Genomic DNA, 143,300 nt, shown 5'->3' with positions numbered 1-143,300 from the left:
TCGTAGTTCTGCTCCGCCGGGCTGAGCTTCTTAGAGAAGAAGGCACAGGGGTGGAGCTTGGGTGGCGTACCCGAGCGTTGAGACAGGACAGCTCCTATCCCAACCTCGGACGCATCCACCTCCACTACGAACGGTAGTGATGAATCGGGGTGGGCCAGTACTGGGGCTGAGGTGAACAGACTCCGCAGTTTGCTGAAGGCCAGGTCAGCCTCAGCAGACCAGCGGAGCCAGGATGGCCCACCCTTCAACAGGGAGGTAATGGGAGCTGTGACCTTGCCAAAGCCCCGGATAAAAGTCCAATAGTAGTTGGCAAAGCCAAGGAAGCGCTGCACCTCCTTAACCGTGGATGGAATCGGCCAATTACGCACGGCTGAAATGCGATCTCCCTCCATCTCCGCACCTGAGGTGGAAATGCGGTATCCAAGGAAGGAGACGGACTGCTGGAAAAACATACACTTCTCTGCCTTAGCATAAAGGTCATTTTCCAACAATTGGGCCAGCACATTGCGAACCAGGGACACATGCTCAGCGCGCATAGCGGAATACACCAGGATGTCATCGATGTAGACCACTACACCGCAACCAAGCATGTCCCGAAACACCTCGTTCACAAAGGACTGGAAAACTGAGGGAGCATTCATCAAACCATAGGGCATCACCAGGTATTCATAATGCCCCGTGGTTGTGCTGAATGCTGTCTTCCACTCATCTCCCTCTTGGATACACACCAGGTTGTACGCACTCCTGAGATCTAATTTGGTCAAGAAGCGCGCCCCATGCATTGATTCAATCACCGAAGGAATGAGGGAGAGAGGATAACTAAATCTTATCGTCTCCCTGTTCAGTGGTCGATAATCAATGCACGGGCGCAGACCTCCATCCTTCTTCTTCACAAAGAAGAAACTCGAAGAGGCGGGTGAAGTGGAGGGACGTATATACCCCTGGCGCAGGGACTCGGTGACATATGTTTCCATTGCCACCGTTTCAGCCTGTGACAGGGGGTATATATATGACTCCTGGGAGGTACAGCGTCTACCCGGAGGTTTATCGCGCAATCCCCCGCTCGATGAGGTGGTAATTTAATTGCCTGCGTTTTAGAGAACGCTTGCGCCAGATCGAGGTATTCAGGGGGAATACGCACGGTGGAGGTACTGTCTGGACTTTCCACCGTGGTTGCACCAACGTAAACCTCTAGACACCTACCCTGACACTCTCGCGACCACTCTGTGAGAGCCCTCTGCGGCCATGAGAAGGTGGGGTTGTGGAGTGCTAGCCAAGGGATACCTAATACCACAGGGAAAGCAGGAGACTCAATAATCGAAAAAATAACCTGCTCAAAATGAGTCTCCTGGGTGATCATGGTGACTGGTATCGTGACTTCCGTAACAAACCCGGACCCTATTGGTCGACTATCGAGTGCTCTGATGGGGAGTGGAATGGATAGGGGAACCAGTGTTATGCCTTGACGGCATGCGAATGCCCTGTCCATAAAGTTCCCAGCTGCACCTGAATCGACTAGCGCCTTACACTGGGGAACTACCATGAGATCGGGAAAGTGGATAGGTAGGGTACAGTGCGCAGCAGAGGGCTCTGAACAAGTGTGGGTGTTCGATACCTGGGGTGATGCGTGAGTGCCCTGCCTGCCACCTTCCGGCCCAAAAGAACGTTGACTATGACGTGTGGTGTATTGTCCCTTCGTGCCACCAGAGTGGCACTGTCGCTGTCCTCCTCCGCTCTCTCGGCTGGCGGCTCCACCCAGCTCCATCGGCTCAGGATCCGAGTCATCCGGGGTAGAAACGAGCAGACCCCTACCAGGACGTCCTCTGGCTGCCAGCAGGTTGTCCAAACGAATGGCCATGTCCACCAGTTTGTTGAAGGACAACATGGTGTCTCGGCAGGCTAGCTCCCGTCGGACGTCCTCCCGCAGATGGCACCGGAAATGGTCAATCAGGGCCCGCTCGTTCCACCCGGACCCCGCTGCCAGCATCCAAATCTCCAACATGATGTCAAGCGCGGTCCTCGTCCCCTGCCTCAGATGGACCAGTCGCTCACCCGCCTCTCTACCCTCGGGCAGGTGATCGAAGACTGCCCGAAAGAAGCAAGTGAACTCCCTGTAGTCCTCCAACGCGGCTTCTCCTTCGTTCCACACCGCGTTGGCCACTCCAGGGCTTTCCCACAGAGGCAGGAAACGAGGACGGACACCCTCTCCCGCTCCGATGGTTCCGGCCTGATGCTGCCGAAGTAAAGCTCCAATTGGAGGAGGAATCCCTGGCACAGCGCCGTCGTCCCATCAAACGCCCGTGGTCGGGATATCTGGATCCCTCCGGGTGCTGGGGTGTAGGTGGCTGGATCCGGTTGGCCAGCTGGTCTCGACAGATCAGGTTCTCTCCTCTCCAGGCGTTGGACGACCTGAAGAACCCGATCCATCGCTTCCCCCAAGCTGGCCAGCATCGTGGAATGCTCCTGGACCCATGCCACGACTCCAGGCATGCACTCTTCTCCCGCTGACTCCATATTCAGGTGGTTGATTCTGTGATGAGGTGGTGTTTAAGGAGTCAGGCGCAGGAGGGTAAATCACAGAATAACAGGCTTTAAAATACAGGTTTACGCAGAACTGCGTCAAACACACTCCAGGGCACAAAACAGGTGCACTGGAAAATACAAGGCACACAGGAAAATACTCCCGTCGAACAAAATACACAAGCTCCACCGTGCTTCACTAACCTTCACAATAAACAATCAACCACAAGGACAAGGGGGCAGAGGGAACACTTATACACAGACTAATTAGGGGATTAGAACCAGGTGTGTGTGATAACGAGACGACAATTGTGATGATGATTGGGGCGGCAGTGGTTAGTACTCCGGTGACGGCGCTTGATGGGACGACGACGAATGCCGAAGCCTGCACGAACAAGGAGAGAAGGCAGCCTCGGCCGGAGTCGTGACATTAACGGGGGAGGGGGCTGCACTAGAGATGTGTTTGTGAGACAAGGGCAGATCCCGAAGGGGCCCGGGCCGGATCTCTATTACAAAAACTTCTGTAGAGTCAGAATGGTTTGAGCTATGCACACGCACATGTAAGATGTTTTGCTCACAAGCTACACAAGACTAGTTAGAAGGTAAGGGGTTCTTCTACATAGAAGATCATAGGAAATCCCAGGAAATAGTGTCTATAATACTGTAATAAGCTCACATATTTGTCACTGACTAGTTGGATATTCATTTCCCACTGAGCAAACAATTTATGTACTTAACAGCATTCATATCAATGCATTTTTCTCAGGTTTTTGCTTTGGCGTAAATTATTTGTTGTTGTTGACATTCTTCAATAAAACTCATGAATACAACTGTTTATGTCAAATTGTTAAAGGGTAAAAGTACACAGAACTTTTCTGATTTTCTCCCCTATGTACAAGATAGCAACAGCAATTGCAACAGCATTCAAAACAAATCTCCCCTGGAGACTCAAGCTTGAGACTTTTACTTTCAGTTTTGGTCCACCAGCTTCAAACAGCTGTAAAAACGATATTTGTGGTTATTGAAAGGATATTGCACAGTGATTTAGATGGTACAATGATTGCCTACACTATCCAGTGCTTGTTTTCTCACATAACCTGAAATTGAGCGAACAGTGTAGAATTCTTGCAACCAGGAAATTTACAGAGCGATTTCTACATTGGCCGCTTGCCCGAGTTTCCACTAGATAACAGCTTTCCTATTTTGACAACAGAAGCCGGCCCGGAGGGTGAAATCAATAGGGAAATATCACAGCGATCACAACACTGGCAGGTAAATAATACTGTGAAACACTATCATTCCACTATTACAGTTTGGAAAATGTATGCACTCACTAACTGTAAGTCGCTCTGGATAAGAGTGTCTACTAAAATGACAAAAAAAAGATATATTATGGACTTTTCCTGAAATTACAATGCAAGAATTCTAAAAACTCCTTTATGTAGCACCTTTAATGTGCCATCCAGTCAAGGGTAATTGACTCAGGGGTCAGTGAGTCAACATCTGGTGTCACTATAGGACTGTGTGCCTTGTTAGAAGTGGAATTTATTTCCTTCTTAATGCGTTTGAGCCAATCAGCTGTGTTGTGACAAGGTAGGGGGGTATACAGAAGATAGCCCTATTTGGTAAAAGACCAAGTCCATATTATGGCAAGAACAGCTCAAATAAGCAAAGAGAAACGACAGTCCATCATTACTTTAAGACATTAAGGTCAGTCAACGGAAAATGTCAAGAACTTTGAAAGTTTCTTCAAGTGCAGTTGCAAAAATCATCAAGCTCTATGATGAAACTGGCTCTCATGAGGACCGCCACAGGAATGGAAGACCCAGAGTTACCTCTGCTGCAGAGGATAAGTTCATTAGAGTTACCAGCCTCAGAAATTGCAGCCCAAATAAATGCTTCACAGAGTTCAAGTAACAGACACATCTCAACATCAACTGTTCAGAGGAGACTGCGTGAATCAGGCCTTCATGGTTGAATTGCTGCAAAGAAACCACTACTAAAGGACACCAATAAGAAGAAGAGACTTGCTTGGGCTAAGAAACTTGAGCAATGGACATTAGACCGGTGGAAATCTGTCCTTTGGTCTGATGAGTCCGAATTTGATATTTTTGGTTCCAACCGCTGTGTCTTTGTGAGACACAGAGTAGGTGAACGGATGATCTCTATATATGTGGTTCCCACCATGAAGCATGGAGGAGGAGGTGTGATGGTGTTGGGGTGCTTTGCTGGTGACACTGTCTGTGATTTATTTAGAATTCAAGGCACACTTAACCAGCATGGCTACCACAGCATTCTGCAGGCATACACCATCCCATCTGGTTTGGGCTTAGTGGGACTATCATTTGTTTTTCAACAGGACAATGACCCAACACCTCCAGGCTGTGTAAGGGCTATTTTACCAAGAAGACGAGTGATGGAGTGCTGCATCAGATGACCTGGCCTCCACAATCCCCCGACCTCAATCAAATTGAGATGGTTTGGGAGTCGGACCGCAGAGTGAAGGCAAAGCAGCCAACAAGTGCTCAGCATATGTGAGAACTCCTTCAAGACAAGGAGTTGGAAAAGCATTCCAGGTGAAGCTGGTTGAGAGAATACCAATAGTGTGCAAAGCTGTCATCAAGCCAAAGGGTGGCTATTTGAAGAATCTCAAATATAAAATATATTTTGATTTGTTTAACACTTTTTTGGTTACTACATGATTCCATATGTGTTATTTCATAGTTTTGATGTCTTCACTATTATTCTACAATGTAGAAAATAGTAAAAATAAAGAAAAACTCTTGAATGAGTAGGTGTTCTAAAACTTTTGACCGGTAGTGTATGCCAAATCTTACATTAATCTACAACCAATTGTAAAATACATTCTCTATTTCCTACTCAAATCATTGTGAGCAACTGTGTATGCATTCAAACATTCACATTATAGACACTCTCCCCCTGAGTAATGGACTATTCATACTCTACAGATGGTCAAGCAACACCAAAACAAATGCAAGTCTATGGACCTGTAGTTAAACCTGTTGAAAGTGTTTCTCAAATGCAACAGCATAAGTCTCAATAAACTATTTATGTATAAGTCAATCATGTAAGTATTCTGCAAGCTGTCTTGTGTCTGAATTAGCAGCACACTCTCTCCCTTCCAGTATCTAATAAATGTCTCCAGATAGGTGTCTAAAAGATCAAAGGCAGGCAGAACTCACCTGTTGGATTCAGTACTGTAGATGCAGTGCTGCAGTACCTGGTCTGGGTCAGTGACAGATCCTCCTCTGATTCTCCTCTCACAACACAGGCGCCTCTCATTGTGGGACGGTTGAGACTGCAAGCTCAGGACTGAACACAAATAGCTTTACCCAACAGAGAGATTTTGCCCACCCCCCAACACACCTACACACCCAGCCCCAGCCCCTGCCTTACGCAACAGGTACCACCACTGGATGCTGGTATGCCATGCAGGGGGCTCGGAGTGGGCCAGAGGGAGGACTGTCACTGTCATTTTGGGCTTATAAATCGTAGGAAGCACATTCCTAGAAAGGCAAAGAGATTCCAGAGAAAACCTAATCGTAACATGCAGCAACTATTTTCCTTACTAATTGACAAGAAGGCACATCATTCCTGCTTTTAAAAACGTTTAGAGTGAAACCCAACTGCCATTACAACTAAACTTGACACAAATGCTAACCCATCATGTGTCCTCTCTGCATATCAACACAGTCATGTTTATCATTAGAAAGTAAATGGCTAAAGGCTCAGGTGAATAAATGAAGCAGGTCAGACTGGCTTTTTGACACCACTAAGTCTTCTCTTAAGAGTCTTGATGAGGAGGCATCAGAATGTTAGTCTGACAATAATCTTTATTGTCACATGCTCTTTTATGTCAGCCTTTATAAAGACTTCAGAACTGGCAGCAGACATCCTCAAACTTTATTTAATTAAGGTGCAAGATGCAGAAATTGCTCCACCATTTTCTGGTAGAAAAAAAATCGAATAGATCGCCTAATTTCAGTTTATGTGACAAAACAAGCAATGTCTGAAATAGAGAATCATTGTACCATCTAAGCCACTGTGAAATATTTTTTTAATAATCAAAAATATAGTATTTTCAGCTGTTTAAAGTTGGTGTACAAAATCGAAAGTAAAAGACACAAAAAAACTAAACTTAAGAATGGGAAGCATAGAAATAGCACACATAGAACATTTACATTTACATATACAGTGGGGGAAAAAGTATTTAGTCAGCCACCAATTGTGCAAGTTCTCCCACTTAAAAAGATGAGAGAGGCCTGTAATTTTCATCATAGGTACACGTCAACTATGACAGACAAAATGAGAAAAAAAAATCCTAAAAATCACATTGTAGGATTTATTATGAATTTATTTGCTAATTATGGTGGAAAATAAGTATTTGGTCAATAACAAAAGTTTCTCAATACTTTGTTATATACCCTTTGTTGGCAATGACACAGGTCAAACGTTTTCTGTAAGTCTTCACAAGGTTTTCACACACTGTTGCTGGTATTTTGGCCCATTCCTCCATGCAGATCTCCTCTAGAGCAGTGATGTTTTGGGGCTGTCGCTGGGCAACACGGACTTTCAACTCCCTCCAAAGATTTTCTATGGGGTTGAGATCTGGAGACTGGCTAGGCCACTCCAGGACCTTGAAATGCTTCTTACGAAGCCACTCCTTCGTTGCCCGGGCGGTGTGTTTGGGATCATTGTCATGCTGAAAGACCCAGCCACGTTTCATCTTCAATGCCCTTGCTGATGGAAGGAGGTTTTCACTCAAAATCTCATGATACATGGCCCCATTCATTCTTTCCTTTACACGGATCAGTCGTCCTGGTCCATTTGCAGAAAAACAGCCCCAAAGCATGATGTTTCTACCCCCATGCTTCACAGTAGGTATGGTGTTCTTTGGATGCAACTCAGCATTCTTTGTCCTCCAAACACGACGAGTTGAGTTTTTACCAAAAAGTTATATTTTGGTTTCATATGACATTCTCCCAATCCTCTTCTGGATCATCCAAATGCACTCTAGCAAACTTCAGACGGGCCTGGACATGTACTGGCTTAAGCAGGGGGACACGTCTGGCACTGCAGGATTTTAGTCCCTGGCGGCGTAGTGTGTTACTGATGGTAGGCTTTGTTACTTTGGTCCCAGCTCTCTGCAGGTCATTCACTAGGTCCCCCTGTGTGGTTCGGGATTTTTGCTCACCGTTCTTGTGATCATTTTGACCCCACGGGGTGAGATCTTGCGTGGAGCCCCAGATCGAGGGAGATTATCAGTGGTCTTGTATGTCTTCCATTTCCTAATAATTGCTCCCACAGTTGATTTCTTCAAACCAAGCTGCTTACCTATTGCAGATTCAGTCTTCCCAGCCTGGTGCAGGTCTACAATTTTGTTTCTGGTGTCCTTTGACAGCTCTTTGGTCTTGGCCATAGTGGAGTTTGGAGTGTGACTGTTTGAGGTTGTGGACAGGTGTCTTTTATACTGATAACAAGTTCAAACAGGTACCATTAATACAGGTAACGAGTGGAGGACAGAGGAGCCTCTTAAAGAAGAAGTTACAGGTCTGTGAGAGCCAGAAATCTTGCTTGTTTGTAGGTGACCAAATACTTATTTTCCACCATAATTTGCAAATAAATTCATAAAAAATCCTACAATGTGATTTTCTGGATTTTCTTTCCTCAATTTGTCTGTCATAGTTGACGTGTACCTATGATGAAAATTACAGGCCTCTCTCATCTTTTTAAGTGGGAGAACATGCACAATTGGTGGCTGACTAAATACTTTTTTTCCCCACTGTACGTCATTTAGCAGACACTCTTATCCAGAGCGACTTACAAATAGGTGCATTCACCTTATAGCCAGTGGGATAACCACTTTACAATGTTTTTTTTTTCACAGAGAGGGAGGAGGGGGGGGATTCAGCAGGGAGCAGAATGTGGCAAAGAGCTTCCTAGGGTTAGAGGCGGATGCTTGGATTTTAGAGTGGTAGAAAGTGGCCTTAGCAGCAGAAACAGATGAAGAGAATGTAGAGAGGAGGGAGTGAAAAAATGCCAGGTCCGCAGGGAGTCTAGTTTTCTTCCATAGAACAAATCTGTCACTGCTTAGACTTGCTTTCAATGCGAATGACAGCTCTATAACTGACCTCTCTATGTGAATGTGGTCAGGTCGCCCAAAAAGTTGCAGCTTTAACATAACCGTAGACCAGTTAAACTGGTACAACACTATCACTCATGGATGGTCAAAAATAACTAACTGAAAGCCACGCCCCCACTAAGCCACGCCTCCAATATAATGAGGCCCTGCCGTTACAATATTTAAATCCTGTCAACAAGATGGCACAGGTGGATTCATCATTGTACCTTATGGTGGGTACGAATATCAACAGTACCTTTCTTCAATACATTGTCAATTTGTAGCTTTTCTGCTAAGTAAAGGTACAGATCAGTACCATCAAGAATAATTTGTGCACCCTTAAGGGGGGGTGGGGGGGGATTCAGCAGGAAGCAGAATGTGGCAAAGAGCTTCCTATGGTTAGAGGCGGATGCTTGGATTTTAGAGTGGTAGAAAGTGGCCTTAGCAGCAGAAACAGATGAAGAGAATGTAGAGAGGAGGGAGTGAAAAAATGCCAGGTCCGCAGGGAGTCTAGTTTTCTTCCATAGAACAAATCTGTCACTGCTTAGACTTGCTTTCAATGCAAATGACAGCTCTATAACTGACCTCTCTATGTGAATGTGGTCGGGTTGCCCAGAAAACTGTAGCTTTAACATAACCGTACACCACTTAAACTGGTACAACACTATCACTCATGGATGGTCAAAAATAACTAACTGAAAGCCACGCCCCCACTAAGCCACGCCTCCAATATAATGAGGCCCTGCCGTTACAATATTTAAATCCTGTCAACAAGATGGCACAGGTGGATTCATCATTGTACCTTATGGTGGGTACGAATATCAACAGTACCTTTCTTCAATACATTGTCAATTTGTAGCTTTTCTGCTAAGTAAAGGTACAGATCAGTACCATCAAGAATAATTTGTGCACCCTTAAGGGGGGGGGGGGGATTCAGCAGGGAGGAGAATGTGGCAAAGAGCTTCCTAGGGTTAGAGGCGGATGCTTGGAATTTAGAGTGGTAGAAAGTGGCCTTAGCAGCAGAAACAGATGAAGAGAATGTAGAGAGGAGGGAGTGAAAAAATGCCAGGTCCGCAGGGAGTCTAGTTTTCTTCCATAGAACAAATCTGTCACTGCTTAGACTTGCGTTCAATGCGAATGACAGCTCTATAACTGACCTCTCTATGTGAATGTGGTCAGGTTGCCCAAAAAGTTGCAGCTTTAACATAACCGTAGACCACTTAAACTGGTACAACACTATCTCTCATGGATGGTCAAAAATAACTAACTGAAAGCCACGCCCCCACTAAGCCACGCCTCCAATATAATGAGGCCCTGCCGTTACAATATTTAAATCCTGTCAATAAAATGGCACAGGTGGATTCATCATTGTACCTTATGGTGGGTACGAATATCAACAGTACCTTTCTTCAATACATTGTCAATTTGTAGCTTTTCTGCTAAGGTACAGATCAGTACCATCAAGAATAATTTGTGCACCCTTAAGGGTACATAAAATACGTTTGTACTCAGAAATGTACCTTCACCGTACCCCTTTTTGTGTTTGATGATTGTACCTTTATATTCAAAATGTTCAGTACACCAATGTACCATTATACTAGATTATCCGCACATCCGAACAGTACCATTTGAGATTTATGTGTTCCTCTGAAAGTACATTATGTGTATTTTTATCTTTTTCTAAACCAGGGAACAATACTGTACCCTAACTGTACCCTTTTTTCTGAGAGTGTATAGATGCAAGGTTGACCATCAATGACCATTCAAAATGATAGTTTTAACTGTGTTTTGAGGCTATACCGTGTTTGTTTACAATTGCATTGTTTACAAACAAAGGCGTGAAACAGGCTTATATTTTGGGTTCTGATGGGGTTAGACAGTGGAACTAAGCTCATGAGGCATTTATAAATTCTTCAACAGTAAATGGCTATATATCATGAATTTAAAAGTAAAACAATTGATGTAGCAATTGCAGATTGCCCCTTTAACAGATCATTTACATTACATTTTAGTCATTTAGCAGATGCTCTTATCCAGAGCGAGTGCATACATTTTCATACTGCCCCCCCGTGGGAAACGAACCCACAACCCTGGCGTTGCAAGCGCCATGCTCTAACCACTCTCTCCCCCTTATACATAAGGAACTTGGCCAAGGGGTGTATGCTTTCCCTCTTTGTATGCACCACACACAGTCACACTCGCTCAAAAATAGACCAGGCCTGTACACCATGAATAAGTGGATTTACTGGGAGTTTTCTGGCCATGCCGTCATAGCTAAGCTTTAATATTAGGCCAATCAACATGAGTCAGTTCACACTCTAGTGAACACACTCTAGTGGGTTATATCATTAAATGTCAGTGTACCTGCTAGCTTGAAACCCTCCTCCACCCACACCCCCACACCCCCTCATTCCTACCCACCCATCTAAGCACCATGTGGAACCAGAACCTCCTCTGTCAGTCTACCCCCCTCTGCCTCCCTCTACCCTGGGGCCTTTGATGGGAATATGCAGCATTTTAATCCAAACATGACAGAGGAAAAAAGCACGACTGTATGAAAACAATGTTCGGCATCAGTGGACTCATGTCAGTGGCCAATAATTCTCAGAAAGAGCACAATAAAGATTGTTGATGACACACAAGAAGGCTGGAACATGCTGATCTGTTCTCTGTTTATGTTCCATGTTCCAATTCCAAAAGACATAGGCATTCAAAAGAACAGGTGAAGGAGGGAGGGCACATTTGCATTACACAGGACGGTATAGGTACAGCTATACCTTGCATGTAGAATAATGTGGTTAAGACTAGTAGCACCAGACAGTCAAAGCCCTTTAGAGATAATCACAATACCAGAAAGATACTCGTCCATACCATGCAGTGAGAACAGGTTGTTTTCACCACAAGCTTTGAGAGTCTACGAGCTGGAGTATCACTTTCGTCTGATAAATATTGTTAAGTTACTTCCTTTTATGTGACACAGATTCTTGTAAAGCCACCATTATTAAATGGATAGTTCACCCAAATTACAAAATGACACATTAGTTTCCTTACCCTGTAATCAGTCTATGGAGGACAAGATACAATATATGTACAAAAGTATGTAAACACCCTTTCAAATTAGTGGATTAGGCTATTACAGCTGCACCCGTTGCTGACAGGTGTAAAAAATCAAGCACACAGCCATGCAATCTCCATAGACAAACATTGGCAATAGAATGGCCTTACTGAAGAGCTCAGTGACTTTCAACGTGGCACCGTCATAGGATGCCACCTTCTCAACAAGTACTAGAGCTGCCCCGGTCAACTGTAAGTGCTGTTATTGTGAAGTGGAAACATCTAGGAACAACAATGGGTCAGCCACAAAGTGGTATGCCACACAAGCTCACAGAATGGGACCGCCAAGTGCTGAAGCGCATAGCGCTTAAAAATCTTCTGTCCTTGGTTGCAACACTCACTACTCACACTCGCTGTCAGTTGGGGACTGTCCATCAACACCTGGGGATATATTTTGCAGCTTGTGCTTTCTACACCACTAGATGGTGGTGGTGAGGATGTTGTTGCCTCCATGAGAGAAACTATGGTGTCTGGCCCCCTCTTGGGTGCATCATGTAGAATTGTTTGATACCAAACATCTATTCTGTATATTCACTGTACATTAAACTCAAAGAGACTACAGTGCATGGATAAGGTCATGGTATCTGACAGGGAAAATACAATGTTTCCTTGGTACTGTAAAGGTTGACGTAGGTCTCCTGGCCCAGTCACATTTTGGGCAGGAAAAATAGCCCATCAACAGATTAATGTGTTTATACAATAAGATCAGGATTTATGGTCTGTGTTCCTCAGTCCATCTAGACAACAATAGCTGCGTTTGGTAAACAATTAAATCTAATAGAGTGTCACAGTGACCACAGAACAGTGTAATGCAGCTCTGCTGGTAAACATCCTATTTAGATGAATGATTGAAACAACTCTAGAGATAATTAAACCCAATAGCTTTGAGGGATATGACTGTAAGATGATTAAGATGTTTTAATTGTCACATCCACGGATAGGTGCAGTGAAAGGTGTTGTTTTACCATACTACACTATACAATACTAATGTGTGTGAGTGCAATGTTGCAATGCTTGCAAGTGAAACCCACTTTTGTATGTTTCCCGTGGTCTGGTCTGGTGTGTGTGTGTGTTTGTGTTTGTGTGTGTGTGTGTGTGTGTGTGTGTGTGTGTGTGTGTGTGTGTGTGTGTGTGTGTGTGTGTGTGTGTGTTCGTGCATGTGTATGTAACTGAAAACCTGATAAGAGAGTTAGAATCCGAAACACTTCCACAGTGGCCGGCTGTCCTTGTGTCATCCACCTTGGAACAATAGCAGGAACCTCAGGGCCTTTCCATCTCTCTCTCTCTCTCTCTCTCTCTCTCTCTCTCTCTCTCTCTCTCTCTCTCTCTCTCTCTCTCTCTCTCTCTCTCTCTCTCGCGCTCTCTCAATATAATTCAATTCAATAAATCTCTCTCTCTCAAATTCAAATTCGAATTGCTTTATTGGCATGAGAAACATTGCGTAAATATTGCCAAAGCATCAATGTATACAATATACATTGTAATCAAATTATCAAATAAATAATAATAATACAACTAAATAGTAATAATAACGAAATAATATAAATAAAAACAATAGAATGATAACAGTGAATAGTTATAGAAAAATAGAATAAAGAATTGGGACAATAATAGGCTAAACATGAAAGAAACAAGGTACTATTATTACTACTAAAATGAATGCTACCACCACTGTTATTTACACTAATACAACTAACCTTACTATTATCATATTACTCTCTATCTATCTATCTATCTATCTCTCTCTCTCTCTCTCTCTCTCTCTCTCTCTCTCTCTCTCTCTCTCTCTCTCTCTCTCTCTCTCTCTCTCTCTCTCTCTCTCTCTCTCTCTCTCTCTCTCTCTCTCTCTCTCTCTCTCTCTCTCTCTCTCTCTCTCTCTCTCTCTCTCTCTCTCTCTCTCTCTCTCTCTCTAACAATAAATAAAGGTGAGAAGAAACAAAAAACAACATAAACAAAACAACATTACAAAATGTATAGTAAACATTGCAATCATAAAGGTTTCAAAAGGATAAAGACGTTTCAAATGTTATATTATCAGCTATGTACAGTGATTCTAACAATGTGCAAATAGTTGCAGTAGGAATAGTAAGGGAATATAAGTAAACAGATAAATATTGTTTGTATTTACAATGTTGTTTGTGCTCCATGGGTCACAAATCTTGCTGCTGTGATTGCACATTGTGGTATCTTGCCTAACAAATATGGGAATTTATCCATGTTTAATTTGTTTTCAAATTCTTTGTGGGTCTGTGTGATCTGTGGGAAATATGTGTCTCTAATATGGTCATACCTTTGGTAGTAGGTTAGGAAGTGCAGCTCAGTTTCCACCTCATTTTGTGGGCAGTGGGCACATAGCCTTTCTTCTCTCGATAGCCAGGTCTGCCTATAGCAAGGCTATGCTCACTGAGTCTGTACATAGTCAAGGATTTTCTACTGTGCATTCTCTGTTTAGGGCCAGATAGCATTCTAGTTTGCTCAATTTTTTTGGTTGTTTCTTTCCAGTGTGTCAAATAGCTATCTTTTTGTTTTCTCATAATTTGGTTGGGTCTAATTGTGGTGCTTTCCTGGGGCTCTGTGGGGTCTGTTTGTGTTTGTGAACAGAGCCACAGAACCAGCTGGCTGAGGGGACTCTTCTCTAGGTTAATCTCTCTGTAGGTGAGGGCTTTGTGGTGGAATGTGTGGGCATTGCTTCCTTTTAGGTGGTTGTAGAATTTAACAACTATTTTCTGGATTTTGATAATTAGCGGGTATAGTCCTAATTCTGCCCTGCATACAGTGGGGAAAAAAAGTATTTAGTCAGCCACCAATTGTGCAAGTTCTCCCACTTAAAAAGATGAGAGAGGCCTGTAATTTTCATCATAGGTACACGTCAACTATGACAGACAAAATGAGGAAAATAATTCCAGAAAATCACATTGTAGGATTTTTTATGAATTTATTTGCAAATTATGGTGGAAAATAAGTATTTGGTCAATAACAAAAGTTTCTCAATACTTTGTTATATACCCTTTGTTGGCAATGACACAGGTCAAACGTTTTCTGTAAGTCTTCACAAGGTTTTCACACACTGTTGCTGGTATTTTGGCCCATTCCTCCATGCAGATCTCCTCTAGAGCAGTGATGTTTTGGGGCTGTCGCTGGGCAACACGGACTTTCAACTCCCTCCAAAGATTTTCTATGGGGTTGAGATCTGGAGACTGGCTAGGCCACTCCAGGACCTTGAAATGCTTCTTACGAAGCCCCTCCTTCGTTGCCCGGGCGGTGTGTTTGGGATCATTGTCATGCTGAAAGACCCAGCCACGTTTCATCTTCAATGCCCTTGCTGATGGAAGGAGGTTTTCACTCAAAATCTCACGATACATGGCCCCATTCATTCTTTCCTTTACACGGGTCAGTCGTCCTGGTCCCTTTGCAGAAAAACAGCCCCAAAGCATGATGTTTCCACCCCCATGCTTCACAGTAGGTATGGTGTTCTTTGGATGCAACTCAGTATTCCTTGTCCTCCAAACACGACGAGTTGAGTTTTTACCAAAAAGTTCTATTTTGGTTTCATCTGACCATATGACATTCTCCCAATCCTCTTCTGGATCATCCAAATGCACTCTAGCAAACTTCAGACGGGCCTGGACATGTACTGGCTTAAGCAGGGGGACACGTCTGGCACTGCAGGATTTGAGTCCCTGGCGGCGTAGTGTGTTACTGATGGTAGGCTTTGTTACTTTGGTCCCAGCTCTCTGCAGGTCATTCACTAGGTTCCCCTGTGTGGTTCTGGGATTTTTGCTCACCGTTCTTGTGATCATTTTGACCCCACGGGGTGAGATCTTGCGTGGAGCCCCAGATCGAGGGAGATTATCAGTGGTCTTGTATGTCTTCCATTTCCTAATAATTGCTCCCACAGTTGATTTCTTCAAACCAAGCTGCTTACCTATTGCAGATTCAGTCTTCCCAGCCTGGTGCAGGTCTACAATTTTGTTTCTGGTGTCCTTTGACAGCTCTTTGGTCTTGGCCATAGTGGAGTTTGGAGTGTGACTGTTTGAGGTTGTGGACAGGTGTCTTTTATACTGATAACAAGTTCAAACAGGTGCCATTAATACAGATAACGAGTGGAGTACAGAGGAGCCTCTTAAAGAAGAAGTTACAGGTCTGTGAGAGCCAGAAATCTTGCTTGTTTGTAGGTGACCAAATACTTATTTTCCACCATAATTTGCAAATAAATTCATTAAAAATCCTACAATGTGATTTTCTGGATTTTTTTTCCTCAATTTGTCTGTCATAGTTGACGTGTACCTATGATGAAAATGACAGGCCTCTCTCATCTTTTTAAGTGGGAGAACTTGCACAATTGGTGGCTGACTAAATACTTTTTTTCCCCACTGTACATTGTTTGGGGTTTTGCATTGTACATGAAGGATATTTTTGCAGAATTCTGCAATGCGAGTCTCAATTGGGTGTTTATCCCATTTTGTGAATTATTACTTGGTGAGTGGACCCCAGACCTCACAACCATAGAGAGCAATGGGTTCTATAACTGATTGATTCTAATTGGGATGTCGAGTTTTATGTTCCTTTTGGTGGCATAGAAAGCCCTTCTTGCCTTGTCTCTGAGATCGTTCACAGCCTTGTGGAAGTTACCTGTGGTCTCTCGCTCTCTCTGTCTCTCTCTCTCTCACTGCCAGGAGAAATAGCCTGTCAGACCAAACAGTCTCTGCTTAAGGAATTCTTCACAATTTGTCCTACTCTCCATCCAATCAAATAATCTATGCCAGGGCTTTTACAACACTTGGGTCGTCCACTGGTCTACCCCTGGCTATGTGACTTTTGGAGAGCAACATTAGGTTACGAGTTTTACAGTTTTTTTGAATTGCTAAAACACTAAACCCCATTCTCTGAACCAAATGCTCAGTGGCTTAAACCCACTTGTCGAATCAATCACTCTTTTTACAAAACTTTAAACACATTCTCAGTCACCAAAACACATTTCACACTGTGATGCACTTGTGTTACAAAATGGTAAACACAGGCGGCAAAAGTTAAACACAACTACAACACAGTTGTCATCGTTTACACACAACAACTCCAAATTGTTCACACTTGTTTCTAATGATGTGATCAAACCAATTGTACAGAATATAAGCCAGTTCAGAGTGCACAGGCGGCACAGGTACATTGAATGTTGATACCAACAATGGATGGAAACAATCTTAGAGGCAGAGGAGGAAGAGTATGTGTAAGAGGTGGTGGACGAGGAGGAAGAGTACGAGGACGAGGAAGAGCAAGACCAAGAACAGTAATTTCAGAAGAAATTCGAGCAACTGTGATAGGCCATGTTGTTGTTCATGGAATGACAATGAGGGAAGCAGGACAAAGAGTGCAACCCAATTTGAGAAGATTCTCTGTGGCCACCATAATAATAATAATAATAATAAGCCATTTAGCAGACGCTTTTATCCAAAGCGACTTACAGTCATGCGTGCATACATTTTTATTTTATTTTTTTGTGTATGGGTGGTCCCGTGGATCAAACCCACTACCTTGGCGTTACAAGCGCCGTGCTCTACCAGCTGAATCAGGACATTCAGAGAAGAGAACAGGTAATTGTTTCTTTTTATTTTGGTCATTGAAAGTTTACTGTATACATTTACAGTACATCACTTTGTCAATAGAAAGGGGACTGGGGAAAAAATGAATAATTTTCTTACCATACAATATTTTACGTATAGAAGTAATGTCCAGTACTATTTTTACTGTATGTATACGTTTGTAAGTGCATTTTCCCTTTTTGTAGAATTGCAAGACTACCACATGAGGGTGGAAGGCCTGCTATGTCCTCCCAACAGCAAGAGGCTCTCATTGTTGATATGGTCCTTCAAAGCAATGCCATCCGACTGCGTGAAATACAGCAAAGAGTTGTTGAACACAATGTAAACTTTGAAGGAATCAACAGTGTCAGCCTTTCTACCATTGACCATGTCCTCCAGCGCAACAGGGTACGCATGAAGCAAGTGTACAGAGTACCCTTTGAGGGCAACTCAGAAAGGGTCAAAGATCTACGATTTCAGTATGTGCAAGTAAGTGTACACTCAGACACTTTCAGCGCTGATGCTTACAGTACAATGCTATGCTACTAGCCTACTGTTACTGTAAACTGCACTATATTGTAGTGTATGTTACAGTTTTTTCCAACTGCTTACACACAAAATCTTTTCATGTCACACGATTTTTGAAACCTCTCACTCAAAGTGCAAAACTACACACCAAATCTCCAAAACCATAAGCTATTTCTCAGCCTTTGACTCAGTTGTCAATTGCGTAAAACACTTTTTTCAAAACACTACACACAATTCTCTACCTAAAACACAAAAATCTAACAGAAAGTGACTTGCTTTCCTTTTCCAAACACAACCAATCAAAATGCTACACTTATTCACCAGGTCACACACACACTCCTCACATGTGCAAACACTAATTGCTTAACTGATCACTAACCAATCACTGCTTTACTGTAGTATAGGCCTATAAATAGGTCAAAGGTCAGATTACCTGTTTTGAACAATGGATGCCAACATTGGAAACAGAGGCAGAGCCAGAGGAGTGAGAGTAAGAGGAGGAGGACGGGGAGGACAAGGACGAGGACGAGGATGAGGAAGGCCAAGGACCGTAATCTCTGATGAGATCCGAGCCACTTTGGTTGATCATGTGGTCAACCATGGTCTAACAATGAGGGAGGCTGGGCAAAGAGTACAGCCAAATTTGAGCAGGTACACTAGCATCCATCATCCGGACATTCCGAAATGAGAATAGGTAAGAAATCTACTCTCACTAGAAAATTGCAGTACTGCATATCAATACAGTACTCAATGAGTACAGTAGTACAGTATTGCCTGTGGACTGTTCTTTAGGACTGTAAAAATAAAGTATGTTTCAAGTATTTGGGAAATGTATTTCTACTTTGTATTTACAGCATTTTACTATTTGTTTGGCAGAACTGAAAGATTACCAACACAAGGTGGTCTCCTGAACAGGAAACTGAAATCATGAACATGGTCCTAGAAAATAACGCCATAACATTACGGCAAATACAAAGAAAAATAATAGAAAACAATGAGATATTTCAAAATATTGATAGGGTAAGCTTATCAACACTGGACCGTGTCTTGCACAGAAATAATCTCAGGATGAAGCAGGTCTACAGGGTGCCATTTGAACGCAATTCAGAAAGAGTCAAAGAATTGCGATATAACTATGTGCAAGTGAGTCCTATACAATCCCACAATTGATGCATACTCTCAACACTGTATAAATTATACATATTTCAGTATTGTAATCATAATGATTGTGCTTCACAATAGTGACCACTCCATGTCTATTTCTGATATTGTCATGTGTGTTTCAGAGAGTCCTTGAGTTAGAGGTGGCTGCAGTGGAGCACCAGTTCATCTTCATTGATGAGGTTGGATTCAACCTCACAAAAAGACGAAAGAGGGGAAGGAATATCATAGGCCAGCGTGCCATTGTTCAAGTCCCTGGCCAGCGCGGAGGGAACGTCACAATGTGTGCAGCGATTACCCACCACGGCGTCATCCATCACCATGCTACCCTTGGCCCCTACAACACCGCCCATCTGATCACATTCCTGGACACCCTACACAACACACTCATTCCACCAGATCAGGTAGATGGCCCAGAGCAGCTCAGGTACGTTGTCATTTGGGACAACGTAAGTTTCCACAGGGCTGCTCTGGTTTGTAACTGGTTCACTGCCCACCCACGCTTTTTAGTTGTTTATCTCCCTCCATATTCTCCATTCTCCATTTTTTCTGCCTGGAGATAGAAAGTGTATGACCGAAATCCACAAACGTGTATACCTCTTCTCCAAGCAATGGAAGACGCATGTGGAGATATAGCAGCTGATGCTTTTCATGGCTGGAATCGCCATGCTAGGTGATATTTCCCCCGCTGCTTGGCCAGGGAAAACATTGCTTGTGATGTGGATGAGGTGCTGTGGCCAGACCGCAACAGAAGAGAGGATGCAGCATATTTTATTTTATTTTTTACTGTAACTGTATACATTAAATTCTTCTGTTTTGTATGTAGACCACTGCATGTGCAACTTTGTGTTGGTTGGGAATGGGATGTACACTGTGTACATTGTTTTTGTGGGGAAAATGAAATATATTTGTTACCGTGTATTTGTGTGTTCTGAGTATAAAAACAATATTCTAAAATATTTTACAACACACTTATGTATATACTGTCTGTAGTAATGGCAACACTGAACCAAAAAAAGGCCTAAGTCATTATGATGAATGGAGAAGAAGTGTTTTCCATTCATCATAGTGTTTTACATTGAGCACATCAGTGTTCAACTGGTTCTTATAAATGTCTATTCATATGTTGGTTTGTGTGTGTCATTTGAAAACAAAATACCATTTTGATAAGAAATAAGATTGTTTTGAATGTAAAGTTTCATTTTGCTGGAGAATTGAGGGGCTTTGCCCATTGTGTGTGTGTTTTTTGATTAGTGTGTAGAGTTCTGAGAATATGAGGCATGCTTTCAGAAAATGTGTGTAAACAATCGAGAAAAACTGTATTTATGTGGATGAGGTTGGCTTCAACCTCACCAAAACCAGGCGCCGCGGAAGAAATGTTATAGGACCGAGGGCAATTACCAATGTCCCTGGACAGCGTGGGGGTAATATAACTATGTGTGCTGCCATCACTCAAAACGGGGTCCTCCATCACAATGCCACACTGGGTCCGTACAACACTGGCCATATGCTCACTTTTCTGGATGCAATTTACACAATGCTTGTCCCTGATCCAGATCAGGAGCCTGCTAGATTTGTGGTTATATGGGACAATGTTAGTTTCCACCGGGCTGTTCTGGTCCAAAACTGGTTTGCCACCCATCCACAATTTGTAGTTTTGTACCTACCCCCATATTCACCTTTTCTAAATCCCATAGAATTATTATTTTCAGCCTTGGGCTGGAAAGTGTATGATCGCCAACCCTATGCCCGCATGCCGCTTCTCCAGGCAATGGAGGACGCATGTGGGGACGTAGAGGTTGCCTCTGTCCAAGGTTGGATACGCCATGCTAGGAGATACTTCCCTCGATGTTTGGAAAGAGAAAACGTATCTTGTGATGTGGACGAAGTATTGTGGCCAGACCCAGCCCGGAGAAGAGATGAAGACACACACAATTGTGTTCTTTACTGTATTCTAAAGAATATACTTTTGGCTTACATATGTTTATGGTTTTGTTGTATGCTACTGTATACAACAGTAATGTTTGGTCTAATAAATATTTTCTGTTTCTACATTGCATTGGTGTTTACAGTGTACTTGTTACCCCTCTCAGCAGATTACTTTCACTGTAGAACATTGTATTGAAATGTAGATATAAGCCTATGAAAGACCAAAGAGCTTTAGATTTAGAACAGTGTTTACATGGTATATCCACAAATGTACTATTATGAAAGAAGTGTTTGCCATTTGATGCAAATGCTTCATTCTGACATGTGTTTATGGCATTTTGAATGCAGTGTTACATTTTGAAGGAGATGTGAGGCATTTTGCATTTTGTGTGCGCAGTTTTGGGAATTGTGTGTAGAGTTTTGAAAAAAGGAGACAGTTTTGAAAACGTGTGTAAGCAGTTGGAAAAAAACTGTAATCAGGAGTGCATACAAATGCACTATTTCAGAAGTCTGTCTTTCTGTATCACTTACTAAACTACTTATCTATTTTTATATATAGAGTGTTTGAATTGGATTCCATGGAAAGGCCCCATGAATACACTTTTGTAGATGAAACAGGGTTCTATCTGGCGAAGAGGAGAAGGAGAGGCAGGAACATAATTGGCCAACGTGCCATTGTGGAAGTCCCTGGCCAGCGTGGTGGCAATGTCACCCTTTGTGCAGCCTTAAGTAATCGTGGGGTTCTCCACCGTCATGCAACCCTGGGGCCATATAACACTGAACATCTTCTTACATTTCTGGGTGTGTTTTGTTTGAGCGTGAGCAGCAGGATCATCAGTAGGCAGTGCATCGTGTCGTGGTTTGGGACAATGTCAGCTTTCACGTGGTGTCCGGATATACGAGTGGTTCAACATCAACCAGCGATTCATAAATGTTTGCCTTCCACCATACAGCCCTTTCCTCAACCCAATAGAATAGTTTTTCTCTGTGTGGCGGTGGAAGGTCTATGACCGAAACCCATATACCAGGGAAAATCTCTTACAGGCAATGGAATTGGCCTGTGGTGACATAGGTGTGGAGTGTTGTCAAGGCTGGATCCGGCACACCAGAGGGTTTTTTCCCCCGTTGCCTGGCAAGGGACAACGTTGCCTGTGATGTGGACGAAGTCCTCTGGCCGGAACCAGCACAAAGACGTGATGCTGAGGCAGAATGACTCTCTCATTGACTTTGATTTCACAGTTGCACAACATTTTTGAGTGTACTGTAATGTGCTTTTCATTTAGAGTTTTCTTTGTTCTTTGGGCTTTTGCAGTTGGACTACTGTATTTTTATGCAAGTGCTGAATATACAGACATTCAATACTGTATTACTTGCAGTACTTACAGTATACAATATATTCACTGTACTAAGTTGTTGTCACACTCTGGCTCCGGGACTGTGTGTTAGAGCCAGGGTGTATTTCATTTGGTGGTGTTGGGTATGGGTGAGTTTCATTTGTTTGTGTTTAGTGGTGATTGGTTAATGACTCCCAATCGGAGGTAACGAGTGTCAGCTGTCGGCTCGTTATCTCTGATTGGGAGCCATATATATTCTGTGTGTTTTTCACCTTGTGTTTGTGGGTTTTTGTTCCAGTGTTCCATGTTCCGTGTTTCAGTATTTGTAACTTTTGGACTTCACGTATCGTCATTTGTTGGTTTTTCGTGGTTGCTTTATATAAATAAAAGTCATGTTCACTCAACGCGCTGCGCTTTGGTCCGCTCATTTCGAAGACGATCGTGACAGAAAAACCCACCATCAAAGGACCAAGCAGCGTGTCCAGGAGCCGAGGGTCTGGACATGGGAAGAGTTATTGGACGGAAAGGGTCCTTGGGCACAACCGGGAGAATATCGCCTCCCTCGTGAAGAGCTGGAGGCAGCCAAAGCCGAGAGGAGGTGGTATGAGGAGGCAGCACGAAGGCGAGTCTGGAAGCCCGTGGACGAGAGGCAACCCCAAGAAATTTTTTGGGGGGGGCACATGGCTTGGGCGACTGAGCAGCAGGAGGCTGCCACAAGGCAGATACAGAAGGCTACCAGGTTAAGGGGGCTGACGGAGGCAGAGAAGGGGCGGATTCAGGAAGCTACCAGGTTAAGGGGGCTACTGGGAAAAGCAGGGAAGGAAGGTGTAGAGGCTCGGCGAGAGGTACTGGGGTGTGTAACCAGTCCGGTCCGGCCCGTTCCTAATCCCGAGGTACAGCCAGTAGTGTGTGTTCCCCGTACGGTACGGCCTGTTCCGGCCCCTCGCACTAAGTGTACGGTGCGCGTCGCCAGCCCGGTTCGGCCTGTTCCTGCCACCCGCACCAAGTGTACGGTGCGCGTCGCCAGCCCAGCCCGGCCTGTTCCTGAGCCTCGTAGGAAGCCTACGGTGCGCGTCGCCAGCCCGGTTCGGCCTGTTCCTGCCACCCGCACCAAGTGTACGGTGCGCGTCGCCAGCCCAGCCCGACCTGTTCCGGCCACTCGCACCAGGGATACGGTGCGTCCCCAGGGCCAAGCATGCCCTGTTGCTGCTTCCCGCACTAGCCCTGAGATGCGTGACCTCAGCCCGGTACCTCCAGTTCCGGCACCACGCATCAGGCCTACGGTGCGTCCCCAGGGTCCAGCATGCCCTGTTGCTACTCCCCGCACTAGCCCTGAGATGCGTGTCCTCAGCCCGGTACCTCCAGTTCCGGCACCACGCATCAGGCCTACGGTGCGTCCCCAGGGTCCAGCATGCCCTGTTGCTTCTCCCCGCACTAGCCCTGAGATGCGTGTCCTCAGCCCGGTACCTCCAGTTCCGGCACCACGCACCAGGCCTACGGTGCGCCTCAGACGGCCAGAGTCTGCCGTCTGCCCAACGGGGCCTGAACTGCCCGTCTGCCCAAAGCCTGCAAAGCCGCCCGTCTGCCATGAGCCATCAGAGCCGTCCGCCAGACAGGATCAGCCAGAGCCTTCTGCCAGACAGGATCAGCCAGAGCCTTCTGCCAGACAGGATCAGCCAGAGCCTTCTGCCAGACAGGATCAGCCAGAGCCTTCTGCCAGACAGGATCAGCCAGAGCCTTCCGCCAGACAGGATCAGCCAGATCCGTCAGTCGGCCATGAGCAGCCAGATCCGTCAGCTAGCCATGAGCAGCCAGATCCGTCAGCCAGCCATGAGCAGCCAGATCCGTCAGCCAGCCATGAGCAGCCAGATCCGTCAGCCAGCCATGAGCAGCCAGATCCGTCAGCCAGCCATGAGCAGCCAGATCCGTCAGCTAGCCATGAGCAGCCAGATCCGTCAGCCAGCCATGAGCAGCCAGATCCGTCAGCCAGCCATGAGCCGTTCAGCCGGGATCCGCCAGAGCCGTCCAGCCGGGATCCGCCAGAGCCGTCCAGCCGGGATCCGCCAGAGCCGTCCAGCCGGGATCCGCCAGAGCCGTCCAGCCGGGATCCGCCAGAGCCGTCCAGCCGGGATCCGCCAGAGCCGTCCAGCCGGGATCCGCCAGAGCCATCTAGCCAGGATCCGCCAGCCAGCCAGGATCCGCCAGAGCCAGCCAGCCAGGATCCGCCATTTAGTCCGGTGCTGCCCCTTAGCTCGGTGTTGCTCCTTATCCTGGTGCTGTCCCTTATCCTGGTGCTGCCCCTTAGTCCGGTGCTGCCCCTTAGCTCGGTGCTGCTCCTTAGTCCGGTGCTGCCCCTTAGTCCGGTGCTGCCCCTTAGTCCGGTGCTGCCTCTTAGTCCGGTGCTGCCCCTTAATCCAGTGGGGTTAGGATGTAGGGTGGTCGATTGGAGGAGGCTAATTAAGTGGGTAATGACTATGGTGGGGTGGGGATCACGACCAGCGCCAGAGCTGCCTCCGTGGAGTAACACCCACCCAGCCCTCCCCATTTTTTGGGTTAGGCGCGGTCGGAGTCCGCGCCTTTGGGGGGGGGTACTGTCACACTCTGGCTCCGGGACTGTGTGTTAGAGCCAGGGTGTATTTCATTTGGTGGTGTTGGGTATGGGTGAGTTTCATTTGTTTGTGTTTAGTGGTGATTGGTTAATGACTCCCAATCGGAGGTAACGAGTGTCAGCTGTCGGCTCGTTATCTCTGATTGGGAGCCATATATATTCTGTGTGTTTTTCACCTTGTGTTTGTGGGTTTTTGTTCCAGTGTTCCATGTTCCGTGTTTCAGTATTTGTAACTTTTGGACTTCACGTATCGTCATTTGTTGGTTTTTCGTGGTTGCTTTATATAAATAAAAGTAATGTTCACTCAACGCGCTGCGCTTTGGTCCGCTCATTTCGAAGACGATCGTGACAGTTGTGATTACTATACTTTTTGTTTTAATTGCTAAATGCGTTGACTATATACTTTTTTTTTTTTTTATCTGTAACTACATGCCCTGGACGCTGTGTTCTCCATTTTTAGTGTCTAATGAACGCTCTGTAGTGTTTATATATTGACTGGCTGTGTGTATGATCTGAAAGCATTGTTTGATTTTGAGCACAGATTAAATGGTTTTGAGGCGATTGTTTGATTTTGCCAGAAGAGTCAGGAGTTTTGTGAATGTAGTTTGAAGATTTGGGTTTGTGTTTAAAGTTTTGAGAAAATGGGTGAAGGTTTCAAGAAATGTGTCTTAGCAATCGAGAAAAACTGTAATACTTCATACCACTATTTTGGTTTGTGATAGGGTTTCTCTGAATATGCTAATGATCATAATTATAGTTCTATAGATTTGAACAATGCATCCTAGTATCAACTGTATGTAGATGCGCCTTGCCATCTCTTTCCTGAGTGGAACACATCATTATCTACGGCCAATCATTGCTCATGTGATTCTATCAAAAACCTCTTGATACAGGAGTTGTCACCTCTACCAAAGCAAGACTACTGACACTCTTACCACCACAATTCAACGTGTATCAAGTTTTAATCTGATTACTTGGCAAGAGGTGTATCTTTACCTATCACCTGAGAGGTGTAAGTTAAACTTTTTCTCAAGCGTATCAATATTGTCCTGCGCTCCACAGATACTTGGAGGTCTGATTGTGTTTACAATAAACCAATAGCTGACTAATTTGCCTCCCTCAAATTATTTGGAGATAGACCTGAAAGGATAAGGTACGGCTTTGATTTGGTTGAATCACGACCTGGCATGTAGTCTGTCCTGAGTTCAACCTCAGTCATGAGTGAGGCATTGTCACATGCATAACACATGACTTATCCTATAGAGAATGCATTGGAGAAGGCAGGGAGCAAAGGCCAGGAGAGACTATCTATTTATCCCAGTCTCCTGTTTGCCTCTTGGTCATTGAGGACACGAGAGAAGGTATTTGGGAAGAATTTGTTCTATATCTTTTATGGACTTTAAGTCCTTTTAGAAGCCAGTTATATAAGTCTTGCCGCTGTACAAAACAAATGAGGCAATTAGGTCAGAGATCAATCCATTTTCAGATAAATTACATCCTTTTATCAAGATTAGAGTGTCTCTGTACAGAATGTTTATATTATTTTGCGTATTTAAAGTTTTCAAAGAAGCTGTCTTTCCTCATCTCTTTCCCTGCCGTGATAAGTTACTGGGATGTTCCCAGGAACCCAAATAATAAGGGGCTACAGTGTATTGATTCATCAAAACTGTGCCATGTGGGCACGTCCCATTTGGGCACAATAAAACTCCTCCATCAGTCCCCCTTCACAACACAGCATACAGTGGCTTGCGAAAGTATTCACCCCCCTTGGCATTTTTCCTATTTTGTTGCCTTACAACCTGGAATTTAAATTGATTTTGTTGGGGGTTTGTATCATTTGATTTACACAACATGTCTACCACTGAAGATAAAAAACATTTTTTATTGTGAAACAAACAAGAAATAAGACAACAAAACAGAAAACTTGAGTGTGCATAATTATTCACCCCCCCAAAGTCAATACTTTGTAGAGCCACCTTTTGCAGCAATTACAGCTGCAAGTCTCTTGGGGTATGTCTCTATAAGCTTGGCACATCTAGCCACTGGGATTTTTGCCCATTCTTCAAGGCAAAACGGCTCCAGCTCCTTCAAGTTGGATGGGTTCCGCTGGTGTACAGCAATCTTTAAGGTCATACCACAGATTCTCAATTGAATTGAGGTCTGGGCTTTGACTGGGCCATTCCAAGACATTTAAATGTTTCCCCTTAAACCACTTGAGTGTTGCTTTAGCAGTATGCTTAAGGTCATTGTCCTGCTGGAAGGTGAACCTCTGTCCCAGACTCAAATCTCTGGAAGACTGAAACAGGTTTCCCTCAAGAATTTCCCTGTATTTAGCGCCATCCATCATTCCTTCAATTCTGAACAGTTTCCCAGTCCCTGCCGATGGAAAAACATCTGCACAGCATGATGCTGCCACCACCATGCTTCACTGTGGGGATGGTGTTCTCGGGGTGATGAGAGGTGTTGGGTTTGCGCCAGACATAGCATTTTCCTTGATGGCCAAAAATCTCAATTTTAGTCTCATCTGACCAGAATACCTTCTTCCATATGTTTGGGGAGTCTCCCACATGCATTTTGGCGAACACCAAACGTGTTTGCTTATTTTTTTCTTCAAGCAATGGCTTTTTTCTGGCCACTCTTCCGTAAAGCCCAGCTCTGTGGAGTGTACGGCTTAAAGTGGTCCTATGGACAGATATTCCAAGATCAGCTGTGGAGCTTTGCAGCTCCTTCAGGGTTATCTTTGGTCTCTTTGTTGCCTCTCTGATTAATGCCCTCCTTGCCTGGTCTGTGAGTTTTGGTGGGTGGCCCTCTCTTGGCAGGTTTGTTGTGGTGCCATATTCTTTCCATTTTTTAATAATGGATTTAATGGTGCTCCGTGGGATGTTAAAAGTTTCTGATATTTTTTATAACCCAACCCTGATCAATACTTCTCCACAACTTTGTCCCTGACCTGTTTGGAGAGCACCTTGGTCTTCATGGTGTTGCTTGCTTGGTGGTGCCCCTTGCTTAGTAGTGTTGCAGACTCTGGGGCCTTTCAGAACAGGCGTATATATACTGAGATCATGTGACAGATCATGTGACACTTAAGATTGCACACAGGTGGACTTTATTTAACTAATTATGTGACTTCTGAAGGTAGTTGGTTGCACCAGATCTTATTTAGGGGCTTGATAGCAATGGGGGTGAATACATATGCACGCACCACTTTTTAGTTATACATTTTTTAGTATTATTTGAAATAAGTTATTTTTTTCATTCCACTTCACCAATTTTGACTATTTTGTGTATGTCCATTACATGAAATCCAAATAAAAATCCATTTAAATTACAGGTTGTAATGCAAAAAAATAGGAAAAACGCCAAGGGAGTACTTTTGCAAGGCACTGTAGATCCCAGATCTCAGCAGGCTCTGGGTTATAAAGTCATGTCTCCTGGAGATTGTTTAGCCCTGCCCTTGTTTCTGTTATACAGCACAGAGGCATTTCCTTGAATTCTGCGCCAGGAGTGCTAATGCCTTCGTATTTGAATTAAGAGGGTTGCTTCCTGAGCTGGTTTACTCTGGCTATGAACATTCTCCTATGAAAGGAGGGGGTCTGAGATATGGAAGGAGATTTCAATCATGGAGCTTTTCTATTTTGCTTTTGTAAATATCTGGCTAGAAGGAAGTCAGGGAGTGGGACGCTGTGTATTGTGTCTAGAACACTTTCACAGTGAGAAATCAGTCCAGTACATAGATTTCAAACATGACGTCCACAGAGTCGTTTTTTGTTCCGGTCCAGACCGGCCTTGATTTCAGCATCCACAGACATTCAGTCCAACATGATTTGGCCCAAACATAGATGTCTATGTTTGGTTCAGATTTGGTACCGTCCGGACCGGCCTTGTTTTGGACAAAACATAGATGTCTATATTTGGTTCAGATTTGGTCCGGACCGGCCTTGATTTGGCCCCCCAAAAAACAGCTATGATTGGTTCAGATTTGGTCCAAGTTTGGACAGCACAGTACAGCACAGTACAGTAGAGCACAGTATAGTACAGTACAGTTAAGTATAGTAAAGACAAGTAGAGTAGAGTATAGTTCAGTACAGTAGAGTATTGTACAGTAGAGCACAGTAGAGTAGGGTACAGTATAATGCTCTGTATTGTACTGTACTGAACCCTACTGTACTCTACTGTACTTTACATGCTTTGCAAATGTTCATTTTGAAATTTACATTTTGGTAATTTAGCAGAGACTCTTATCCAGAGCAAATTACAGTCAGTGCATTTAGCTAAGATAGATAAACAACCACATATCACAGTCAACGCAAGAAAAACGTGTCTGTAACTGTTACTGAGAATGTTATTATAGTTGAAGTGTTCTGTTGGTTCTTTCTGTTGTCAGAAAACTTTGAACATGATCACTGCCAGTTTAAAGCTTTTGACATATGGGAGTAATAATAAATGTTCCACACTGCAATCTTCACTGCAATGTAATTACATTTTTGGAATTACATTTTTTGAATGTGATATAATGCTTTCTTCATTGACATGCAGATATAGGTGAATAAATGTATGGTTGAAATTCGGGCATTAAAACAATGACCAAAAAATATGAATTTTAACTCAGGAAAATACTTTATCAAACTCTGGAAAAGACGTCAATAGTAATTTTGCTCACTGGGCTGTCATGAAAGCTATCTGAGGTCAGCTCCATTTCAATAGTCTACACAGTACCGGGTCACTTGAAGGAATCCACTGCACATTGCCTCACATAACATGTATATAACAGGTGCTTAATATCACATATACCATTAATATTATGAGCAATGTGTTTGTGAGTTATGATAAGATATACTGCCCAGTGCCTATCCATATCCTATTCCCTGTCCTTTGGCGACTGCACAGGCAATAATATATTTACATTAAAGTGTTTTACTGCTACTCAGGTGATTGATTTAAACTTTGAGAGGATCAAGATAGTGCATTTGTCAGAAGTTGATTTGGTTTAGAAGATAAGAAGAACTCCAAGCTCAGCGGTGCGTCCTACTCAATGATGGGGAGGGGTAGCCTCATTTACGTCAGTGCGTCTGGTTCGAGTGCTTGGACAGTCCGAAAATGTTAAAGCGTTCCTGGAGCAACACCGCATATCTGCGCACGTATGTGGATGTAAATATGTTTACGATGGAGAGAGGTATTATTGGTCAAGATAATGATTCTAAAAGCAGTACACATCAGAGTAAATAGTGGAATTACATCGCTGGAGGCAACACTGAATGGCAGCCCCCCAAAATGTAAGTTGAATTGCTCTATTACAAATTAGGCTATACAGTATATTGGATAATGTCGGTTAATGAAATGGGGAACTGATATCAGGTGCTTAGAGATATATTGACAATATATTTGTTATGGTGAGTGTTATGATAAAATATTAGCATGACATTTATTTTTAGCATGATAGGCTATTTTATTCTTGCTATATAATTCCTGACAACCAGTCTGAAAAGTTGCCATTTTAAATGTAAACTCACTTTTTGATTCTAATAGTAGGCTAAAATGTAGCCCAACCGGCCGGCAGATTGCGCTATTATTCCTTTACGTCGTTTGTCATAGCGCCATCTGCCGGCCGGTTGGGCTAGCTAATATGCTTGGGGTCATAATCTTGCTATTTGAGAATGCTCTTGCGGCGAGAGGTGCTTGCAAGAGGAACATTTTGAAAGATGGGACTGTTATGTTTCCAACAATTATCTTCATCCAGCAAAGTGTGTCAATGACAAATGTAGTAATTTCAAGGAGATAGTTAAGCTTTTGTGTGTTTATTGTCTACATTTTACAGATGATTGAGGTAGCTAGTTGGAGAGTTGCATTGTTGTAAATATGGCGTAGTCTACTATTATTTTTCTACGTAACTCCTATCTCCATTTTATAGACAGTTGGGCTGGCAACAACCACATCTCCAATAACTATATTCTTGTTCTAACTTCCGTACAGATCTCTGGCCCTTCAATGAAGCTCCACTGCCCAACTCTTGTGACCCTAAAAGTGAAGTGACCTACATGGATCCCCTATTTGAGCTGTCATCACTCTCTCCCCCCACATCCACCCCACCCTCATCTATGTCCTCTCCACCTCCCCCAACCATGTCTCCCACACCACACCCAACCATGTCTCCCCCACCTCCCCCTCCCATCTCCCCACCACCCCCACCTCCTCCACTGCCCTGTGGCCTCCACAACAGTCGTGATGTCCTGCAACGGTCCAAGTTACGCAACCTGAACTGGGACCTCATTCCGAAGGAGAAGGTAGAGGGCCGTCAGAGTGTCTGGAACAGTCCAGATGAGTTCCACTTCGACCTGAGCTCGTTGGACGAGCTGTTTGGACAACAGAAGAGGTCTCGGCCCCCCAAGAAGGACTCCAGTTTACGGCATGGTCTCAGACCCATTGGCTCCCCTCTACGCAATGCACCTGAAAAGGTCACTGGTATCCATATGTAAATGGGAAGGTTTAGCCATGTCTATTAGTCTTTATTGTAATGAAAAGTGTATTCCAGGTGTGGTGCTATTATCATACTGCGGGTTGTTTCCTTAGAGAATGATTGGGGTGTGGCTGTATGTTGATTGTTGTTCTGACTGTTATTCTCTGTCTTTGTCTGAACCTGTAGGTATCACTTCTGGATGGGAAGCGCAGTATGAATGTGGGGATTTTCCTCCGGCAGTTCAAGAGGTGGGAGAGTTATTTTACCCTGATGAAGACAGCTTGTCTGTCGAAATGTTGGTTATTAGGTTATTAAATGATTGCATCTGAGCTCCTAGAGTGTGCAGCTCTCTCTTTTTCTTTTTCAAGTGAGATATTTTAAACCCACTTTAATCAGGTTTGCAAAATAATGTCACTATCAGATAAATGTTTAATGTCATCCCTGGCATGTAACATGTCCCTGGCCTAACAAGCATTAGAGACAGAGGTATGACGTACTGTATAGTTTAAAACTAATCATGACTGTTTGTAACTCATTATAACTAATTTCTTCACAGTGCAGTCAGGGAGATAGTGGAGGACATCAGGCAGGGGGCTGGGCAGCACTATGGGAGTGAGATGCTCAGTGAACTGTGCAAAATGCTGCCTGAGACGGAGGAGGTACTGTGGAGTTGTGTCTGTCTCTCCATATCATCTGTCTGTATTTAGTGGTTTTTATATCTACATGTTTTTTCTGTCCTACAGTGTACTAACTCATGTGTCCTGTTCTGTAGGAGAGGCGTCTGAGGGCGTACCGGGGGGAGCGTAGCCATCTTGAAGACCCTGACCTCTTCATGCTCCTACTAGTGGAGGTGCCCAGGTGATTAAACATATTTTTGGTGTTTGGTCATCATCCTACTCCTACCAGAAGAAAATGCTATCAAATCCTCCTTATCTAATTTCTCTTCCTGTCTTTTGCATCCCCTCAACTTGTCCCCATTTTCTCTCATTTAAGCTGTTTGAAATGTGGGTTTTCCAATACTCTCCTGTTATTTTCCTTGGTCAGTTATCGCTTGCGTCTGGACGCCATGATCCTGCAGCAGGAGTTTGACCCAGCCTTATCTTCTCTGTGTGTGTCAGCACGCTGCTTGGTGTCTGCAGCCACAGGTGAGGAGACAGCATTAGCCAGAGGGATTGAAATGTGTTTTTCCCAGATTCCTGAACTTTCTTGTGAGATTTCTTTGACTTGCATGTTGATTTTATCTTAGACATACTGTACATTACTATCCCCTCTCTCTCTTTCTTAGAGCTTTTGAGCTGCCCAGAGTTGCACTCCATCCTACGGCTGGTCCTGAGGGCAGGAAATTACATGAATGCCGTGAGTAGCAGTCATCTGGCACCTAGACAGCCAATGCAGCCAGACAGGCTGATTTATTGATTTATTGACAACCAATCTTCTCTCTTCTTTCAAAATGTGTTGAGTGCATGAGTATGAATGAGTAGGAGGGAGTGATCTGATCTTGTCACACCTTCTGACCTTCATCAATAGGGAGGTTACGCAGGCAATGCTGCTGGGTTCCGCATCGCCTCTCTGCTCAAACTAGCTGACACCAAAGCCAACAAACCAGGCATGAATCTGCTGCATTATGTGGCCATGGTAAATATCTGCTAAATATTTCACAAATGGATGTTAAAAGGTTTCTCCAACACTCCTGCTACTAGTTCTACTTGGGTTTCACAGAAATAAAATAATACAGTATGTCTGTCCCCTCTCAGGAAGCCTTTAGGAAAGACCCAACCCTGCTGTCCTTTCCCGTCAAGCTGAGCCATGTGGGTCTAGCCTCCAGGTCAGTGACACACTGAGGATGTTATGAGTGCTTAATGACAAGTTGCTGACATAGTTCTCACATGCTTGAAACAGAAAAGAAGCAGCATTACATAACATTGTGTTTTTGCATGTTTTAGGGGTTTACCCAAGTACTCAATGATGTTGATTGATTGGTTGGTTGATTGATTGGTTGATTGATTGATTGAGTCATTCATCCATTCATTCATTAATTCATTCAATCCATTGTTAATAACAATGTTAGGTCCCTTTACATCAGACTAATCTCACCTTACTGTTCTCTCTCACCCATCAGACTGTCTGTGGATGTGGTGCAAGGGGATCTGTCTCAGTTGTGCATCAGACTAACTGGACTAGAGATGAGAATTCAGACTGAACCTGCTCTCCAACAGCAAATGAAATCCTTCCTCCAGGTAAGTGCTTCCTGTAAAATACGTGTCAAACTCATTTCACGGAGGGCCGAGTGTCTGTGGGTTTTTGCTCCTCCCTTGTACTTGATTGATTAATTAAGGTCACTAATTAGTAAAGAACTCCCCTCACTTGGTTGTCTAGGTCGTAATTGAAAGGATAAACCTAAAACCTGCAGACGCTAGGCCCTCCATGGAATGAGTTTGACACCCCTGTAAAATAATGAATAATATCTCAAAATAAGACCGCAGGACTGCCACTTCAATGTTTCAGAAAGGACCTTAAATTGCAAGTAAATTGATGGTAATTTGGACCAACAATCATAAATTGTGAAAGGTGATTTGCAAGACTTTTGTTGTGGTCTGTTGTCAGAGTGCTGAGGGGAGGCTGGAGGAGGCAGAGGTGGAGGTGGAGGCTCTACTGCAGGCCCAACAGGACCTGATGGACTTCTTCTGTGAGGATGATGTCACGTTCAAGCTGGAGGAGGCCTGCAGCATCTTTTACTCCTTCAACATTCGCTTTCAGAAAGCTGTAGAGGTCAGCACCTAAGCAGCATCTGTTGGTGTTTAACCATATTTTCACTTCTCCCATTGATATGAATGAATATTTGTTTGCTACAATAATGTGTGCTGGTTGGCAAGACCTCCATTGACACACTTTTATTTGCCCTAAATGATTCTGTTCATTCCAATTTGATAACTCTTCTGATTGTGTTTCAGGAGAATGCAAAGAGGGAGCTTCAGGAACAGAAGCGAGCAGAGAGGGAGAGGGAGAGGATGGAGAGGGACCGGAACAGGACGGTGAGACGTCGCTCCATAGCCACCTGTTCAGCCCTGGAGGTGGGACTCGGGGACACCCAGGAAGAAGACCTGGAGAGCACCCTGGAGAGGAGCCTCTACCACACCTGGCAGAGCCGGCACAACGTGCGAAGCCCAGACAGCCGACTACGTGCCATGAGTCCAACCTTACACAACTTACTGGAGAACATCAATGATGATGATACTACAGAATCATGTGACACACCACCACCAACCCTTGCCCACTCACCACCACCACCCCAGACAAAGCCTCAGCAGATTGTGTCTGCTCCCCCCTCTGACCCCACAAACAGTATGTCAGCCCAGCCTGCCCAGGAGACCACCCCTCCGGTAGACAGACCACAGTCACCTCTGGAGAGTGCCCATCTGCTGAGACGTGTAGCATCCAAAGTGGTGACCCAGCAGGGCAGTCTACAAGAAGTGTCTGCCCCAGACAAACAGCATGACACAGCCTCTGCCCAACTCACCACCAAGGGACAGTCACAGAAGCCTGGGGAATGGGAGCGTCTGTATCCATGCAAGGGAGACACAGTAGTGTGTCACACTCTTGTGACTGGCCTATGCTCCTATAAGAACCTGACCCCAACACAGCCCTGCGAGGAGCCCATGGAAGGATCCCACTGCTGCTTACGGTTGAGGGACAAGCAGGAGCAGGACAGAGCGGCATCACCCCAGATCCACAGAGCGGCAGCACCCCAGGTCCAGGGGGACAACGTGCAGGACAAAAAGGTGCGCACACCAGCTTCTGGGCTGCAGAGAACTATGCCCAGGAGTAGGGCTTCCACACCCTCCGCAAGCCCCACTTCCACCCTTTCCTCTACTGCCTCTGCCATCCCCACTCCCACAGCCTCGGCCATCCCCAAAATGCAAGGCAGGTCAGAGGCAGCCTCCACATGGTCCTCACGTCTCCCTCTCAGGAACTCAATGCGTTCCCCAACTCCAATCACCTCCAGAGATCATAATGAGGTCAGACCGGAAGGGATTGTTAGGGAAAAAATGCAATTTCTGAATGAGCAGACAAAAAAAAAGCATCCACTTCGTCGACTACTAGAAAAAGCCAAACCAAAGGAGAAAGAGAGAGAGAAGGAGAAGATAAAGAAGGAGGAAAGTGAGATGGAAAGGGAAAAGAAGAGGGAAAGGGACAAATTAAGGGAGCGTGAGAAGGAGAGGGAGGGAGTGAAAGAGGAGAGGGAAAGTGAGAAGGTAAAGCAGAAGGAAAAGGAGAAGGAGAATAAAAGAGCGAAAGAGATGGAGAAGGTCAAGGAGAAAGAGAAGGAGAAGGAGAGGAAGATGGCAAAGGAGAAGGAGCAGATGAAAACTAAGCAAAAGGGACGGGAGAAGGAAGTCAAAGTGGAGCCAGTGATGGAGTCAGCTCTGTGTGTGTCCAAGCCGCTGCGCCTGCACCCTGACTGTCATACCTCTCTGCCTCGCCGTGTCTTTCAGAGCTCTGTGACCACCAGTGCCAAGGTCATACGCTGTGCTGTCATTGCTGCTGTGGCTGTGAATAAGGACAGGAGCAGCCAGTCCACAGTCCCAAAGACTGCAGTTACAAAGCTACCTGGCCCCAGGTCAAAGCTCCCAACTCCACTATCCATGTGGAAGTGAGTCTGCCCACACCCACCCAGTCTGTGACCCAAACATACATTAAAAACCCTCAGATCTGATATGGAGAGATGCCAATAGGGAATCAAGAATAGTACCTTTATTTTTAATATCACACCTCATTGGCTTTAGCTAAGTAAATGATTTAGTACTGAAAATGTGATAAATATTATAAGGTAGGTAATAAAATAACTCAATGGGTCCTCTCAATTTACCTGGAATAACGAAAGTAGGCAAAGGAAAGGAAAAAGAATGTATGGATATAGTGGTATACAGGAAGTTGTACTTAGGGATATTCAACAAGATGCTTGAATATGGAGTGATAGAGAGAGAGTGGGCGAAGAGGGGATAAACAGAGAAGGATCTGGTCAGGAATAAGACCCACTTTTATGAGTTTTGAAGTTCTCCATATTTCAATTGAGAGATGGAGTGGTGCGGTGCTTGTGCTTGTAGGTGACTGCATCATTGAAGATGCATTGAGAGTTTATTTACATTTCTTACCATGCATTTCTGTGTCCCAACTGTACACAAAACAATAAAACCACAAAAATGTTATTTTGTCAGTGATCTTTCAGTTGTGTTTCAATTAAATTCAGTTTTTGTTAAATAATTGTGACCAACTCACTCCTCCAATGTACACAGACTGTACTGTAGCAGCTAGCGACTACAACAACCAGAATAAAATACTATTTGGGCAAGAATCCCCGGATGAAATACTTCTGATACAACGACGAAAGGCGGGCGCCCCCATTATTTAAAAAAACAAAAACAAATGTGCAATGCACTTTCCGAACTGTGAAATGCAGCAATACGCAACGAAGCGTCTCGCCTGCCGGAAAACCACACGAAGAAGAAGAAGGAGAAGAAGAAGAAGGAGAAGGAGGAGGAGGAGGAGGAGGAGGAGGAGGGCGCGAGTGTGAGTCAAGAAGCGGTGGGGCAATTTATCAAGATAACCTGACTTTCAGCTCAGTTAGCCAATGGGACATTTCAACATCCATACTAAATTCACTGTGAGTTGTTTTCATAATTGAACCCGGTTAAAGATTATTTCCAAGAAGGTATTCGTGTTCTCGGCCAATTTTACAACCTAAATTGACGTTAGCTTGTAGCTATGGCTAACTTGCGCTAACCCTAGCTAGCTAAAGTTCAAAGCTAGCTACGGAAACACAAGCGCGTGCTAAGTGGCTAACTAGATAGAACTTTGAGCCAACTAGCGTTAGCAATCGCCGTTTTCCTGGCGGATAACTAGCTAACTAAAACCCTGGGCTGTACTGCATGTACACACACGTTTTATTTTCATTCAATTATACTAGTATGTTTGTGTACTTAGCCAAGTAACTAGTTAGTGCAACTTTCTTCTAGTTAACGATAAATAAAGTTAGCTAGCTGTTAACGAGCTAAATAAGTAAGTTAGCTAACTTAGCAGAAGTTGCGAGCTAATGTTTTGCTATCAGTTTGCGTAATGCATTTCACGTTAGCTAAATTATTTATAATGTTGTTATATGTTTTGACTTGTGTATTGGTAAGCACTGTCTGCCTCTGTCTATCAAGGACCAAATTGAAAATAAGTGTTGCAAAACACGTTCATGTGTGTTATCCTCTGAAATCACTGACTACTCAATCTGGCTACTTTGAACAATTTATGATCAGCATTTCATGGTCATATTTCTCCCCTTTCCTGACTATCTCTCTCATTGCCCCGTGTTTCAGGCACCCTAGTCGCCAGTGTGGATGTGGGAAGCATGCAGACCATAAAGTGTGTGGTGGTGGGCGACGGTGCTGTTGGTAAGACTTGTCTTCTCATCTCCTACACGACGAACGCCTTCCCAGAGGAGTACATCCCCACCGTATTCGACAACTACAGTGCCCAGATAAGTGTGGACGGCCGCGCCATCAGCCTCAACCTGTGGGACACGGCAGGCCAGGAGGAGTACGACCGCCTGCGCACGCTCTCCTACCCCCAGACCAACGTCTTCATCATCTGCTTCTCCATCGGCAGCCCCTCCTCTCATGCCAATGTACGACACAAGTGGCACCCAGAGGTATCCCATCACTGCCCCGGAGTTCCAGTGCTGCTGGTGGGCACCAAGAAGGATCTGCGTGGAGATGCAGAGGCGGTGAAGAAGTTGAAGGAGCACGGCCTGGCCCCCACAAACCAACAGCAGGGCAACGCCTTAGCCAAGCAGATCGGCGCCGTCAAATACCTGGAGTGCTCAGCTCTGATGCAGGACGGTGTGAGGGAGGTGTTTGAAGAGGCCGTGCGAGCTGTGCTCTACCCCGTTACCAAGAAAAATGGCAAGAAGTGTGTTCTGTTATAACTATGTGCCTAGACTGTAGGGGGACTGGGGGAAGAGACTCACACGATTGGCGCTGCCATTTTGGCTCCCAATAGGCCTTCCACGTTCTAACCCTCACCACTGTTGGCTTTGCCTGGCTTCTATATTAATTGATTGTTTGTCAAGAGGTCCTCTCCACTAAGATGTGGTTTTAATTGATGCCACCAACCTTCCTATGGATTTTTTGTATCTCTGAAATCAAAACCACAGCGAAGATGCTAAGGGATTTCAATGGTGCCTTCTCAGCCACTTGCTGCCTTGTGTCCTCACCAGCTGCATGTTTAAGAAGATTACATATGATTTGACCCCTCTTTGCTTTTCTCCTTCATCAGGCCAGTCTTGTAATGTGTTGGACATTTTCTGTTAACCTTGGCCTTGTTTTCATCTGATGTGATTCATAGGAATGTTGTGTGTGTCAATCAGTAGCCACTGTTAAACATTATGTTCATCCCTCTGTGCCATTACAGTAATAGTTGTAGTGTCCCACACCTTTGCTCTTATTGCAATAGGGTTGTCAATAAGAGAGACGGTTTGCCTCTAACATGGTTCATAAGCCAGGGTCGCAGGATATCTACCGAACTAGCCTTGCTGGAATGAGACAAGCAAGGGTGTATGTATGACACTGTTCTAATCAGTGTGCCTGTGTTCAGGGTGACAGTCTGTCTCCTATTGCTCTTTCACTTACTTGCACTCCTTCTCTCGCTTACTCTGTAAAACCATGAGCTTGCCATTCCACACAATGCTTTATTGTCAAAACAAAGTCCTGATTGTGTCAGAGTGAATACAGATTTGGGTGTCTGCTAAGTAAACAGATGTCCTAAAGATTAATCTTATATTTGTATCGCTGGTGGGACAAGTCAGGAAGCAATAATTTGAGTGATCACTGAGACCCCCCCCCCCCTCCCCAACCCCCTCCCCAAAAAGTCTAACTTCTCAGTCAATTGACCTGCTTATGAGTAATAATCTTTATTTTTTGTCTGAAGTCAAACAGAAACCACAAGTAGAATGTATTTTATGTTCTATTGTAACTGACATCTGTGCTGAATAATGCTACACATTAGGATGTCATAAAAAAAATCCTGTACCGTTTAGCGTTACTGCCCTCATTGAGGTACGTACATGTGTTGAAGGTACCACATATCAGCAGTAATGCTGCTCATTCATGGCTAACTGTTAACTTATCTAAGTGTAATGGCAAGTATGTATGGATAATACTGCAACAGGAGCTGCAATCCTAACAGTTACTTATGTTGCATGGGCATGCTAGTTGGAGAGTGGAAGGTATGGGCCTACATGTTTACCCAAACCACTCTAGCAGGATTGTTTTCAGTGCCTGGTGGTATTATTGGTATGAATGGTTCTGTCGTTTGCCTCATCCCTTTGTGATGTCATATGGGACCTGTAATGAGTTGATGTGCAGCTTCTGTACTTAAGGGCCACAGGGTCAGCTGGTTTTTCCCATCTGACAGCAGCACTGAATTGAATTTGAAGTATTGCATTTTAGGTATAATTCATAGTAAATATGCTGACTGAACAATACATGTGGTGGAAACCTGCAGAGTCTGTAGCACTTGAGAAGTAAAGTTGCACTTCCTCTGTGTGGAAATCTTTGCCTTCTGAAACAGATGGAATGAATTCCCCTCCAACACTGACTGATAACAGATGGGTTCTGGTGGAATGTAATAGTTTTTTAAAACAGGTAACCTGCTATGACATGTACATCTAATTGCCAAAATAAAGGAAACACTTGAGTAAATGAGGAGTAAAAGTACAGTCGGGGTCAAAAGTTTTGAGAATGACACAAATACTAATTTTCACGAAGTCTGCTGCCTCAGTTTTGATGATGGCAATTTGCATATACTCCAGAATGTCATGAAGAGTGATCAGATGAATTGCAATTAATTGCAAAGTCCCTCTTTGCCATGAAAATGAACTTAATCCCCCCCAAAAACATTTCTACTGCATTTCAGCCCTGCCACAAAAGGACCAGCTGCCATCATGTCAGTGATTCTCTCGTTAACACAGGTGAGAGTGTTGACGAGGACAAGGCTGGAGATCACTCTGTCATGCTGATTGAGTTAGAATAACAGACTGGAAGCTTTGAAAGGAGGGTGGTGCTTGAAATCATTGTTCTTCCTCTGTTAACCATGGTTACCTGCAAGGAAACATGTGCCGTCATCATTGCTTTGCACAAAAAGGGCTTCACAGGCAAGGATATTGCTGCTAGTAAGATTGCACCTAAATCAACCATTTATCGGATCATCAAGAACTTCAAGGAGAGAGGTTAAATTGTTGTGAAGAAGGCGTCAGGGCTCCCAAGAAAGTCCAGCAAGCGCCAGGACCGTCTCCTAAAGTTGATTCAGCTGCGGGATCGGGGCACCACCAGTGCAGAGCTTGCTCAGGAATGGCAGCAGGCAGATGTGAGTGCATCTGCACGCACAGTGAGGCAAATACTTTTGGAGGATGGCCTGGTGTCAAGAAGGGCAGCAAAGAAGCCACTTCTCTCCAGGAAAAACATCAGGGACAGATTTATATTCTGCAAAAGGTACAGGGATTGGACTGCTGAGGACTGGGGTAAAGTCATTTTCTCTGATGAATCCCCTTTCCGATTGTTTGGGGCATCCGGAAAACACCTTGTCCGGAGAAGACAAGGTGAGCGCTACCATCAGTCCTGTATTATGCCAACAGTAAAGCATCCTGAGACCATTAATGTGTGGGGTTGCTTCTCAGCCAAGGGAGTGGGCTCACTCACAATTTTGCCTAATGAATAAAGAATGGTACCAACACATCCTCCGAGAGCAACTTCTCCAACCATCCAAGAACAGTTTGGTGACGACCAATGCCTTTTCCAGCATGATGGAGCACCTTGCCATAAGGCAAAAGTGATAACTAAGTGGCTTGAGAAAAAACAAAACCTCGAAATGTTGGGTCCATGGCCAGGAAACTCCCCAGACCTTAATCCCATTGAGAACTTGTGGTCGATCCTCAAGAGGCGGGTGGATAAACAAAAACCCACAAATTCTGACAAACTCCAAGCATTGATTATGCAAGAATGGGCTGCCATCAGTCAGGATGTGGCCCAGAAGTTAATTGACAGCATGCCAGGGTGGATTGCAGAGGTCTTGAAAAAGAAGGGTCAACATTGCAAATATTGACTCTTTGCATAAACTTAACGTAATTGTCAATAAAAGCCTTTGACACTTATGGAATGCTTGTAATTATACTTCAGTATACCATAGTAACATCTGACAAAAATATCTCATAACACTGAAGCAGCGAACTTTGTGAAGACCAATACTTGTGTCATTCTCAAAACCTTTGACCACGACTGTATATTGAAAGCAGGCGCTTCCACACAGGTGTGGTTCCTGATTTAATTAATCAATAAACATCCCATCATGCTTAGGGTCATGTGTAAAAATGCCCAGTTGCCCATTATTTTGGCTACCAGGGCTAGAAGAAGAGATCTCTGTTTCTTTGAAAGAGGGGTCTCAAAGGAGGAGAGGGGATTTAAAGGATGTGTGTGTGTCAGTCACCAGATCTCAACCCAATTAGAGATACTGGAGCGGTGCCTGAGACCGCATTTTCTACCACCATCAACGAAACACCAAATTATGGAATTTGTCATGGAAGAATGGTGTCCAATAGATTTCCAGACACTTGTATGAATTGAATTGAAGCTGTTCTGGCGACAGGTGGTGGCCCAACGCCCTATTTAGACACTTTATGTTGGTGTTTCCTTTATTTAGGCAGTTACCTGTATAACAGGTTATAAAGGTTAAATTAAGAAGTGCAATTTTGTTTTGTATTTTTTAAGTAGGCCTACATATTCCCTTATGTCTTTGGTGCTCAATGCCATTCTGTACTGCAGACTAAAGAGGCTTGGTTGTGGTATTTATGATCCAAAAGATACATTTTGGCATTCATTTTATAGTCCATTTAATTCCAGATACAAGTGTCATGGTCTTTACCTTTATGTGTAAAGACTCAACTTGATTATATATTTTTGATTTAATCATTTTTTACAATGAGAAGTCAATGTGTAGTTACAAAGAATCACATGCATTACCTTTACAAATAATTACTTTGATAAGATGTTTACCCATTTTACATTTACATTTTAGTCATTTAGCAGACGCTCTTATCCAGAGCGACTTACATTTTCTTAAAATTATATAAGCTTAGTAATAAAAGGCAATGTAAAAGAGTGGGCACCAATTTCTTCAATCTATTGATGTGTTGTCAGAGCAGTTGCATCAAGGAAACATCACCTGGTAATAAAACTACTTGCATAGAAATAAAATAAAAAATTGCTCTCATACTTACAAATCACTGAAATGCTCGGTCCTGTATGGTACAGTGAACCCAAACCATAGATTTGGCATTACCCAGATTTGCCCTGCTGCACACAGCCATCGTTTGAATTGGTTGCTGTTTGTCTATCAGTGTACAGATTGACTTCATGAAAAGGCACATTCTAGCATTAGGTACTGCCAAAAACTCAAGTTTGGCCTTTTTTAAATCTATTTTACCTGAAAGGGATGACTTAGCATAGAAGTGCCTCAAATGAGTGTGCGGTTTTTGACTCAAGCACTGTGGAACTTGATTTGTGAGTTAATGTCATTTTAACTGCAACCAAACCCAATAAATACCAAATAAATGCAAAAGTTTACATTTGTGTGTATTTCATCTTTGTTCTGTTGTATACAGTGTGTTCAGAAAGTTTTTTTTGTCACTGGCCTACACACAATACCCCATAATGTCAAAGTGGAATTATGTCTTTAGAAATGTGTACAAATTAATTAAAAATGAAAGGTTGAAATCTCTTGAGTCAATAAGTATTCTACCCCTTTGTTATGACAAGCCTAAATAAGTTCAGGAGTAAAGATTTGCTTAATAAGTTGAATAATAAATTGCACAGACTCACTCTGTGTGCAATAATAGTGTTTAACATGATTTTTGAATGACTACCTCATCTCTGTACCCCACACATACAATTATCTGTAAGATCCCTCAGTCGAGCAGTGAATTTCAAACAGAGATTCAACCACAAAGACCAGGGAGGACCAGAAGGGCACCTATTGGTAGATGAATAAAAATGCTTACATTGCACAAAAAGCAGACATTGAATATCCCTTTAAGCATGGTGAAGTTATTAATGACACTTTGGATGGTGTATCAATACACCCAGTCACTACAAAGATACAGACGTACTTCCTAACTCAGATGCCGGAGAGGAAGGAAACCCCTCAGGGGTTTCACCATGAGGCCAATGGTGACTTTAAAACAGTTACAGAGTTTAATGGCTGTGATAGGAGAAAACTGAGGATGGATGAACAACATTGTAGTTGCTCCACAATACTAACCTAATTGACAGAGTGAAAAGAAGGAAGCCTGTACAGAAATATGCATCCTGTTGAAACAAGGCACTAAAGTTATACTGCAAAACATATGGCAAAGCAATTAACTTTTTGTCCTGAATACGAAGTGTTATGTTTGGGGCATATCCAATACAACACATTACTGAGTACCACTCTCCATATTTTCAAGCAAAGTGGTGGCTGCATCATGTAATGGGTATGCTTGTAATCGTTTTTTCAGGATAAAAAATAAATGGAATGGAGCTAAGCACAGGCAAAATCCTAGAGGAAAACCTGGTTCAGTCTGATTTCCACCAGACACAGAGATGAATTCACCTTTCAGCGGGACAATAGCCTAAAACACAAGGCCAAATCTAGAGTTGCTTACCAAGAAGGCAGTGAATGTTCCTGAGTGGCCGCGTTACAGTTTTGACTTAAATCTACTTGAAAATCTATGGCCTGAAAATGGTTATCTAGCAATGATCAACAACCAATTTGACAGAGCTTGAAGAATTTTGAAAAGGAAAATGGGCAAATGTTGCACAATCCAGGTGTGGAAAGCTATTAGAGACGTACCAAGAAAGACTCACAGCTCTAATCGCTGCCAAAGGTGCTTCTACAAAGAATTGACTCAAGGGTGTGAATACTTATGTAAATGACATATTTCTGTATTACATTGTCAATACATTTGGAAAAATTTGACAGAGCCAGCAAGGGGAAGTCACCATAAAAAGAAAAAAATAACACTTTCAATATAGTCTGTGACATTTTCAATATAGTCTGTGATTTTGTTTTACAGTTTGCTCAAAGCCCACAACAAAAGACAGAGAGAGCAGCTGCAGCGCATTCTCATTGAACAATCTTACATCCTCCCTTGCTGCGCCACCACTGTACTGCAGGTAGCCTAGCGGTTAAGAGGTTGGGCCATTAACTGAAAGGTTGCTGGTCGAATCTCCTAGCTGACTAGGTGAAAACTATGTGGATGTGCACTTGAGCAAGGCACTTAACCCTAAGTGCTCCTGTAAGTCACTCTGGATAAGAGTGTTTGCTAAATGAAAAAAATGTACACAAACATCTCATTGTCACTTTACTTGGTGAGATGGGCATGGCTGACTGGGCTCTTGCCCTGGTGGTTGGCACACAGATGCTTAGTGGGAACAATAGGACAAATGTTGCAAGACACTGTCATAAAGGCAGTGACACCTCAAGCCAAGGATATTTGCTGTCTTTCTCAGACCAGTGAGCTTGGTTACTTCTTAAGGGCTAGGAGTCAGGTCAGGTCACATAAGGTAACAACTTGTTACATCAGGTAACAACAACACTAGTCTTGGTCACATCACGTATGTCAGTGTTCTACTGCACTTTTTTCACACAGTCAGTGGCTTGCATTGAACGGCCCTGTACAAAAATAATGAAATACACTATCCTGTAGGTGGCGACAAATCACGCGCCAAGGTGAAAACAACTGCTGGAGGACCATCCTTTATGGGGCGGAAATGAATTATACGCATGCGCATTGAACAATCTCACCAGTGTTGGTTGGTGTTGTCTGCATTGACTACATTTGAAAACAAATGAAACCATTACATTTTCTTTCGAAATAACGGTTCTGTGAATTACTTTAGACTACGTGCAAGTGTTCTCACCATTTTCCCGCGTGTTGATAATGGCGTAGTGAAAGGACATCGCATAGGGTGTTATGGCTAACGTTAGCTTGCTACGCTAGCTGCAGTTTGGGTCCGAGGATATTATCAAGCTGCCCTCAACCCGAGGCCAACTGGTCTTCCTAACTGAGTAAAGTAAAAGTAGCGCAAGGTAAGATTAAACCCTCAACAGACCTTTTTTTTGTTGCATGCATACAACTCCTGTCTGTCATTCCGTCCCATTTGTTGTGATCATGCATGCATGGATGTCATTGCCACCCCCTTTAACTGTTTTCCATCTCTCCTGACAAGTAAGGACTAAATAAACAATGTAAGAGAGAATCGACGAATCTCAGATTGATATTAATAATTGAAAAGTACATTTCTCTCTCAGGATGTCGGACTCAGACAGTGATGAAGACCAAGACCGCCCCTTCTCTCTCACTGGCTTCCTCTTCGGGAACATTAATGAAGATGGTCAGCTGGAGGGAGACAGCGTGCTGGACACTGTGAGTGACTATTTTGTAATAAGAGGAAAGCACTCTGCATAGTGTGCAAAAAAAACACAACTGTTTTGAATGCATACACTAAAGCAGGAATGGGCAACGTAATGGGGGGGCACCAAAAATCAGAACTCATCATGAATTGCAGCATTGGCTCACGGGTCTGCATACCCACACCCATACCCACATATGCAGTCAGAGCCGGCCCTAGTCTTTTGGGGACCCGGAGTAGAGATGTGACAAATAGAAAAAAATGATTAACTTTTAAACTGACATTTAAAAAAATCTGTTTTCGATTAAAAGGCTTTCAATCTTTTGATACAATTCCATGTGAATTCACAATGCAGCTGTGCTGCTGCCAGCAACGGTTTGGGTCTCACGGTGCATCCCTTTCAGATGGTTAAGCATTGCACCTGTACTACCATTACTGTACCTCAAATCCACCTCACAAAGTTTGTATTTCCTTCTCATTTATCTTGTCAAAGTATTGCCATACAGGACTTCACTACTGTCGCTTGCCTTTCTCTGCCATTTTTCAGACGGTTAACGACGATGACATAGTAGTGGAGAGTCGACTCCAAAATAATTGATTCCTCGACTCCAGGTGTTGACTCCCATTTCTTAGTGTCAAGATTCCAGTCCGCTAGGAATCGACTCCTAAGATTCAGTATTTTTGGAACGGAAGAGACCAGTGCTTGACTTGAGCAGGAGCTCATCGGAGCTGAGTACCGGTACCTCACATTTTCTACTGCTTTAGCTCACGTTCCTCTTATTTATTTAATCTTAGCCCAAAAGTATTGTGGAGCACCTGCATCTGAATGTAAACAGTACCGGCGCACAAAATGAGCACCTGCACCTATTTCAGTCCAAGGTAAGCACTGGAGGAGACTAATTAGTTGCCGTACTTCCGAGGACACAAACACTTGCATCTTTCATAGTGCGCTAGCGGGGGCTGAAGAGAGAGGGGAGGGGCACAGTATGGGCAGTTCGGCCACCAGGCATACAGTCAGAACCATGCACTAGGCCAATCTATTGGCAATCAATAGCTACAGTGGGGGGGAAAAGTATTTAGTCAGCCACCAATTGTGCAAGTTCTCCCACTTAAAAAGATGAGAGAGGCCTGTAATTTTCATCATAGGTACATGTCAGCTATGACAGACAAATTGAGAATTTTTTTCTCCAGAAAATCACATTGTAGGATTTTTTATGAATTTATTTGCAAATTATGGTGGAAAATAAGTATTTGGTCACCTACAAACAAGCAAGATTTCTGGCTCTCACAGACCTGTAACTTCTTCTTTAAGAGGCTCCTCTGTCCTCCACTCGTTACCTGTATTAATGGCACCTGTTTGAACTTGTTATCAGTATAAAAGACACCTGTCCACAACCTCAAACAGTCACACTCCAAACTCCACTATGGCCAAGACCAAAGAGCTGTCAAAGGACACCAGAAACAAAATTGTAGACCTGCACCAGGCTGGGAAGACTGAATCTGCAATAGGTAAGCAGCTTGGTTTGAAGAAATCAACTGTGGGAGCAATTATTAGGAAATGGAAGACATACAAGACCACTGATAATCTCCCTCGATCTGGGGCTCCACGCAAGATCTCACCCCGTGGGGTCAAAATGATCACAAGAACGGTGAGCAAAAATCCCAGAACCACACGGGGGGACCTAGTGAATGACCTGCAGAGAGCTGGGACCAAAGTAACAAAGCCTACCATCAGTAACACACTACGCCGCCAGGGACTCAAATCCTGCAGTGCCAGACGTGTCCCCCTGCTTAAGCCAGTACATGTCCAGGCCCGTCTGATGTTTGCTAGAGTGCATTTGGATGATCCAGAAGAGGATTGAGAGAATGTCATATGGTCAGATGAAACCAAAATATAATTTTTGGGTAAAAACTCAACTCGTCTTGTTTGGAGGACAAAGAATGCTGAGTTGCATCCAAAGAACACCATACCTACTGTGAAGCATGGGGGTGGAAACATCATGCTTTGGGGCTGTTTTTCTGCAAAGGTACCAGGACGACTGATCCGTGTAAAGGAAAGAATGAATGGGGCCATGTATCGTGAGATTTTGAGTGAAAACCTCCTTCCATCAGCAAGGGCATTGAAGATGAAACGTGGCTGGGTCTTTCAGCATGACAATGATCCCAAACACACCGCCCGGGCAACGAAGGAGTGGCTTCGTAAGAAGCATTTCAAGGTCCTGGAGTGGCCTAGCCAGTCTCCAGATCTCAACCCCATAGAAAATCTTTGGAGGGAGTTGAAAGTCTGTGTTACCCAGCGACAGCCCCAAAACATCACTGCTCTAGAGGAGACCTGCATGGAGGAATGGGCCAAAATACCAGCAACAGTGTGTGAAAACCTTGTGAAGACTTACAGAAAAGTTTGACCTGTGTCATTGCCAACAAAGGGTATATAACAAAGTATTGAGAAACTTTTGTTATTGACCAAATACTTATTTTCCACCATAATTTGCAAATAAATTCATAAGAAATTTTTTTTCTCATTTTGTCTGTCATAGTTGACTTGTACCTATGATGAAAATAACAGGCCTCTCTCATCTTTTTAAGTGGGAGAACTTGCACAATTGGTGGCTGACTAAATACTTTTTTTCCTCACTGTATATCTCGCAATGGAATGCTGTATTTCGCAATTTCTTGGCTTGCAATGTCTTGCAACTTCAGTAAAGCAGGGCCTATCATCAATGAATAGGCTAGGATATTGAGATGAGCGAGATGCGACACTTCGCTCTCACACAGTCACACACAGTATCTGTGCATGTGCACGGGTTTGCTTCACACTGTTCACAGCTTGGTAGCCAGGGAATCAAAACAGCAGAGAAGTTGAGCGTCACGCTTCAAAGCTCTTAGTTGTTGCGGAAATTGACCCACTATGCGGTTTACTTTCTGCATCTACGAAAAATCTTTCTTAAAGTTAATCAATCAAATTTCAATCAAATTGATTTATAAAGCCCTTTTTATATCAGCAGATGTCACAAAGTGCTTATACAGAAACCCAGCCTAAAATCCCCATAGAGCAAGCAATGCAGATGTAAAAGCATGGTGGTTAGGGAAAAACTCCCTAGAAACGCAGGAACCTAGGAAGAAACCTAGAGAGGAACAAGCTCTAAGGGGTGGCCAGTCCTTCTGGCTGTGCCGGTTGGAGATTATAAGAGTACATGGCCATTAAGTACAGATCGTTCTTCAAGATGTTCAAACGTTCATAGATGACCAGCAGGGTCAAATAATAATCAGTGGTTGTAGAGGGTGCAACAGGTCAGCACCTCAGGAGTAAATTTCAGTTGGCTTTTCATAGCTGAGCATTCAGAGGTCGCGACAGCAGGTGCGGTAGAGAGGGAGGGAGAGAGAGAGAGGGTCGAAAACAGCATGTCCAGTGAACAGGCCAGGGTTCCATAGCCACAGGCAAAACAGCAGAAACTGGTTGAGCAGCACGACCAGGTGGACTGGGGACAGGGACAGCCAAGAGTCTTCAGGCTAGGTAGTCCTGAGTCATGGTCCTAGGGCTCAGGTCCTCTGGGAGGGGAGAGAGGGAAAGATCCCAATTTCGTAAAGAAAAAATATGTTCACACCCCTAGCCCTAAGCGACATTTGTGAGCAAACACATTTTAGCTTCCCCCCTCTTGACAGTGGAGAGAACAAATTGAAGTTTTAGAGTTCGTTTTTCATGCATTCTGCTAGTGTTGCACGGTATACCGAAACTTCTGTACTTTTTCGATACTAGAACATAAACGGTTCGGTACTCACATTTGTATTACTTTCTATACTGATATGATGAGTTTATCTGGTATCAAGTAATTCAGGATGCACAAAAATATTTAACACTTAGATGGAGAGTTGATACAATATGTATTTAATAGATATGGTACCGGGTTCGTATAACAAACGGCACATGCTTTACCTCTTGTCATCCGAACTCCTCAACAAAGAAAACCTTTCAGTTTATATAGCCCTTCAATCATTTCTTCAACAACTTCTGGTAACCATCAGTTGGCACTCCCCACTCTGATGGTATCACCTTGTACCCAAGTCAGTATATTCCATCTATGAATCATTCTAAGATAAACACGAGTAAGCTCCCTCGACATACTAGAATCCTTAGCATTCAGACTCTAACATATTTAACTTTGTTCCTACAACACTGTGAAAAGACGTCATATCATATACTTCTGTCAAAATGTGTCTCACATATCAACTCTATCAGCGCAGCCGATGTCCCCTTATAGCGCAAGACGCACACTGTGCCTGCTCCACTTACTCATTGCTAGCCTGCACTGGGAGTCTGGGATGCATCATGTTAGCTCCCCACTCATGCAGCACAGAAGTTAACACAGTTGAATAATGTAACACGGCATGTAAAAATGTCGAAACTGTTATTACTGTTTACAAAACAATGTCCATACAGATGAGAACACTTACCAATGCAACATGATACCGCCGGTAGCTTCCAGCTTTGTAGTTTAACTTTCCTTGCTAGCTTACAGCTGAAGTGAACATCAATTCACTACCCTAGTACTTTGTTTGTGATAATACAGTGAGGGAAAAAAGTATTTGATCCCCTGCTGATTTTGTACGTTTGCCCACTGACAAAGACATGATCAGTCTATAATTTTAATGGTAGGTTTATTTGAACAGTGAGAGACAGAATAACAACAAAAGAATCCAGAAAAACGCATGTCAAAAATGTTATAAATTGATTTGCATTTTAATGAGGGAAATAAGTATTTGACCCCTCTGCAAAACATGACTTAGTACTTGGTGGCAAAACCCTTGTTGGCAATCACAGAGGTCAGACGTTTCTTGTAGTTGGCCACCAGGTTTGCACACATCTCAGGAGGGATTTGTCCCACTCCTCTTTGCAGATCTTCTCCAAGTCATTAAGGTTTCGAGGCTGACGTTTGGCAACTCAAACCTTCAGCTCCCTCCACAGATTTTCTATGGAATTAAGGTCTGGAGACTGGCTAGGCCACTCCAGGACCTTAATGTACTTCTTCTTGAGCCAATCCTTTGTTGCCTTGACCGTGTGTTTTGGGTCATTGTCATGCGGAATACCCATCCACGACCCATTTTCAATGCCCTGGCTGAGGGAAGGAGGTTCTCACCCAAGATTTGACGGTACATGGCCCCGTCCATCGCCCCTTTGATGCGGTGAAGTTGTCCTGTCCCCTTAGCAGAAAAACACTCCCAAAGCATAATGTTTACACCTCTATGTTTGACGGTGGGGGTGGTGTTCTTGGGGTCATAGGCAGCATTCCTCCTTCTCCAAACACGGCGAATTGAGTTGATGCCAAAGAGCTCGATTTTGGTCTCATCTGACCACAACACTTTCACCCAGTTCTCCTCTGAATCATTCAGATGTTCATTGGCAAACTTCAGACGGGCCTGTATATGTGCTTTCTTGAGCAGGGGGACCTTACAGGCGCTGCAGGATTTCATCCTTCACGGCGTAGTGTGTTACCAATTGTTTTCTTGGTGGCTATGGTCCCAGCTGCCTTGAGATCATTGACCAGATCCTCCCGTGTAGTTCTGGGCTGATTCCTCACCGTTCTCATGATCATTGCAACTCCACGAGGTGAGATCTTGCATGGAGCCCCAGGCCGAGGGAGATTGACAGTTATTTTGTGTTTCTTCCATTCGCGAATAATCGCACCAACTGTTGTCACCTTCTCACCAAGCTGCTTGGCGATGGTCTTGTAGCCCATTCCAGCCTTGTGTAGGTCTACAATCTTGTCCCTGACATCCTTGGAGAGCTCTTTGGTCTTGGCCATGGTGGAGAGTTTGGAATCTGATTGATTGATTGCTTCTGTGGACAGGTGTCTTTTATACAGGTAACAAGCTGAGATTAGGAGCAGTCCCTTTAACAGTGTGCTCCTAATCTCAGCTCGTTACCTGTATAAAAGACACCTGGGAGCCAGAAATCTTTCTGATTGAGAGGGGGTCAAATACTTATTTCCCCTTATTAAAATGCAAATCAATTTATAACATTTTTGACATGCATTTTTCTGGATTTTGTTGTTGTTATTCTGTTTAAATAAACCTACCATTAAAATTATAGACTGATAATTTCTTTGTCAGTGGGCAAACATACAAAATCAGCAGGGGATCAAATACTTTTTTCCCTCACTGTATGCAAACCATAATGCAAAATATGCTGATTTCACAGCTGATTGCAACCAAAAACTTTATTCATTCACTTAATCGGTCTCTCTGTCACATCGTTCCATCAGCCAAAGGTTATCTATTTCCTCAACGAACAGTCAGTATTTGTGAATAGGGCTCTGACAGGTCGCACCCCTCTTGCCTCCTGAATGACATTACTGGTTAAAGAGACAGCGCATACTTTTATAAAATAAGCTTTCTATGCTAATGTTGTTGATCAGTACAATAAAATAAGTCCCACATGAAAGAGAAACAGATTGTTTGTCATCTGTATCCCTGTGAAATCAGCCAAAACAAGCTCAATAACTCAATGCATGCACACACTCCTATTGGATATGCATTCATCTGTATGGTGGATAGGCTAGGCTACATCTTGATTTACCCAGTTTATCAATACAGATTTACCATTCAAATAAATTATTACTATTATGTTATGAAGTTAGATTGGTAAAAATAAAGTCCAATTGATTGTATAATTGATTCATCAATACATACATGGCTACATCGCAAACAGAGAGCGCAAGTGAAGAGGGAATTATGGCTCTAGGCAGAAGCTTTGCTTTGGCGTTTCTGATTTTATTCTACAATTCAAATATGGAGATTATCCCAAACTACTGTTACACCTACACCGAATGTCGTGGATGGAAATCTTCGCTTTCATAGTGTGAACTTCAGCCATGAACAACTTTACCGGCACCTGATATCACCTTTCCTATGGGAACAGCTGAGCCGCGAGGGGAATGTACACAGGAAACGCTGCAGCGCAGCTGAGACTGGTGTCAACCCCAACAAGCTGCTTGTTACTTTCAGTCTGCTACTCTGTGGCGATGTACACCCCTGTCCTGGCCCAAACACCACAAAGCAAGCTAAACAACTATCCCCAAAATATTTATATTTTATTCAACTTTGTTCAATTGTATTCTTCATACTATAAAATAATTTAAAATAATGCCACGGAATTCTAAGCAAATCTTGTCTGCTAAATGTACTAGTGTAGCCCACAGCCATTTGGCATAGCCACATCAGGACCTAACATAAGGACAACTCAGAGTATGCTATTCTGTTCTTCTATCATGCTTCTTTAGATCTGTCTAAAATAAATAATGGATTTATTGTGAAGGTGTAGGCTATATTACATGGATTTATTCGACTTTCTAAAATGTAGATGTTTTAAAGGTCTGCATCAGTGGCTTGTAGGCTGTGTGTGGAAGCCAGGAGATGTTGAATGTGTTTATGTTAATTAACGGTCAATTACCGTGAGACCGACAGTTATTTGCTTGACAATCACCTGCTGACGAAATTTCATGACTGCCACAGCCCTAGCTCCGATGACACAAATTCGAATCAAATTGCGGTCAAGGAAATGGATCACTTCCGAGATCTTAGAACTCATGAGGAAAAGGGATCGCTACCTGGCCAAATTCAAAAGGACAAATCTACAACAAGATTATGATGCTTATATTAACTGTAGAAACCAGGCAAAATACAAAATGGATAAGGCCAAATCCCAACATTACATAGACGCTGTTAATGACAACTTACATCAGCCTCGTAAACTGTGGAACATTTTTAAGAACATTGGCTCAAAAACTCCCCATAAGGTAAAATCCTGTAGTATTGACCTGGAAATTGATGATGTTTTATGCTATGACCAGGCAAAGGTTGCAAATTATTTTAACACATTTTTATCACTTTAGCCTCAAGAAGTTACCAACCTGCCCTGGACACTATGGCCAGTCTTTCATTAACAACTTTTACCATAGCAAACGTATCACAAATTATTTTTTGGAGCTGTGCATGGTAACAGAGGACAACGTTTCCAATCTACTATGCTTAATGAGCACAAACAAAGCAACTGGGCTGGATAACCTTCCTGCAAGATTAATAAATGATAGTGCTTGTGTCACTGCTAAAATGATAACGCATATTGTAAACCTTTCTATTAGTAGGGGTACATTTCCCAATGATCTCAAAACAGTCAGGGTGGTTCCGCTCCACAAGAAGAGCAGTAAAACAAATGTAGGAAACTACAGGCCTGTGTCGATCCTCAGCACCTTATCCAAAGTTGTTGAGAGATTCGTTTTTTAATCAACTTGAGGGATACCTGCTCAATCACAAACTTCTTTATGAACTCCAATCTGGCTTTAGAACAGCTCATTCCACTGATACTTGCCTTATCCACCTTTTTGACCACATCAAGCAGGAAAGTGAGAAGGCGAACTATACAGGTATGGTCATGTTAGACTTGCAGAAAGCCTTTGACACTGGACCATGATATTCTCCTGATGAAACTGAAATGCATGGGTCTAAATGATGTAGCAGTGAATTAGTATAGGTATTTTCTGACCAACAGAACACAAGCGTGTCATGTTGGTGATGTTCTGTCAGAGGCCAAAGAAATATCCTGTGGAGTACTGCAGGGATACATTTTAGGGCCTCCCTTATTTCCTATATACATCAATGATATGCCAGATACAGTAAAGTGCAAACTCCTGCTTTATGCTGATGACTCAGCCCTACTGGTATCAGGGAAGGATACAGTTTACATAGAGGAGACCTTGAGTAAGGAATTTCATCATTGGTTGACTGACAACAAATTGTCGCTACATTTGGGAAAAACTGAGTAGATTTTGTTTGGAACAAAACGTAGATTGCTTAGGGCTGACAAGATAAAGGAAAACTGTGCAGGCAAGGAGATTGAATCTAAAACAAGTAACTTATCTTGGTGTATGCTTAGATCAGTTCCTTTCTGGAGACCTGATTGCTGCTAAAATTATTTCTAAAATGGCGAACAAATTGAAATGTTTATATCGTAACACTAGATATTTTAACATCAAAGTAAAAAAAAACTCCTTGTCTCAACCTTGATATAGTGTCATTTTAATTATGCCTGCTCTTCTTGGTATAGTGGGCTATCAAAACATCTGAAAAAGAGAATGCAGGCCATGCAAACTAATGTTATCAGGTATACAGTGCATTCGTAAAGTATTCAGACGCCTTGACTTTTTCCACATTTTGTTAAGTTACAGCCTTATTCTAAAATGGAGTAAATTACATTGCTATGAGACTCAAAATTGAGCTCAGGTGCATCCTGTTTCCATTGATCATCCTTGAGATGTTTCTACAACTTGATTGGAGTCCACCTGTGGTCAATTCAATTGATTGGACATGATTTGGAAAGGCACACACCTGTCTATATAAGGTCCCACAGTTGACAGTGCATGTCAGAGCAAAAACCAAGCCATGAGGTCAAATGAATTGTCCGTTGAGCTCCGAGACAGGATTGTGTCGAGGCACAGATCTGGGGAAGGGTACCAAACAATGTCTGCAGCATTGAAGGTCCCCAAGAACACAGAGGCCTCCATCATTCTTAAATGGAAGAAGTTTGGAACCAACAAGACGCCTGGCCAAACTGAGCAATTGGGGGAGAAGGGCCTTGTTCAGGGAGGTGACCATGAACCCAATGGTCACTCTGACAGAGCTCCAGAGTTCCTCTGTGGAGATGGGAGAACCTTCCAGAAGGACAACCATCTCTGCAGCACTCCACCAATCAGGCCTTTATGGTAGAGTGGCCAGACGGAAGCCACTCCTCAGTAAAAGGCACATGACAGCCCGCTTGGAGTTTGCCAAAAGGCACCTAAAGACTCTCAGACCATAAGAAACTAGATTTTCTGGTCTGATGAAACCAAGATTGAACTCTTTGGCCTGAATGCCAAGAGTCACGTCTGGAGGAAACCTGGCACCATCCCTACGGGGAAGCATGAGTACAGGACATCACAAGGCTTCTTCTGACTGTTCTAGCTGTCGTAGTCCATGTGGTGTCAAACGACATCAGGAGGGCTAGCTCGGAACATCTGAAAATGTATTTTGAAGAACTGATTTTAGCATTAAAAGACTCCAAAATACAGCCAATCAATTCAGGTCCAGTACATTCGTTTTGCCGCGGGTGTGAAAGATTCAGCAGGCTACTGGCATTACACATCTGGCTAAAAGATTACTGTAGCTCTGTTGGAATCACTTTTATAGATAACTTTGACACCTTCTGGTTGAGAGAATGCCAAGCGTGTGCAAAGCTGTCATCAAGGCAAAGGGTGGCTATTTGAAGAATCTCAAATATAAAATATATTTTGATTCGTTTAACACTTTTTTTGGTTACTACATGTTATTTCATAGTTGTGATGTCTTCACTATTATTCTACAATGTAGAAAATAGTAAAAATAAAGAAAAACCCTTGAATGAGTAGGTGTTCCTAGGGGCGTTGGCAGACACAATGTAAGTAACTTAATTATGTCCCCCTAATTGGCCTGAAAACCTCTGTAGGATCAACAGCTATTGTATGCTAGTAGGAAGACCACTGTGTGCCGCTCACCCTGCACTATCAGCTACAATATAAATAACATGAGCTAGTCTACTTCTGATAAGCTTCCCAGTAAAGCATTAAAAACAATCAAGCAACCCAGAAAAGTGCTAAAAATAGCCCATATTAACATATGCAGCCTGAGAAACAAGGTTCATGAAGTCAATAACTTGCCTGTAACAGATGACATTCATATTCTGACTATCTCTGAAACTCACTTAGAAAATACCTTTGATACAGTGGTAGCGATACATGGTTATAACATCTACCGAAAAGACAGAAATGCCAACGGGGCGGTGTTGCGGTCTATATTCAGAACCACATTCCTGTAAAGCTTAGAGACGATCTCATGTTAAATACTGTTGAAGTAATATGGCTACAGGTTCATCTGCCTCACCTCAAGCCCATTCTTGTGGGAAGCTGCTATAGACCACCAAGTGCTAACAGTCAGTATCTGGATAATATGTGTGAAATGCTTGATAATGTATGTGATATCAACAGAGAAGTATATTTTCTGGGTGATTTAAATATTGACTGGCTCTCATCAAGCTGCCCACTCAAGAAAAAACGTCAATTGTAACCAGTGCCTACAACCTGGTTCAGGTTATCAGTCAACCTACCAGGGTAGTTAAAACAGCACAGGAATGAAATCTTCAACATGTATTGATCACATCTTTACTAATGCTTGCTTTAAAGCAGTATCCAAATCCATAGGATGTAGTGATCACAATATAGTAGCCATATCTAGGGAAACCAAAGTTCCAAAGGCTGGGCCTAATATAGTGTATAAGAGCTCATACAATAAGTTTAGTAGTGATTCATATGTTGATGATGTAAATAATATTTGCTGGTCTGTGGTGTGTAATGAGGAGCAACCAGATGCTGCACTTGACACATTTATGAAATTGCTTATTCCAGTTACTAATAAGCCCATTAAGAAAATGACTGTAAAAACGGTTAAATCCCCTTGGCTTGATGAGGAATTGGATAAATGTAATGGTTGAGATGGATGAGGTAAAAGGTATGGAAAATAAGTCTGGCAGCCAAACTGATTGGCAAACGTACTGCAAATGTAAGAAATCATGTGACTAAACTAAATAAAAAAATTAAAATAAACAATGGTATGAAACAAAGATAAATTATATAACGAATGATAGTAATAAGCTTTGGAGCACCTTAAATTACATTTTGGGAAAAAAGGCAAACTCGGCTCCATCATTCATTGAATCAGATGGCTCATTCATCACAAAACTCACTGAAATTGCCAACTACTTTAATGACTTTTTCATTGGCAAGATAAGCAAACTTAGGTATGACATGCCAGCAACAAATGCTGACACTACACATTCAAGTATATCTGACCAAATTATGAAATACAAGGTTTGTACTTTTGAATTATGTAAAGTCAGTGTGGAAGAGGTGAAAAAAGTATTGTTGTCTATCAACAATGACAAGCCACCGGGGTCTGACAATCTGGATGGAAAATTACTGAGGATAATAGCGGACGATATTGCCTCTCCTATTTGCCACATCTTCAATTTAAGCTACTAGAAAGTGTGTGCCCTCAGGCCTTTAGGGAAGCAAAAGTCGTTCTGCTACCCAATAATACACTGCTCAAAAAAATAAAGGGAACACTTAAACAACACAATGTACAGTGGGGAAAAAAAGTATTTAGTCAGCCACCAATTGTGCAAGTTCTCCCACTTAAAAAGATGAGAGAGGCCTGTAATTTTCATCATAGGTACACGTCAACTATGACAGACAAATTGAGGAAAAAAAATCCAGAAAATCACATTGTAGGATTTTTAATGAATTTATTTGCAAATTATGGTGGAAAATAAGTATTTGGTCACCTACAAACAAGTAAGATTTCTGGCTCTCACAGACCTGTAACTTCTTCTTTAAGAGGCTCCTCTGTCCTCCACTCGTTACCTGTATTAATGGCACCTGTTTGAACTTGTTATCAGTATAAAAGACACCTGTCCACAACCTCAAACAGTCACACTCCAAACTCCACTATGGCCAAGACCAAAGAGCTGTCAAAGGACACCAGAAACAAAATTGTAGACCTGCACCAGGCTGGGAAGACTGAATCTGCAATAGGTAAGCAGGTTGGTTTGAAGAAATCAACTGTGGGAGCAGTTATTAGGAAATGGAAGACATACAAGACCACTGATAATCTCCCTCGATCTGGGGCTCCACGCAAGATCTCACCCCGTGGGGTCAAAATGATCACAAGAACGGTGAGCAAAAATCCCAGAACCACACGGGGGGACCTACTGAATGACCTGCAGAGAGCTGGGACCAAAGTAACAAAGCCTACCATCAGTAACACACTACGCCGCCAGGGACTCAAATCCTGCAGTGCCAGACGTGTCCCCCTGCTTAAGCCAGTACATGTCCAGGCCCGTCTGAAGTTTGCTAGAGTGCATTTGGATGATCCAGAAGAGGATTGGGAGAATGTCATATGGTCAGATGAAACCAAAATATAACTTTTTGGTAAAAACTCAACTCGTTGTGTTTGGAGGACAAAGAATGCTGAGTTGCATCCAAAGAACACCATACCTACTGTGAAGCATGGGGGTGGAAAAATCATGCTTTGGGGCTGTTTTTCTGCAAAGGGACCAGGACGACTGATCCGTGTAAAGGAAAGAATGAATGGGGCCATGTATCGTGAGATTTTGAGTGAAAACCTCCTTCCATCAGCAAGGGCATTGAAGATGAAACGTGGCTGGGTCTTTCAGCATGACAATGATCCCAAACATACCACCCGGGCAACGAAGGAGTGGCTTCGTAAGAAGCATTTCAAGGTCCTGGAGTGGCCTAGCCAGTCTCCAGATCTCAACCCCATAGAAAATCTTTGGAGGGAGTTGAAAGTCCGTGTTGCCCAGCGACAGCCCCAAAACATCACTGCTCTAGAGGAGATCTGCATAGAGGAATGGGCCAAAATACCAGCAACAGTGTGTGAAAACCTTGTGAAGACTTACAGAAAACGTTTGACCTGTGTCATTGCCAACAAAGGGTATATAACAAAGTATTGAGAAACTTTTGTTATTGACCAAATACTTATTTTCCACCATAATTTGCAAATAAATTCAAAAAAAATCCTACAATGTGATTTTCAGGATTTTCTTTCCTCATTTTGTCTGTCATAGTTGACGTGTACCTATGATGAAAATTACAGGCCTCTCTCATCTTTTTAAGTGGGAGAACTTGCACAATTGGTGGCTGACTAAATACTTGTTTTCCCCCACTGTACATTTCATGCAATTCTACTCAATTTGCCATGGGGCGGAGAGAAAAATGTGCAGTTTTACATCGAATTTCCTGCAATTCTACACATTTTGCCTACAGTGGATTTTGCCCTGACTTATGCCATGTTAATATGATATCTGATTGTGAAAACAAAATCAATGAGGGCCCCCCGGTCGGTAATTCGACCATGATTACTATAAGTTTAGATAGATGGCTAGACTAACTTACCAATCTAAAAAGAAATGTACGACATGGGCTAATTGAGGCACTGTCAGTGACTGACATAAAAAGAGAAACTGCTGATGCACAACCAAATTTTTAAATTGCACCTTGTGTATTCTTCTATTCTAACGCTCAACAGTAAGTTGAGACCCCGACTGAGTTCCCCATCCCTGCGCAAAGTGTGCCTAACAACAGGACTGAGATGTCAATTTGCTGATTATAGGTTTACACTATATATACAAAAGTATGTGGACACCCGATCAAAATATCTGAAGGAAGTTTGTTCTGAAGTGTCTGTCCTATATCTGAGAGATACAGTATGTTGATCACTTGTCCACTGTCTTTGGTGCAATGTTACTTTTATAAACAGTCTTTATAAACACCTGGTATATTCCAATACACTTTGGCATATCAAATGCTGTGGTTGTTTGACAATGGTATTTCCCTCCACACCCCAGGAATCCAAAAAGCACCTGGCTGGCCTGGGCTCCCTGGGACTGGGCAACCTCATCACAGAGATCACTGCTAGTGAGGAAGATGATCCTGACGAGGACAGAGACACAGGTGGCACAGACGCAGAGGGTAAGAGGAAGGGCATGGAGTAAGGCTGTGGGTGGGGTAGTTCCTAGCCCTACAGAGCTCACTGTCATGTACAGTGCCTTCAGAAAGTAATCATACCCCTTGACTTATTCCACATTCTGTTGTGTTACAGCCTGAATTCAAAAAGGATTACATTGATTTTTCTCTCTCTCACCATCTACACACAATACCCCATAATGTCAAAGTGAAATTTTAGAAATGTTAGCTAATTTATTGAAAATTAAATACATAAATATCTAATTTACATAAGTATTTACACCCCTGAGTCAATACTTTGTAGAACCAACTTTGGCAGCAATTACAACTGTGAGCCTTTCTGTGTAAGTCTCTCTTAAGCGCTTTCCACACCTGGATTGTGCAACATTTGCCCATTTATTATTTCCAGAATTCTTCAAGCTCTGTCATTGGTTGTTGATCATTGCTAGATAAACATTTTCAGATCTTGCCATAGATTTTTAAGTACTTTTAAGTCAAAACTGTACCTCGGCCACTCACTGTCTTCTTTGTAAGCAACTGCAGTGTAGATTTGGCCTTCTGTTTTAGGTTATTGTCCTGCTGAAAGGTGAATTAATCTCCCAGTGTCTGGTGGAAAGCAGACTGAACCAGGTTTTCCTCTAGGATTCCGTTCCATTTCTATTTTATCCAATCCTTAACGATAACAAGCATACCCATAACATGATGCAGCCACCACTATGCTTGGAAATATGGAGAGTGGTACTCAGTAATGTGTTGTGTTGGATTTGCCTCGAACATAACTTTTTGTCCTGAATACAGTGTTAATTGCTTTGCCACATTTTTTGCAGTATTACTTTAGTTCCTTGTTGTACAGGCTTCCTTCTTTTCACTCTGTCAATTAGGTTAGTATTATGGAGTAACTACAATGTTGTTGATCCATCCTTAGTTTTCTCCTATCACAGCCATTAAAATCTGTAACTGTTTTAAAGTCACCATTGGCCTCATGGTGAAATCCCTGAGTGGTTTCCATCCTCTCCGGCAACTGAGTTAGGAAGTACGCCTGTATCTTTGTAGTGACTGGGTGTATTGATACACCATCAAAAGTGTAATTAATAACTTCACCATGCCCAAATGGGATATTCAATGTCATTCAAAAATCATGTTAAACACTATTATTGCACACAGAGTGAGTCCATGCAACCTATTATATTACTTGTTAAGCACATTTCTTACTCCTGAACCTTAGGCTTGGCATAACAAAGGATTTGAATACTTATTGACTTTCATTTTTACACAACAAAATGTGGAAAAAGTCTAGGAGTCTGAATATTTTCTGAAGGCACTGTGTACAGGATTACAGGTAATAACAGTAAGTACAGTTATTTTAACAGTAACCTTCTGTCTTAGGGCATTACATTGGAGAAGCGTTCAAGTTAGGTACGCAGCAAATTACTATCTCTTTTAGCAGCATGTGTGCCGTGTTGGAAGGTATCCATAATCGGTAAACGGTTCTGATTGAAATGTCATCGCTTGCATCGCCAAGCAGGTCCAGGAAATAATAAAATCAAAGTGTTAGATGCTACCAACCTCCTTCCATAATCAAAACCAAACAAGGATGTCAATGCTTGTGCGCACATGCTCCATTCTACTTCCTGTCTGCGGCAGCATGGTGCCCATATTGCGAGGCTGATTAGCTAGGACAAGCAGCTGTGAAACACAGACAGGTGTGCCCGCAAAGTGAGAGCACAACATGGAATCCATGTTTGGTTTTGATTTGGAAGAGGGAGGTGGCGTCTAGAAATAGGATTTCATTATTTCTTGGGCACTGCTCGGCAATGCAAACGACAACCTCCTAATCAGAACCGTCTACCGATTACGGATCTACATGTGAAAAGTGTCGCCAAACGGGCTCAGGCACGGGGTGGCAAATAACTTGCAAGGTGGGTATATGTTGCAAGACCAGACCGGAGTTCCACTTAGGTCAAAACTGGGCTAGGGTAGTTCCGTGGCTGGGAACTGTCATGTAACTGGCTCAACATGAACAGTCAATATGCTCCTTAGTTGTGTTTGTAAGTTGTATGTCTGTAAATGCTGTGATAAATGAGTGACGGTTTCATGTCCTGTTTCTTATGCAGGCTGGGTGAAGAACGATGCAGATGCAGTTGATTATTCTGACATCAACGAGGTGGCTGAAGATGAGACTAAGAAGTATCGTCAGGCCATGGGCAGCCTGCAGCCTACCAGGAGGACAGGTGCAGTAATACCCATGCAACTATTCACATACACTGCATATACAAAACATTAAGAACACCTGCTCTTATGTATGTATATACTATACACAGACCTCTAGGAGTGCTTGTATCCTAGTTTACCAGAACAGATCAATTAAGCTTATTTCATTTCCACCCTCGTCATCAGAGACTTTGCACAGCCGGTAACTGGACACTCTCTCTCTCTCTCTGTCTCTCTGTCTCAGATGATGAGGATGACTATGATGCAGATTGTGAGGATATTGATGCCAAGCTTATGCCCCCTCCACCTCCTCCAAGTCTCCCCACGCCTGGTGGCAAGAAAGACGACTCCTCTCCCACGGCTGCAAGTGGTAAGGATCGGATAAGGAAGGGCCAAAGGGTGGCGGTCAACTGTAATTTATTTTGTCTTTGATCAATCCAGTGCCGGTGAAAAGATACTTTGTACTTCTCCTGTACAAGTATAATTCTTCATAATCTGTTAAAAAGTAAACATGGATATTGATGTATTTAATGTAAAAAATACAGGCTAGTAAGTTAACACTCATCAAAGGGGCTCTAACCCCAGTGTATGCTATTGTGTTTGTCCACAGTCGGGGATGAAGGAGACGGGATCATCTTGCCCTCCATCATCGCTCCTTCCTCTCTGGTAGACAAAGTGGACTTCAGCAGTTCCTCAGACTCTGAGTCGGAGACAGACCGGCCCTCTACAGGCCCTGGGTCTGGGGGTCCTCCAGCCTGCCTCAGCCTGCCCCTGGCTGGCATCATGCAGAAGGATGCTGCCAAAGCCCTGCCTGGCGTCACACAGCTCTTCCCAGAGTTCAGGCCTGGAAGGGTGAGCTGTCCTTTTTGGTAACACTATATAGTACACCACATAACAGAGAGTTGTGATTGGATGATTAATACCTTTCAAAATGAATACCTATCCACTCCTCTGAACCCCTCCAGGTGCTGCGGTTCCTTCGACTGTTTGGCCCTGGGAAGAACATGCCGTCGGTGTGGCGGAGCGCACGGAGGAAGAGGAAGAGGAAGCACCGCGACCCTCAGCCAGGGACACCCCCACCAGAGGGCGCTGAGCCCATGGAGCAGCAGGGACCAGAGAAGAAGTCTGGCTGGGATTATGAGTACGCCCCACCTCCACCCCCAGAACAGTGCCTGTCTGACGACGAGGTCAGTGTGCAACAACCATGGTCTTAGTCAAAGATGTGTAGAACTGTGAAAACTTGTTTGAAATCCCTGTGAAACTGTGTGGTTATTTACCGGTACAGTTTTTCACAGCTAATTTATGAGAGCTTACTAGGTTAAGTAATATGATTCAGTGTCAATATAATTATTTATGGGATCTTTCTCCTTAGAAAAGGAAATGGACAAAAGTGATTACTCTAAAAGATAATCTTCAATAATTAATTCCTGGTCCCTCTTTGCTCCCCCCAGATCACCATGATGGCCCCAATAGAGTCCAAGTTCTCCCAGACCTCTGGAGACGGGGACAAGGTGGCAGAGTCCAGGCCCAAGGTGGCAGAGTGGCGCTACGGTCCGGCCCAGCTCTGGTACGACATGATGGGGGTCCCTGACGATGGCAGTGGCTTCTACTACGGCTTCAAACTGAAGGAGAAGGAGGACGATGAGCAGGAGAAACGGGAGAGGCCAGAACCACCACCACCTTTACAACTTCCCAAAGAGGTTAGCAACCCATACCCATACCCATAGGATTAGATCATGGGGTTCCTTAAAGGAGCATTCAGCAGTTGAAACAATAACAAAGCGCCCTCCCACCACTGTTTTGGTAAAAAGCTGAGGGATGGGGCTGGAGAAATGTAACCACTCTTGATAGTTTTAACCATGTGAGGCTATACAGTGTTTGTTTACAAGCACATTACTCTGTTTACAAACATTGGAGTAAAACAATCGTATATGTTGGGTTCTGGTGGAGTACGACTGTTGAACTAAGCTAATGAGGCATTTAGAAGTTATATTCTTCAAGAATCAATTGGTGCATATCATTCATTTATAAGTCCAAATATGGATGTAGCAACTGCAGATTGCCCCTTTTAAGAATCAATCACCCATTTTCTATCTACAACTCTAAGTTAGAAGAGAGCAGATTTTGCTGCGAAGAGACAGAATCATTACATCATTTGTTTTGGTGCTTTCCATATGTAGCTTGTTTTTGGTCGCAGGTTCAGGAATGGCTGATGAATTGCAACAATTGCCTGGAGCTAACTCTACAAATAGCAGTGCTGGGTGATTTTAAAAAGTCATAGTCAATCGATCAATAATGTAATAATACTCTAAGCAAATATATTTATCTTTCATTTACAATCTGTAGAAACTATGAGAATAGTAAGGTTCAGAACTTTTGTGAAACATCACAGTACAGTTGAAAAGTATATGGCAAATAGTTATCAAAACTGGATGGTGTTCAGAGATGGAGTGGAGCTGAAGGATGGGACTAAAAATAACAATAACTAATGTAAAATATATAAACCAGGCCTGCTATTCATAGCAGACTTTGAAAAGGCATTTGAAGTACGACTGGGGTTTATATATAAATGCCTGGTGCATTTCAATTTTGGAGAATCTCTTATAAAATGGGTTAAAATCATGTATAGTAACCCTAGGTGTAAAATAGTAAATAATGGCTATTTCTCTGAACGTTTTAAACTGTCAAGAGGAGTGAAACAAGGTTGTCCACTCTCGGCATATCTATTTATTATGGCCATCGAAATATTAGCTATTAAAATCAGATCCAACAATAATATCAAGGGATTAGAAATCCAGGGTTTAAAAACAAAGGTGTCATTGTACACTGATGATTCATGTTTACTTTTAAATCCACAACTTACATTTTAAATTTTTACATTTTAGTCATTTAGCAGACGCTCTTATCCAGAGCGACTTACAGGAGCAATTAGGGTTAAGTGCCTTGCTTAAGGGCACATCGACAGATTTTTCACCTAGTCGGCTCGGGGATTAGAACCAGCAACCTTTCGGTTACTGGCACAACGCTCTTACCCACTAAGCTACCTCCCTCCACAGCCTCATAGAGGATCTAGATACATTTTCTAACCTCTCTGGATTACAACCAAATTATGATAAATGTACTATATTACATATTGGATCACTAAAAAATAAAATAAAATTACATGACCATGTAGTTTACCAATAAAATGGTCTGATGGTGATGTGGATATGCTCGGAATACATATCCCAAATAAAATAAATGATCTCACTCCAATACATTTTAATAGAAAGTTAGCAAAAATAGATAAGATCTTGCTAACATGGAAAGGTAAATACCTGTCAATTTGTGGAACAATCACCCTGATGAACTCTTTAGTATTATCCCAATTTACCTATTTGCTTATGGTCTTGCCTACGCCTAGCGAACAGTTTTTAAAATTATATGAGAAAAAAAGATTCAATTTTATTTGGAACGGCAAGCCAGACAAAATTAAACGGGCCTATTTATATAATATATACATTTATATATATTTATATAATATGAATTCGGAGGACAGAAATTATTAAATATTAAAGCATTAGACCTATCACTAAAAGCTTCAGTCATACAAATGTTATACTTAAATCCGAACTGGTTCTCTAGCAAATTAGTAAGATTGTCTCACCCTATGTTCAAGAATGGCCTTTTTCCCTTTATTCAGATTACAACCTCTCACTTTCAGTTATTTGAAAAGGAAATCATCTCCCAAATATCACTATTTCTAAAACAAGCCATAGAAAGCTGGTTGCAATTTCAATTTAATCCTCCAGAAACGACAGAACAAATAATGCAACAAATATTGTGGTTAAACTCAAATATACAAATTGATTAAAAAGCATTATTTTTTGAAAAAATGTTTACAAAAGGTATAATCTTCGTAAATGATATCATAGGTAGGAAAACAAAATTACAACCAAATAATTGCAGCATTACCGCAAAAATGGAAGGGGGAAAAGTAAGGAACTTGTCTGTCGGCCTTGCATTAAAGAACATAATTGGTTAAAGAAAATTGTGATACATAAAAAATGTATACCAGTTTCATTTAAGGACCAAAGGATTGACAGCCATCCCATATAGATTGCAAAATAGTTGGGAAGAGATTTTTGACGTACTGATTCCATGGCATAGTGTTTATGAACTGATACGCAAAATGACCCCGATTTCAAAACTTAGAATTTTTCTATTAAAATTATTATATAAAAATGTTGCTATATGGGGGATACGATCTTCCCAGCTCTGCAGATTTTGCTGCGAAGAGACATAATCATTAGATCATTTGTTTTGGTTCTGTCCATTTGTAGCTTGTTTTTGGTCCAGGAATGGCTAAAGGATTGCAATATTTATCTGGAGCTAACCCTGCAGATAGCACTACTGGGTGATCTGAAAAGTCATAGTCAATCGATCAATAATATAATAATACTTTTAGCAAAAATGTTTACTTTCAATTTACAATCTGTAGAAACAATGAGAATAGAAGGGTTCAGAACTTTTGTAAAACATCACAGTACAGTTGAAAAATATATGGCAAATAGAAATCCAATATGGATGGTGTTAAGCGGTAGATGGGTGGTGTTGAATGGAGTTGAAGGATGGGACTAATAACAACAACTAATAACAACAAGATAACTAATGTAAAGCATACTGTGTCCATAATAAGTATATAGGTTGAGAGCTTTTGTGAAAGAGCACAGTTAGAAAGATATACAGTGGGGAAAAAAAGTATTTAGTCAGCCACCAATTGTGCAAGTTCTCCCACTTAAAAAGATGAGAGAGGCCTGTAATTTTCATCATAGGTACACGTCAACTATGACAGACAAAATGAAAATCCAGAAAATCACATTGTAGGATTTTTAATGAATTTATTTGCAAATTATGGTGGAAAATAAGTATTTGGTCAATAACAAAAGTTTCTCAATACTTTGTTATATACCCTTTGTTGGCAATGACACAGGTCAAACGTTTTCTGTAAGTCTTCACAAGGTTTTCACACACTGTTGCTGGTATTTTGGCCCATTCCTCCATGCAGATCTCCTCTAGAGCAGTGATGTTTTGGGGCTGTCGCTGGGCAACACGGACTTTCAACTCCCTCCAAAGATTTTCTATGGGGTTGAGATCTGGAGACTGGCTAGGCCACTCCAGGACCTTGAAATGCTTCTTACGAAGCCACTCCTTCGTTGCCCGGGCGGTGTGTTTGGGATCATTGTCATGTTGAAAGACCCAGCCACGTTTCATCTTCAATGCCCTTGCTGATGGAAGGAGGTTTTCACTCAAAATCTCACGATACATGGCCCCATTCATTCTTTCCTTTACACGGATCAGTCGTCCTGGTCCCTTTGCAGAAAAACAGCCCCAAAGCATGATTTTTCCACCCCCATGCTTCACAGTAGGTATGGTGTTCTTTGGATGCAACTCAGCATTCTTTGAGTTTTTACCAAAAAGTTATATTTTGGTTTCATCTGACCATATGACATTCTCCCAATCCTCTTCTGGATCATCCAAATGCACTCTAGCAAACTTCAGACGGGCTTGGACATGTACTGGCTTAAGCAGGGGGACACGTCTGGCACTGCAGGATTTGAGTGCCTGGCGGCGTAGTGTGTTACTGATGGTAGGCATTGTTACTTTGGTCCCAGCTCTCTGCAGGTCATTCACGAGGTCCCCCCGTGTGGTTCTGGGATTTTTGCTCACCGTTCTTGTGATCATTTTGACCCCATGGGGTAAGATCTTGCGTGGAGCCCCAGATCGACGGAGATTATCAGTGGTCTTGTATGTCTTCCATTTCCTAATAATTGCTCCCACAGTTGATTTCTTCAAACCAAGCTGCTTACCTATTGCAGATTCAGTCTTCCCAGCCTGGTGCAGGTCTACAATTTTGTTTCTGGTGTCCTTTGACAGCTCTTTGGTCTTGGCCATAGTGGAGTTTGGAGTGTGACTGTTTGAGGTTGTGGACAGGTGTCTTTTATACTGATAACAAGTTCAAACAGGTGCCATTAATACAGGTAACGAGTGGAGGACAGAGGAGCCTCTTAAAGAAGAAGTTACAGGCCTCTCTCATCTTTTTAAGTGGGAGAACTTGCACAATTGGTGGCTGACTAAATACTTTTCTTCCCCATTGTATGTATATATATACAGTGGGGAGAACAAGTATTTGATACACTGCCGATTTTGCAGGTTTTCCTACTTACAAAGCATGTAGAGGTCTGTAATTTTTATCATAGGTACACTTCAGCTGTGAGAGACCAGAAAATCACATTGTATGGTTTTTAAGTAATTAATTTGCATTTTATTGCATGACATAAGTATTTGATCACCTACCAACCAGTAAGAATTCCGGCTCTCACAGACCTGTTAGTTTTTCTTTAAGAAGCCCTCCTGTTCTCCACTCATTACCTGTATTAACTGCACCTGTTTGAACTCGTTACCTGTATAAAAGACACCTGTCCACACACTCAATCAAACAGACTCCAACCTCTCCACAATGGCCAAGACCAGAGAGCTGTGTAAGGACATCAGGGATAAAATTGTAGACCTGCACAAGGCTGGGATGGGCTACAGGACAATAGGCAAGAAGCTTGGTGAGAAGGCAACAACTGTTGGCGCAATTATTAGAAAATGGAAGAAGTTCAAGATGACGGTCAATCACCCTCGGTCTGGGGCTCCATGCAAGATCTCACCTCGTGGGGCATCAATGATCATGAGGAAGGTGAGGGATCAGCCTAGAACTACACGGCAGGACCTGGTCAATGACCTGAAGAGAGCTGGGACCACAGTCTCAAAGAAAACCATTAGTAACACACTACGCCTTCATGGATTAAAATCCTGCAGCGCACGCAAGGTCCCCCTGCTCAAGCCAGCGCATGTCCAGGCCCATCTGAAGTTTGCCAATGACCATCTGGATGATCCAGAGGAGGAATGGGAGAAGGTCATGTGGTCTGATGAGACAAAAATAGAGCTTTTTGGTCTAAACTCCACTCGCCGTGTTTGGAGGAAGAAGAAAGATGAGTACAACCCCAAGAACACCATCCCAACCGTGAAGCATGGAGGTGGAAACATCATTCTTTGGGGATGCTTTTCTGCAAAGGGGACAGGACGACTGCACCGTACTGAGGGGAGGATGGATGGGGCCATGTATCGCGAGATCTTGGCCAACAACCTCCTTCCCTCAGTAAGAGCATTGAAGATGGGTCGTGGCTGGGTCTTCCAGCATGACAACGACCCGAAACACACAGCCAGGGCAACTAAGGAGTGGCTCCGTAAGAAGCATCTCAAGGTCCTGGAGTGGCCTAGCCAGTCTCCAGACCTGAATCCAATAGAACATCTTTGGAGGGAGCTGAAAGTCCGTATTGCCCAGCGACAGCCCTAAACCTGAAGGATCTGGAGAAGGTATGGAGGAGTGGGCCAAAATCCCTGCTGCAGTGTGTGCAAACCTGGTCAAGACCTACAGGAAACGTATGATCTCTGTAATTGCAAACAAAGGTTTCTGTACCAAATATTAAGTTCTGCTTTTCTGATGTATCAAATACTTATGTCATGCAATAAAATGCAAAAAAATTACTTAAAAATCATACAATGTGATTTTCTGGATTTTTGTTTTAGATTCCGTCTCTCACAGTTGAAGTGTACCTATGATAAATATTACAGACCTCTACATGCTTTGTAAGTAGGAAAACCTGCAAAATCGGCAGTGCATCAAATACTTGTTCTCCCCACTGTGTGGGGGAGAACAATATATGGGGGATTGGAAATGATGCAGACAATTACATTGATGGAAGCTGCAATATTAAAGCTGATCCCTAAATTTTTTTATAAATAATAAAAATGATTTAGAAGAGAACAGACAACATGTTTTAAAGACTTATTATGTTCTTTGTGTGTGTTTCTGTGTCTTTTTCTGTCTAGGAGGGCAGTGGTGACGAAAAGGACGAACAGGCCCTGGAGAACGAGCTCTTTCTGATGGTCACCCAGCTTCAGTGGGAGGACGACATCATCTGGAATGGAGAGGATGTGAAACACAAGGGCACTAAGACCCAGCGGGCCAGTCTGGCAGGGTGGCTGCCTTCCAGCATGACCCGTAACGCCAATGCCTACAACGCACAGCAGGGTAAGAGACCCACCTGCTCCAGTAACAATTAACACAGACTGACCTGCATAATGGCGATTCCTACCTCATTGAAATCCTATCACCAAAGCATAAACCCCAAATGTCCAGGGGATTTAGGACAAAAGTGGCAAATATAAACTGTTATAATTGTTGTGTATTTGTCTGCTTTGGGTTACCTAGGTATTCATGATGTCTATCTACACTCTACAGGTCTGAGTAGGAGTAACTCTCAGCTGGTGCCCCCCACTCCTCCACCCATGCCCAAAGCCCCCTCCATCGGCTCTGGCTCCAAGAGGGACAAACACCACCACGACCATCATGGTACTATGAGGCTATTTTACCTGGCATCTGTTGTAGAGTGTAATTGACTTTTAGAATGATGAATAATGTGATATTACAACATATTCCTACTTATCTCTGTTAATTGACATTTTAAAAGTACCACTAAAGCAGGGTTCTCCAACAGGTCGATCTCGAGCTACCAGTAGCTCGCAGCCCACCTATGAGTAGCTCGCCAAACAATTCTGATAGTACATGCAATTTTCACGTGTTCCACCGCAAACTGTCATAAACAAATCTCACAAAGTATCAGACACCGCAAGCTCCCAGCAACTATCTAATCAACGTGACATTGATATTATCCCAAGGCCTGAACTCGTGGTTAGCCTTTATTGGCTTAAAAAGACAAACCTAACACAATATCTGCTAATTAATTTCCAGCAATATTGTCCCTGTCTGTGTGTGTGGTACGCACGTTTGTCTATCACTCCGTGTGTAGCCAGTTGATGTGTTAACCGTCTTATGGGTTGACAGAAATACTTTCCCCAAAACCTTCTCAATTAAATGTTAACTGCAAAGTAGGCTTACCTGGAAGAAGTATATTATCATGAGTAAGTATATACAGTGCATTCAGATCCCTTGACTTTTTCCACATTTTGTCACGTTACAGCCTTATTCTAAAATTGATTAAATTCATTTTTTCCCTCATCAATCTACACAGAATATCCCATAATGACAAAGCGAAAACAGATTTTTAGTAATGTATGCAAATGTATTAAAAATAAAAAACTGAAATACCTTATTTACATAAGTATTCAGACCCTTTGCTATGAGACTCGAAATTGAGCTCAGATGCATCCTGTTTTCATTGATCATCCTTAAGATGTTTCTACAACTTGATTGGAGTCACCTGTGGTAAATTCAATTGATTGGACATGATTTGGAAAGGCACACACCTGTTTAAATAAGGTCCCACATTTGACAGTGCATGTCAGAGCAAAAACTAAGCCATGAGGTCGAAGGAATTGTCCGTAGAGCTCCGAGACAGGATTGTGTCGAGGGAAGGTTTCTGGGAAAGGGTTCCAAAATTATTCTGCAGCATTGAAGGTCTCCAAGAACAGTGGCCTCCATCATTCTTAAATGGAAGAAGTTTGAGTGGCCAGAGGGAAGCCACTCCTCAGTAAAAGGCACATGACAGCCCGCTTTGAGTTTGCCAAAAGGCACTTAAAGGACTCTCAGACCATGAGAAACAAGATTCTCTGGTCTGATGAAACCAAGACTGAACTCTTTGGCCTGAATGCCAAGCGTCACGTCTGGAGGAAACCTGGCACCATCCCTACGGTGAAGCATGGTGGTGGCAGTATCATGCTGTGGGGATGTTTTTCTGCGGCAGGGACTGGGAGACTAGTCAGGGTTGAGGGAAAGATGAACGGAGCAAAGTATAGAGCGATCCTTGATGAAAACCTGATCCAGGGCGCTCAGGACCTCAGACTGGGGCGAAGGTTTACCTTCCATCAGGACAACGACCCTTAGCACATAGCCAAGACAACGCAAGAGTGGCTTCAGGACAAGCCTCTGAATGTCCTTGAGTGGCCCAGCCAGAGCCCGGACTTGAACCCGATCTAACATCTCTGTAGAGACCTAAAAATAGCTGTGCAGCGACGCTCCCCATCCATCCTGACAGAGCTTGAGAGGATCTGCCGAGAAGAATGGGAGAAGCCCCCCAAATACAAGCGTGCCAAGCTTGTAGCGTCATACCCAAGAAGACTCAATGCTGTAATCGCTGCCAAAGGTGCATCAACAAAGTACTGAGTAAAGGGTCTGAAAACTTATGTAAATGTGATATTTCAGTTTTTATTTTATTTTAGAAATGTGCATACATTTCTGAAAACCTCTTCTTGCTTTGTCATTATGGGGTATTATGTGTAGATTGATGAGGGGGGGAAAAACAATTTAATCCATTTTAGAATAAGTCTGTAACATAACAAAATGTGGAAAAAGTAAAGGGGTTTGAATACTTTCCGAATGCACTGTAATTTGTATATATACTGAAAAAATATATAAACGCAACATGTAAAGTGTTGGACCCATGAGCTGAAATAAAAGATCCCAGAAATGTTCCATTCGCACAAAAAGCTTATTTCTCTAAAATGTTGTGCACAAATTTGTTTACATCCCTGTGAGTGATACTTTATTATTTGCCAAGATAATCTATCCACCTGACAGGTGTTGCATTTCAAGAAGCGGATTAAACAGCATGATCATTAATTACACAGATGCACCTTGTGCTGGGGACAATAAAAGGCCACTAAGATGTGCAGTTGTGTCACACAACACAATGCCACAGATGTCTGAAGTTTTGAGGGAGAGTGCAATTGGCATACTGACTGCAGGAATGTCCACCAGATCTGTTGCCAGAGAATGTAATGTTAATTTCTCTACCATAAGCCGCCTCCAACGTCGTTTTAGAGAATTTGGCAGTACGTCCAACCGGCCTCACAACCGCAGACCACGTGTATGGCATTATTTGGGCGAGCAGTTTGCTGATGTCAACATTGTGAACAGAGTGCCCCATGGTGCCGGTGGGGTTATGGTATGGGCAGGCATAAGCTATGGACAACGAACACAATTGCATTTTATCGATTGCAATTTGAACGCACAGAGATACCGTCATGCGATCCTGAGGCCTATTGTCATGCCATTCATCCTCCACCATCACCTCATGTTTCAGCATGATAATGCATGGCTCCATGTCGCAAGGATCTGTACACAATTCCTGGAAGCTGAAAATGTCCCTGTTCTTCCATGGCCTGCATACTCACCAGACATGTCACCCATTGAGCATGTTTGGGATGCTCTGGACCGACATGTACGACAGCGTGTTCCAGTTCCCGCCAATATCCAGCATCTTCGCACAGCCATTTGAAGAGGAGTGAGACAACAAAATCTTTGAAATTGTTGCATGTTGCGTTTTATATTTTCGTTCAGTATATTATTTCTTAGTTGCAAACTTTGCCATAAAATGAGCAGCAGCAATAGGCTACAGAACCATCGCTAGACTGGCACATTACATGGCACATTCCTCACTCGCTAGATGTGGAATTAAAGGGCCAGATGTACAATTAAAGGGGAATTACACACCAAAAACAATAATTCTTCAAGACCTAAAGAAAAAGGTATTTTGATGTGATTTAAACATTGATATGGACTCAGAACATTCAATTCAATTGTTTCTCTTTTAACAATTGTAATTTTGAGAGTGAAAAACAAAACGATTCTAAAACCAGGAGCAATCTAACTGAGAACATCATTTGGGAAAATATAAAACACATTTTGTAGGGGCCCCTTTAGTTTTTTATGAACCATTATTTAACCAGGGGAAGAGTTGCAGGGGAGAGGAGAAGATAATAATGTGCCTATTTGAAAGCTAGAAAACAATGAGTAGCTTGTGACAAGTAGCTCTCATGCTAGAAAAGGTTGGAGACCACTGCACTAAAGAGAGAGTAAATCTATCACTGCTGTTTTCCTATTGCTTTCCACAGCCTCTCATGAAGACGATGCCCCCTGGTTCTCCATCTTCCCCATTGACAATGAGGAACTGGTGTATGGGCGCTGGGAGGACAACATCATCTGGGATGACCAGGCCATGGATCGGATGCTCTCACCCCCTGTCCTCACCCTAGACCCCAACGATGAGAACATAATTTTAGGTACTGCCCCTTTCTTAGTGAACTGTGTGTACACTGTTTTTCAGTCAGTTTCAACAAGTTATGAAATATCTTGATGGTCTCTGTAACCTATTGAATGCTTTGATCTATCCACTAATCTCTAAACTTGGCCTCTTGCAGAAATCCCAGATGAGAAGGAGTCTGAGCATATGTCCCACTCCCCGTCTAAGGAGAACAAGAAGGAGTCAGCACTGAAGAAGAGTCGCATCCTGTTGGGGAAGACTGGGGTCATAAAGGATGAGCCACAACAGGTACTACAGGACTGGACCAGGGAACATAACATAGATCTGCCATTCAACAGGGACTGCAGTCCCTGAACTAACCTGTTGTAACTCCATCTCGGTTTTGTCTGCTGCCTACAGAACATGTCCCAGCCTGAGGTGAAGGACCCATGGAACCTGTCCAATGATGAGTTCTATTACCCTAAGCAGCAAGGCCTGAGGGGCACCTTCGGTGGCAACATCATTCAGGTGGGCACTAGATTCTCTCCTGTGAGCTCTGTTCCTATACAGGTTGATTAGCAGTTAAAGAGGATAATGTTAAAGATGCACTATGCAGACATTGCTCTGCCATTTCCTTGTTGCTAAAATTCTAATAGTTTGTGACAAAACAAGCAGTCAATGTGTAGAGAATCATTGTACCATCTAAACCGCTGTGAAATATATTTTCCATAACCAAAAATTCTGTTTGAAGCTGGTGTACAAAACCGAAAGTAAAAGACGCAAAAACTAAACTTAGGAACGGGAAGCATAGAAATATCCCACATAGAACAGATCTACCGCTTTTACATTTACATTTACATTTTAGTCATTTAGCAGACGCTCTTATCCAGAGCGACTTACATCAGCAATTAGGGTTAAGTGCCTTGCTTAAGGGCACATCGACAGATTTTTCACCTAGTCGGCTCGGGGATTAGAACCAGCGACCTTTCGGTTACTGGCACAACGCTCTTACCCACTAAGCTACCTGCCGCCCTAGCTTTAAATGAGAATGAGAAATCTATAACTCACATTTCTATGTGAATTTGGTCGAGTCGCCCAAAAAGGTACATATTGTAGCTTTAACCCCCTAAGGTTGATGTCCACGCCCCTGCGGAAATCTAATTAGCATAATAATAAAAATATTTGCATTGGATGCGTCTCAATCCTATTGCGCTTATGTCGCACTTCCGCATCTGCGGTGAAAGGTAACAGCGCTAGAGCGGTGTTTATCAGACCATGAGACGTCACGAACGGTTTGGCCTACACAAGACTCATCTGAAGGTCCCCCAGTACCAGTTGAAAAAATGTATGGAAGTATATATGGAGACTGTTTAGTGCCAAAACTAAGGGGTTAAGTACATGTACAAAAGAGAGAGATATACAGTATCTCTCAGATATAGAACAGACACTTCAGAACAAACTTTTTAGATGTTGTTCCATTTTAGTGTTGTTCCATGTAGTGAATCTGTTATTCTGTGCGGTTGTATGGGCTAATAGCAGTAAGGCCGAATAATTTGTTCTATTTTTTTAATATACTTCAAGGGGTGTTACATTTCAAAATCAAATAGCAAAATGATCCTTGGTATGACCTTCTTAAAATAAGTCCATATAGCTTAAATTATAGACTGATCATGTCTTTGTCAGTGGGCAAACGTACAAAATCAGCAGGGGATCAAATACTTTTTTCCCTCACTGTATCTGTTGTTGCATGTAGTGAATCTGTTATTCAATGTGTTTGAATGGGCTAATAGCAGTAAGGCCCCAACATTTTTTTATACTTCCATACAAATTTCCACTGGTCTAATGTCCAATGCTCGTGTTTCTTGGCCCAAGCAGGTGTCTTCTTCTTATTGGTGTCCTTTAATAGTGGTTTCTTTGCAGCAATTCGACCATGAAGGCCTGATTCACACAGTCCCCTCTGAACAGTTGATGTTGAGATGTGTCTGTGACTTGAACTCAGTGAAGCATTTATTTGGTCTGCAATTTCTGAGGCTGGTAACTCTAATGAACTTATCCTCTGCAGCAGAGGTAACTCTGGGTCTTCCATTCCTGTGGCGGTCCTCATGAGAGCCAGTTTCATCATAGTGCTTGATGGTTTTTGCAACTGCACTTGAAGAAACTTTCAAAGTTCTTGAAATGTTCCGAATTGACTGACCTTCATGTCTTAAAGTAATGATGGACTGTCGTTTCTCTTTGCTTATTTGAGCTGTTCTTGCCATAATATGGACTTGGTCTTTTACCAAATAAAGCTATCTTCTGTATCCCCCCCTACCTTGTCACAACACAACTGATTGGCTCAAACGCATTAAGAAGGAAAGAAATTCCACAAATTAACTTTTAAGAAGGCACACCTGTTAATTGAAATGCATTCCAGGTGACTACCTAAGGAAGCTGTTTGAGAGAATGCCAAGAGTGTACAAAGCTGTCATCAAGGCAAAGGGTGGCTATTTAAACTATTAAATATATTTTGATTTGATTAACACTTTTTTGGTTACTACATGATTCCATATGTGTTATTTCATAGTTTTGATATCTTCACTAAATTCTACAAAGTAAAAAATAGTACTAATAAAGAAAAACCCTTGAATGAGTGTCCAAACTTTTGACTGGTAGTGTATGTAACATTTCCTTGTCTATCCTTCTCTCCAGCACTCCATCCCTGCAGTGGAGCTGAGGCAGCCGTTCTTCCCTACTCACATGGGACCCATGAAGCTGCGTGGGTTCCACCGGCCCTCTCTGAAGAAGTACTCATTCGGGACATTGTCCCAGCCAGGACCCCATGCAGCACAGCCCCTACTCAAACAGATCAAGAAGAAGGCCAAGGTGAGACCGCAGCACTCACCTCATTCACCTCCATCTTTCTCTCCGTCTTGACACAGGTCGTCAAGAATGCGTCTGTCTTTCTGTCTGTGTTGATAACCTTGTTTGTGTGATTTGTGTTAAATATCCCTTTCTGTGCCCGTAGATGCGAGAGCAGGAGCGCCAGGCTTCCGGTGGAGGTGACATGTTCTTCATGCGGACAGCTCAGGATCTGACGGGGAAAGACGGAGACCTGATTCTGGCAGAGTACAGCGAGGAATACCCTCCGCTCATCATGCAAGTCGGCATGGCAACCAAGATCAAGAACTACTACAAGAGAGTGAGTTACTGCAGTATTCTTTCAATGACCAGTTCCCTTGTATCAACTTTGTTTAGCATTTACTAAAAGCTGAACCACCTCAGTGGTTCTTTTCCTTCCTCTATTGATATGAGTTGTGTTTTGTGAACATGCATTTTTAAATCTAATAAACTTGAAACATGGCTGTTTTCCCTCAGAAACCAGGGAAGGACCCTGGAGCTCCAGACTGTAAGTACGGAGAGACGGTGTACTGCCACACCTCACCTTTCCTGGGCTCCCTGCACCCCGGACAGCTGCTGCCGGTCAGTACCACAGTCATTACAGTCAGTCGCATGACAATTCATTGAGGTTTGAAAAATAATTTACTGTGAATGTGAATAGCCTGATGCATAGAAAGAGAACATTTAGAGACCTAATTGCAAATCTGTGTCTGTCTTTCTTTTAGGCTTTTGAGAACAACCTTTTCCGTGCCCCCATCTACCTCCACAAGATGCCAGAGACAGATTTCCTGGTGCTGCGTACACGGCAGGGCTACTTCATTAGAGAGCTGGTGGACATCTTTGTGGTCGGCCAGCAGTGTCCCCTCTATGAGGTCCCTGGACCCAACTCCAAACGAGCCAACACCCATATCAGAGACTTCCTGCAGGTATACCTTACGATACACACACACACGCATTATGACATCTGCAAGTCCACACACACATTGTCAAATGAGTTGTTCCACAAAATAAGTCCCTTTAGGTAAACAAACAAACAATAGGTTTATTTTACCAAATGTTAACATTATGTCATGACGAGCACATGTTCAACTTAATAAAAAACATGTTTTCCCATCTCAAGAGGTTAAATAAAAACAATACTATAGTAAGTGCCTATTAAGTGCCAAATAAAGTAACGGGGTTGACCGTAACAGGGTTGACGATTTCATCTTAAATCAGCCATAAATGTTGTGACAGGGGGAATGGAATCTTGTTGTTTGCAACAGGGAGGGACAAAATAATGCAACATTTCTATCTAATGGTAACAGGGTTGACGTGTTATGCTCGACCCACTCAGTTTTCTACCACAAAACACCAGAAAATGGAGTAGAAACAGCTTACCTGCTTTAAACTATGATTTGACTATTAAATGTTCAATGTTTATTTTGAACAAAATATTTAAAAATGAATAGTTTCACCATATTAAATTAGAGTTCAGTTCACATAACAGTGTTGACCTGAAAATGAGGGCCAGATTTTCTTTTAACCTTAAAATGTATCGCTAATAACATTAAATAAATAATAATCTGAAATGACTTTGTGAAAGCAAAAACATAACTAGGACTTTACAATGATGGTGAAATGTTGGGGTTAAGTGGGTTAAAATGTTCCTAGTCACAGAGGGTGCTCAGAGGGACGTCAAAAAGCTGAATTTTGGCACTTTAGCACAGAGGGTGCACAGAGGGACTTCAAAATGCTGAATTTTGGATTTTCCATGCTGTATTTTGAATTTTCCATGCTGTTTATATTAAAGGGCACTTCATTTAATATAACAGGCTTTTAAAATCCAATATTGGTGCACAATTTCAACTTCAAATATCAAAGGGACGCAAAAGGGACTCATTTCATGGAACGTCCCACATACTAGAGAAACCACACTTACAGAATGCATGCTTGCCTACACTCATGTCTCCTCCGCTCTTCTGTGCAGGTGTTTATCTATCGGTTGTTCTGGAAGAGTAAAGATCGTCCTAGGAGAATCCGCATGGAGGACATAAAGAAAGCTTTCCCCTCACATTCAGAAAGCAGCATCCGCAAACGCCTCAAACTCTGTGCTGACTTTAAGCGTACAGGTAGAAACAGCAAACCCTGCCATGAGCCAATACAACCGTATAGCCTCATGTTTGTCAATAGTACAGAATGACACACTGTCCTTCATTGTTTGCCCTCACAAAGATGAATAAGTAATGCAGAAATGTCAATATGCCTCGTGAACGTTGTTACTCACAACTGTCCATCAATCCTGATTTCATGTTAACGTTTCTACTCCCGTGTGATCTCAGGGAAGTGTTGAGGTGTAAGAGAGAGTGTTTAGCTGTGTGAGCTCAGAGATGGTGTGCCTTACTTTGACAGACAGGCGCCAGGAAAGAGAGAGGTCAGCATATTATGGCTATGGAGTTTACTGTGGAGGTAAGGTGTGGTCTGAGGAAAGCATCAATAAGGACCCATAGGTTTGCAGGGTCCTTTGCTAATATCTGCTGTTCTGCTCCTGCAACACCTCCGCTTTTAAGCCTAAAAGATGCTTCAGTTGAATGAAATGACGGTACATTTGATGCAGCAGGGAAGCTTTCTAGTCAAAAGTATCCAAAGGTTATAAGGTCTTTGGAGAGGGGGAATTGGCCATGCAAAATGCATCCATGAATTTTACAAAGCTGTAAGTTGGGCAGTAAAGGTGGACTAAAGAGAACGTGGGTAATACTTGTAATATGATTGAAGCTCATTTGCCCTGTCCCTGTCCCCAGGGATGGACTCTAACTGGTGGGTGCTGAAGCCTGACTTCAGGCTGCCTACTGAGGAGGAGATCAGGGCCATGGTGTCTCCAGAGCAGTGCTGTGCCTACTACAGCATGCTGGTGGCAGAGCAGAGACTGAAGGTAAGACTGACAGGCTCTTTGTATAGGTACCAGCTGTGATACCAATTCTCTTTACTATACCATAACTTCTCGCTCTCCTCCAGGATGCTGGATATGGTGAAAAGTCCTTCTTCGCCCCAGAGGAAGAAAATGAGGAAGACTTCCAGATGAAGATTGATGATGAGGTTCAGCTCTACTGCTTCCTTTTCATGAAACATGGATTTTGATGCTCCATTGATGTTGGAAAAAATGATGATCCATGATTTCACCAGTATTCTTTGTGGTCCACCTTAGGTCCGCACAGCCCCTTGGAACACGACGCGAGCCTTCATCGCTGCCATGAAGGGGAAGTGTCTGCTGGAGGTCATGGGGGTGGCCGACCCCACAGGCTGTGGTGAGGGATTCTCTTACGTCAAAGTGCCCAACAAGCCCACTCAACAAAAGGTACTTCCCCTCGCTCTTACTCCCATTGCTCTGAAACACTTCTGCCAGATCAGGGGCCCCTAATTCCATTAATGCGTTCACAGCCTTTCTGACAAAAATATTTTCTGTTCTAACCATTCAACGAACCATTCAATGGTTGTTTGGTGATTATTACTAAAGCTAAAGGTTATTTTGTTATTTGTCATGTTTAGGCCCAGGACGACCGGGAGCCACAACCCGCTAAGAAGACTGTGACAGGGACAGACGCTGATCTGAGAAGACTATCACTAAAAAACGCCAAGCAGCTGCTGCGCAAGTTTGGTGTTCCAGAGGAAGAGGTAATCATGTAGTAATAACACAGTAATAACATAATAATAATAATAATTTGGGAGTTGCTCATATTTTGTTGGTTAAGGGCTTGTAAGTAAGCATTTCACGGTAAGGTCTACACCTGTTGTATTCGGTGCATGTGACAAATAAGATTTGATATGATATTTGTCCTGTTACACACAAGTGTGTAATGGAAATCCGTTTTTTTGCATATCCCAACTCCCCCTGAGACACTCGCAGGGGTTGTGGTCACGGCCAGGGTCACCATTGTACAGTGCCCCTGGAGCAATTAGAGTTAAGTGCCTTGCTCAAGGGCACAGCAACAGATTTCAAACCAGCAACCTAACTTCGAGGCTACCTGACGCCATATTATATGAATGTATTAATTCCCTAATTTCATCCACCAACCTAAGTATGAAGGCTAGATCAATCTCTTAAACCTGTGTTTCTGTGTGTGTTTCAGATAAAGAAGCTGTCTCGTTGGGAGGTGATTGATGTGGTGAGGACCATGTCCACAGAGCAGGCGCGCTCTGGCGAGGGGCCCATGAGCAAGTTTGCCCGCGGGTCCCGCTTCTCTGTAGCCGAACACCAGGAACGCTACAAGGAGGAGTGCCAGAGGATATTTGACCTGCAGAACAAGTGAGGCCCTCCCCTTTTCCAAATAACCATAATTCACCACCCATGTCCTATAGGGATGCTGTAGTTGTACAGTATCTGATGTTCTACCTTCTCGGCCTTCCCCCCCCCCCCCCCAGAGTATTGGATTCTACCGAGGTCCTGTCCACAGATACAGACAGCAGCTCAGCAGAAGACAGTGACTTTGAGGAGATGGGGAAGAACATTGAAAACATGCTGCAGAACAAGAAAACCAGCTCCCAGCTGTCCAGAGAGAGGGAGGAGCAGGAGAGGAAGGAGCTGCAGAGAATGCTGATGGGAGAGGAGAGCGACCGCGACCACAAGGGACGCAAAGCACGCAAGGGCTTCTGTAAGTGGTGTGTTTGTGCATATGTGTTTCAGGAGTGTGTATGTCAGGGTTTATGCTAGGAAAATGTGGCGCCGGACAATGTGACCAGGAAGATTTAAATTTACCGGCAATTTGAGAATTTTACTGGACCCATATGCAATGGGTGCATAACTCATTAGGGCGTCCACCCACAGTGCTCAGAGTGACTGAAATCACATTTAGATTATGGTAATGAATCTTAACAGAACATTGCAACTCATGTAATGAAGCAGCCAATAAACTGTCATTTTCAGACATTCGCGGGAAAACACTATTCTAAACAGCGCACCTGGGAAAACACCATTCTTAACAGCGCACCTGGGAAAACACCATTCTTAACAGCGCACCTGGGAAAACACCATTCTTAACAGCGCACCTGGGAAAACACCATTCTTAACAGCGCACCTGGGAAAACACCATTCTTAACAGCGCACCTGGGAAAACACCATTCTTCACAGCGCACCTGATAGCGGTTCCATATGTGACAGAGATGAAAATCTCTGTTAGAAACTTAAAAAGAGGGGTTGCTAATATGACTAGGATTGTGCCTTTGGCTTCTGGACAATGAAAGAAAGTTGATATGAAAACCAATAGAACAGGAGAGAAATGACATAGAGGTGGGTCCAATAGGGAAGTAAATGGAAATACATTTCCCAAAATTATATAGTTACTCCTGTCTATACGGAAATAAATAAAATCATTCAAAATACTTCACAAGAAAGCATGACTTAGCCACAGAGGAATCGAGGATCATTAGCTTCTTAAGTTTTTTTTGCTGTGGATTGTTTCAAATCACAAGCTTGTAGGCCTGTGCCTATTTGGGCAGCGCCGGTGGCAATAGGCCTAACTGATTATTGAGTTGCGGCTGTCAGTTTAAAACATCTAAAATATGTGTGAAGATAATGTGTTTTGAGTATAATTTCAAATGTTTAGACAAGAAGAAGGGAGGGGTGTGTGAGGCGAAGGTAGAGGCGAGTCTCTCCAGAATGGCTCAGCTGTCTCCTGCCAATTCTTGCGCATTCATTGTTTCATTGTGTGAATTGTTTGCCCTTTGATTATTTTATTTTTTTAATCAATTCCCCATTACATATGTCACCAGCAGTAAAATTACCAATAATCCCCATCATTTGGTTACATACATTTCTCTTAATGCATGTATTAATTACAGCCATTTACCGTTTTCATTCTTGGAGTGGACATGTTGTTTGCAGAGTTCACACCTGCTACACGTGAGTAACAAGTTTTGGTTAATTTCATGGAGTCCTCCATGTGAGCAATGAACATGTGTCAGGTTTCTCTGTCCTGATAATGTTGAGGGAGAGCGCGCCTGAGCGCACACAGAAGTACCTGGCCTGCTGTGCAGAAATGTAGGAAAGTGTTTTTTTTTTTTTTTTACATCCATTGCAAATGATAATACACAGTGTGTACAAAACATTAAGAACACCTTCCTAATATTGAGTTGCACCCCTTTTTGCCCTCAGAACAGCCTCAATTCGTCAGGGCATGGACTCTACAAGGTGTCGATAGCGTTCCACATTGTTATTGGCCCATTTTGACGCCAATGCTTCCCACGGTTGTCAAGTTGGCTGGATGTCCTTTGGGGGGTGGACCATTCTTGATACACACAATTTGTTGAGCATGAAAAACCCAGCAGCGTTGCAGTTCTTGACACACTCAAACCGGTGCGCCTGGCATCTACTACCATACCTGTGGAGGCTCCTCAGAGGAGGAAGGGGAAGAGTGAATTTCATAAAAATATCATTTTTAGATAAAACTATATTAAATATATTCACGTCACCAAATACAGTTGAAGTCGGAAGTTTACATACACCTTAGCCAAATACATTTAAACTCAGTTTTTCACAATTGCTGACATTTAATCCTAGTAAAAATTCCCTGTCTTAGGTCAATTAGGATCAGCACTTTATTTTAAGAATGTGAAATGTCAGAATAATAGTAGAGAGAATGATTTATTTCAGCTTTTATTTCTTTCATCACATTCCCAGTGGGTCAGAAGTTTACATACACTCAATTAGTATTTGGTAGCATTGCCTTTAAATTGTTTAACTTGGGTCAAATGTTTCGGGTAGCCTTCCACAAGCTTCCCACAATAAGTTGGGTGAATTTTGGTTCATTCCTCCTGACAGAGCTGTCCATTTGGAAGACCCATTTGCGACCAAGCTTTAACTTCCTGACTGATGTCTTGAGATGTTGCTTCAATATATCCACATAATTTTCCTTCCTCATGATGCCATCTATTTTGTGAAGTGCACCAGTCCCAACTGCAGCAAAGCACCCCCACAGCATGATGCTGCCACCCCTGTGCTTCATGGTTGCGATGGTGTTCTTTGGCTTGCAAGACCCCCCTTTTTCCTCCAAACATAACGATGGTCATTATGGCCAAACAGTTATATTTTTGTTTCATTAGACCAGAGGACATTTCTCCAAAAAGTACGATCTTTGTCCCCATGTGCAGTTGCAAACCGTAGTCTGGCTTTTTTATGGCGGTTTTGGAGCAGTGGCTTCTTCCTTGCTGAGCAGCCTTTCAGGTTATACAGGTCGATATAGGACTCGTTTTACTGTGGATATAGATACTTTTGTACCTGTTTCCTCCAGCATCTTCACAAGGTCCTTTGCTGTTGTTCTGGGATTTATTTGCACTTTTCCCACCAAAGTAGGTTCATCTCTAGGAGACAGAACGCGTCTCCTTCCTGAGCGGTATGACGGCTGCTTGGTCCCATGGTGTTTGTACTTGCGTACTATTGTTTGTACAGATGAACGTGGTACCTTCAGGCGTTTGGAAATTGCTCCCAAGGATGAACCAGACTTGTGGAGGTCTACAATATTTTTTCTGAGGTCTTGGCTGATTTCTTTTGATTCTCCCATGATGTCAAGCAAAGAGGTATTGCGTTTGAAGGTAGGCCGTGAAATACATCCACAGGTACACCTCAAATTGACTCAAATTATGTCAATTAGCCTATCAGAAGCTTCTACAGCCATGACATCATTTTCTGGAATTTTCCAAACTGTTTAAAGGCACAGTCAACTTAGTGTATGTAAACTTCTGACCCACTGGAATTGTGATACAGTGAATTATAAGTGAAATAATCTGTCTGTAAACAATTGTTGGAAAAATTACTTGTGTCATGCACAAAGTAGATGTACTAACCGACTTGCCAAAACTATAGTTTGTTAACAAGAAATGTGTGGAGTGGTTGAAAAACAAGTTTTAATGACTCCAACCTAAGTGTATATAAACTTCCGACTTCAACTGTAACTGATTTAAAACACATTGTTTTGCATTGAAGGTCTACAGTAGCCTCAACAGAAGTCTGTAGGGTAGCACCATGGTGTAGCCGGAGGACAGCTAGTTTCCGTCCTCTGGGCCCTCTCCTCTTCTCTCTATACACCAATTCACTCGGCTCCATCATATCCTCACATGGTCTCTCCTATCATTGCTATGCAGATGACACTCAACTACTTTTCTCCTTCACCCCCTTCTGACACCCAGGTGGCGACACGCATCTCTGCGTGCCTGGCAGATATCTCAACTTGGATGTCTGCCCACCACCTCAATCTCAACCTCGACATGACGGAACTGCTCTTCTTCCCGGGGAAGGCCTGCCCGCTCAAAGACCTCTTCATCACGGTTGACAGTGTCGCCCTCGAAGAGGGCAAAGAACCTTTGCGTGACCCTGGACAACTCCCTGTCGTTCTCTGCAAACATCAAAGCAGTGACCAGCTCCTGCAGGTTCATGCTCTACAACATCTGTAGAGTACGACCCTACCGCACACAGGAAGCGCCGCAGGTCCTAATCCAGGCACTTGTCCTCTCCCATCTGGACTCAAGGTTTTCAACCTTTCCAAGTTCTATGTCACCCCGCTCCTCCACACACTCCACTGGCTTCCAGTCGAAGCTCGCATCCACTACAAGACCATGGTGCTTACCTGTGGAACAGTAAGAGGAACTGCCCCTTCCTACATTCAGGCGATGCTCAAACCCAACACCCCAACCTAAGCGCTCCGTTCTGCCACCTCAGGTCTCTTGGCCCTCCCACCCCTACGGGAGGGCAGCTCCCGCTCAGCCCATTCCAAGCTCTTCTCTGTCCTGGCACCCCAATGGTGGAACCAGCTTCCCCCTGAAGCTAGAACAGCAGAGTCCCTGCCCATCTTCCAAAAACATCTGAAACCCTACCTTCAAACAGTATCTTAAATAATCCTCCTCCTCACCTTTAAATGTAAATGTAAATACAAAACCTAGGAGGCTCGTGGTTCTCACCCCCTTCCATAGACTTACACAGTAATTATGACAGGTCGGAGGACGTCCTCCGGAAGTTATCAGAGCTCTTGCAGCATGAACTGACTTGTTGTCCATCCAGTCAAAGGATCAGAGAATGGATCTAGTACTGAAAGTATAAGCTATAGCTAGATAGCACTGCAGTGCATTACATGTGGTGAGTAGTTGACTTAAAGAGAGAGAAAGACAATAGTTTAACAGTTTTTAACAAATTAATTTATTGAAAAATGAAGGAGAAGCAAGAGAGAGGGAGAGCGAGAGCTAGCTATATTTCTATTTTTTTCACTTAGCTAGCGAATGCTGCTAAATAGTTTAGCCTACTCAAACACCCGGCTCAAACAGAGAGGGATGCTATGTTACCTAGCTGGCTATGGCTATCCAACACTGGAAGTCTTCCAAGTCAAGGTAAGCTTTTGGTTTTATTAATTTATTCCCACCGGGGCCCGCTGGTATAACTGCTAAACTGTTTGCTGACTTTACACTGTACTGCATGATTGTAGCGGGTTTACTAACGCGTTAGTCCTAATAGCTATGTTGACTTGACGTTAGCTAATATGGTGACAACGATGTAGGCTGTGTGTAGCTGTGAGCGGTTATGATATGAAGGTTTGGCCTGGAAAGGTTTTTTTGCCTGGTCACAGACAGCTGATGTGTTGTACGCTGGAGTCCACAAGCGAAGGGAAAAGGTGAGAGGAGGAGAGTGTGTAGATGTGAGAAGGAATTATCCAATGATCAAAGGGATCATGCTGTTTGTATGTGGCTGCTAATAAAGTGAACTGCCGATTCTGTTGAAAAACATTTCTTAAGGAAGCAAACGAAACAAAACGGGGATAATCATACCTGAATTTGTCCAATAGAAACTCTCCAATACACTTTTGGTGTAATGATTACACCCTAGATCAGCTAGATGCAGGCAAGGTTGTGTAAGGCGGTATTGATTGTGTCAATATCTATCACCTTGATTACTCAAATTTTTTCGACCTTTGCAGCTACGTTGTAAACTTCCATTCATAGGCTAGGTTGTAGCAACCTCATGATGGGTATAGGGAAGATTTGAGTATCATGTAGTAGCCTAAACCTATCGATTTTACATCGAGCTGGGTGAATGGAATATAAATGACATTCATCCAATATGCTATAATAGAAATAAGACCATGCTCATAAAAAAAGAAATATCATCCTCCCTCATCTTAAACGGCACCGACCGCCACTGTACCATACCCCATTCAAAGGCACTTAAATATTTTGTCTTGCCCATTCACCCTCTGAATGGCACACATACACAATCAAGGCTTAAAAATCCTTCTTTAACCTGTCTCCTCCCCTTCATCTACACTGATTTGAAGTGGATTTAACAAGTGACATCAATAAGGGATCATAGCTTTCACCTGGATTCCTGGTCAGTCTATGTCATGGAAAGAGCAAATGTCCTTAATGTTTTGTACACTCAGTGTATATTAAAACTATATAGTTCCTCACAGTAAGCTATTTAAGACATACCTCATAATATGAAATAAAGCATTCCAGTTTCGAACAATTAAGTATGTTTTCAAAATGCATACTCTCTCCAGCTCACATTGTAAAGTGGTGGGTGACGCGCTGATAGACTGTTTCCTGCACTTGAATGGTGAATGGGAGGCGCGCTTCAATTACCAGTTGAGAAATAAAAATAGTAGCTCTCTTTAATCGTGCACCAAAACGGTTTTTAACACGCAATTGCGTTTAGAACTGTTGCACAATGAATGGTTTTATAAAATCTGGTTTTACTCCAGCAGTAAGTGAGGAGCTGCAGGAGAAATCCCCCTCAAAATAGTCTCTGTATGCTGTGATAGTTGTTGGATAAATAAGATACATGATGACAAACAAAAATACACACAGGCCAATTTAATTCCACTAAATTATGCAAATTCACTTATAGACCCCATACGCATGACGGTCAAATGTTTTTCCATCAATGAATAAAAAGCATTCTTTTGCAATGCGATTTTTTTTATTTATCGGCTTTTCATTTTTGGGGGGTGCCAAAAGCCGGCAACTGCTGGCTAACGGAAACCCTGGTGTGTTTGTGTAACTTATATCTCTCTGTGTGTCCCTGCAGCCAGTGCCTTGTCCTCGGGCTCCCATAAAGATGACGACACGTCCTCAGTCACCAGCCTGAACTCGTCCGCTACGGGACGGCGGCTCAAAATCTACCGCACCTTCAGGGACGAGGACGGCAAGGAGTATGTCCGCTGTGAGACAGTCCGCAAACCCTCCGTCATAGACGCCTACACCAGGATCAGAACCACCAAGGATGATGAGTTCATGTGAGTCCGTCCGTCTGTGTAGTGTGTGTGTGTGTGTGTGTGTGTGTGTGTGTGTGCGCCCTGTGTGTATGTGTGTGCGCATGCGGTCTGTGTTTCTGCGCCGTGTGTGTGTGTGTCCAACCTGTCACTAAGTCTCTGTCTGCCTGTCTCTGTCTGCCTCTACAGAAGAAAGTTTGCTGTGTTTGACGAGCAACACAGAGAGGAGATGAGGAAGGAGCGGAGGAGGATCCAGGAACAGCTGAGGAGGCTGAAGAGGAACCAGGAGAAGGACAGGTTCAAGGGCCCCCCGGAGAAGAAGCCGAAGAAGGTCAAGGAGAGGCCAGACCTCAAGGTAAAAGTAAGCTTGCCAGCCCATAATGATTCAACTCCAAGACTATCCTCCCCGCTTTTCCATAACCTGCTGTCTGTTTTCCTGCTGATCTGCGCTGTTTCTAAAATAGGATAATTCGATTCAAGATAAACCTTCCTCACTGTTTTCACACTTTTCTTAATATATATTATATTGCTTATAATAAGCATGATAATGTAGTGTTTGCATGTGATGTGGCACTTATTGTGCCATGTGATGCAGTGAGCTGCAGTTTCCATTCCTATACAGCGTGTTTGTCCGATTGTTAACTACATCTCTTTTTCTTCCTCCCCCTTGCCCTAGCTGAAGTGCGGAGCATGCGGTGCCATCGGGCACATGCGAACCAACAAGTTCTGCCCGCTATACTATCAGACCAACGCCCCGCCCTCCAACCCGGTTGCCATGACAGAGGAGCAGGAGGAGGAGCTGGAGAAGACTGTCATCCACAACGACAACGAGGAACTCATCAAGGTGGAGGGAACCAAGATCGTCCTGGGCAAGCAGCTTATCGAGAGGTACCACATAGACAGACAGACTAGACATTCAGGAGAAAAGGAGACTTAAACGTAAATATTTCCATGTTACTAGAGTGACAGAAGTCTTTTTACTCTTATATTGAGTTGGTAATGCCAGCTTCAAACCACCAAAATATATTGCACAGCTAATTGAGCTTCTGTAGATCTGTCCATTATGTGCTGTACGTCTGTCTAAATAACCACGTTTCAATCCAACCACTTTATGCAGATTAATTACCTGACGCAACTGGGCTGATGGAAACAGGAAATGCCAGTACAATTTTATAAATGCTGACAAACTATTTGTTCGTTCGACATGGTGGGATATTTTTGTGTCTATAAAATAAATTAGCAAGAAATATTTATATAATAACCATCATATCGAAGTAAACTTGGAGTCAGGCGGTGGATGATATGTTGTGTGGTCCTCCCACTACGACTCGGGAAACCATGCAGTTTATTAGGCTACAGATGAAATAAGTTATGATGAACGTCACAGGGTGATGAAAGTGCAAGGTGATGAGCTTGATGCTCCTTTCCAATAAATATTGAGGGTCTTATTCTGGTGACATGATAATCAATGCTTGGCTGTCGTTTGACAAATACAAATAATATCGTTCTTATCCATAATAATCTCATCATGTAGACTAACCTACCCACACTGTATCTGCCAGCTGTTGGCTAGAGCGCATGTGCCAAGACCAGAGCAGGCACATTTGCTATAGAACGCATCAGTTTTTGAGAGAAAACCATCAGTAGAGTTGAAAATGCGACGGAAACCCATTTAACTTGTATTTTTTATTCGGTACATTTAACCGCAAAAGGTATTTTTATGTGCGCTACGTCATCACGCACAGCCTTTTATCTGCAAAAAGTCAGTTTGATGGAAACGCATCTCTGGTGGGAAAATGCGCATATTGTTTTATGAAGATTTTAGAATATTCGCATGGAAATCTGTCGCAAATTGGACGGAAACCTAGCTAAAGTTTGTGATATATCGCGTTGTGCTGCTGTGTAAAGGACCACATTGTCTCCTCTTCCAGTGCTGATGAGGTGCGCAGGAAGTCCCTGGTGCTGAAGTTCCCCAAACAGCATCTTCCCCTCAAGAAGAAGAGACGTGTGGGGACCACTGTACACTGTGACTACCTCAATGTGAGCCTGGTTGTCACTATATTGACTGTTGTTGCATATGACTATTCTGTTCAAGCAGGCTCTAGAAAATCTTTAACACTGTGATTGTTGTTTTGTTGTAACTTGTCGTCCTCTTACAGAGGCCCCACAAATCCATCCACCGCCGACGTACTGACCCCATGGTCACCCTTTCCTCAGTCCTGGAGAGCGTCATCAACGACATGCGGGATCACCCTAATGTAAGATACGCACATACATTCACACAATTCACTGCTTACAGACAGACAGACTGACTGCCTACATTCATCTGACCATTTTATAGGCTTTCTCTCTCTCTCTCTCTCCTCTCTTCTCTCTTTCTCTCTCCCCTCTTTCTCTCTCTCTCTCTCTCTCTCTCTCTCTCTCTCTCTCTCTCTCTCTCTCTCTCTCTCTCTCTCTCTCTCTCTCTCTCTCTCTCTCTCCCTCTCTCCCTCTCTCTCTCCCCTCTCTTTCTCTCTCTCCCCTCTCTTTCTCTCTCTCTCGCTCTCTCTCTCCCCCCTCTCTCTCTCTCCCCTCTCTTTCTCTCTCACACACAAACACACTCTCACACACACAATTGTAATGTCTTTACCTCTTGTTACAGACATACCCCTTCCACACACCGGTCAATGCCAAGGTGGTGAAGGACTACTATAAGGTCATCCCTCGTCCCATGGATCTACAGACGCTACGGGAGAATGTGCGCAAGCGTGTGTACCCCTCCCGGGAGGAGTTCAGAGAGAACGTGGAGCTCATCGTCAAGAACAGCGCCACATACAATGGTACAACTTTAAAATACTTGAAGCCTTAGAGAATGACTGTAATATTTGACTCTGTCCGACCATTATGTAAATCTTATTGAGACTGTAATTGTTGTTGTGTATTCAGGTGCCAAGCATCCAATAACCCAGGTGGCGCAGACTATGCTGGACCTTTGTGATGAGAAACTGAAAGAGGTACGTGTGAACGCTGATGGATTCCTGGATGGGTGCCATTTTGGACACCGCCCAATGTCTGCTGCTGTGTTTGCAGAAGGAGGGTGAAAATGTTCAGCAACTCTTGGAAGACAATGGAAGTGGCCTTCAGTACTTGTTTATTATTGAACCGATAAATTCCTTTGTCTTGTGCAGAAGGAAGACCGGCTGGTGAGACTGGAGAAAGCCATCAATCCCCTGCTGGACGATGACGACCAGGTGGCCTTCTCCTTCATCTTGGACAACATCGTCACTCAGAAGATGATGGCCGTGCCTGACGTGAGTGGAGCTCCACACAATCATCAGGGTTTCTACTTTCTTTCGGACGCTTCGGATGTCACTGAGAGAATATCTGCTATGAGTATTTTCTCTGTGACTAAGTCATTTTACTGAGCAGTCTTTTCTTTGCCCTAAACAAATGCCTAACGTTTAGAGCGTTGGGCCAGAAACCCAAAGGTTGCTGGTTTGAATACCCGAGCCGACAAGGTGACAAATATGTAGATGTGCCCTTGAGCAAGGCACTTAACCTTAATTTGCTTTATGGGTGCCGTACTTCTATGGCTGACCCTTTAAAAACACATTTCACTGCACCTATCCGGTGTATGTGACAATAAAATAGATAAATAAAATGTATTAAAATATTGACAATTGTGACAATACTTCAATCAAGCACTCAGTGATGATGTTCTAACTGTCCTTACTCTGCCTGTATCCCCTCTTCAGTCTTGGCCGTTCCACCATCCAGTCAACAAGAAGTTTGTTCCAGATTACTACAAAGTGATAGTCCAACCCATGGACCTGGAGAATGTCCGCAAGGTGAGTTAGTTAGGGGAAGTAGACTTCGGTGTGAGCTTTGAGGAAAACCACAACAAAGACACCTTTTGGATCCTCCCATGCCAAGATGGATCTAACCTACACTACCAGTCAAAAGTTTTAGAACACCTACTCATTCAAGGCCTTTTCTTTATTTTTACAATTTTCTACATTATAGAATAATAGTGAAGACATCAAAACTATGAAATATCACATTTGGAATCATGTAGTAACCAAAGAAGTGTTAAACAAATCCAAATCAATTTTATATTTGAGGTTCTTCAAATAGCCACCCTTTGCCTTGATGACAGCTTTGCACACTCTTGGCATTCTCTCAACCAGCTTCATGAGGTAGTCACCTGGAATGCGTTTCAATTAACAGTTGTGCCTTCTTAAAAGTTAATTTGTGGAATTTCTTTCCTTAATGCGTTTGAGCCAATAAGTTGTGTTGTGACAAGGTAGGGTTGATATACAGAAGTAAGCCCTATTTGGGAATAGTATCTCTGTTCTGAAGCTGTTCTGAGGTCAAAAGGGGGGGTGCAACTCAATATTAGGAAGGTGTTCTTAATGTTTTGTACACTCAGTGTATATGTAATATACAGAATATATTACAGAATGCAGTAGATGGTAATATAGTGTAATATAATCATTTATGTTATTTAAAAGTCTCTCTGTGTGATGTGGTCCAACAGAACATATCCAAACACAAGTACCAGAACCGGGATGTGTTCCTGTTTGACGTCAGCCTGGTCCACACCAACAGTGTCAAGTACAACGGTCCAGACAGTCCTTACACCAAGACGGCCCTGGAGATAGTCAACGTGTGCAAGCAGACCCTGGCAGAGGTGTGTGTATGAAACAGCAGGACAGGGACATAATGAAAGTCTTTATACTTTATGTTTCCTCCAACCGCGATCATTTGACTGTTGCTTGATATATCCCTAGTATGATGAGCACTTGACCCAGCTGGAGAAGGACATCTCCACAGCTAAAGAGGCTGCTCTGGATGCAGCAGACCTGGATAGCCTGGACCCCATGACTCCTGGAACCTACACACCACAGGTAGCAATGTTCCTGTCCCATGTGTGGCCCAGAAAGAAGCCAGTTGCCACCAATGGGCCCTTAAATCCCCATCACCCCCAGTCACCAAATAAAGTACCTAAACTCAACCCTCACATGCTCCAGAGTTGGGGAATGTAACTCCTCTCCAAGGACCTACTTTTTAACCTCTGTCTGCTGTAGTCTCTCCCTCCATATTACATAGCCTCTTCACATTCTAGTCTTTCTCTGCCTTGTAGTTCCTCTTTAGCACTGTTGTATGTGTCTGCAATTTAGTAGTTGTTTCTATAGCCTCTGTATATCTTAGTCTCTATACTATCCTTCCTACCCTGTGGTTATCTCTTCTCCTCCCTCTTTCCTGTTTGTGTGTGTGTGTGTGTGTGTGTGTGTGTGTGTGTGTGTGTGTGTGTGTGGTGGGCAGCCTGCCAATGTGTTTGACAGCAGTGCCTCTGTGAGCCTGCACAGAGAGACCAGACTGTTCTCTGAGGTTAAGGCATCTCTAATGGCTGTTCCAGAGAAGAGGGGGTTAGGGAAGGTACGGAGAGAGATCCTCCAGGAGTGTAACGGGCGTCTGTCTCATCCAGGGATCACCTCTCCTTTAACCACCCTCTCGCCTCCCATCCCCCCGTTCCTTCTTGCACATTCACCTGGTCGTCCCCTTCTAGTTCTTCCCTCTCCATTCCCACAATGTGGATCCTGACTGGTGCATGCTCATCCTAACGTAGAGCCATTCCAAGATCCCTTTCTGCATTTTATTCCTAAGACAAAGATGCTTCCTCCCCATAACTCATTTGGTTCATTTGTCTGCCTGTTTCACTTGTGTGTTACTTTTGCTCCTAATTGTGACTGCTTGTAATACTAGCGTTCTGTTTGCCCTGACAATTATCTATTTTCAGCCATCATCTCTATTGCTTCACAAGTCATCACTCTGTCTTTCCCCAGAACTATCCCTCCTGTCTCCGTCAGTGTTGCTTAACTTCTCTGTGTGTCTCTAGGGTCGTCATAGAAGACTAGGAGAGGAGGAGTCGGACGTGGACATCGAGGGCTTCGAGGAGGAGTATGACGGCAAGCCCAAGACACCAACTCCTGTAAGACTCAGACCATGGAGTCATCATGGGGTTTAGAGTGGATGGATTTGGAGACTGTTTGTAGTTCAGTCAAACTAGTCATTTTAATGATAATGACCTGTTCCCCAGGCTGAGGATGGTGAGGGAGACCTGGAGTATGAGGAGGATGAAGAGGAGATGCTGTTGCCGCCGCCCCGCAGACGACTGCAGGGCCACGAGGATGATGATTATGATGAGGATGAAGGCTCCAGTCGGCCAACCCAGGCCAGTGTGCTGTACCAGGACCTGCTCATGTCAGACGGAGAGGATGACGCCAGCGAAGAGGAGGGAGACAACCCGTTCTCCTGTGAGTCACACTGGGGTGGAGGTTATCATTTGATGGAGTGAGATTATGAATAGAGATTCAATTAACATTAAGTTCATCAAGGTTAATTAAAACCTACATCCTATGATTTGGGGATATCTGTAGGACACTACAGACAGTATGTGATATCTGAGGTTCTAATGGTGTATCCTGTCCTGTCCCGCCCCAGCGATCCACCTGTCGGAGAGTGGCAGTGACTCAGACAGAGAGGTGGAGGTGCGTCCCCCGCCCCCTCCCAGACCCCACCAAGAGACGGCCCGCATGGGCCTGGAGCAGGACGACAGCATGATGTCATACGGGGAAGAGGTGCCGGATGAGACCCACCTGGAGGACAGTAATGTCAGGTACAGCATAGAGCCAGCAACCACCATGGCCGACACATTATGTACATGGTGGATTTACATCGTTGTTTGGATCTTGGGCCCTATTAACCCATACTTTACCCCTCCCTCTCTTTATCTCCCCCTTTCCCATAGTTATGGGAGCTATGAGGAGCCGGAGGGTCAGACCCAGACCCAGACCTCCAGCATGGGCAATGGAGAGGGATATGGCATGAGTGAGGAAGAGGAGGAAGATGAGGAAGAGGCAGCTCGGAGGAGAGGTCCCAGTGTGCTGTCCCAGGTGCAGCTGAGTGAGGATGAGGACAGCGAAGAGTTCAGGTCCATTGGGGGTGACAGTGACATGGACTCAGACAACTAGAGAAGTGTTCCACCGCACACACACACACACACACACTTAAAGACGCAAATGCGCTCTACAATCATTATAACAGACAGATCCACATCCATACATGTGAGCTCAGGCTCACTGAATGAATACACCTTAAACTTGCAGGCTGAATTACATGCATGTACTGTCATAACTTTATCTCATGTCAGTCAATCCCCCAATGATAGTTCAGACTGTTTGCTGTCCAGTCATTACCACACCTATGAAGTCTCTATGATAAACTCCTCTGTGAGCTCAATATTGTACAAAATGTTCAATCAAACTGAAGTGAGCTTGTTTATCTATAATGGCAGGATTAAATTGGAGTTGATGCTTTAAATCAATGTTTTCTACTGGTTATGCTCTTTTCAGTGTACCGACACATGTATATATTTTTTTACAATTATGTACCTTGAATAAAGTTGTATTTTATGGTTGTGCAGAACTTTGGCCAAAATGTAGATATTTGAATAGTCAGCTTTGACAATTGTTTGTTTTCAGTGCCAGGTCTCATCTCAACCTTTTGTCTTGAGACACTGGGTTAAGTGATCGAAAAATACTGTTATTCCCCATTAACCTTTATGATTGCATCCTGGATTTTCAGGCATTTTAGATGTTTCCAGCACTGTTATTAGGAAACTCTCAAACTTCCAAGGAGATCCTAAATAAAAACCAGATATGATGCCATCATCTTTCCATTGTTTGTTTTTGGGGATAAATGTTAGCGGTATCTGATATAACCACGTTGAAGTTGTCCTTTTGTGTTATGCTGTCTTGCTTATCGAAAGTAAGAGGCACTGTTCAATACCAGTCTGCAGTAACACATTAACAAGAATATGTCATTTTATTACAGAAGTCTATAGAGTGTTCTATCATCAAGGTGCTTCCTCTTTCCCTGATTTTTTTATCCTGCCATACCTTACAGGCTTTCCCTCGTTCATATCTTAGTCAGGACAGTGATCATACAAGCTGAACATGAACTCTGCTCCACCGTAAACTCATGATTATTGTAGGGAGTCACGTATATAACGTGTCAAGTATAAAATAGTACAGTACGTGTGTGAAGATCCCGTGTAGCTCAGTTGGTAGAGCATGGCGCTTGCAACGCCAGGGTTGTGGGTTCGTTTTCCACTGGGGGCCAGGAAGAAAAATTTATGCACTCACTAATCGCTCTGGATAAGAGCGTCTGCTAAATGACTAAAATGGAAAATGTAAGATGAAGGGCTATAGTGTGCTGTGTTTAATATTTCTGCTCCCTGTCACAGTTATTGGACAAACGACACCAGATCGTGAGAAGCAATTATTTTCTGTTGAAGTCTGTAAAGAAAGCCTTTCTTTTAGTATGAGTAGGATATGTATTACTGTATCATTGACTCAGATGACATCTCTAAAATGAACATGTAAATATACTGTAGGTTGTCCTGCTGCTTTTTGAGTTTTCTGGGGGGGAGTAGGTTAGGCCCTCTGTTTGAAGATAGTGCTTTTTATCAAATTGTGTCTTCATTTTCTCATGATGTTGCTGGGCCAAATCACTGGATCATGTTTCAGTTACATGTTTTATTTTTACATCCAGAAAGTTGTGGAACAGTAGATGACTTTGGAGTGTGCACGGGAACTGCATATGAATGCAATGCTGAGAAAAGCAAATGCTACTGTAAGGACAAGAAACCTTTCTGTAGGTATGTTTCAGCACTTCCCACACTTGACTCTATAGCTTTATCCTCAATATTTGTTTCTTTTGGAATTCAGATATTTTCAATTCTTATATAAATATTTTAGTAACCTCTGCCCTGTGTAGCTCAGTTGGTAGAGCATGGCGCTTGCAAAGCCAGGGTTGTGGGTTCGTTTCCCACGGGGGGCCAGTATGAAAAATGTATGCACTCACTAACTGTAAGTCGCTCTGGATAAGAACGTCTGCTAAATGACTAAAATGTAAACGTAAATGCTATGCTGTTCTTTTCAGATGTAACAACTATATAGACAAGTAGTACATAGGGGAGAAGTTTGACTTTGAGTGGACCATATTAAAACGCATTAAGGAAAGAAATTCCACAAATTAACTTTTAAGAAGGCACACCTGTTAATTGAAATGGATTCCAGGTGACTACCTCATGAAGCTGGTTGAGAGAATGCCAAGAGTGTGCAAAGCTGTCATCAAGGCAAAGGGTGGCTATTTGAAGAACCTCAAATATAAAATAGATTTGGATTTGTTTAACTTTTTTGGTTACTACATGATTCCATATGTGTTATTTCATAGTTTTGATGTCTTCACTATTATTCTACAATGTAGAAATTTGTAAAAAAAAAAAAATTTACTGAAAAAGCCTTGAATGAGTAGGTGTTCTAAAACTTTTGACTGGTAGTGTAGGTTAGATCCATCTTGGCATGGGAGGATCCAAAAGGAGTCTTTGTTGTGGTTTTCCTCATCTTTACTAGGACTGGCCCTGGCTGTTATTGTTGGTGTGACAGTCCAGTGTGTATATTACTTAAGGAAACCAGCAAAGGAACAAAAGGATTGGACTACAGGGGGAGAGGGGGAGAGGGTTTGTACAAGATAGAGTTCAGAGGCTCAATATTTCCATGTGTTTTGCACAGTGTTGGGCATTAACTAAATATAGTAATATTTGTCCACAGTCTTGTTTCAGGATTGAAATGACTACTCATCATGTCTTTATAATGTCATTTACACTTTTTTCAGTTACACAAACAATGCAATGTCACCGACAACATATGATGAAAATAACCAAGATGACTTGTTCTCCAACACAGTGTTTGCCTCAGACATGCTGGTGAGTAGCTTGAGTTCCTTTACTCTTCAAGGTATTAGATCAACCTAAGACCAAATGGTATTTCCAATGGTGATGTCACATCCAGAGATCCTGCTAAGTTAGGGATTCCTTATCTCCCAGTAGTGATACAGTTTGTGAATCATTCACCTTAGATAAAGTCAACTTGTCTTATTTCTGAAGAATTGGCCAAAGCCCCACAGTCTCCAGCCCACCCATGGCCAACTTACAGAACCGCCCTTACAGGTTAGCTGTCTGAACACAATTCAACATGCCACTGGTTTTCACTTTCATTATGGGGGCCCTTATTATAGTGTCTGCAATGTTATAATGTGCTTTGACTGTAAGTCGCTTTGGATAAAAGCGTCTGCTAAATGGCATATTATTATTATTATTATTTATTGAAATGTTGATCTCTACTCTCTTAGCCCTCAACCAAACGGCATGCTGCCCACTTTAGATAGATCGTCTTTGACCAACCCTACAAGCCCTACAGGTAAACCCTTGTAAAACTGTCAAATAGAATGTATCCAAAATTCATGCTAAGAAAATAATGTAGGAATTATTATTTTTGAAGCTTGTTTTGCTAAATAAACCCCAAAAATCTGGAATTATTATGTGTTCCTCTTTTCACAATAAAAAATATTATTGTTTACTAAAGTATTCTCTATATTCTCTAAGCCCTTCACCAAACAGTATGCGGCCCTCTTCAGATAGATCATCTTTGGCCATCCCTCCAAGCCAGCCATACAAGTAAGAACCTTGGTGTTGTTTGTTTTCGGTCTGATACTTTGTTCAATGGCAGTGATGTCATACCCGTTCTGTGCGTATAACCATGTTCTGGGTGGTGGACTAAAAATGGAAACAAAATTAGAGATGACAACAAGACAACGCCCCCTCAACAGATTATGAGTAGTCACCCAGTGATTTGAGGAGCAAGAGTCATGATGACTCTTATCCATATCCATATCCATTATGGTATTTTCTCTGTCATTGATGAAAGGGAAAATACCATGAGTATGCTACCCACTTTAGATAGATCATCTTTATCCAACCCTGAAAGCCAGCCATACAAGTAAGCCTCTGTCTTTTGATTTGTGTGTTTTCAATCTGATACAGTTCTTTGTTCCATGACAAGTTATGATTGTGTGCCCTACATTATTATGATTGTTTTGATATGGTTTGTCTGCTCCAGGAAGTTGACTAGTTTTCTGGTTTCAGCTATGCTACAGGTATGACCCAGCCCCTGGGTAACCCCTATCCCAAGTCTCCATCGCCAAGGAACCCGTATGAAGAGAGAGCGCCACCTCCAGACCGTTATGATGACCAGCACATGAGACCAACACAGCCCCCACCAGGACACAACGGCATGATGGTGAGGGTTTGATTACTCCTACTGAACAGTATGATGAATTCAACTGATCAACTGGACAAGCAAACTGCAGGGCGAAACTGTGGCTAAAACATTTGGTTTTAATCTTAGCCTAAAGGTCCATATTAGTTAGACCAGGCTGATATAGAAAAGCAGCATTTTGACATGGGATCATTGCACTGTGTTTTGACATGAGATCTGTTTGTATCTTCCAGAGAGAAGGCATGTCTGGGTATCCTGCACCAAGTTCACCCGCTCCACTCTACTCAGCACCGGAGTACAACCCCAGTTCCCAGTTTCCCCGAGCCCAGAAAGGGAGACTCTACTGAGGACAAACAGGGGTGACCCTGGCCTGAACTAGGAAGAAAGTGGAGCGCCACCAATTTCACTATCACAATTTAAAAAGTTCAACTCGTATATAATTTAAAGTGAGTGAAAAATTTAAACATTCAAGGACTTTGTCAACTTAAATTTAACGTCCAAAAAAATGTATTGTGGCTGGCTGCTAGGTTTTATGAGTAATCCCCATTGACTGATTATGACATTTGCTTATATTGTTTGCTATTTTTAGGTTCATTGTTTGATCATTTTGTTACTAATAAAGGCTATTATTCCTAGATTCAATCCGTAGCGTGGATCCGCACTATAGCGCAATTTAAATTTAAAGGCAATGTTCCCATGTTCGCAGAGAATGCATTCACTGTAAACGCTGCATATGTCGGCTCAATCGGAAATTGCAATTGCTATAATGCGTATCTCCACACTACGGATTTAATCTAGGCCTAAGTAATAGGGTTGGGGTCAATTCCAATTTAATTTGAAATTCCAATTCAATTCTTGAATTCACTCATGAAGTGGAGAATTTAAGTTGAATTCAATTCAAATTTCAACAATCTTCAAGTTTTGGAATTGGAATTAAACTCTTTGAATTGTTTGTAAAAAATGTAGTCTTTGGAATTTAATTTAATTGGAATTCAATATTTGTATATATTTCCGAGTTAGTATCACTGCAGGATTTGTTTTAAATAATTTAAACTTGTATTTATATATTTAAATCAAATCAAATTGTATTTGTCACATGCGCCGAATACAACTGGTGTATACCTTACAGTGAAATGCTTACTTACAAGCCCTTAACCAACAATGCAGTTTTAAGAAAAATAAGTGTTATGTAAAAAATAGATAAGTAATTTTTTTTAAATAAATTAAAGAGCAGCAGTAAAATAACAGTAGCGAGGCTATATCCCCCCCCCCACCCCCCACAGCGGAGTCACTCACCACCTTCCGGAGACATTTGAAACCCCACCTCTTTAAGGAATACCTGGGATAGGATAAAGTAATCCTTCTACCCCCCCCCCCCCAAAAAAAAAATTGTAAAGTGGTTATCCCACTGGCTATAGGGTGAATGCATCAATTTGTGAGTCGCTCTGGACTAGAGCGTCTGCTAAATGACGTAAATGTGCCCTTGAGCAAGGCACTTAACCCTAATTGCTCCTGTAAGTCGCTCTGGATAAGAGCGTCTGCTAAATGACTTAAATGTAAATGTAAATGTAAATATACAGGTGGTACCGGTACAGAGTCGATGTGCAGGGTCACAGGTTAGTCGAGGTAATTGAGGTAATATGTACATGTGGGTAGAGGTAAAGTGACTGCATAGATAATAAACAAAGAGTAGCAGCAGCGTAAAAAGAGGAAGGGGGCAACAACAATGCAAATAGTCCGGATAGTCATTTGATTAGCTGTTCAGGAGTCTTATGGCTTGGGGGTAGAAGCTGTTAAGAAGCCTTTTGGACCTATACTTGGCGCTCCGGTACCGCTTGCCGTGCGGTAGCAGGGGGAACAGTCTATGACTAGGGTGGCTGGTCTTTGGCAATTTTTAGGGCCTTCCTCTGACCGCCTGGTATAGAGGTCCTGGATGGCAGGAAGCTTGGCCCCATTGATGTACTGGGCCGTACGCACTACCCTCTGTAGTGCCTTGCGGTCGGAGGCAGAGCAGTTGCCATACCAGGCGGTGATGCAACCAGTCCGGATGCTCTTGATGGTGCAGCTGTATAACTTTTTGAGCATCTGAGGACCCATGCCAAATCTTTTCAGTCTCCTGAGGGGGAATAGGTGTTGTCATGCCCTCTTCACGACTGTCTTGGTGTGTTTGGACCATGATAGTTTGTTGGTGATGTGGACACCAAGGAACTTTAAGCTCTCGACCCGCTCCACTACAGCCCCATTGATGTGAATGGGGGCGTGCTCGGTCCTCCTTTTCCTGTAGTCCACAATCATCTCCTTTGTCTTGATCACGTTGAGGGAGATGTTGTTATCCTGGCACCACACGGCCAGCTCTCTGACCTCCTCCCTATAGGCTGTCTCATCATTGTCGGTGATCAGGACTACCACTGTTTTGTCGTCGGCAAACTTAATGATGGTGTTGGAGTCATGCTTGGCCATGATCCCTGAGGGGCCCCTGTGTTGAGGATCAGCGTGGCAGATGTGTTGTTACCTACTCTTACCACCTGGGGGCGGCCCGTCAGGAAGTCCAGGATCCAGTTGCAGAGGGAGGTGTTTAGTCCCAGGGTCCTTAGCTTAGTGATGAGCTTTGAGGGCACTATGGTGCTGAACGCTGAGCTGTAGTCAATGAATAGCATTCTCACGTAGGTGTTCCTTTTGTCCAGGTGAGAAAGGGCAGTGTGGAGTGCAATAGAGATTGCATCATCTGTGGATCTGTTGGGGTGGTATGCAAATTGGAGTGGGTCTAGGGTTTCTGGGATAATGGTGTTGATGTGAGCCATGACCAGCCTTTCAAAGCACTTCATGGCTACAGATGTGAGTGCTACGGGTCGGTCATCATTTAGGCAGGTTACCTTAGTGTTCTTGGGCACAGGGACTATGGTGGTCTGCTTGAAACATGTTGGTATTACAGACTCAGTCAGGGACAGGTTGAAAATGTCAGTGAATACACTTGTCAGTTGGTCAGCGCATGCTCGGAGTACACGTCCTGGTAATCCGTCTGGCCCTGCGGCCTTCTGAATGTTGACCTGTTTAAAGGTCTTACTCACATCGGCTACGGAGAGCGTGATCACACAGTCGTCCGGAACATTATAGCTATGCTGTCTGACAGTGACATAATCAGCCTGAAAGCCTGAAGGAATTACATTTGAATTTGGATTTGTGGAATTGTTGTGGATCGAACATTGGAATTGAGAGGAATTGAATAGTCTCTAAATTCAAAGACTGACCTGGAATTTGAATTGAATTAAATGGAATTTACAGGGAGAGGGAATTTTATTAGAATGTAATTTGTGGAATTAACCCCAACACTGATAAGTAAAAACCTTTTAAGGCTATTCTGATTTGTTACCATTTTCTGGTCATGAGGGTTATCTGCCAGTGGTTCCCAAACTGTGGGTCGGTAACAGGGGAGAACAACTGCCCCCTCTCATTGAAGCCACGGAAGTTCAAGGCTGACCGCGGTACTGCAGGCATTGTTAGCAGAAAACAGGATCCCCCCATTATAGTAAATCGTAAATCGCACACAGAAGAAGTTATAAGGATAATTTAGTTGCTAATGACAGCCTGCAGTACCCCGGTCGGCCTTCAACTTGTGTTACTCAAGGAGAGGTTGCAGCACTGAGCTAGCCTGCAATGTCACTTCCTGGAGTAGCTCACACTGTGCATGATAGGTCTCCATGAGACGCCTAAAATCCGGAAATGAGTTACCTCTGGTTCGTTCTGATGTGGAAAATGAATGGGGAAAGAATAGGATTTTGAAATAAACATTGAAAATAAGGTCTGAGGTTTACACAGATTAGGAGATTTTATACGTTTTGTTATTCCAAAACCCTCCAAAAACACCATTTATTTCCACATAGGCTTTGTCCAACAAACCATGGCGGAGTTAGTACCTACAAAAATACAATTTTGTAGGCACTAACTAAATGGAAAAACGCTTTGTATAAACTTAAACGACTAAAACCAAATCGAAAGTATGTAGAAAAGATAATGGAGCTATAAATCTTTTAATAATGCCCTATAATCTGTAAAATCTGAGAATTTACAATCAACTAATTAAAAGCTAGATAATCAGGCACCCATTGATTTTATGTTTGAGAATAAGAACATGGCATTAGCCATGTCAAAATGTGTAGAATTGCCAGAAATTAGCTTAACTGAAAATTCTCTGCTCCTTGGAAAAATGTATAGAATTGCAACCTTTTATTTCAGCTCCATGGTAAAATGTGTAGAATTGCTGGAAATTAGCTTTTAAACTGCACAATCTTCTCTCTGCTGCCAAGATGATATTCTTTGTTTGTTTTTTCACCGCTCAACCCTTATGGTGGGTTGCGAAGCAAAAAAGTTTGGGAACCCCTGATTTATACAATTGGACTTACCATGGTAATAGTCATGCAAAATCAATTAAAGATAGTCTTTCAAAAAGAACATTTATTTTCTACAAGTCAGATATTAATAATTTTAAATCAATAAACAAAATACAATCTTGATTTCACCTCTAGGTCAATCATGGGATGACTTGGTGTCGCCCTTATTGTAAGATGCAAAGCACTGTCATCTTAACACAAATGGTACATTCTTTGTTACTGAATGATGGCAAAAAGAGTGAATGAAAGTAATAGGTTGAGGTGAACAATTGATCAGGAGATGTTTTTATTTACTAAAGAAGCTCCTAACATTTCAGTTGACAGACATGAGATTAGATAACACTGATTTGGATCTGATACATGAGACATTCCTGATAGTAAACATGTTATTGGCTTTGAGCAACATGAAAAATTAAAACCCCTGATTGTTTGACAAGCGATTATTTCAAAGCACAATGGACAAATACGAGTAAAAAGCTGGGTCGTCCACATCCTTTCCATGCTTTTGAATACAGAGAAAACTGATGCAGATGACTGTTTACATTTGAAATAATAACTGGGTCTTTAAATGCATGTTTTTCACAATTTATTGCTAGCAGTAGCATTACTAAAAATCATACAAGACTTGTCAGAGAACGGTTACCCCAAGGTCAAAAGTGAGAATACAGTCAACCGTCAAACACTGCATTAGTTAAAATCAAATTAAAGCATTATCTTACCACTGATACTGCATACACCAAGTGGTGTGCTATTCAAACAATCCAGGCATCAGATAAGCATACTACTGAGAAAATATGTGCTTTCAGTAATATTCTGATTCAGGATTTACCTGACTTGAGGTTTGTTTGAATATCACCCCAGGTTTGAGTACTAATGGTGATGGGAGGACAAGTTAATAAATTACTAATGCAGTTGTAAGAAAATGTGACAATTGTCATCCTTTATCACATTGAAACCATTTTATTTCCCTGCTCTATAGTGAGTGAGAATAGGATTGTTCTGAATAGTGGAAAGGGTGTGTGAAGAAGCACTCTACATTAAAACATCCTTGTGATGACGCGCAATGTGCTGGCTCTTTTCAGAGGGCCTACGGAAGCCTTTAGTGCAGTAGTCACAGCGGTGGGGATAGTCCTTAGTGTGGATGGATATGACGTGCCGTTTGAAACCTGAAGCGTCCGAGGAGCTGTACTCACAGTACTGGCACTGGTACACTTTACGCCCACTGTGGGTCTTCATGTGCTTCTTCAGTTCCAGCTGATGCCTGAAGCCCCGTCGGCAGCGCTTGCACTTGAAGGGCAAGTCTTTGGTGTGGACGGACAGGATGTGGCGACTGAGTATGAAGGGGTCTGGGGTCTTGAAGTCACAGTGGCGGCATTGGTGCAGCCTGGCACCTTTGTGAGTCTCTGTGTGTTTTTTCAGCTCCGAGGGCCGGTGGAAGCCCTTCTCACACACGTCACACTTGTGAGGGAAGTCCTTTGTGTGCACGGAGATGATGTGGCGCTTCAGGTCGCTGGAGTTGGTGCTCTTGTGCTCGCAGTGCGGACACTGGTGCGTCTTGTGGCCCTGGAAGATCTCCATGTGCTTCTCCAGCTCCCGCTCGTCAGGGAAGGCCTGGGGACAGTGGCCACACTTGAAGGGCAGCTCCGCTCCGTGCTTGCTCTTTATGTGGGTCTTCAGGTTAGACTGGTCGGCACAGCGGAACTCACAGTGCTGGCAGTGGTAGGGCTTCTCACCCGTGTGGGTCCTCATGTGCTTTTTGAGCTCAGAGGGGTGGCGGAAACCTTTAGCACACTCCACACACACATGGGCAAAGCTCTTGCTGTGGACAGCCAGCATGTGGCGGTTGAGCAGGCCCTGCTCGGCTGTCTCATAGTCACAGTACTTACAGTGGTGCAGCTTGGGCTCCTGGTCACGTAGGATGAGCTTATTGGAGCTGAGGGGGCTCTCCACACAGTAACGCCGCGTGACCTCAGTGAACTCTGGGACCCGGTCACTCTTCACTATGAGCTTGTGGCCCTCCAGGTGGTTGTGGAAGTTGACCTTCTTGTTGGTGGTGAAATCGCAGTCTGTGCACTGGTATTTCTTCTTGAAGATGTGGTCCGGGTGGTTCTTCATGTGGATCTTCAGGAAGCCTCGCGATCTGAACTTCTTCCCGCAGATGTGGCAGGGGTACACAGTCAGAGGCTGGCCATCTGGACCAATGATCACAGCTGAGGAAAAGTGTGGAAGCAAAAAATAACAAGAATTGTTAGGCCTACATCTAAAAAATAAAAGTATAATCTTACAATATTATGCAAGCTTTTAGAAAATGCTTCAATGAACATAGAAGCCCATACCTGTCTGACACTGACGTGTCTCTCCCTTTTTCTTTTTCTTGATCTTCTGTTTGAGAGCTCTACTTGTACTCAGGCTGTCACTGATCTTCAGGTAATGTGTCCCTGTGTTGTTCTTGTTCTCCAGCCTGGAGTCCAGACTGTTACCTAGAGAAGATTATTTTGAGCCTATGTCCATACAACATCCACCAACTCAACACACTTAAAAATCGTGACGTGAACAAAATCTAAATGTATAATACTATCTTACGCCATACTGAATGAATGTCTCTGAAAAACATGTGTCTATGGAGAAAAGGAGTAGGCTTTACCATAAGCTGCAGCCCAGGCTACGGTGCCAAAGTTCTTATTGTGGCTGGGGTCGTCCAGTGAGTCCTGGATGGCAGGGGCATCCTCCTCTCCCACTATCACCTCCATGTACACCTCATCTGCCATCTCAGTGCAGTCTGCTCACAGACAAGGAAAACTCAGTCACTTCATTTAACACTACCACCATCTATTGGGACAAAAAGAATAAGGCAGCCATATCGTTTAATATGTTGTGCTGTATAAGGGATTGGAGGAAAGGCTGCTAATTCAGGTGACTCACTGATCTCTGAATCCTCCTGGGACGGGTCTTTCACTGCCATGTAGACCATCTTCTCTCGAGACAGCTTGCCAATGCCCCCAGTCTCCAGCATTGCATGACTGTTGTGTAAGTCACTTTCAGCTACAATCTCTGTGCCACCTGCACTCACAGTAAATGTATGAAGTCAGGGAAACTGAACAGAGGTGTAACTTTCAGAAAGCCAAATAATAGCAATGTAAGAGTCCTTACCTATGTCAACATCATCATCAGCCTCTGCCTTGAAGATGTAGACTTTGATGCACTCAGAGTCGTAATCGCCCTCTTTGGAGCCATCCTCCTCAGGCATCACCTCAGAACCCATCTTCAGGGGCGTGTCCTCCATGTCCAACTTCTCCCCACCATCGTCCACTGCACAAACAATAGCACAGTCATCATTATACATTATCAGATTCATCCTATTATTAGAGTCAAAAGTTGTGTTGGAGCAGTCTAGTAGTACCAAGAAAAGAAGACGTATGTGTCTTACAGGAGATCATCAGGTAGTCCTCGGAGACACACCCTCCAGCCTCGTCGTCTTGCTCCTGGATGGTGACTGCAGATTCTTCTATCTCCTCCTGCTCCTCTATATACGTCTCTGAGTTGCAGTTCGAGACCATGACCTCCTCAGTGACAATCTCAAACACCTGGTCAGGTACCCTGTCAGATTCCTCTACGAGATCTGATGTCAGTACATGGTGATGGTGGTCAGAATCCAGCACTTCCTCAATGGCCACCTCGGCCCCCAGGACCGACTCAGTCATGATTATGCCGTCAGGCTCGTCGCTGCAGCAGATGTCTGGCCCCTCTACAACCTCTGACCCTAGGTCATGCTCAAACGTGATGCCCTCCTCGTCAGTCACCACGTCTGACACCAGCACCGCCTCTGGCACAGACACCACAATGTGGTCACCGTCAATGTGGGCCATGCCACCCATACCTGCCACTGGGGAAGTCAGGAAGAACTGTTACTCTTATCAGTTTGAGCACACACAGACAAAAATCAAATAAACAAAAGGCCATGGAGTATTAGTTCTCTGCATTGATAGAGTGGACATACCAAAATCCTGCATTATCATTGTGTGTGGCATCTTTGAGTCCTGCATCTGAAAGTTCAAGACCCCTCCACCGTGGTCCATTCTCTTTTTCTCTTGTCTGCTACAAACACAAATTAGGAAGATTTTTTTTTGTTTTCTTACTAGCTCTGACTTTGCTGGTAGCTACTTTGAGGAAAAATGTACTTACTATGACTGTGATATGTGGTTGTCCAACCTAGCTATCTTAAGATGAATGCACTAACTGTAAGTCGCTCTGGATAACAGCGTCTGCTAAATGACGTAAATGTAATGTAAATGATTAAGTTGATCTAATTTTATCAGATAAAGTAGGACCTCAATGCATAACTCATTACAAATGTGTCAACACATTGATTCAATTAAATCATCAGACTGATCTTCATCAATGCTGAATAAACATTAACATTGAATACTGCATTGTTGGGTTTGGAGCTTGCAAGAAAGGCATTTCACTGTACTTGTCCATGTGACATTAAAACTTTAACAAAATGTTAATGACAGTATTTCAGCACTAACATTTGATTCTGAGCTCTCAAACCATCAGGGAAGTGTTATGCTTTTTTAATCAGCCAGGGAGGAGAAACACCTGAAATAGAGAAAAGAAAAACACATAACAGATCCATCAGCTTCAATGATTTTATCTATCCTGAAATATAATTGTTGTAATGGAAATAAAACAGACAGCTATAATGCTTTATTACTTATAAGAATATGCCTTTATAATGTCTTAGTATCAGGAGACATTATGGTTTGGGGTCGGCTGGTAGCCTAGCGTTTAGGCCAGTAACCGAAAGGTCGCTGGTTAGAATCCCCGAGCCAAGGCACTTAACCCTAATTGCTCCTGTAAGTCGCTCTGGAAAACAGTGTCTGCTAAATTACTAAATGTAAAAATTAGAGGGTAAACTATTGGATAAATGCAGAAGTAATGTGGTTGATGATGCATTGATAAATCTAATGGGAAGCAAAAAGCTAACAGGTGATACTCCTTGGTTTGGATAAATTGAGTAGTGTTATAACTGGTGTGACAAGTAAAGGGACACTTCTGGCACCAAAAAAAAAACATGCCTCCAGGACTAATTTGTACTCTGGGTGACAGTAATGAATCAATGCCACTTTGTAACCACTCTAGCATAGATATTGCACCTTGTTCTATCTGTGGCTGTGGTTACAGTGACAGATACGGGAAAGTGTCCAATGTGGCTGGCTAGACATTCACACGCACTGTTTTCGCCCAGTGCAGTAGTTGGTTGACCGTAGAGCGCGCGCAGACGCATTAAATATGGCGGCTTCTGTTTACATTATGGACACAGAACCCCGACAACAAAGGCGCTTGAGTGCGCACGGTGAATCTAGCAAAAATAATGGATATGCATGAATGCGATGCTAAATGATAAACATGAATCTATGCTAAATATTTAATGAAATCCAAGCTATGCGCTTGTTTCAAGACTCCAACAGCAAGCGTGCAAGACTGACGCTCTGCGACATCCTGACCGCAATGCATATTTTCTGCTCTCATTGTTGGGCTAAATTAGCGAGCTAACTAGCTAGCAATAGCATTCCCAGCAATTGCAATCGATATCATTAGTAAAATAAACGCAGTAAACCCACCATACTTTAGAAAGTGTGCAATGGAAGATGGCACAAATGAATATCGTCTTGCAAAAGTCACAATATATTTCCGAGCTAGCTAGCTATGTCGTTAGTTAGCACAGCTAGTTAGCTATCGACGGCTAGCTAGCCACCATTGTTGTTGTTTTTTCGACTGGGGTGGAGGCCCATAGGCCTTCGTGACAAGGCCCCATCGTCATATTGCATTACATGTAATATATACTTACCAAACCAAGTCACTACTGTCTTTTTTAAATTCCACTTTTCGGGCTCGAACAGTATTTCCGCAGTCTTATTATGAAATTAGGTAATATTTCTCAGGGTGCGAATGCAAGGCCTGTAAAACATTCTAGATCCTGAAGGCTGTTTTTCAGGCCTGGACCAATCACGTAGCTCGCTGTTAGCTCGGAAGGGTGGGGGCGGTGGGGAAGTAGGGGACAAACTGCACTCTGTCTTCAACAGTTTATTCCAAAACTGCTGTCCCGTTTCTTACAATTTAACATACCTAATAATATAATAATTGTAAGGAATAGAAACATTCAATTAATATTTGTCTGCATGTACTAACTAACAGGTGGAGCAGTAGTGAATACCACAACTGATCACTTTGCAACAAATTGCCAGATCTAACTGAAGTTGGAGCTCCTATAAAAAAAAAAACTAAATAGGGCTCAATACTGTAACTGTCCTCAAAGTGTTAAATTATGATAGTTTAAACTGAAACATGTTGTGGTATAACTTGTAGTATGCAGAATTCGATGGTGTTTACAACCGAGGCCTGTGTGATACTCTGCAGTGACAATTAATGTAATAATGATAACTGTATCAGTTCTAAGTATGTGGATTTGTGTGTCAATTCCCAAATTTGAATCAAATTAAGATTAATTTAATTGGCGATCGTTTGGAATTTAGCATTGAGCAGCACCTTGCATTTACAGCTGAGAAAGGATGGATAAGGTGTCCAATTCCAGTGGAAGGGATTGTGAAGCCACACAAAATAAACCAGTACTGCATGATTGGCAGAAGAAACCGATAACTAAATACGATTACACAGAAACCAAACCTACCGTTTAATGTGCTTTAATACATTAAGTGGAGTTATTTTGAGTGAGAGTATGTTACAGATTACTGAGGAATTACAGAGAAACGTTGAGTACACCTTTTTACCTATGGGCATTGGCAGGCTGCCCCAGTCTGCCCCAAGCCAGGGTAGTGGACCTCTCAGGGGAGGCATAGACACGACCATGACTTGACAGGTACCCTCCAACTGAAAAGTCCTTACTGGGACAGGGGATCCTCAAACCAGAGGGGCTGAAGGACTGGACTCTCGGCAGCCCTCTAATAGACGAGGCCTGAAATGATTCTCTCAGGGACTGCCGTGCTGCTCCAGTAGCAGGGTCACTGGAGCTCAAGATTTTGGCAGAAACAGATGAAGATCGGCCACCACTCCTAAGCTTGACTGAAGACTCACCTAGGAGGCAATCACAAGTTTGGAAATGTTATGGACTAAACATGTCTGTCTGAAATAAAGCCAAGTAAAAAAATTAAAAAGGCAGCTCCAAGTGTTCAATTGGGTTGAGATCTGAACCCGTATCCACAAAGCATCTCAGAAAAGTTCCTAGGAATCCTGTTAAAACCTGTTTTAAGACAAAGTAAGTTTTAGGATGATGGTAGCCCTTTCCTGCAGTCAATGACCAAAGGTGCCCTCTTTGGCCTCATGGGTGGAATGTATATATTTTTCATAATTTCATCATTAATAAAGATTATTTCCAAAAACCAGATGAAAATCCGGTGTTTCTATGTCAAACAGTTTTGTTATATTTCAGTCTTCTGTGATCTATATAAAGTGTAATATTGGGATGCAAACTCCACATTGAATACATTTTAACTATATCTGACATGGTACAGGTGTCTTCTTTTTTTAAACCCATAACCATGTGTGTGAGGTGTATACTTTTGTTTCAAAATAGATGTGTTTAAGACTACCAAAGAATCACTCTGTGTGAACCTGATTTAGCCACTGCAGTAAAAGGTTAGACACTGCTTAGACAAACTCTGAGCCAGGAGTAAAACCAACTCATAAAAGTTTATCTCAGCTGGTAATCAAGACAGTTTGAGGTACCGCAAAGGAAAGCTAGTGATGGCGCTCATTGACATGTTGCAAATTATAACTAATCGCGATGAGGCATCGCTAGCTGTGAACTCTATAGCACGCTTCACACAACCACGGTGAATGTGACTGTACAGTGCATTTGGAAAGTATTCAGACCCGTTTTATTTTTCCACATTTTGTTACGTAACAGCCTTATTCCAAAATGGATTAAATTGTCCCCCCCCCCCTCATAACTGCTACACAATACCCCATAATGACAAAGCAAAAAAAAGGTTTTTTGAATTTTTTGCAAATGAACTTAAAACAAAAAACTGAAATATCACATTTACATAAGTATTCAGACCCTTTACTCAGTACTTTGTTGAAACACCTTAGGCAACGATTACAGCCTCGATTACTCCTGCAATGTCTTGGCTGTGTGCTAAGAGTCATTGTCCTGTAAGAAAGTGAACCTTCGCCCCCAGACTGAGTTCCTGAGCGCTCTGGAGCAGGTTTTCATCAAGGATTTCTCTGTACTTTGCTCCATTCATCTTTCTCTCAATCCTCACTAGTCTCCCAGTCCCTGCAGCTGAAAAACATCCGCACAGCATGATGCTGCCACCACCATGCTTCACCGTAGGGATGGTGCCAGGTTTCCTCCAGACTCTTGGCATTCAGGCTAAAGAGTTCAATATTGGTTTCATCAGACCAGATAATCTTGTTTCTCATGGTCTGAGAGTTCTTTAGGTGCCTTTTGGCAAACTCCAAACAGGCTGTCGTGCCTTTTACTGAGGAGTGGCTTCCGTCTGGCCACTCTACCATAAAGGCCTGATTGGTGGAGTGCTGCAGAGATGGTTGTCCTTCTGGAAGGTTCTCCCATCTCCACAGAGGAACTCTGGAGCTCTGTCAGAGTGACCATCTTGTTCTTGGTCACCTGCCTGACCAAGGCCCTTCTCCCCAGAATGCTCAGTTTGGCCAGGTGGCCAGCTCTAGGAAGAGTCTTGGTGGTTCCAAACTTCTTCCATTTAACAATGATGGGGGCCACTGTGTTCTTGGGGACCTTCAATGCTGCAGACATTTTTTGGTACCCTTCCCCAGATCTGTGCCTCGACACAATCCTGTCTCAGAGCTCTACGGACAATTCCTTCGACTTCATGGCTTGGTTTTTGCTCTGACATGCACTGTCCACTGTGGGACCTTATATAGACAGGTGTGTGCCTTCCCAAATCATGTCCAATCAATTGAATTTACCACAGGTGGACTCCAATCAAGTTGTAGAAACAGCTCAAGGATGATCAATGGAAACAGGATGCACCTGAGCTCAAATTTGAGTCTCATCGCAAAGGATCTGAATACTTATGTAAATATGGTATGTTTTACATTTTTAATACATTTACAAACATTTCTAAAAACCTATTTTCGCTTTGTCATTATGGGGTATTGTGTGTAGATTGATGAGGAAAAAAATAATTCAATCAATTTTAGAATAAGGCTGTAACGTAACAAAATGTGGAAAAAGTAAAGAGGCCTGAATACTTTATGGTAGAGTGGCCAGAGGGAAGCCACTCCTCAGTAAAAGGCACGTGACAGCCCGCTTTGAGTTTGCCAAAAGGCACTTAAAGGACTCTCAGACCATGAGAAACAAGATTCTCTGGTCTGATGAAACCAAGAATGAACTCTTTGGCCTGAATGCCAAGCGTCACGTCTGGAGGAAACCTGGCATCATCCCTACGGTGAAGCATGGTGGTGGCAGTATCATGCTGTGGGGATGTTTTTCAGCCGCAGGGACTGGGAGACTAGTCAGGATCGAGGGAAAGATGAACGGAGCAAAGTACAGAGAGATCCTTGATGAAAACCTGCTCCAGAGCACTCAGGACCTCAGACTGGAGCGAAGGTTCACCTTCCAACAGGACAACGACCCTAAGCACACAGCCAAGACAACGCAGGAGTGGCTTCGGGAAAGTCTCTGAATGTCCTTGAGTGGCACAGCCAGTGCCAGGACTTGAACCCGATCGAACATCTCTGGAGAGACCTGAAAATAGCTGTGCAGCGACGCTCCCCATCCAACCTGACACAGCTTGAGAGGATCTGTAGAGAAGAATGGGAGAACTCCCCAAATACAGGTGTGCCAAGCTTGTAGCATCATACCCAAGAAGACTAGAGGCTGTAATCGCTGCCAAAGGTGCTACAACAAAGTACTGAGTAAAGAGTCTACAAATATGGTCTTTTTTTTGCTTTCTTGAGTAAGGCAGCTCCAAAAAGCAGATGTTTCAGCCTAGCTCAGGGATTTCTGTGGTGGTGGGGCAGCCAGCGGAAAATACGGAGCGTAGGGGTTGGTAATGTTCTCTAGTTTCGCCGTGATTGGCTCAGTGTTCTGTCACTCATGGGGACACTACGTCAATGTAAAAGCTACAGGGAGAGCTTGAAAATTCAAGGTCATTGGCCACAGATAAAATGACGTCAAATCAAGTGATATCTACCGTAGCTTTGATTGGACTGATCATGTAAACATCATACTTTCAAAATCTTAGCTAGCAAGCTAGACAAGCAGTCATTATCATGAATCAAGTCAACAATCTACTGGCAAATCCTTTTCATATGAAGATAAATTATAGATAAAACTATCGATGCTTGTTGGCAATTGGACATAAACATTACACAACAAGTTGGAAATCGCAAATTCAACAATGAGTGGTTTGGAAAGCGATCACTAGCCTGCTTTTCATTGGAGTGGGTGGGTGGTCCAAGTCTGGGTTTAAGGGTATATTTTCCTAGCTTAAAAGGATAAACATTCAACACCATGGGCCAGAAAAGGTTGAATACATTGGCCATGCTGTCAATCCAGCATGACTTGTGCCACATTCAAAACAACTGGAAACTCTGAACTGGGAATTCTCAGACTTCAGTGAGTTGAAGACAACTGGGAACTCTGAAAAAAACGAGCTCGGACTGGGAAAATACGTTTTGAACGGTCACCCAACTCGGTATTCCAAGTTGGGAATTCGGGCCTCTTTCTAGAGCTCCGACCTGAAGATCACTGACATCATGATTCAACCTTGTTTTTGTCTGAGTTCCCAGTTGTCTTGAAAGCACCATAAAGCCAGACTTTGATGACAAAGTTTGATGACAAATTTTGCCCACAAGGACCACCGCGCAACCTTCCTGTTCAAGTGAGCACAGCACAACAAGGTGAGTCCAAACATGTATTGTATGCTGCTGCATAAATTATGTAATATGCCAGGGAGATATGTATACTGTAGCTAAGAAAGTAATCCTAAGTGTATGTTGTGTAGTAAGCTGTTAGTAGCCCATGTGCCTCACCCTAATAATTTGGTCCCTTTCCCCCTCATAACTTAGCCTACTGTTCTAACTTGGTGGTGCACATGTAGCCTATAGCCTGTTTCAGAGAAATGTAATCATCTAATATTGTAAGAGCTTTCATTGTCTGCTTATATGCCCCCTTTATTTATTCTACGGTTCTGACTTGGTGTACAGAGAGAATACTGTAAGAACGGCCCATGTTCTGAATTCTGTCGCTGTACATTTCTAAAGTGCTGAAAAAATAACGTCCGTCCTAGCTCGCTCATGAATCTCTCAATCGAAATTACGGATTGCCTCTTATCCGTTCGTCGTCCCCTTATGCCATAGTTTGTACATCTCAATTGTCAGTAGAAACCACATTTGTTTAAGCAAGTCAGCCTTATCAGCAGTTTTTTTAAAGGCAGTAAATGAGGCTGAATGAACTGTTTCGCTGCCAGACAAGGCTCCGTTGATAGCCAGGTGTAGCGGTGGTAAGGATTCACTCCATGATGCTAAAAAGAAAGCTCTGCTGTTGGGACAGCTTCATGTAGGCCCCACCAAGAGTTACATGCTAAAATCGCCACTGAATGTAGGTCTAGATTATTTATGCAGGGCTCTACACTGACCTTTTTTTACAAGGAGCACATGTGCACCTAAGTTGAAAAATGTAGGCCCACACAAAGTAATGTAGGAGAACATTGAAAAATATTTGAGATATTAAATCTAGAATATTGGTGCTCCTAAATAAAAATGTAAGGTCGCACAATAAAATATTTAGCCACATATGCGAGCAAAATGGTCACACTGTAGAGCCCTGATTTATTGGTTCATCATATAGAAATATCAAAACATTCTTTCAACAACTCCAAAGCAATTGCCTGTCTATGGCACAGGAACCACTGACTCACTGCCTTTTTCTATTTTCAAGACACCTGTTGGTACCTCTTAACTGGTTAGGACAGCTCATGAGGTATCCTAAATATAAAGTAAATGTATCTATTCTCAGGATTTACGACCAATTTTGTACTTCGAGACGCTTTGTGGATGCGGGCCCTGGTGAGTGAGTGAGAGAGAGACAGACACACACACACACACTTTAAACCCCCTGTGCTCCTTTGAGACCCCTCTTTCAAAGTCACTGAGATCTCTTCTTCTAGCCAAAATAATGGGCAACTGAGCATTTTTAGACATGACCCTAAGCATGATGGTGTGTTTTAATTGCTTAATTAACTCAGGAACCACACCTGTGCTTTGTATCCCTCATTTACTCAAGTGTTTCCTTTATTTTGGCAGTTACCTGTACAGTGGGGGAAAAAAGTATTTAGTCAGCCACCAATTGTGCAAGTTCTCCCACTTAAAAAGATGAGAGAGGCCTGTAATTTTCATCATAGGTACACGTCAACTATGACAGACAAATTGAGAAAAAAATATCCAGAAAATCACATTGTAGGATTTTTAATGAATTTATTTGCAAATTATGGTGGAAAATAAGTATTTGGTCACCTACAAACAAGCAAGATTTCTGGCTCTCACAGACCTGTAACTTCTTCTTTAAGAGGCTCCTCTGTCCTCCACTTGTTACCTGTATTAATGGCACCTGTTTGAACTTGTTATCAGTATAAAAGACACCTGTCCACAACCTCAAACAGTCACACTCCAAACTCCATTATGGCCAAGACCAAAGAGCTGTCAAAGGACACCAGAAACAAAATTGTAGACCTGCACCAGGTTGGGAAGACTGAATCTGCAATAGGTAAGCAGCTTGGTTTGAAGAAATCAACTGTGGGAGCAATTATTAGGAAATGGAAGACATACAAGACCACTGATAATCTCCCTCGATCTGGGGCTCCACGCAAGATCTCACCCCGTGGGGTCAAAATGATCACAAGAACGGTGAGCAAAAATCCCAGAACCACACGGGGGGACCTAGTGAATTACCTGCAGAGAGCTGGGACCAAAGTAATAAAGCCTACCATCAGTAACACACTACGCCGCCAGGGACTCAAATCCTGCAGTGCCAGACGTGTCCCCCTGCTTAAGCCAGTACATGTCCAGGCCTGTCTGAAGTTTGCTAGAGTGCATTTGGATGATCCAGAAGAGGATTGGGAGAATGTCATATGGTCAGATGAAACCAAAATAGAACTTTTTGGTAAAAACTAAACTCGTCGTGTTTGGAGGACAAAGAATGCTGAGTTGCATCCAAAGAACACCATACCTACTGTGAAGCATGGGGGTGGAAACATCATGCTTTGGGGCTGTTTTTCTGCAAAGGGACCAGGACGACTGATCCGTGTAAAGGAAAGAATGAATGGGGCCATGTATCGTGAGATTTTGAGTGAAAACCTCCTTCCATCAGCAAGGGCATTGAAGATGAAACGTGGCTGGGTCTTTCAGCATGACAATGATCCTAAACACACCGCCCAGGCAACGAAGGAGTGGCTTCGTAAGAAGCATTTCAAGGTCCTGGAGTGGCCTAGCCAGTCTCCAGATCTCAACCCCATAGAAAATCTTTGGAGGGAGTTGAAAGTCTGTGTTGCCCAGCGACAGCCCCAAAACATCACTGCTCTAGAGGAGGTCTGCATGGAGGAATGGGCCAAAATACCAGCAACAGTGTGTGAAAACCTTGTGAAGACTTACAGAAAACGTTTGACCTGTGTCATTGCCAACAAAGGGTATATAACAAAGTATTGAGAAACTTTTGTTATTGACCAAATACTTATTTTCCACCATAATTTGCAAATAAATTCATTAAAAATCCTACAATGTGATTTTCTGGATTTAAATTTTTTTTTGTTGTCTGTCATAGTTGACGTGTACCTATGATGAAAATTACAGGCCTCTCATCTTTTTAAGTGGGAGAACTTGCACAATTGGTGGCTGACTAAAATACTTTTTTCCCCCACTGTATATGCTTGCTGAGATGCAACCTAAGATACATTGTGGCGGGCAAGGTTTAGTCATATCCAAGCCCTACTAAAATGCCAACCCACCTGGTGGAGACCTGGTTGAACCTGCCACAGGGAAGGTGAGGCGGGAGGTGGGGTGGTCTGTGAGGAGCTGGCCATTGGCCTCCAGGTTGCGGCTGGTCCTGACTGCCTGGAGAGAGCGGAGGCTGGTGCGAGGAGGAGTTGAATCCAGGTTGTACATGTTGCTTCTCAGCCCCTCTACAACAACATACTGGGTTAACTCCCACACACTTAGCAGATCATGATAAACTGGTAGTAGTAAAGAATATTCTATGTGACATCACACCACAAGTCAATATGTAAATTTGTGTGTCAAAAGGGATTTTCCATGTTGCCTGTTACAGGTGCTCTTTTTACCTCTGCTCTTTGCGAGCTTAAGCAGCTTAGATTGAGTGGTGGCCTGACTGGGAGGCCTTGGCAGCTGGCTGCTGTAACCAGGCTGGGCTATGGCACTGGGTGACTGGCCCAATGGGGAACGCCGGTAGTGGGGCAGCTGGCTGGGAGGAGGTGTGTATGCGACTGTGTCCTCCAGGCTATACTTGTCAAACTCCAGATCACTGTAGCTATAATTAGAAGGTGACAGCATGGATGCACCAGGACTCCTGAATGGTGTGGCGGCAGCAGGGATGGAGGCATAGTCCTGTCGTAAACCTTGGGACAAGGAAAACACTGTCAAACACCCTGTCCACAAGTAAAGTAATTATGCATAGTATGTACACTGAACAAAAATATAAACGCAACACGTAAAATGTTGGTCCCATGTTTCATGAGCTGAAATAAAAGATCCCAGAAATGTTCCATACGCACAAAAAGCTTATTTCTCTCAAATGTTATGCACAAATTTGTTTACATCCCTGTTAGTGAGCATTTCTCCTTTGCCAAGATAATCCATCCACCTGAAAGGTGTGGCATATCAAGAAGCTGATTAAACAGCATGATCATTACACAGGTGCACCTTGTGCTGGGGACAAAAGGCCACTAAGATGTGCAGTTTTGTCACACAACACAATGTCACAGATGCCTCAAGTTGAGGGAGCATGCAATCGGCATGCTGACTGCTTTAGAGAATTTGGCAGTACTTGCAACCAGCCTCACAACAGCAGACCACGTGTATGGCATTGTGTGGGCGAGCAGTTGGCTGATGTCAACATTGTGAACAGAGTGCCCCATGGTGGCAGTGGGGTTATGGTATGGACAGGCATAAGCTACGGACAAAAAACACAATTGCATTTAATTGATGCAAATCTGAATGCACAGAGATACCGTGACAAGATCCTGAGGCCCATTGTTGTGCCATTAATCTGCCGCCATTACCTCATGTTTCAGCATGATAATGCAATCAACTCTATGCGATGGAGATGTGTCACGCTGCATGAAACAAAAGGTGGTCACACCAGATACGGACTGGTTTTCTGATCCACGCCCCTACCTTTATTTGTTAAGGTATATGTGACCAACATATGTATATCTCTATTCCCAGTCATATGAAATCCATAGATTAGGGCCTAATTTATTTATTTCAATTGACTGATTTCCATATATGAACTGTACCTCAGTAAAATCGTTGAAATATTTGCATGTTGCGTATTTTTGTTCAGTATATGAATCAAAACTAGAGGGTTTCCACACTCACTCGCTTCCTGCATGCGAGCCATGATCTGGACATCAGTAAGGTCCTGCAGCCTGTAGCCCATGGTGATGGAGTCATCTGAGAAACTCGGCTCATTCTCGTCCATTGAGGGTGGTAAAATAGCATCATTGTCATCTGAAATACCAAGGCAATACAGACACTGAGTAAATACAACCAGGACAATCTGGAATTTTAGTTGGTGGGAGATACAGAGCATTCGGAAAGTATTCAGACCCCTTGACATTTTCCACATTTTGTTACGTTACAGCCTTATTCTAAAATTGATTAAATTATTTTTTTTCCTCATCAATCTATAATAATAATAATAATATGCCATTTAGCAGACGCTTTTATCCAAAGCAACTTACAGTCATGCGTGCATACATTTTTTTTTGTGTATGGGTGGTCCCGGGGATCGAACCCACTACCTTGGCGTTACAAGCGCCGTGCAAGCGCCGTGCTCTACCAGCTGAGCTACAGAGGACCAATCTACACACAATACCCTATAATGTCAAAGCGAAAACAGGTTTTTAGAAATGTTTGCACATTTATTAAAAATAAAAAACAGAAATACCTTATTTACATAAGTAATCACACACTTTGCTATGAGACTCGAAATTGAGCTCAGGTGCATCCTGTTTCCATTGATCATCCTTGAGATGTTTCTACAACTTGATTGGAGTCCACTTGTGGTAAATTAAATTGATTGGACATGATTTGGAAAGGCACACACCTGTCTATATAAGGTCCCACGGTGGACAGTGCATGTCAGAGCAAAAACCAAGCCATGAGGTCGAAGGAATTGTCCGTAGAGCTCCGAGACAGGATTGTGTCGAGGCACAGATCTGGGGAAGGGTACCAAAACATTTCTGCAGCATTGAAGGTCCCCAAGAACACAGTGGCCTCCATCATTAAATGGAGGAAGTTTGGAACCACCAAGACTCTTCCTAGAGCTGGCCGCCCGGCTAAACTGAGCAATTGGGGGAGAAGGGCCTTGGTCAGGGAGGTGACCAAGAACCAGATGGTCACTCTGACAGAGCTCCAGAGTTCCTCTGTGGAGATGGGAGAACCTTCCAGAAGGACAACCATCTCTGCAGCACTCCACCAATCAGGCCTTTATGGTAGAGTGGCCAGACGGAAGCCACTCCTCGGACCACGAGAAACAAGATGCTCTGGTCTGATGAAACCAGGATTGAACTCTTTGGCCTGAATGCCAAGCGTCACGTCTGGAGGAAACCTGGCACCATCCCTACGGTGAAGCATTATGTTTTTCAGCAGCAGCGACTGGGAGACTAGTCAGGATCGAGGGAAAGATGAACGGAGCAAAGTACAGAGAGATTCTTGATGAAAACCTGCTCCAGAGCTCTCAGGACCTCAGACTGGGGCAAAGGTTCACCTTCCAACAGGACAACGACCCTAAGCACACAGCCAAGACAACGCAGGAGTGGCTTCAAGACAAGTCTCTGAATGCCCTTGAGTGGCCCAACCAGAGCCCGGACTTGAACCCGATCTAACATGTCTGGAGAGACCTGAAAATAGCTGTGCAGCGACGCTCCCCATCCAACCTGACAGAGCTTGAGTGGATCTGCAGAGAAGAATGGGAGAAACTCCCCAAATACAGGTGTGCCAAGCTTATAGCATCATTCCCAAGAAGACTCAAGGCTGTAATCGCTGCCAAAGGTGCTTCAACAAAGTACTGAGTAAAGGGTCTGAATACTTATGTAAATGTATTTTCAGTTTTTCTATTTTTTATAAATGTGCACAAATTTCTAAAAACCTGTTTTTGCTTTGTCATTATGGGGTATTGTGTGTAGACTGATGAGGAAAAATAACAATTGTATATATTTTAGAATAAGGCTATAACGTAACAAAATGTGGAAAAAGTCAAGAGGTCTGAATACTTTCCGAATGCACTGTATATCACTACATGTACAGGCACCCTGGGAGAGAACAGTTTTACGAATTGGGAATTGTTTTCTCCAGATCGCACCCTACCTGAGCTGTTAGGTTTGTTGGTTTGTTGACTTCTGTCAGTTGATCTGTGGTACCGAGGGGAAGGTGAGCCCATGCAGAGATAGCCAGTGTCAGGGAAGGCTACAGGATGTCTGTGAGAGCGACTGCTAAAGAAACTCCTCCATCTCGTCTCTACGGGAAAGAATAGGGAAATGAAATGAATAGCTACCTGTTCAAGATGATAAAGCATTATGGCCACTTTTAGTCTGTGTCCATTTGTGTGAGAGAGATTGTAATGTACTGTGCAGTACTTACTTTGGTCCAGGATATTAATTAGTGTGCGACATGCCACCTCTGTTTCAGGGCTGGGGTTGTCCAGGACCTGTCTGCACCACTTTAGAGGGGACTCATCGCTTCCCTCAGCAGATGCCCGTTTCTTGGGTGACTCATATAACCTAATAACGAATGAGAGTTTTATTGGATTCTGCTTAAGCACTCTGAATTATAATTAAGCAACTGAGGTATTAAAAAAGGTGGTTTGCAAAGGCATGGACAAAAATGTTGCCTAAAATATTGAAGTTGCAAATTCTTGACACTATACACAGTTTAGTTTTATCAACAAGTTGTGCAGGTACCTACCAGCTTACTTCATTCTCCACCTCACAGCCCTCCTCTAGGTCCAGGAGGTCCACCAGCTCCAGAGAAGACTGCTCTGCTCTCTTCTCTGTGTCCCTGTCCACCAGCTCCTCTGACCCCAAGCATCCCTGCCTGTGTGTCTCCTCCAATATGTCACTGTGGGGCAAGTGTGCATAACAGCCATCATAGACGTGTCCATCCTGCCCCACTAGTGTATCTCTGGGGCTTTCAAGAGGAGGTGGAGATATACCATCCCCACCGTTGACATCTGCTGGTTCAGGGTCCAGCAAATCACAGCAATTTTGACTTTCCTCCAGCGAAGAGGGACAGCTGATAAGCACACCAGAGAGAGCCTGGTTGTTGGTGTTGATATTTCTTCGCCTCTCACTTAGAGATTCATTTTGAATTTCCAGTCTCCGCACTAATTCATGTAACTTTCGCACTTCTACCAGCTCCAGTGCAGCAATGTCCTGCTCCATCCCGGTGTCCGGCCTCAACTGCTCTCCAATTCTGCAGTGTTCTTCACTTTTCACTGACTGAACAACAGCACTACATGGCTACACTGAAAAATAAAAAGCTACCGCTGAATTATACACTAAATTCAGAACGCAAATCAAACATTTCTCTCAAAGTGACATCAAGTAAACGCGATATTATCAATGTCCAAAGTAGCTCTCAAAATGTAGAGCCACTGTATACTTCCACTACACTCTGTACTGACCCAGATTTGCAGCAGGAGAAACTCAACAGCTTGGATGGCTTTAAAGCACAGTGTCAGGGTCTTATGTGGATTAAAGAGTCGGACAAGCTGCCTCTGAGAAAGCCAAAGAACATCAGAGGATCAGACTTGGTTACACCTGCAGTCATAAGTGATGAGTAACGTTAATGACTTGTAGCAATCACACAGAAGTCAGATCACACACGAGTCACTCATCAATCTTGTCCTCGGCCATAATAAACCCCTAAATTCCTAACGTTACTTGACCTGCCTGTAGCAGATCCGATTGTGTTGACCTCTAATAAAACCGCCCACTACTAGTCTAGACATTTTGAAATGACCAAGTCAAGGATATAAAATGGAGTTAACCATCTTGATTTATTCATATAGCTTGCTTATCTACTACATCTCAACATACCCTACAAGACTGAAAATACTAACTAGCGCACAAACTTAGCTACAGTAGCTAGATACAGTAACGTCAATGTAAAAAAAAAGTTAGCTAGCTAGCTATATATAAAGTTCTGGTTTAATTCATATCTAGCTAGCTAATGCTCGTATTCTAACAAAAATTGCTACACGTTATATATATACAATCGGATACATGGCTCCATTAGTACAAACAATGTGTTTTTGTTTGATAGCGATTATTTGATACTACCCACCACAAGAAAAGTCCCACAATCATGTTGTTGCCTGGCTGGCAGGCTGGCTGCTGTTGATAACGGTAACCAACGGCCGAAGAAGCTCCCCTCCCTCCCCCAGCGTTCCATTTATTTAAAACATTTTATTTCGCCTTTATTTAACCAGGTAGGCCAGTTGAGAACAAGTTCTCATTTACAACAGCGACCTCGTCAAGATAAAGCAAAGCAGTGCGATAAAAACAACAACAACACAGAGTTACATATGGGATCAACAAAACGTACAGTCAATAACACAATAGAAAATCTATATACAGTGTGCAAATGTAGTAAGGTATGGAGGTAAGGCAATAAATAGGCCATAGTACAAAATAATTACAATTTAGTATTAACACTGGAGTGATAGATGTGCTGTAGATGATGTGCAAATAGAGATACTGGGGTGCAAATTAGCAAAATAAATAACAATATCGGGATGAGGTAGTTGGGTGGGCTAATTACAGGTGCAGATGTATTTATTATGTTAGCAGCGCCAGGTAAGCTTAATACCTACTGCTGTGGACACCTTGCTTCACTCATTATTTGGTAGAAGGCATGCAGTGTTTTTGTGTGATGCATCTATTCCAAATAAAATTGTTTTATTATACATCAAGGGAATACAACTCATACATATGAACGTAACAGGAACTTTAGACTGAGCCCTCTGCTGACTGCCAAGTTCCCCACGTTACTTTGAATTGCATAGATAAACACAAAACAAATGTTAAACTATTCAAAGTTCCAGATATAATTTTATTGTTCCAAGTTCATAACCCAATACATTCATTTCTAGTCTCGATGTTGTGGAGAAGGCAGGAAAGCTCATGGAAACAATATTAAATCCTGCACATTTTCCACTTAAGGCAACAGGGATCTTCAAATCAATCAAGAGGTGTTAGAGTAGGTTCTGTTTTAAAGAGCGCTATAATCTCAGCTAAAATCAGACACATTTACACACATTGGTGTAAAACAGTAAAATCATACAGATTCGATTCTGGGGTATAATGGGCTTGGTGTGGATTGCTCTTACCGAGTATTGAAGCAGCTACAGCCGTGTTTGAGAGTTATAGGACTGACTGACAATACTTTATACTCGGAAGAAAAAAAAAAAAGTATTGTTGAAGCAGGCCTTACACATGGGCAGGCTTTGAGCTACACAAGCCATTGTTTTCGAAATAGAAGAGGACTGAACTGAAGGGCGAGTGCCCTTAGGATTCCCGAGTTTTAGCGTGGAAGTTAAAATAATTGAAACTTTCCAATACCTCTACGCAAAACCACATGGGCTAGTAAAGCTCAAATAATGTGTCCGCTACATTAGAGGCTCCATCCATGCATTACATGCCCTATTGCTTGATGAATAAAATATGGCAGATGTTCATGACATTGAATCACATTAATTAGGTAGAGGTAAATACCAAAATAAAAGGAAACGCTTGAGTAAATGAGGGATACAAAGCATATTGAAAGCAGCTGCGGTTTCTGAGTTAATTACGCAATTAAAACAGCCCATCATGCTTAGGGTCATGTATAAAAATGCCCCGTTGCCCATTATTTTGGCTACCATGAGAAGAGATCTCAGTGACTTTGAAAGAGGGGTCTCAAAGGAGCATAAAGGGTGTGTCCGTCACTAGATCTCAACCCAAATTGAACACCTATGGGAGATTGTGGAGCAGCGCCTGAGACAGTGTTTTTCACCACCATCAATAAAACACACAATTATGGAATTTCTCGTGGAAGAATGGTGTCGCATTCCTCTAATAGAGTTCCAGGCACTAGTAGAATCTATGCCAAGGTACGTTGAAGCTGTTCTAGCGGCTCATGGTGCCCCAACGCCCGATTAAGACACTATGTTGGTGTTTCCTTTATTTTGGCAGTTACCTGTATGTGTGCACAGCAAGTCATGCGTTTATTACAATTACATAAAATCATGCAACTAAATATTAAAATCATGGTATCAACACGCCAAGGCATAGAATTAAGGACACTTGGAATTGTGAACTGCAAACGGGTCCTACAATATTGCGTAAAAAACAAAAGCTTATTTAGCATAAAAACAACTAAAGCCTATCCAAAGTGAGGATGTAAACGGTACACAATGCTTTGCTGTTGAACTGTGCAAAAGCAGAGTTATCAGTACAATGATCTCAAAATTAAAACATTATCTAGGAAATGCAAGTGGGTAGCCCAAATCTGCCTTGTATTGAAAAAATTGATCAGTAAGATAAAATAACAAGCTCATTAAACATAACTTGCCATATTGGAGTGAACATTTCTCTCAAAATGGCTGTCAGCAGCAATGTAAACTAAAGCTTCTCAATCTTGTAATAGACTATGCCTATATGAAACAACCTGGCATATTATTACGCCAATTAACTCAAATCTGGCATTTGGTCAAAGGTCAAACCAGTTGATAGCCAGTGCACTGTAACAGAATATTGGCAAGGAGCTTCTTTTAATTGACCCCACGGTATTTCCTAACTACTTCCATCCTTTCTCTTGACACAGGGATTAAATGGATGGGCTGAGATGATGGTGGTGCTCCAGACATCCCTCCTTTGGTACAGGTTTCCTGTGAAAGCAGGGTGGTGCTGATGGGATGTTACAAGGGAACATGGCTGAATAGATACGACACTGACTCGCCGTTGTGTGTCCGGCGAATAGCCTCAGCTAGAATCATGGAGATGTCAATAACCTGAAGGGATGAGTGGGGGAGAAAAATGTATGAATCAAATTATCACCCAGACTTATTTCCCCCACAGATAAAAACTTCAAACCACAAAGAAAGCAATTGGTTAACTAAATAACACCACCAGTAGCTCAGTGTTTCTGCTATAGTTATTTAGCTGTGGTGCTCACGGCAAAAAAAAAAAAAAACATTTTTGGCCCAAGTCACACTTTGAAGATCCAGGATCAGTCCACATTTACTTCCTCTGCAAACAAAATGAGTAATTAATAGAAAATTCAGACAACCCCATAGTAGAATAGTTTATACATTGTCTGCATGTTCTTGTGTGTTCTATGCGAGATCAATATTCCTTGTGGCCCATTCAAGTTAGGAGTACCATAGGGAGGGAAACATGCATTCTGACAAGCAGTCAATGCACAACAATTCTTGCAATCGTGGGGAAAACAGCAGTTTTAATGGCCTTTGTTAAAAAGAGGGAGATCCTATCTTTCTATTCCTACTTATTTATTTCAACTCCTAAATATGAACATGCACCATTTTAAACCCTGCATTTTTAGCAGTGGCATGGTTAAGCATTTTACCACTCCACAATCTGCTGTTAGTGCATATGGGAGAGTGGGGCTAAATGGAACACAGGTCAATTGTAGGTTAACTTGGGGTAAACCGGCATCATAACTCAAAATAAGTCAGATTACATTTTTGGTTGCGTAGTGACAACCGGGGGAGGGGGGGTCCTTTTCAAAATTCACCAGAACTGAGCTTCAGTCCTTCATAAATATTATAGAACCCCTTCTACAAATTCTTCAAGAGGAAACACTGCAGTAACTATACTCACATATTTGGAAATGTTCAGCACAGTAAGGAGTTAGACAATGCAATAAACAGTAAGAATCAATCAAACAGAAATGTAAGTAGTCCAGGCAACATGCTGAGCCATTGAAATGAAAATTGTTGACAGCCTGCTGCTTAGGTAATCATTGGGCATTGTTTGGACAAAGTTTGAAAGGTTTTCATGGGGTGGAGGGAGGTTGGTATGTGTGCTCTGTAAAGGTGTCATGTGATCTGTTATTTGTGAAAGAAAAACATTTGTCAAAACAACAACTCAACTTATATATTTTTTTAAATAATGGAATGTTTTTGTTTCAATTCCCCAGATCTAAACTCTGCAACAAATCAGGTGCTGAGCCCCTGTGATGAGGTGGGGATTCTAACCTGTATTTTTGAACAGTGTTTCATCTTATCCTCCTGAGGGATGGTATTCGTGACTACCACAGCCTCAAAACAGGCATTGTTGATGCGGGTGATAGCAGGGCCTGAAAAGATCCCATGGGTCAGGATGGCATAGACCTTCGTGGCTCCAGCAGAGAGCAGCCTGAATATTCAGAAACAAAACATTTGGTTGAATCTCCACATTTTGTTTGTATACAACTTTGCTATCCATACATTTTCCTTTTCAGAGACTTCCTTAAACAGATGTAACAGCTCCGGTCTGTATTTGCTGTACATTTAAAGATTGAATATTCAGTCTCTGCTCTGTAAAGATGTATGCAGCTTAAACACAGTAGCGACTCACTTATCTGCAGCGTGGCAGATGGTGCCGCAGGTGTCTGCCATGTCGTCAACCAAGATGGCCACTCTGTCCTTCACGTCCCCCACCAGGACCATGCGGTCCACCTCGTTAGCCTTCTTTCGCTCTTTGTGGATTAGGGCGAAGTCCACATTCAGCCTGTCTGCTATAGAGGTGACCCTGCAAAGGCAATCCACAGATTGGTGAGGTTATGGTACTACAGGTGATGTCAATCATTCCAAAGTTACATCTATAGGAGGAAGGGAATATATAGTAAGACACAGGTTTATGATTCTATGATTAATCCCAAATACAAACTCTGTAATGACAGTATCAAAATGACTTTCCTATTACAACGGAATTGTTGTAATCGGCTGAACGAGGTGAACGTGACGAATCCCTTGAAAATAATGAATTGAGCAACAATCATCCTTTCAACAATGCTAATATTCCTAACAACTCAAATCTGTCCTTTTGACCCTTTGTATTGATGAAGCATCTACAGGCCCATTGGCCTCCTCCAATCTACCTTTTGGCTCCTCCGGCATCAGGAGACACAATGGTGCAATTCTTCCACTCATTGATGTTCTCTTTGATCCATTTCAGCACAGCTGGCTCCGCGTATAGATTGTCCACGGGGATATCAAAGAACCCCTACAGAGGCATACAGCGAGCAAACCCATGATAAGATACAGGATCACTAGTCAGTGTCTTCAAGGCCTTACTTGCAACAGCCTTTTGGAGAAACTTTCATGTGGCTCACTATTGACAGTATGTTGTTAAGAAACAAAACCGATGCACGCACCTCTTCGGGGCAAGATGGGGTTGACATGTAAACTATATTTTGTCTCCAAATGTTTATTAAAAACAAATACATTTGCAAAATAAGCACCTATACAGTTTATGGTTACAAAATAAGTCTCAAATACATCGTAACAGTTATTTAGAAAATGTGTCATATAGACGTGGCATAAGTCAAAACAAGACATGGTATCAAGAACAAGATACTAGTGCGAAGAAATTAACCGAATGAGGGTTTTTTCGGTTATTAAACTAATTGACTAACATCGGTTCAATTACACTGAACAAAAATTATAAACATGTTAAGTGTTGTTCCCATGTTTCATGAGCTGAAATAAAAGATCCCAGAAATGTTCCATACACGCATAAAGCTTATTTTTCTTCAATTCTGTGACCAAATTTGTTTACATCCCTGTTAGTGAGCATTTCTCCTTTGCCAAGATAATAAATCCACCTGACAAGTGTGGCATATCAAGAAGCTGATTAAACAGCATGATCATTACACAGGTGCACCTTGTGCTGGGGACAATAAAAGGCCACTAAAATGTGCAGTTGTGTCACAACACAATGCCACAGTTGTCTCAAGTTGAGGGAGCGTGCAATTGGCATGCTGACTGCAGGAATGTCCACCAGAGCGGTTGCCAGATAATTTCATGTTAATTTCTCTACCATAAGCCGCCTCTCCAATGTCGTTGGAGAATTTGGCAGTACATCCAACCGGCTTCACAACCGCAGACCACGTGTAACCACGCCAGCCCAGGACCTCCACATCCAACTTCTTCACCTGCGGATCATCTGAGACAATCCACCCGGACAGCTGATGAAACTGTGGGTTTGCACAACCAAATAATTTCTGCACAAACTGTCAGAAGCAGTCTCAGGGAAGCTCATCTGCATGCTCGTAGTCCTCACCAGGTCTTGACCTGACTGCAGTTCGGCATCGTAACTGACTTCAGAGGGCAAATGCTCACCTTTGATGGCCATCGGCACGCTGGAGAAGTGTGCTCTTCGCAGATAAATGCGGGTTTCAACTGTACTGGGCAGATGGCAGACAGCATGTGTAGCGTCGGTTTGCTGATGTCAACGTTGTGAGTGCCCAATGGTGGCGGTGGGGTGATGGTATGGGCAGGCATAAGCTACGGACAACGAATAATTGCATTTTATTGATGGCAATTTGAATGCACAGAGATACCGTCACGAGATTCTGAGGCCCATTGTCGTGCCATTCATCCGCCGCCATCACCTCATGTTTCAGCATGATAATGCACGGCCCCATGTCGCAAGGATCTGTACACAATTCCTGGAAGCTGAAAATGTCCCAGTTCTTCCATGGCCTGCATACTCACCAGACATGTCACCCATTGAGCATGTTTGGAATCGTCTGGATCGACGTGTACGACAGCGTGTTCCAGTTCCCGCCAATATCCAGCAACTTCGCACAGCCATTGACGAGGAGTCTGACAACATTCACTGGCCACAATCAACAGCCTGATCAACTCTATGCGAAGGAGATGTGTCACACTGCATGAGGCAAATATGGTGGTCACACCAGATCCTGACTGATTTTCTGAGCCAAACCCCTACTTTTTTTTTTTTAAAGGTATCTGTGACCAACAGATGCATATCTGTATTCCCAGTCATGTGAAATCCATAGATTAGGGCCTAATTAATTTATTTTAATTGACTGATTTCCTCATATCAACTGTAACTAAGTAAAATCTTTGAAATTGTTGCATGTTACATTTATATTTTTGTTCAACGTACTTGAATCCCATTTAGTTCGGGCGGGTTTTGTGAGCCCAACGTGCCATTTATCTAGAAAGAAATCAAATCATTCATGAGAGAAATGAAGTCAAGAACTATATGGGACGCTGGGCTGAAGGGAGTTGTAGTTTTCATTAAGCAAATATTCAACCTAGTTCAGCGCCGAAACGTGGTAGTTAACTACAATGACCATAAGCCTGTTATTTTCCGGCTCGGACACAGATGGATACACTGACGCCTGCTACGTTAGGTTAGATACACCCAGACCACAACGACGAGGGGGATAGAGAGTTGGTGAAAGTATGCCTTATCTACTTTGAAGAACTAGTAAAATGATTATCAGGCAGCTCTGTAGCATACTTAGGCCGGTTAGCCTAGCTAAATAGGATGACTAGAGACAGTATAGTATGGGGAGAACAGAGTATTAGATGGTTGTCTGTCTGGCTGCTACTGCCTGAGCAGAGATGATGACTTTAAGGAATTAAAAAATGATATGTGGACCTGACAAGACAATGGAATATTTTCAATGTTTTGGCAATTGAATGTTCACCATTTTTTACTTTTCCATTAAAAAGCTCTAATCATTTTAATGTCATTATTTCATAATGCATTTAACGTAAAAATAATAATATTGAAACAGAAAATCATGATTATTTTGTAATAATCGAACCAAAACCAAAACAGACTTCAAAAAGCACTTAACGCTCAGCACTACAAGATACAACTATCTGAAACCAGCCACCTAGGATTCCCCACATGGCAGCTTCTTGTAATTGTTGCTAGCCATCTGATCGTTCAGAATCATAACACAGCCTTCTACCCCTGCGATGCACGTGCATCATTTGTGACGTTGTCAGGCAACCCGTTTATAGTACGCAACACAAGTATCGTATAGCCTAATCAATCATTTGTACATCTTAGTTGTGTATCCTACACTAGTGACTGCAATATAGATGGAACGAGCCAAATAATGTGCCAGAAGGCTCACCTGTATCTGCGAGGCGTGCAGGTCCATGGTGATTATGTGATCGGCTCCTGACACTGACAACATGTTGGCCACCAGCTTTGCAGAGATGGGCGCCCGACTCTGTTCAGAAAAACATTGTTCATCTCTATAATCATACAATGCATGCAGAAGAAGGCCCATTGAGACAATGCAATTAGCTTTGTCAGTTATATTCTAAATCAACCAAATTGGTTTGCCCAATATGGCATTTTTGAGAAGCAGTCAAATATATGATGACATCAAAGCAAATGGACTGACTGACTATAGATGGTGTGAAGTGTGTTGGTGCTGTGAACAGAACAAACTATTTTAAAAGTTTCCCTCACCCCCACCTTGTCCTTCTTGTCTTGTCTTGCATATGGGAAACAGGGGATGACAGCCGTGACTCGTGAGGCAGAGGCAATCTTACAGGCATTGATCATGATGAGGAGCTCCATTAAGTTATCATTAATCTCACCACAACCACTCTGGACAATGTAGACATCCTCTCCTCTGACACTCTCCCCAATCTCCACGCTGCAGGATCAAGTCATACAGTGTCAGACAGTAGCTATACATGGTGACAGGACCATAACAGGTAGAGAACATGAAGAGAAGACATTTACATTTACATTTTAGTCATTTAGCAGACGCTCTTATACAGAGCGACTTACAGGAGCAATTAGGGTTAAGTGCCTTGCTCAAGGGCACATCGACAGTTCCCCTAGTCGGCTCGGGGATTAGAACCAGCGACCTTTCGGTTACTGGCACAACGCTCTTACCCACTAAGCTACCTGCCGCCCCATTCTGTTAATGTACATAATCATGGCATCATGGGCTTCCAGGTCAATAGACTAAACAACACTCAATGAATGATCCATATATTCACACTAGGGCTGTACCCAACTAAAAAAAATGTTGTTAGTCGACCAAGAGTTGTTTGTTAGAAATTTTAAAAACATCTCTCTCTCTGTATTTGATCCCCTGCTGATTTTGTACGTTTGCCCACTGACAAAGAAATTCAGTCTATAATTTTAATGCTGAGACAGAATATCAACAAAATCCACAAAAACACATGTAAAAAATCTTATGAATTGATTTGCATTTTAATGAGGGAAATAAGTACCTGACCCCTCTGCAAAACATGACTTCGTACTTGGTGGCAAAACCCTTGTTGGCAATCAGAGGTCAGACGTTTATTGTAGTTGGCCACCAGGTTTTCACACATCTCAGGAGGGATTTTGTTCCACTCCTCTTTGCAGATCTTCTCCAAGTCATTAAGGTTTCGAGGCTGACGTTTGGCAACTCGAACCTTCAGCTCCCTCCACAGATTTTCTATGGGATTAAGGTCTGGAGACTGGCTAGGCCACTCCAGGACCTTAATGTGCTTATTCTTGGAGCCACTCCTTTGTTGCCTTGGCCGTGTGTTTTGGGTCATTGTCATGCTGGAATACCCATCCACGACCCATTCTCAATACCCTGGCTGAGGGAAGGAGGTTCTCACCCAAGATTTGACGGTACATGGTCCCGTCCATCGTCCCTTTGATGCGGTGAAGTTGTCCTGTCCCCTTAGCAGAAAAACACCCCCAAAGCATAATGTTTCCACCTCCATGTTTGACAGTGGGGATGGTGTTCTTGGGGTCATAGGCAGCATTCCTCCTCCTCCAAACACGGCGAATTGAGTTGATGCCAAAGAGCTCGATTTTGGTCTCATCTGACCACAACACTTTCACCCAGTTCTCCTCTGAATCATTCAGATGTTCATTGGCAAACTTCAGACGGGCATGTATATGTGCTTTCTTGAGCAGGGGGACCTTGCGGGCGCTGCAGGATTTCAGTCCTTCACGGCGTAGTGTGTTACCAATTGTTTTCTTGGTGACTATGGTCCCAGCTGCCTTGAGATCATTGACAAGATCCTCCCGTGTAGTTCTGGGCTGATTCCTCACCGTTCTCATGATCATTGCAACTCCACGAGGTGAGATCTTGCATGGAGCCCCAGGCCGAGGGAGATTGACAGTTATTTTGTGTTTCTTCCATTTGCGAATAATCGCACCAACTGTTGTCACCTTCTCACCAAGCTGCTTGGCGATGGTCTTGTAGCCCATTCCAGCCTTGTGTAGGTCTACAATCTTGTCCCTGACATCCTTGGAGAGCTCTTTGGTCTTGGCCATGGTGGAGAGTTTGGAATCTGATTGATTGATTGCTTCTGTGGACAGGTGTCTTTTATACAGGTAGCAAACTGAGATTAGGAGCACTCCCTTTAATCTTTCTGATTGAGAGGGGGTCAAATACTTATTTCCCCTCATTAAAATGCAAATCAATTTATAAGATTTTTGACATGCGTTTTTCTGGATTTTTGTTGTTGTTATTCTGTCTCTCACTGTTCAAATAAACCTACCATTAAAATTATAGACTGATCATTTCTTTGTCAGTGGGCAAACATACAAAATCTCTCAAAAGTCCCCTGGAATGGCTGCTCAGTCGTTCACACGCAGACTCTGATAGCCACCTGTCTTGTGTATTGTAGCATTAAAATCTTAAATACTTCTTATCAAAGCTACTTCCTTATTTTCTGTCAGGTATCAAACATAACTAAATATCTATCGGCTGGAGTGGTGTAAAGCTCGCTGCCATTGGACTCTGGAGCAGTGGAAACGCGTTCTCTGGAGTGATGAATCACGCTTCACCATCTGGTAGTCCGATGGACGAATCTGGGTTTGGCGGATGCCAGGAGAACGCCACCTGCCCCAACTGTAAACTTTGGCGGAGGAGGAATAATGGTCTGGGACTGTTTTTCATGGTTCCGGCTAGGCCCCTTAGTTCCAGTGAAGAGAAATCTTAACGCTACAGCATACAATTACATTCTAGACGATTCTGTGCTTCCAACTTTGTGGCAACAGTTTGGTGAAGGCCCTTTCCTGTTTTAGCATGACAATGCCCCCGTGCACAAAGCGAGGTCCATACATAAATGGTTTGTCGAGATCGGTGTGGAAGAACTTGACTGGCCTGCACAGATCCCTGACCTCAACCCCATCGAACACCTTTGGGATGAATTGGAATGCCGACTGCGAGCCAGGCCTTATCGCCCAACATCCATTCCCGACCCCACTAATGCTCGTGGCTGAATGGAAGCAAGTCCCGTAGCAATGTTCCAACATCTAGTTGAATGCTTTCCCAGAAGAGTGAAGGCTGTAATAGCAGCAAAGAGGGGACCAACTCCATATTAATGCCCATGATTTTGGAATGGGATGTTCGACGACCAGGTGTCCATATACTTTTGGTGATGTAGTGCATCTAGCGACAACCAGTCTGCCCATGCGATGCTGCTAACACAGTAGGCGTAAAAAAAAACAGAACCCCTGGTCTGATAGCAACTGAACGCGATACACAACAGCCGGAATTGGCATTTAGCCACTAGCATGGTGGTGGAAAACAGTGTTTCATAAGGAGGGTACGCATATCCCCCCCGCCATTAAATTAAGTTGAAGATATTGAAGCCTATGCAGCCGAAATGGAGAATGTTTTAGGTACAAACCGGTCCACAAGGGATACAAATGTATTGCCGGCTGCATACAATGCATTAGGACGGTAAGATGACATGACACAATTAGTCAACTGGTCGATAGGCTGTTGGTCGACCAATATTATTTTGGGTTGAGCAGTAGCACACACACACAGTGCATTCGGAAAGTATTCAGACCCCTTGAATTTTTTCACATTTTGTTACAGCCTTATTCTAATGGATTAAATTGTTTGTCCCCCCCTCATCAATCTAACACAATGACAAAGCGAAAACAGGTTATACATTTTTGCAAATGTATTTATTAAAACTAAAAAAACAAATACCCTTTTTACATAAGTATTCAGACCCTTTGCGATGAGATTCGAAATTGAGCTCATTCAATTGATTGGACATGATTTGGAAAGGCACACACCTGTCTATACAAGGTTCCACAGTTGACAGTGCATGTCAGAGCAAAAACCAAGCCATGACGGCGAAGGAATTGTCCGTAGAGCCCCCGAGACAAGATCGTGTCGAGGGACAGATCTGGGGAAGGGTACCAAAAAAGATCTGCAGCATTGAAGGTACCCAAGAACACAGTGGCCTCCGTCATTCTTAAATGGAAGAAGTTTGGAACCACCAAGACACTTCCTAGAGCTGGCCGCCCGGCCAAACTGAGCAATCGGGGGAGAAGGGCCGGTCAGGGAGGTGACCAAGAACCCAATGGTCACTGACAGAGCTCCTCTGTGGAGGAAGAGTGACAGTGAGCTTAAAGTATCAGACAAGCTCGATGCATATAGTTGATTTTTATTTTATTTTAAACACATAGGGTGTATCTATATATGGAAAAATACATTTTTAAAATGTCGACCAGACGGATTTCGGTCGACCTAAAAAAAAATGTTTGTCGGGGACAGCCCTAAACTCAATATCACCATCTGCCGGCCTTTGGACAAGGGTGCAATTGCGGCCTGCAATTCGGGGCGTTCCTGCATGTGAGCATTCCGGCATCTGCAGGAACCCCTCTTTATACTTTTATTGGTCCATTTTTTAACTAGGACTCCAGTACACAGGCGGAAGCGCTCCAGTACAGTAGGTGGCGGTAATGCACCATAACGTTGGATGCCAACTGCTGATATACCCCACAGAAGAGGTGGGGCGCCAACGCAGTTAGCTAGGACTCCGGTACACAGCAGGCGGGATAGGTAGCTAGCTAGCTTTGGTCCTGCCGTACATACCTACACGTACGCTACGGTCACAAGACGCAGGCCTCCTTATTGTCCCTGGAATTTCTAAGCAAACAGCTGGTGGCAGGACTTCCTCCTATAGAGCTCCATTTTTATGGAATGGTCCGCCTATCCATGTGAGAGACGCAGACTCTGTCTCGACCTTTAAGTCTTTACTGAAGACTCATCTCTTCAGTAGGTCCTATGATTGAGTGTAGTCTGGCCCAGGGGTGCGAAGGTGAACGGAAAGGGACTGGAGCACAAACCACCCTTGCTGTCTCTGCCTGGCCGGTTCCTGTCTCTCCATTGGGATTCTCTGCCTCTGACCCTATTATGGGGGCTGAGTCACTGGCTTACTGGTGCTTTCCATGCCGTCCATAGGAGGGGTGCATCACTTGAGTGGGTTGAGTCACAGACGTGATCTTCCTGTCCGGTTTGTCGCTCCCTCGGGCTCGTGCAGTGGAGGAGATCATCATGGGCTATACTCAGCCTTGTCTCAGGGTAGTAGGTTGGTGGTCTGTTGATATCCCTCTGGTGGTGTGGGGGCTGTGCTTTGGCAAAGTGGGTGGGGTTATATCCTGCCTGGTTGGCCCTGTCCGGGGGTATCGTCGGACGGTGCCACAGTGTCTCCCAACCCCCCCCGTCTCAGCCTCCAGTATCTATGCTGAAATAGTCTATGTGCCGGGGGGCTAGGGTCAGTCTTATGTCTGGTGTTATTCTCCTGTCTTATCCGGTGTCCTGTGTGAATATAAGTATGCTCCCTCTAATTCTCCCTCGCTCTCCCTCCCATCCCAGAGGACCTGAGCCCTAGGACCATGCCTCAGGACTACCTGGCCTGATGAATCATTGCTGTCCCCAGTCCACCTGGTCGTGCTGCTGCTACAGTTTCCACTCAGGAACCCTGACCTGTTCACCAGACATGCTACCTTGTCCCAGACCTGCTGTTTTCAACTCTCTCTCTCTACTGCACCTGCTATTTCAACCTCTAAATGCCCGGCTATGAAAAGCCAAGTGACATTTACTCCTGATGTACTGACCTGTTGCAACCTCTACAACCACTGTGATTATTATTTGACCCTGCTGGTCATCTATGAACGTTTGAACATCTTGGAGAAAAATCTGGCCTTAATGGCCATGTACTGTTATAATCTCCACCCGGCACAGCCAGAAGGGGACTGTCCACCCCTCAGAGCCTGGTTCCCCTCTAGGTTTCTGCCTTTCTAGGGAGTTTTTACTAGCCACCATGCTTCTACATCTGCATTGCTTGCTGTTTGGGTTTTAGGCTGGGTTTCGGTATAGCACTTTGTGACATCTGCGGATGTAAAAAGGGCTTTATAAATAACATTTGATTGATTGACACCGGTAGACAGTGTCCTTCGCCCCCGCCTGTCTAGTACTGTTTTCCCGCAGTTCTGTTATCGACGGCAAGTGTTCGGCAAGCGGGAGCGAAGGTACATAGCAGGCGGGATATGTAGTTAGCACACGGGTAGACAGCGTACTTCACCCCCGCCTGTCTGGCACTGCTTTCCCGCAGTTATGTTAACGATAACGACGGCGAGGGCAGGTGTACAGCAGGCGTTAGTGAAGGACACTGGGTGATAGCTAGCAGGCTAGGACTCCGGTAAACAGCAGGCGGGATAGGTAGCTAGCTAACTATAACATCAGTAGACCATGTCTGTCGTCCCTGCCTGTCGGGCATTGCTTTCCCGCAGTTCTGTTAACAGCAGGTGTTCAGCAGGCGGGAGCAAAGGGAACTGTGTGCTAGCTAGCTACGCGGTATCTGGTACATAGTTACGGCAGACAGGGTCCTTCGCCCCCCAAAAAATATGCAGGAATGCCCATATGCAGGAACTCCCCTGGCCACAATCACACACAATTGTGCCTTTGTGCTAGGTCTCATGAGTCATAATTATGGCTAAACCACGCCGATTTCTGCAAACAATTATTAAAATCGGATTTTAAACCAAACTGCTAACCTTATGCCTAACCATTTTTTTTACATTTTAGTCATTTAGCAGACGCTCTTATCCAGAGCGACTTACAGGAGCAATTAGGGTTAAGTGCCTTGCTCAAGGGCACATCGACAGATTTTTCACTCGGGGATTAGAACGAGCGACCTTTCGGTTACTGGCACAAAGCTCTTAACCACTAAGCTACCTGCCGCCCCTAACCCTGAACTTAAATTAAGACCCCCATTTTTGGTTTTGGCTGTGGTAACCAGTGACAACCTGCAAGTTGTTGTTGCTTCCCGCTTCACCATCATTGTTCCCACGGGGGGCCAGTATGAAAGATGTATGCACTCACTAATTGTAGGTCGCTCTGGATAAGAGCGTCTGCTAAATGACTAAAATATCAAATTGTTTTGCTCTAACATGCTGAGTGCTCATTGGCAGTAGTACTTGTCCAATCGCGTCGTAGCACTGCTCATACTACAAGATGCACGACAAACATTTCGGACATGTCAGAAACTTATCGGAACATCATCCGACAAGGGTCTGCAGAACGGAACAGCCACCACCGGCATCAGTTTGTCCTTCACCCTTTGAAACTACGCGAGTCCCGACGTACTGATCCTAGTCGAAGTTCATACATAGGATTTCACCCCGATCATGAAAATTAGTCTGGGACTGCAAAAACGTAGCGAAATCGTGTTGTGTATGCCCGGTATTACAATACAGTCCACATGGATTTTGGGAGTTGCCGTTCTAACGTTAAGCCTCCTGCCCTTACCCTGTCTCATTTTAAGGTCTACATAAAGTTGCCAACAAAGCTAGGTAATGCTAGTTAGCTAGCTATATTAGTAGTTGAACACGTTTGCGGTAAGCTAATTTAGTTAGCTAACTAGCAACAACAACGACCACACTCACTCGCGCTTTCAATCGGCCATGTGGGCTAACTTCAGCTAGCTAACGCGTTCCTGTACCTAGCTAACAACCAAAGCAACATTCCCAGGCAGAACATTCACACATTGGTAAAATAACGCTTACTAGCCAGTAGGTATTGTTTAAACACTTTTAACCTACCATGTCTCCTGGTTGCTGAATTTCTTGGTCACAACCTTCCCCAGCTCAAGTCCCAGTCGGTCGGCAATTTTTTGGCCAAGGTCCGGATGAGAGCTGCCACTGAATATCTTTATGTTAGGCATTTTGGAGGAATCCGAATTAAGTAACCAAACACCCTCACATAAATACACGGCTAACACGCAAACCAAGTTTAGCTTCTCTTTAGCTAACCCACCAACAGCAGACAAGACTGGAACTTGCGATGGTGACTCCTTTTTTCTGTGCTGTGGGTTGGTTGGGCTGCCACGCGAGAATGAGTGGGGTCGTTGTCGCACGTCTTCTTCGGTTTCTTTCTTCTTATTTAAAATGTTATTGTCGGATCGCAACCAACTGTACTGGAGTGTGAGGCCGAACTCCTTCCTCTTCTTCGATGGGATTTACCGGCGGTTGGCATCCAATGTCAATGGTGCGTTATCGCCACCAGCTGGACAGGATATTGAATGAAAATAAAAAATAAAACATTGCGTGAAAGGGGGGAAAATTACATCATACGAAATACCAAATTAGACACGTCAAATAACAAAAACCATCCCATTTCTTCAGTCACAGTCCACTCCAAAATACATAATTACACAGGCTCAGGGGCCTGTGATGGCGGAACATTCACCGACAGGATTTCTTGCACGGCCTCGGGTGTGAAATCACGAAGACCCATAAAAGGTACAGCTGCATTCACAATGATTCCAATGTTCTTAGACTTCTTCTCCGCTTGTGCTGTAGAGTTTATGACCACTGCAATAAATAATACAATGTCGACATTTTTAACGTGTAGCATTTCACTATCCCTCGGTTGATGAGAAACCTTCACTGCTCGTGGTGGCTCTACTACCATTTTCTCTTCCCCGCCACTCGTTCCTTCCAATCTTCTTACCGCCTCCAAATAGGAGACACGCTGGACGCTCCTTACCCTTAACACCTCATTCTCCTTCACCCTAACAGGGCACTCCAAGAATTCAGGCGCATGTTCACCTCCACAGTTGCAGCGTTTCACTTCATCTGGCATACGATACTCTTCCCTTCTGTACACACTTGACACGTGACCAAATCTTTTACATTTATGACACTGAAAGGGCTTGTGCACAAAAGCTCTTACAGGGTATCTCATGAATCCTAACTTTATATGAGAAGGGAGTGACTCTTTATCAAAGAACAATAGCATGGATGAAATTAATTAATTTTCTCCATCCACCATACAGGTCAGTCGACCTGCACCAACCACTCCATCTACAGTACCAGTCTAAAGTTTGGACACACCTACTCATTCAAGGGTTTTTCTTTATTTTTACTATTTTCTACATTGTAGAATAAGAGTGAAGACATCAAAACTATGAAATAACACATATGGAATCATGTAGTAACCAAAAAAGTGTTAAACAAATCAAAATATATTTTATGTTTTAGATTCTTCAAAGTAGCCACCATTTGCCTTTGCACACTCTTGGCATTCTCTCAACCAGCTTCACCTGGAATGCTTTTCCAACAGTCTTGAAGGAGTTCCCACAGATGCTGAGCACTTGTTGGCTGCTTTTCCATCACTCTGCGGTCCATCTCATCCCAAACCATCTCAATTGGGTTGAGGTTGGGTGATTGTGGAGGCCAGGTCATCTGATGCAGCTCTCCATCACTCTCCTTCTTGGTCAAATATCCCTTACATAGCCTGGAGGTGTGTTGGGTCATTGTCCTGTTGAAAAACAAATGATAGTCCCACTAAGCGCAACCAGATGGGATGGCCTATCGCTGCAGAATGCTGTAGTAGTCATGCTGGTTAAGTGTGCCTTGAATTCTAAATAAATCACCAACAGCGTCACCAGCAAAGCACCCCCACACCATCACACCTCCTCCTCCATGCCTCACGGTGGGAACCATACATGCGGAGATCATCCGTTCACCTACTCTGTGTCTCACAAAGACACAGCGGTTGGAACCAAAAATCTCAAATTTGGACTCATCAGACCAAAGGACAGATTTCCACCGGTCTAATGTCCATTGCTCGTGTTTCTTGGCCCAAGCAAGTCTCTTCTTCTTATTGGTGTCCTTTAGTAGTGGTTTCTTTGCAGCAATTCGACCATGAATAAACCATTTTTTTAAATGAAGACTTGATTCACGCAGTCTCCTCTGAACAGTTGATGTTGAGATGTGTCTGTTACTTGAACTCTGTGAAGCATTTATTTGGGCTGCAATTTCCGAGGCTGGTAACTCTGATGAACTTATCCTCTGCAGCAGAGGTAACTCTGGGTCTTCCTTTCCTGTGGCAGTCCTCATGAGAGCCAGTCTTATCGTAGCGCTTGATGGTTTTTGCAACTGCACTTGAAGAAACTTTCAAAGTTCTTGAAATGTTCCTGATTGACTAACCTTCATGTCTTAAAGTAATGATGGACTGTCGTTTCTCTTTGCTTATTTGAGCTGTTCTTGCCATAATATGGACTTGGTCTTTTCCCAAATAGGGCTATCTTCTGTATACCAACCCTACCTTGTCACAACACAACTGATTGGCTCAAACGCATTAAGAAGGAAAGAAATTCCACAAATTAACTTTTAAGAAGGCACACCTGTTAATTGAAATGCATTCCAGGTGACTACCTCATGAAGCTGGTTGAGAGAATGCCAAGAGTGTGCAAAGCTGTCATCAAGGCAAAGGGTGGCTACTTTGAAGAATCTCAAATATAAAATATATTTAGATTTGTTTAACACTTTTTTGGTTACTACATGATTCCATGTGTGTTATTTCATAGTTTTGATGTCTTCACTATTATTCTACAATGTAGAAAATAGTAAAAAATAAAGAAAAACCTAGAATGAGTAGGTGTGTCCAAACTTTTGACTGGTACTGTATGTCTTCAATTATATCCTCTGCCTTTACTTCTTGCACCACCCCAGAAATAACACCCTTGATAGGCGCCCTGCTGCGAAAAATCCATACAGGAAACATTCCACTCCAATATCTTTTTGAGTCTTAAAGAACGCTTCTTCTGATCCGCAGACACACACATAAAAAAAAGACCCCTTCTTGTGACTCTCCCCCACTCCACACTTTCCTCCAACACATTCCAGATTTTCCTTGAGACATTAAACAGATTTCCCAGGTAGCGTTGATCCAAAACCCTCACTCTGACTAAAACCAATCAAGTGGTTTCCTATTTTCCTCCACAGCTTTACTTCTCCTTTCCCTTTTTCTTCGCCATTGTAACCCACTCATTCTCGCTCTCTGTGCTATTATCTTCACCCGACTCACTAGCAGTTTCAAACCAAACCTCAGTTAATGCCATCTTCCCACTTTCTATCGTGCGGCCGCCCTATTAATCTATTTTTCTTATCTAGCCCTGTGTTTTCTGCCTACTGTTCTGGAGTGTGAATTCATTACACTCTGTGACACAAAACGTGAAGGGAAAAAGGACAGGGAAAAGGGAAGAAAAATGTGCCTAACCAGCTAACTTGCTAACCATACACCCATTAAAACCTCACCACTATTCCACTACTTGGCCCTATCTTGTTCAACACACTGTGGTATCCCGGGAGGTCTACCCTGCCACATCCTAGTTTGACTTTGTCAGGTAAAGACTCTGCATCAAAACTCAGCAGGACAGACAGTGTCTTCTCTGTTTCACCATACTCTCCACCAGGTCTGTGTCGCTCACACGTGTGTCAAATTCTTTGACAAACCACATGAGTGTACAATCTGACTGGATAGGAAGGTTACGGGCTAGTTCTCCGCTCTG

General features: G+C 43.2%; 5 protein-coding genes across 8 annotated transcripts; 2 read left to right on the top strand and 3 right to left on the bottom strand.

Moving 5' to 3' along the window:
- Positions 1 to 36,887: 36,887 nt before the first annotated feature.
- On the top strand, positions 36,888 to 43,027 carry LOC311142122 (rho-related GTP-binding protein RhoG-like). Of its 2 annotated transcripts, none has more exons than XM_084177712.1 (2): positions 36,888 to 36,952; positions 37,732 to 43,027. In XM_084177712.1, exon 2 carries the CDS (start codon positions 37,764 to 37,766, stop codon positions 38,337 to 38,339), a length of 576 nt encoding a protein of 191 aa, XP_084033838.1. In that variant the 5' UTR covers positions 36,888 to 36,952; positions 37,732 to 37,763; the 3' UTR covers positions 38,340 to 43,027. The 2 variants fall into 2 exon arrangements, with proteins under 2 accessions (XP_084033838.1, XP_084033837.1); XM_084177711.1 differs by having other exon boundaries at positions 36,889 to 37,031.
- Positions 43,028 to 45,230: 2,203 nt separating this feature from the next.
- LOC311142071 (transcription initiation factor TFIID subunit 1-like) lies at positions 45,231 to 96,551 on the top strand. The gene is made up of 40 exons (XM_084177631.1): positions 45,231 to 45,532; positions 45,755 to 45,869; positions 60,341 to 60,464; positions 62,573 to 62,689; positions 62,914 to 63,039; positions 63,280 to 63,521; positions 63,635 to 63,856; positions 64,121 to 64,369; positions 70,590 to 70,791; positions 71,002 to 71,112; positions 74,613 to 74,780; positions 74,919 to 75,049; positions 75,161 to 75,268; positions 77,429 to 77,602; positions 77,745 to 77,918; positions 78,095 to 78,199; positions 78,343 to 78,543; positions 79,587 to 79,728; positions 80,398 to 80,528; positions 80,612 to 80,692; positions 80,802 to 80,951; positions 81,143 to 81,268; positions 81,724 to 81,899; positions 82,016 to 82,245; positions 88,659 to 88,866; positions 89,032 to 89,203; positions 89,519 to 89,730; positions 90,774 to 90,882; positions 91,002 to 91,100; positions 91,484 to 91,661; positions 91,768 to 91,835; positions 92,010 to 92,132; positions 92,577 to 92,669; positions 93,359 to 93,511; positions 93,612 to 93,728; positions 94,147 to 94,260; positions 94,721 to 94,813; positions 94,922 to 95,138; positions 95,326 to 95,500; positions 95,633 to 96,551. Exons 2-40 carry the CDS (start codon positions 45,756 to 45,758, stop codon positions 95,853 to 95,855), a joined length of 5,958 nt encoding a protein of 1,985 aa, XP_084033757.1. The 5' UTR covers positions 45,231 to 45,532; position 45,755; the 3' UTR covers positions 95,856 to 96,551.
- An 8,110-nt stretch (positions 96,552 to 104,661) lies between these two features.
- On the bottom strand, positions 104,662 to 110,425 carry LOC311142082 (zinc finger protein 711-like). 2 transcript variants are annotated; one of them, XM_084177651.1, is made up of 9 exons: positions 110,244 to 110,425; positions 108,922 to 108,991; positions 108,390 to 108,487; positions 107,793 to 108,275; positions 107,543 to 107,701; positions 107,315 to 107,452; positions 107,037 to 107,171; positions 106,729 to 106,872; positions 104,662 to 106,602 (listed from the first exon to the last, which is right to left on the bottom strand). In XM_084177651.1, exons 3-9 carry the CDS (start codon positions 108,466 to 108,468, stop codon positions 105,425 to 105,427), a joined length of 2,316 nt encoding a protein of 771 aa, XP_084033777.1. In that variant the 5' UTR covers positions 108,469 to 108,487; positions 108,922 to 108,991; positions 110,244 to 110,425; the 3' UTR covers positions 104,662 to 105,424. The 2 variants fall into 2 exon arrangements, with proteins under 2 accessions (XP_084033777.1, XP_084033778.1); XM_084177652.1 differs by having other exon boundaries at positions 107,820 to 108,275; positions 110,244 to 110,381.
- LOC311143105 (SLAIN motif-containing protein-like) lies at positions 108,967 to 123,072 on the bottom strand (the record flags this gene model as incomplete). Its single annotated transcript, XM_084178906.1, has 8 exons — positions 108,967 to 108,991; positions 111,184 to 111,487; positions 118,399 to 118,572; positions 118,732 to 119,025; positions 120,008 to 120,139; positions 122,000 to 122,149; positions 122,273 to 122,412; positions 122,597 to 123,072. The coding sequence occupies 8 exons, from the start codon at positions 123,070 to 123,072 to the stop codon at positions 108,967 to 108,969; spliced, it is 1,695 nt and encodes a 564-aa protein (XP_084035032.1).
- A 1,651-nt stretch (positions 123,073 to 124,723) lies between these two features.
- Positions 124,724 to 139,945, bottom strand: LOC311142104 (ribose-phosphate pyrophosphokinase 1). Of its 2 annotated transcripts, none has more exons than XM_084177691.1 (7): positions 139,546 to 139,945; positions 132,148 to 132,331; positions 131,798 to 131,896; positions 128,774 to 128,898; positions 128,251 to 128,424; positions 127,890 to 128,049; positions 124,724 to 126,683 (listed from the first exon to the last, which is right to left on the bottom strand). In XM_084177691.1, the coding sequence occupies exons 1-7, from the start codon at positions 139,665 to 139,667 to the stop codon at positions 126,591 to 126,593; spliced, it is 957 nt and encodes a 318-aa protein (XP_084033817.1). In that variant the 5' UTR covers positions 139,668 to 139,945; the 3' UTR covers positions 124,724 to 126,590. The 2 variants fall into 2 exon arrangements, with proteins under 2 accessions (XP_084033817.1, XP_084033818.1); XM_084177692.1 differs by having other exon boundaries at positions 132,142 to 132,331; positions 139,546 to 139,935.
- Positions 139,946 to 143,300: the final 3,355 nt, after the last annotated feature.

The sequence above is a fragment of the Coregonus lavaretus genome (assembly GCF_964263955.1).
Source record: "Coregonus lavaretus genome assembly, chromosome: 15".
Lineage (NCBI taxonomy): Eukaryota > Metazoa > Chordata > Actinopteri > Salmoniformes > Salmonidae > Coregonus > Coregonus lavaretus.
The sequence above is the reverse complement of the archived record's forward strand: the minus strand, read 5'-3'. Positions and strand labels throughout refer to the sequence as shown.

What these genes read in the sequence shown, in the direction of transcription:
- LOC311142082 (XM_084177651.1), bottom strand. Translation starts at nt 108,468, where the DNA reads ATGGACCACGGTGGAGGGGTCTTGAACTTTCAGATGCAGGACTCAAAG. An exon ending in AGCCTGGGCTGCAGCTTATG is followed by an intron (nt 106,873 to 107,036) that starts GTAAAGCCTACT and finishes AATCTTCTCTAG; the next exon opens with GTAACAGTCTGGACTCCAGG. An exon ending in GACACGTCAGTGTCAGACAG is followed by an intron (nt 106,603 to 106,728) that starts GTATGGGCTTCT and finishes ACTTTTCCTCAG; the next exon opens with CTGTGATCATTGGTCCAGAT.
- LOC311142122 (XM_084177712.1), top strand. Translation starts at nt 37,764, where the DNA reads ATGCAGACCATAAAGTGTGTGGTGGTGGGCGACGGTGCTGTTGGTAAG.
- LOC311142104 (XM_084177692.1), bottom strand. Translation starts at nt 139,667, where the DNA reads ATGCCTAACATAAAGATATTCAGTGGCAGCTCTCATCCGGACCTTGGC. An exon ending in ACAAGAAGGACAAGGTGGGG is followed by an intron (nt 131,897 to 132,141) that starts GTGAGGGAAACT and finishes TTTTCTGAACAG; the next exon opens with AGTCGGGCGCCCATCTCTGC. An exon ending in ATCTGCCACGCTGCAGATAA is followed by an intron (nt 128,050 to 128,250) that starts GTGAGTCGCTAC and finishes CTGAATATTCAG; the next exon opens with GCTGCTCTCTGCTGGAGCCA.
- LOC311142071 (XM_084177631.1), top strand. Translation starts at nt 45,756, where the DNA reads ATGTCGGACTCAGACAGTGATGAAGACCAAGACCGCCCCTTCTCTCTC. An exon ending in GGCAAGCAGCTTATCGAGAG is followed by an intron (nt 89,731 to 90,773) that starts GTACCACATAGA and finishes CTCCTCTTCCAG; the next exon opens with TGCTGATGAGGTGCGCAGGA. An exon ending in AGAAGAGGGGGTTAGGGAAG is followed by an intron (nt 94,261 to 94,720) that starts GTACGGAGAGAG and finishes GTGTGTCTCTAG; the next exon opens with GGTCGTCATAGAAGACTAGG.